The sequence below is a fragment of the Notamacropus eugenii genome, chromosome 2, assembly GCF_028372415.1.
Source record: "Notamacropus eugenii isolate mMacEug1 chromosome 2, mMacEug1.pri_v2, whole genome shotgun sequence".
In the NCBI taxonomy this organism is placed as follows: domain Eukaryota; kingdom Metazoa; phylum Chordata; class Mammalia; order Diprotodontia; family Macropodidae; genus Notamacropus; species Notamacropus eugenii.
Genome location: NC_092873.1, coordinates 32743435 through 32865330, shown reverse-complemented (window position 1 = coordinate 32865330; position 121896 = coordinate 32743435). Strand labels below are relative to the sequence as shown.

Genomic DNA, 121896 nt, shown 5'->3' with positions numbered 1-121896 from the left:
ACTAAGTTATCACTCTTTGCAGATGATATGATGATTTACCTAGAGAATCCCAGAGATTCAAGTAAAAAATTACTTGAAATAATAAACAACTTTGGCAAAGTTGCAGGTTACAAAATAAACCCAGACAAATCTTCTGCATTTCTATATGTTAGCAACAAAGTCCAACAGCAAGAGATAGAAAGAGAAATCCCATTTAAAGCTAGGGTAGACAGTATAAAATACTTAGGAGTCTACCTGCCAAAACAAACCCAGGGATTATATGAACACAATTACAAAACACTTTTTGCACGAATAAAGTCAGATTTAAGTAAGTGGAAAAACATTAGTTGCTCATGGGTAGGCCGTGCTAATATAAGAAAAATGACAATTCTACCTAAATTAATTTACTTATTTAGTGCCATACCAATTAAACTATCAGACAATTATTTTCTAGAGCTGGATAAAATAATATCAAAATTCATTTGGAAAAACAAAAGGTCCAGAATATCAAAGGGACTAATGAAAAAAAAATGCTTGGGAAGGTGGCCTAGCGCTACCAGACCTCAAATTGTACTATAAAGCAGCAATTATCAAAACCACTTGGTATTGGCTAAGAAACAGAGAGGTAGAGAAGTGGAATAGACTTGGCACTCAAGACACAGTAGGCAAGGAATATAACAACCTTCTGTTTGATAAACCCAAGGACCCCAGCTTCTGGGATAAAAACTCATTGTTTGACAAAAATTGCTGGAAAAACTGGATAACAGTGTGGCGGAAATTAGGCATAGACCCATACCTGACACCGTACACAAGAATGAAGTCCAAATGGGTGCATGATTTAGGTATAAAGATTGATACCATGAATAAACTGGAGAAGCAAGGAATAGTGTATTTATCAGATTTATGGAGAAGGGAAGAATTTTTTACTAAAGAAGAGACAGAAAGCATTATGAAATGCAAAACGGATAATTTTGATTACATTAAACTGAGAAGTTTTTGCACAACCAAACCCAATGCAACCAAAATCCAGAGGGATGTAGTAAATTGAGAAAGAATTTTTGCAGCTGAGCTCGGGGATAAAGGCCTCATTTCTAGAATATATAGAGAACTGACTCAAATGTATAATCATACAAGTCATTCCCCAATTGATAAATGGTCAAAGGATATGAACAGGCAATTTTCAGAAGAAGAAATTAAAGATATCTATAATCATATGAAAAAATGCTCTAAATCACTATTGATTAGAGAGATGCAAATCAAAACAACTCTGAGGTACCACATCACACCTATAAGATTGGCAAACATGAAAGAACAAGAAAATGATAACTGCTGGAGAGGATGTGGGAGAGCTGGAACATTAATTCATTGTTGGAGGAGCTGCGAGTGCATCCAACCATTCTGGAGATCAATTTGGAACTATGCCCAAAGCGCTACAAAAATGTGCATGCCCTTTGACCCAGCAATATTGCTACTAGGACTGTATCCCCAAGAGATCATAAAAAATGGGAAAGGGGCCCACATGTACAAAAATATTTATAGCAGCACTCTTTGTAGTTGCCACAAACTGGAAGTCAAGGGGATGTCCATCAATTGGGGAATGGCTGAATAAATTATGGTATATGAATGTAATGGAGTACTATTGTGCCATAAGAAATGATGAACAAGAAGACTTCAGAGAGGCCTGGAAGGCCTTATATGATCTGATGCTGAGTGAAAGGAGCAGAACAAGGAGAACTTTGTGCACAGCAACGACCACAGTGTGCAAGAGTTTTTTCTGGTAGACTTGGAATTTCGTAACAACGCAAGAACTTATTTAAAAAAAAAATCCCAATGGTGGTTTTCTAAGGCAAAATGCCTTCCACACTCAGAGAAAGAAATATGGAAGTCATTTGCAGAATGTAGCAGATCATGTTTGTGTATGTGTATGTTTTTGTGTATCATGTTTTGATTTGTTACATGATTACTTCCATTTATTTTAGTCCGACTACATAGCATGACTATAGTGAAAATGTACTCAATAGGAAAGTATATGTAGAACTTATACAGAATTATATGCAGTCGTGGGGAGGGAGGGGGGTAGTGGGAGGTAGGTGTGGGGGGGATTAAATCTCAATTCTATGGCAGTGATTGTTAAACATTAAAAAATTTAAAAAAATAAAAAAAATTTTAAAAAAAATTTAAAAAAAAACCACTCCCCTATTCAAGCTTCTCACAATGAGTCGGCCCGTTAATGGGTGGGAAAGATCCTCCCAAATCACATTAGTCAATCAGAGGCACTTTTAGCAAAAACAAAAACAGCAGAAGATCTTAATTTGATTGTCATTACAGCATACAATGTATAGCTGCAAATATGCATAATATCTTATTTGTCTAGAATAAAGACTGAAGAACTTGGGATAATAATTAATCGTTTGCTAGAAATTGTTGGGAGAACAGTATGACAGAAATGGAACATGGACCAATATTTCACATCGTTTATCTGGAAATGGTCAGATTGGATACATGATCTTGGTATAATGAGACAATTTCCAAAAAAAAAAAAAAATCAAAAGAACAAGAAACATTACTTATCAGACTTATGGATAAGTGAACAATTTATGAATAGAGAGGTTCTACACAACAAATTTAGGTGTAAAATACATAATCTCAAATGCATTTAGTTAAAAAAGATTTCGTACAAATGAAAATAATATGGACAAGATTAGAATGAGAGTAGAAAAGTGGGGAGAAATTTTTGGATTTATTGGAGAAAAGTCTCATTTCTCAAATATGTAGGAATAAGAGCCATCCTGCAACTGATAAGTGACCAAATGCTATGAATAATCCATCTTCAAAGAAGGAATCAAAAGAATATACTCATAAAATGTGTTATTGATTAGAGAAATGCAGATTAAAATAGCATTGAGATGTCATTTCACATCTATCATATTGGCTAAAATGAAGGAGGGAAGAGTGACAATGTTGAAGAAGATGTGGAAAAATTGGGACACTAATTCATTATTGGTGGAATTGCAAACTGATTCAAAAAGGTTGGAGAGCAATCTGGAATTACGGCAAAACAGTTACCAAACTTCTTATACCCTTTCACCCAGCAATAACAGTAGTTGGTCTATTATTAAAGATGAATAGGGGAAAAGGAAAAGAACTTATATTTCCTACAATATTTATAGTAGCTCCCTTTGTGGTATCAAAGAAGTAGTAATAACAGCTTTGTCCATCAACTGGGTAATGACTGACCAGGTTGTGGTAAGTGATTTTGATGAAATACTACTTCATTATAAGAAATGGTGATCTCAATGATTTTACAAAAGCTTGAAAGACTTGCACAAATACTGAAGAATAAAATGAGCAGAAGCAAGATACCACTATTTATTGTGGCAAATGTTCTCTAATTTTTGCAATATATAATTTGCTTATACTCATCTTGGATAGGAGTGGTTATTATAAAACAATTCAGATAGTCATGCAACTGACAGGGAAGCACGTAAGCCAGTTTTTTTAATTTGTAGAAATGGAGAACAGTTGATAAACCACCTTTTACCTTTTAATCTTGATCTATCAACTCCACTCTTACATATACAAGAAAAAGACTTCAGACATATCTCAATCAGACTTAACCAGCTAGAGAATTCATTTATCTGGCTCTTGTGATTTATTAAATGATCTACAAACATTTTTTGATTATGTGCTATCAACGATCCAATTGTTGACCCATTGTGGCACTACTCATCCCTCCCCCCAAAAAAGCCTTGATTTCATATTAAAAATCAGTGTTCTTGTCTAGAATATCTAACCAGATAAATATATGATTCTGGGAACTCCCCATAAAGTTTGAATACTTGTAGGGTATATTATCTGGAATTTTCCCTCATGTTAGAAGCATGAGTCTCGCTCCCCCCAGAAGCATTTAATTCTATTTTAGTTTAAATTATTTTTCTTTTACTAATTTGTTTGTGTATTTATTGGTTTCACTGCTGTGGCTTTCATTGCCATGGTGTTCTCCAGAATTCGTGAAATTAGACCCCCGAATGTTAAATCGTTCCCCCAAAAGGGGGAAAAAGGCACAACCAACCTTCTCAGCCTATTTCAGTTAATAAGATAAAGAGAGGTTAAAATAGATGTCGCCATAATAATTTACTTTATTATCATAAGGAAAAAGTCAAATAAGTGTCAGCATACTTTTTCTAGTGATAGCATTTTTTAAGGTCCTCTTCACTTCTTCATTTCTCAGGCTGTAGATTAAAGGGTTCAACATTGGGATAACCACTGTGTAGAATACCGATATCACATTTCCTTGAGTTGGCGAGTAGCTTGAATTTGGACACAAATAAGTAACAACTGAAGTTCCATAAAATATAACAATGGCTGTAATATGAGAAGCACAGGTAGAGAATGCTTTATGCCTCCCTTCAATTGAATGCAAGCGTAGAATAGAAAAGAGGATATAGATATAAGAGGTGAGGATGAGCATAAATGTTCCTAGCATAGTTGTCCCAGCAAAAACAAAAATGATAGTTTCATTCATTTGAGTATCAGAGCAAGAGATTTTTAGTACTGGGGGAGTGTCACAGAAAAAGTGATGGATGACATTGGAGTCACAGAAGGATAAGCTACTTATGTGACTCGTATGAATAATTGAGTTCAGGAAACCTGCTGTGAAGGCCCCCGTTGCCATCTTCAGGCACACCGTCCTTGACATGATAACTGGGTAAAGCAGGGGATTACAGATGGCCACATAACGGTCATATGCCATCAATCCAAACAGGACATGCTCAGTGGCTGCTAAGGCAATAAACACATACATCTGCAGAAAACAGCCAGTAAAAGAGATGACTTTCCTTTTAGACAGTAAGTCAGCTAACATCTTTGGAGTGATATTTGAAGAGTAAAAAATATCAGCTAAGGACAAGCTGGTTAGAAAAAAATACATAGGTGTGTGGAGTTGAGGATCTATCTTGATTAGTATAATCAGCCCTGCATTTCCCATCATTGTGAGAGTGTAAATCACCAAAAATAATACAAAAAGTACCACTTGAAGTTGAGGTGAGTCTGTTAGCCCTAGTAAGATGAATTCAGTCACAGCAGTATGGTTTTTTCCAGACATTTTTTCCAAAATATCAGTATAGTCCCACACTGTGAAATCCTAAAAAAAAAAAAATACAATGAGAGGAGGCATGACTTAACTGAAGAGAAAGTTTTAGGGTCTTGGAATTACAAGGAGCTGCTGATATAAATTCAGATTGCGAAGAGTGAGAAGTGTTTCTCCCTAACCTCAGCAACTCATGAAGCATGTGTTTATATAAAGATGGACTTGTTGTTTTTTTTTACTTTACTAATCATCACGTTTCCTCAAGATCCTATGCCATGTGGTAAGACTTTAAAGGTCAATTACTAAAACAAATATGAAATAGTAACATATCTGAAAAAGAAAGACATTAGCAAAATATGGTGAGAAACTTGAGAAAAATGAAAAAAAGTAACAGTAGAAAAATTACTTATATTATATCCAGAGGATATGCTCTTAAATCATTATATAACCTGTGTGCTCTTTGGTATATCATAACCTCTTTGGGATACAGTTTCATCATTGTATTTCTGGGGTGGGGGTTTAGAGATTACACTGAATGATTTTAAAGACCCATTCCAAGTTGAATTCTCTCATCCCGTAATCTGCTTCCTTGAATTTATAGTGGTAAGGTTAACCTAAAATTAATTTAACCTTAAATGATGTTTGAGCAGAGCAGTTGAGGAAAAAGAATTACTCCTAATTCACTCAATCATTCAGTCAACAAGCATTTATTGAGTATTTCCCATATGGCAGGATAGCTAGATGTCACTGTGGAAGCACTTCTCCTGGAATCAGAAGACTCATCTTCATGAGTGAAAATTCAAGCTCAGAATTTTTCTAGCTATGCAGCCCTGGTCTTGTTACTTAACCGTGTTTGCCTCAATTTACTTTCAATAAAAAGAGGTAGAGAGGGAAATAGTAAATTGCTCTAATATTTTTGCAAAGAAAACTCCAAGTGGGTTCACAGTTTCAGACATAATTGAAACTACTGAAAAAAAATAACACTTTGTGGTAGGCACTAACCTTGGCTCAATGGATCATGCACAAGCCATGAAAACATTTGTCCTGTCATTGTAATGTGCTCCTGCATGGCTTAATACTACCACCACTGAAGGCACATAAATACAAGGTATAAAACATCAGAGAATTAATTTGTGTTGAATTAATTTGAAATTATTATGCGAAGCAACTGGATTTAATATCTGGATCTGGCCATTATGAAGTTAGTGATGGTATGAAACCCAGTTGTTCTCTCAAAGACCCAATCACTTGAAATCTATAATTAAAGGAATGATACATTCACTTGCTGCTTTTTTGGAAGAGGACCCCTGGAAAAAATAAAGTACTTTCTTTAATTAAAAAGAAGCAATTATTTTGCTGACAGGAACCACAGTGTTTCAACTTATGAAAACTCAGTTCAAGATACGGAACAAAATATACATACCAAATCTATAGGACCTCATGATAGAAATGACACATGCCCAGTAATTCAAATAGATATTAAAAATAATTTCCACACTCTCTGTCTCATCAGGTCACAGGGCTTGATCAGTTGTACAACTTCATAGAACAATATTCTTCTCTCGAGCTTCTCATTGTTAACTTTCCTCAAAGTTCCTTCAACTAGAGATTCAGTTTTCTCTTTATACAAGTTTAACTCCCAGTGCTATTAAACCTTCTTTGGGGTAAAACGAGATTTGTTTTGCTTCAAAACTTCTTTGGGAGTTTATCTTAGGGGAATCATTTCGCCAGAATATGATGAAGTAAGGGAATATGAAAAGATTGCAGAGGGAAATATAAGTTCATTCCTTTTGGTAAAATGTCTTAGGGATAATAGTTAGATTCATATCTTCTAAACAATTTATCCAGTGAACTGGTAAAAGCATCATGAAAAGCTAATGAAATTTGTTATTAATACAACAGTAAGATATACAGATAACACTTTACATGATAAACTGTTGACTTGTTTCAGTCTCATCTGGCTCTTCATTGCTACATTTGGGATTTTCTTTGCGTGTAAACAGGGTTATAGGTTGATTCAATGACTTGAAGGAAGCATAAATGTTAAGCTAACACAATTTATAATTAACCCAACAGATAGCATATCAGATGAAAAAGAGGGTCTAAAAGGATAGTAACAATTTATGACATTGGAAAAAATTAGTAAAATTAGATTTAATAGGGAAAATATAAACATGCAGCCTTCTATTCAAAAAATAACTTTGAATGGAAAATATGGATAGAGAAATTTATGTAAAATATATTTTTGTGATTCAAATTCAGTATTAATCAATAAGCAATCTAAGACTGAATTAATCAAAGTAGAATTTCTCAGACTACAGTGGTTACAGTACTACACTGTTTTTGTTTGTTTGATTGTGGCCCATATACATTTGGAGGGTTTTTTTGGTTGTTGTTTTTCTAGGTGAGCTTGTTAGAAAACACATTCACCACCTGGCCAGTATCCAAGGGAGATCAACTAGGATGATGAAGAGATTTCAGATCATATCACAGGAGGACAGGCTGAGTGAACTGAAAATGATTCACACATAAAATGGAGGGTTTGTTAAGCAGGTCATGAAGAGTGTCTTTAATAATACAGGGGATAGACACACTTGTTCCAGTTAGGTCCTGAGAAAAGACTGGGAAAATTTCAAAGAAGTTTAAATTATCATTATTTCTTATCTGAATAGGAGAAATTTTGCCATCAAATCACAAAAGGAATGACAGAAGTCATCTATTATAATCTCATTTTATGGTTGTGGAAACTTCGACTTAAAGATGTAAAGTGCCCCTAAAGTCATATGTGTTGGAACAGGGATGTGGCTAAGCCCATGACCTCTGCTTCCACATGCAATGTTGATTTGATTGTCAGTGCTTAATAAGAGGAACAACCACTAAGGGGAATTGAAAGTTTTGAGTTAATGGATTCTTCTGCTACTGGTCCATGCGGAGAGCAACAGATCAGTCCCTACAATTTTCAGCATCTAATGGAAATTTCTGTTTGACATATAATAATGTTTTTTTAATAACATGGTTCCTCCTTGAAATTTTACTCTTCTTATACTTCAGTCCCCTCCATCAACTCCGATATGTGGCTGTCCTTGCTTATATACAATATCTGGGAAATGCCACTCCAAATTCAGCCTCCATTTCTTTGCGCTTGCTTTTTGGTATATCTGGACTGTTCTACTTTCCTCTTAGTTTTCCCATTTTTAATTAAGATTTAGGCAAGTTAAAATATACTGGAGATAGCCTGTTTCTCAGAGGTAAGACCCAACAAACTGGCTACATCCTGTACTTTACATAACAATAATCCTTTGCACTCAGGTTGATAATCATCCTATGGCAAAGTGTATTGCTTGGTGAACACCTGGTGTTCACTGAGGTATTTAGTTCCTGCTTTTTCCTCAGGGCCATCCATCACATATTCATAATCCGTGTTCCTTCTCACTGGGAGATGCTGCAGTCCTGCTCCCATTACAAAATTCAGTTTCTGTGCCCTGCAGGGTGTGCATGATCCCCAGGACTTGGGACAATATTGTTCTCACAAGACTGTGGTCCAGTCCAAGATGTGTATAAGACCTGCCTTCAGTCCAGCATGTTAAGACCTCCTTCTTAAGAGGGAGAGTTTCCATATGCATACATCACTAATGTATTAATTAATTAAGCTTCTGTTTTGTATCTTGAATCTCCTGTCTCTACCCCGCTGTTTGTTCAGCCCCCATCACCCACAGGTGAGAGGTTGGTTCCAGTCTGGTTGACAGGTAAAATCCTACTTTCTACAGCATGTTTCTCCTGCTCTCACCCTTGTTTCCAGCCTCTGCTTTCTTAGCTTATGAAACTTTCTTCCCTCTGCTCTTGTATATTTCAAGAATCTATTTACGTGTCTACTCCTCTAAGACAATATGAGCTCCCTGTGTTTGGGCCTGTTTTCATGATTCTTTTTTCCTTTACGAAGTGCAAAGAGTTTTGGCCAATACATGATATGCAAAAGGTGTTTAGAGAAGATCGTAAGGGTATCTAGGTACTGAGCCTGTTTGCTTCTTATAGAATTCTGTTTATTTTGTTTATATTGGATTTTGTTTCATTCACCAATATATCTCAGATATTCATTGAACCTGTACCATTTATCTATCTATCTATCTATCTATCTATCTATCTATCTATCTATCTATCTATCTATCTATCTATCTATTTATCATGTATCTATCCATCTATCCATCCATCCATTCATTTATTTTTCTGTGTAAATATCTTAAAAAAAAGGAAAGAGTGTATTATTGTGTGGGTATCCACACAGCAAATAAGGAGTATTTAAGGAATAGGCATCCTCATCTGAGTCATCCAGAGAATGCCTGGAGACAATGAGAAAATCCAGGAGCAAGGAACAAGAAGCATGGGACTGGGAAGGAAGGCCCTGAGTACAGCTGTAACATTTGCCATAATGAAACATACACCTTAATTTAGCACATACCCTCTCAGGTCATGGTTTGGCCTTGGAACATACAAATGGATTCTACCTATGTGCAAACCTCTGAACCTCAAATTGTGAGTTATCCCACAACACACACACACACACACACACACACAAACAAACAACGCTTGGCAAATTAATATCTCTCTGAAAAGGTTCTTCTATTCTCTGCAACTGTCTTTCTTCTGGTCTCTCTCCTTTCTAGGACATATACAACTGTATGTTCCCTCTCCCTTACACAAATATATTTTCATTGACATATATCTGTAATCCCTAATATACACGGACACACACACACATAGACACACACACACACACACACACACTGCATATTTGGCCTTCTCTTACATTTGCACTCCTCTCATGCAGCTAACACGTCTGCATTTAGAATCCCTTTCATTTGAGCCTCTCCCATATCAAAGAATCAATGAATGATTGATTGATTGATTGAATGAATGAGTAGATGAATTATTCTGGGACTTTCTTAAGGCTAAAACGCCCTTGTGCATCTCTAACTACCTTCACAGCTATGTATCTCTCAAGTATCTGGACCCATTCACACATCTGCTGAGCTATTACCCATTGTCTTCCCCTCTCCTTTTCCCTCTGGAGCACCATCCAGGAACTCAAAGTAATATCTTCTTTCTGGGAAATATCTTACTTCAGGTCTGTCAATCTTGGACCTTGTCTTAAATCCAATATCCCTTGTGAATTCATACTGACTACAATTTCCAATGATGCATTTACTGTAGGGAGGGAGAATAAGTTTAAGGGGAGTTTTATTGCTAAACATAGCCTCCAGGAAAGGTTGCCCAGGGCAAGAGAACTGGGAGAGATAGGGACCTGATAGATGAGGCTATGGCTGATTTGTGTAAGGGAGAGGGAACATACAGTTGTATATGTCCTAGAAAGGAGAGAGACCAGAAGAAAGACAGTTGCAGAGAATAGAAGAACCTTTTCAGAGAGATATTAATTTGCCAAGCGTTGTTTGTTTGTGTGTGTGTGTGTGTGTGTGTGTGTGTGTGTGTGTTGTGGGATAACTCACAATTTGAGGTTCAGAGGTTTGCACATAGGTAGAATCCATTTGTATGTTCCAAGGCCAAGGTAGTGTTGGTTCCTAGGTGAGGGAATGTGGATCCTGGAGGGAGAGAGGATTGTAACTCTGAACTCATACCCGTTCTTTGTGTTTCATGTGAGCCAGATCTAAGTTCTCCTGCTCTGTGGAAGGAAGTGTAAATCCCACCAGGTAAAATCTCATCATGAGCTGATAGACTAAAGCTCCACAAACGGAACTAAGAAGTATTGAGACAATAGAGATCAATCACCAAATGTCTAGTCATGCCTAGTCATAACCAGAGCTGAAGGCCATGAATTTACCAGTAACTAGGGACATCAAATCAACAGTAAGGGCTTCAAGACCTTGGAGAACTGGGTTGTTGTTGGGTCCACAAAAGCCAACACACAGATGAAAACGGATGCTATGCCAGTGATCTGGTCAAAAAAGTCATTGATCATGTCCAAGTGACCAGAGGGATAGCTGGTAAAGAATCCAACAATGCCACTGGGGTCAGAGACAAAGAGTTCATCATCAGCAAATGATCAAATTGCATCATAGTAAAGCCCAAATATGCCACTGGGGTCAGAGACAAAGAGTTCATCATCAGCAAACGATCAAATTGCATCATAGTAAAGCCCAAATAACAATACAACCCCTAGGAAGTGTCCCGTTCCCCACTATCTGGTTCAGTGCATAAATGCGGATCTTGATTCCAGGCTCCCTTGCAGGAAACACATAGCAAAGACCACAGTTAGATTCAGGTGGGTTCCAGACTCTTGGCCAGCAATAAGAATACCAAGAGTGACTGCAAGGCCAAAAGTGAAGTAGAGGGTAAAAAAGCCACCGTGCATCCCTTTGCTCAGCACAACCTGTACCAAAGGGTCACAAATGAACTTCACCAGTGTGAGTGTCTGAGGCTTTCATCTAGGTTCCAGTGCAGCAGCAAGTACAGGACCTGCATCAGCTCTCTAAAGCTCTACACTAGCTACTTCTGAAGGAAGGCCCATGGTACTGAATGGGGGCATAATACCATGGAGCAAGAACTCATGGGTAAGAGCAAGAGCACATGCAGGAGCTCAATAGGGAAGCACATGAGCTTCAGGTGTCAGAGAGGACCTTGTTAGAGAATAGAGGACAGTAACAGTAACACTGCTACCGCTCCAGTATACGCATTTTTTTTTTTTTGGTTTCTTTGTAGCAGTTAATTTACATTGGTTTAACTACTGGAAGAAACTATTATAATTGGTATCAGGGTCTTTTCCATTGTCCATTTCTTCTTTTCAATTTTCTTTTTTTAAATTTATTTATTTAGTTTTAGTTTTCAACATTCATTTCCACAAGATTTTGAGTCCCAAATTTTCTCCCCATCTCTCCCTGCCCCCCCCACCCCAAGACACCGTGCATTCTGATTATCTCTTCCCCCAATCTGCCCTCCCTTCTATCACAACCCTCCCTTCACTTATCCCCATCTCCTCTATTTTCTTTTAGGGTAAGATAGATTTCTATACCCCATTACCTGTATTCCTTATTTCTCAGTTGAATGTAAAACAATTTTTAATATTCAGTTTTAAAACTTTGAGTTCTAACTTCTCTCCCTTCCTCCCTCCCTGTTGGGGGTGTAAGCTCAGTTTTCACGTGGACAGTCTCGGGCAGGTAAAGGTGAGGACTTCTAAACCTCAGAGTTCTCATGAGGCCCCCCCAGGGAACAGCTGGGAATTGAGGCGTGAGACACGGGCTATCTAGTGCATTTCTGCCTCTTCTCAGTGGGAAACTTGATGGGGAGAGCATCCCACCCTTGAGATTGGCCCATGGTCTGAGCACACCTGTTGTTGACTAGCTAAGGGCTGAGAGCAGGCACGGTATTCACGTGCAAACTATGCAGCAGGAGAGCTTAAGTAGGGACAGGAAAGCCTGAAGGCGCTCTTCACGCTGAGGGGCCCTTAGAGGGCAGAAGGTTCTTCCCTTCTCCCGCTCCCATCCTCTTGCTGTACGATCTTTGCCCCTTGGGAGGAGGAGGATTCCTCTCTCCTGAGGAAGAATTCACCCTGCACATGTAACTAAGATCCTGAATAAAGCCTAACCCTTGTTCGACTCTGGAAAGTCTCTTCTCTCAACACGTTTATCCGGTTGATCCCCGAAGACCTGGACGACAGGTAAGAAAAGGCTCAGGTAGCCCTTCGGCCTCAAGGCCGAACACCTCCCCACCCATCCCCACTGAGAAGGCAAGCAATTCAATATAGCAATTCAATATGTGTAGTTATGCAAAAGACTTCCAAAACTGTCATGTCGTGAAAGACTAACCCTCCATCCTATTCTGCCCTTCATTTATCCTATTCTCTCTTTTGACTTTGTCCCTCTCCAAAAGGATTTACTGCAAATTAACACCTCTTCCCATTTGCCCTCACTTCTATCATCCCTCAACACATCCCGCTTATCCCTTTCTCCCCTGCTTTCTTGTAGTGTAAGATAGATTTTCATACAAAATTGAATGTGCATATTATTACCTCCTTAAGCCAAATGTGATGAGAGGAAGCATTCCTTTTCCCCCCTCATCTTCGTTTGTTCCCCTCCATTGGAAAAGCTTTTTCTTTCCTCTTTTATAAGAGAAAATTTCCCCCATTCCATTTCTCCCTTTCTCCTCCCAATATATTCCTCTCTTATCCCATAATTTTGTTATTTTAGATATCATCCCTTCCCATTTAACTCAACTTGTGTCCTCTGTCTACATATATATCATCCCACCAACTGCCCAGATACTGAGAAAAGTCTCAAAAGTTGCAAATATTATCTTTCTATGTGGGAATATAAACCGTTCAACTTTAGTTAGTCCCTTATGATTTCTCTTTCTTTTTTACCTTTTCATGCTTCTCTTGATTCTTGTGTTTGAAAGCCAAATTTCCTATTCAGCTCTGGTCTTTTCATCAAGAATGCTTGAAAGTCCTCTATTTCATTGAAAGATCATTGAAGTATTACACTCAGTTTTGCTGGGTAGGTGATTCTTGGTTTTATTCCTAGCTCCTTTGACTTCTGTAATATCACATTCCAAGTCCTTTGATCCCTTAGTATAGAGGCTGCTAGATCTTGTGTTATTGTATTCCCACAATACTCAAATTCTTCTTTCTGGCTGCTTGCAACATTTTCTCTTGACCTAGGAACTCTGGAAGCTGACTGCAATATTCCTAGGAATTTTTCTTTTGGATCTCTTTCAGGAGGCAATCAGAGGGTTCTTCCAATATTTATTTTACTGTCTGGTTCTAGAATACTGCAGCAGTTTTCCTTGATAATTTCATGAAAGATGATATCTAGGCTCTGTTTTTGATCATGGCTTTCAGGTAATCCCATAATTTTTAACTTGTCTCTCCTGGATCTATTTTCCAGGTGTGTTGTTTTTCCAATGAGATATTTCAAATTACCTGCTATTTTTTCATTCATTTGGTTTTCTCTTACAATTTCTTGATTTTTTCATAAAGTCATTAGCTTCCATCTGCTCTATTCTAACCTTTAAGGGATCATTTTCTTCTGTGAGCTTTGGAACCTCCTTTTCCAATTCTGCTTTTCAGGGCATTTTTCTCCTTATTGGCTTTTTGTTTTGTTTTGTTTTTGTTTATTTGGGGTTTTTTTGCAATTTGGCTTAGTCTATATTTTAATGTGTTTTTCAGCATTTTCTTCTGCATTTTTGGGGTCTCCTTTAGCAAGCAGTTGACTCGTTTTTCATGATTTTATTGCATCACTCTCATTTCTTTTCCCAATTTTTGCTCTGCTTCTCTTTACTTGATTTTCAAAATCATTTTTGAGCTCTTCCATGACCTCAGACAAATTCATATTTTTCTTGGAGGCTTTAGATGGAGGAGCTTTGACTTTTTTTTCTTCTGTTTGCATGCTTTGGTCTTCCTTGTCACCAAAGTAAGATTGTATATTCTGATTCTTATTCTGGTTTTTGCTCGTTTCTCCAGTTATTTACTTGATTTTTGAGCTCTTTGTTAAGGTAGATCTCTGCTTCTGGTGGATATGGGGATGTACCCTCAGCCTCTCGATTCCTCTACAATCTGTGGATGTAGAGCTCCAGAAACAGTCGCTGACTCTCACCCTGCTGCTGCTGTGGCTTCTGTGAGTTCCTCTGTCCCCTTTCCCTTCTGCTGCCCTGGGGCTGAGGCTGGACCACTCCACTCTCCCACACTGATCCCACAGGCTTTTTCTACTGACCTTACAATTTCTCCTTGGCGTTTTGGTGTCCTGAAGTCTGGAAAGTGCTATAGGTGTGAAAAATTCAGTCTCCCCAAGGCTTGCTCAAGTCCTGTTTGTGCAAGCACGGCCCAAGCTGGACTGCGCCCTGCCCCCAGACACTTCCCTGGGACCTTCCAGGCTGTCTTAGGGTGGAGATTTGCTTCACTCGGTCATTCTATGGGTTCTGCTGCCAGAATTTGCTTAGAGTTATTTTTAAAGGCATGTGGCTGGACTTGGCCAGATGGCTCTAGAAAGTCCTGGGTCTACAAATTTTAAATAAATATCTACTTTCTTGAGGATGTCCTAGACTTCTTCAGGTCCATTTTATCTCAAGAGGATGAATCCAAATCATGAATGAGACTTTAACTCAAGCCACAAACACCTGGCCACTGCATAGACTGAAGTATCACATTTTGTCAATGCAGACTGTATAACTCAAACTATCCTTTAGAACCCACTAGCTGATGTTATCAGGGTACTCTGTGAAGTTAATCTTCACAATAGATGCTATGCAATACATCCCAGTGAAAATGATTTATGAATGTTAAATGATGTAGTCACACTTAGGGTCTTTAGAGACTTGGTATCCATCCCTGAACCAATCCACATTTACAAATGCTGCTCCATTCAGCTTCTCAAAAACAGAAGTTTCCTCCTCAAAAATACACTTAATGGTCAAGAGGATGAAGTCCACTTATTTTACTATGGCTATTGATGATTTTGATATTTATACATCAATCATTCCTCATTTACCCTACAGATTAAGCTCAATTTTCTTTTGAAGGAAAACAAAAGAAGAAACAAAAGAAATCTGGTGCAGAACCTTATGTATTGATGTTCACAGTAGTCTGTCAAAGCAAACTCACAACTTTATCCTTGGATAAGAGTCACCTTTTCAAAGTCATCTTTAGATTTTCTATAACTGAGATTTTAAATTTTTAGAAAATTTTTCTTTCCCAATGTTAAATTTATTATTTATTTTGATACAATAAGCTTATTTTAATGGTACTTATATTATATAAATATAAACTCCCTGAATTTATTTGACTTTTGAATATTCAGCATTATTCACTATACAGCATTAGTCCCTTAATTCATAAACTATTATTGTTTTTACCCACCACATTCCCATTCCACATTGAGGAGTTTAAGATGGGCATTACCATTGAATATAACATAGCAGCCATTCTGCCACATTCAAAGTAGGACTTCAGTGAAGTCACATACAGCTTCCTGATTTGTAGAATGTAATGATAATTCTTAGGTAAGAAACACAGAATTTGAAAGCTTTTGGCTGCCCCTTCAGCTGACAACATCTGCACGATTAAGATGTCAAAGTGGAGAACTAATAGGGGTTAAAATGCAGAAATGAATTTTCACACAAAGGGAAAATATACATTTTGCACAGTCATATTCTTATTTCTTCTAAGAGCACTTTCTTTGGAGATGTGTAATGGCAAGTAAAATAGGATCTTTTCCTGTCTGTGTTTTACTAAAAATGTCTGTGATTGAAAAATGTGACCTTTCCACCCACTGACGGACCTACCCATTGTGGGAAGCTTGATTGAGGGAGTTGTTTTGTAGGAGGATCTCAAGTACTTTTTTTTTCTATTGAGGCACTGGGTCAGAGGGTTATGCCCTCTGGCTGTAAAAAGTATGTAAATACTCTGAGGGTGAGGTTTTACTTTGGGGCTTACTGACTGGATGAGTTTCTTCGGCCAGAGAGACTCTAGGAATCCATTAAGGAGTGCTCACCCCCCTCCTTTGGCTAAAACCAGAAGTAGATGCTTCCTTCTCTGTTAACTATGTAGGTATGTAGTGGTCAGACATTTTGGAAGCATGTGTGTTGACTTTTGATTTCTCTGTATTTTCTATGAAATTTTGATTTTCTCTGATACCTGTGCTTGATAAGTGACTGTTCATCCTTTGAATGGTGCTTTCTTTTATGAATGCAGATCTAAAAACTTATGATAGCTGGACCACCTGTTTATGTTGAGGTGCTTGCTGTTACAAGGTGAAAGTGAAGAAAAATGAGTGGGAAATAGGATAGTGGTAGGCATAAGAAAATGAAAAAAGAAACTTTTTAAAAAAGGAAAAGTATCAAATGATTAATACACTTAAGCAGAGAAAAAGAAAGTGCAGAAAGAGACATTAAAATGGAAGAACTGGAAATTTGATGTCAAATTTAAAAGCTACAATATAGAAATCAAAAACAGGCTGTGTCTATATAGGAGAGATTTAGGCTTTCTAGAAGGGCTTTTGTGGTGGTTATTGCTGCTGTTCTTTGCATTAAGATTATTAATGCTTGCTGGTGCTTCTCAAGTTCATAATAATAAATTTACACCATTAGGCATAATATAAAACGCATTTAACTTCTTTCAGGACAGTGAAATAAATGAGAAAGGGAGGCGAATTGTGGCTCCGTATTACTTTTATCCAAGGATACGTAACAAATATTTTTAAAACGTATTTTAATAGAGACTTTGAAATTTTATATAAGCAACTAAGCTTCCTTAGTGATTTGGTATGCTTAAATGTATTTATTTCATTTCACAGAGACAAACATGAATACACCTCATATCACTAACTCACTTTTTGAAAATGCATAATGGGGGGAGGAGCTAAGACATCCGAGTGGAAAGACACACATATGCTAGCTCTGAAACCCACAGCCCATAAAATACCTGTAAAGAAGAATTCCCAACAAATTCTGGAGCAGCAGAAGCCACAGAGCAGAGGAGATTTCTGTTCCAGGGAGACCTGAAGAACTGAAGTGAAGGGTCCGTCACGCACTGGACCCAGAATAGAGCCCAGCCCTGCTTTGGCCACGCAGCACCAAGAGGAGCAGATCTGAGCAGGCTTCAGGGACAGAATCTCCAGCAGCCATGCAGGTCCCTCCACCCACAGGTAGCAAACGTCAGAGAGAGAGTCTTCTTGGCTGGCTGAGAGGGAAGTGGGGTGTCCCCATATCTCAGGTCCCCTTGAGAGGCAGCAGTGCACAGGGGCTCCCAAACCAAGCATAAACTCCCTGAGGGAACCAAGCCTTGTGTGGCGGCCCTACCCCCACCTGAGCACCTGACCTTAATCTCACACTGAATAGCAGCCCCAGCCCCACCAAAAGCCCTGAGGCTAGGAAGCAGCATTTGAATCTCAGACCCAAAGCGCTGGCTGGCAGGATATGGAGGCATGGTGGGTGTGGAAAGGACACTCAGAAGTCAAATCACTGGCTGGGAAAACTCCCAGAAAAGGGAAAAAAAAATAAGACCAGAGAAGGTTACTTTCTTGATGAACAGATATCTCCTCCCATCCTTTCAGATGAGGAAGAACAATACATACTGTCAGAGGAAGTCAAGGCTTCTGCATCCAGTACTTCCAAAATGAGTATGCAGTGGGCTCAGGCCACAGAAGAGCTGGAAAAGCGAGTCAAGAGCTTGCCAGGCTTACCATCAGGGAAAGACACAGAAGTCAAGGCTTCTGTATCTCAAACATCCAAAATAAATATTCAGTCGTCTCAGGTCATGGAAGAACTCGAAAAGGATTTTGAAAATCAAGTTAGAGAGGTGGAGGAAAAACTGGAAAGAGAAATGAGAGAGATGCAAGAAAAGCATGAAAAGCAGGTCAACACCTTGCTAAAGGAGACCCACAAGAATGCTGAAGAAAATAACACCTTGAAAAATAGGCTAACTCAATTGGCAAAAGAAGTTCAAAAAGCCAATGAGAAGAAGAATGCTTTAAAAAGCATAATTAGCCAAATGGAAAAGGAGATTCAAAAGCTCACTGAAGAAATTAGTTCTTTCAAAATTAGAATGGAACAGATGGAGGCTAATGACTTTATGAGAAACCAAGAAATCGCAAAACAAAACCAAAAGAATGAAAAAATGGAAGATAAAGTGAAATATTTCACTGGAAAAACAACTTACCTGGAAAATGAATCCAGGAGAGACAATTTAAAAATTATGGAACTACCTGAAAGCCATGATCAAAAAAAGAGCCTAAACATCATCTTTCATGAAATTATGAAGGAAAACTGCCCTGATATTCTAGAACCGGAGGGCAAAATAAGTATTCAAGGAATCCACCGATCACCACCTGAAAGAAATCCAAAACGAGATACTCCTAGGAATATTGTGGTCAAATTCCAGAGTTCTCTGGTCAAGGAGAAAATATTGCAAGCAGCTAGAAGGAAACAATTCAAGTATTGTGGAAATACAATCAGAATAACACAAGATCTAGCAGCTTTACTTTAAGGGATCAAAGGGCAGGGAATATGATCTTCCAGAAGTCAAAGGAACTAGGACTAAAACCAAGAATCACCTACCCAGCAAAACTGAGTATAATACTTCAGGGGAAAAATTGGTCTTTCAATGAAATAGAGGACTTTCAAGCATTCTTGATGAAAAGTCCAGAGCTGAAAAGAAAATTTGACTTTCAAACACAAGAATGAAGAGAAGCATGAAAAGGTAAACAGCAAAGAGAAGTCATAAGGGACTTACTAAAGTTGAACTGTTTACATTACTACATGGAAAGACAATATTTGTACCTCTTGAAACTTTTCAGTATCTGGGTAGTGGGTGGGATTACATACACACACACACACACGAACGCACACATACACACATACATACACGCACACACAGAGACAAAGAGCACAGAGTGAATTGAATAGGATGGGATCATATATTTAAAAAATGAAATTAAGCAGTGAGAGAGAAATATATTGGGAGGAGAAAGGAAGAAATGAAATGGGGCAAATTACCTCTCGTAAAAGAGGCAAGCAAAAGACTTTTTAATGGAGGGAAAAAGAGGGGAGGGGAGAGAAAAACATGAAGTTTACTCTCATCACATTCAACTAAAGGAAGGAATAAAATGCACACTCATTTTGGTATGAAAACCTATCTTACAATACAGGAAAGTGGGGGAGAAGGGGGATAAGCAGGTTGGGGGGGGAGGATGGAAGGGAGGGCAATGGGAGGAGGGAGCAATTTGAAGTCAACACTCTTGGGGAGTGACAGGATCAAAAGATAGAATAGAAGCAATGGGGGGCAGGATAGGATGGAGAGAAATATAGTTAGTCTTACACAACATGACTACTATGGAAGTCATTTGCAAATATACGCAGATATGGCCCGTATTGAATTGCTTCCCTTCCAAAGGGAATGGGTGGGGATGGAGCTATGAAGAGAAGCTGGAACTCAAAGTTTTAAGAACAACTGTCGAGTACTGTTCTTGCTACTAGGAAATAGAAATACAGGTAATGGGGTATAGAAAGTTATCTGGCCCTACAGGGCCAGATAGGAAGATAGGGACAAGGGAAGGGAGGGACGATAGAAGAGAGAGCAGATTGGTGATAGGGGCAATCAGAATGCTTGGTGTTTTGGGGTGGGTGGAGGGGACAAATGGGGAGAAAATTTAGAACCCAAAATTTTTTGAAAATGAATGTTATAAGTTAAATAAATAAACTTAAATTTTTTTAAAAAAGAAAATGCATATTTTCTTTATTCATATATTCTAACTTGTTTACTTTTCATTAGCACATACTATTCTTCTTATGTTCATGTTTTCATTAGTTGATAAAGGCCAAACCAGATTCCTTTTGATTCTTTAGATTTATTAATCTTAGTTTTTTTATAGTATCATTTAACATTAATACGCACCTGTATGCAAATTCCTTTTTTTACTCTGCTATTTTCATATCTTTTATATTAATTGCTCTTACTATACAATACCATACAATACCTGTAAAAAAGACTCTCAACAAATTCTAGAGCAGCAGAAGCTACAGAAGGCAAAGTGAAAGAGATTTCCAGCCAAAGGTAACCTGGTAGGCTGACAGAAAAGGTCTATACTATGGGATGCTGAGCAGAGTGGAGCCCAGCTTTGACCATATGGCACAGAGAGGAACGGGACCAGAAGAGGTCTCCAGGGCAGAATCCCTAGCAGAGAGCGTCTCAGAAACCCTCAACCCACAAGCATGAAAGAAAATTTCAAAGGTCAGCAAGAAGGCTTACCCAAGTGGGCGAGAAGGGAGCAGGGTCATCCCTAGCATGGGCCCCAAGCAGCTACAGCAGCAGCAGCAGCCAAGCAGCAGTGCTGCGTGACAGTGGTCGAGTCAGGCAGCAGCCTCCATTGTGGGACCTGCTCAACTTAAAGCCCCTGGGGGAATTGAGCAGATGATCTGAATTTCAGCCTGGGCCTGGTCCTGGAGTGAAGAGGAACACTAGGACCCTCCTCTTAACAAAGGATTTAGAAGTAACTGGCAGAGAAAATGCCCCCAAAAGGGGAAAAAAAACATAAGATCATAGATTACTTTCTTGGTGAACAGGTATTTCCTTCCATCCTTTCAGATGAGGAAGAACAATGCATACTGTCAGAGGAAGTCAAGGCTTCTGCATCCAGTACTTCCAAAATGAATATACAATGGGCTCAGGCCACAGAAGAGCTTGAAAAGCGAGTCAAGAGCTTGCCAGAGGAGACCCAAAAAATTCTGAGGAAAATAACACCTTTAAAAATAGACTAACTCAATTGGAAAAAGAGGTCCAAAAAGCCAAAAAGGAGAAGAAGCCTTTAAAAAATAGAATCAGCCAAATGGAAAAGGAGGTTCAAAAGCTCATTGAAGAAAATAGTTCTTTAAAAATGAGAGTGGAGCTGAGGGAAACTAATGACTGTACAATAAACCAAGAAATTACAAAACAAAACCAGAAGAATGAAAAAATGGAAAATAATGTGAGATATCTCATTGAAAAAAAACAATTGAATGGAAAATGGATCCAGGAGAGACAATTTAAAAATTATGGGACTACCTGAAAGCATAGACACCATCTTTCATGAAATTATCAAGGAAAACTGCCTTGATATTCTAGAACCAGAGGAAAAAATAAATATTGAAAGAGAAACTCCTAGAAATATTGTGGCCAAATTTCAGAGTTCTCAGGTTAAGGAGAAAATATTGCAATCAGCTAGAAAGAATAATTCCAGTATTGTGGAAATGTGGTCAGGGTAAGATAGGATCTGGCAGTTTCTACATTAGAGGATAGAAGCACTTGGAATATGATATTCCAGAAGTCAAAGGAACTAGGATTAAACCAAGAATCACCTACCCAACAAAACTGAGTATAATACTTCCAGGGAAAAATGATCATTCAATGATATAGAGGACTTCCAAGCATTCTTGATGAAAAGACCAGAACTGAAGAGAAAATTTGACTTTCAAACACAAGAATCAGGAGGAGCATGGAAAGGTAAACAGGAAAGAGAAATCATAAAGGACTTTCTAAAGCTGAACTGTTTATATTCCTACATAGAAAGATAGTATTTGTAACTCTTGAGACTTTTATCAGTATTTGGATAGGTGGAGGGATTGTGTACGCACACACACACACACACACACATATAGACAGAGAGCACAGGTTGAGTTGAATGAGAAGGGATGAAATGCATAAAAATGATAAAATTAAGGGATGAGAGAGGAATATATTGGGAGGAGAAAGGGAGAAATAAATCAAATCACTCATGAAAGAGATAAGAAAAATGTCTTTCAATGGAGGAGAAAAGGGAGGAGGTGAGAGGGAAAAAGTGAAGCTTACTCTCTTCACATATGGCTTAAGGAAGGAATAACATACTCACTAAATTTGGTATGAAAATCTATCTTACACTACAGGAAAGTAGGGGAGAAGGGGACAAGTGGGATAAGGGGGATGACAGAAGGGAGGGCAAATGTTAGTCTTACACAACATGACTATTATGGAAGTCTTTTGCAGAACAACACATATATAACTTGTATTGAATTGCTTGCTTTCTCAGTGGGAATGGGTGGGGAGGGAGGAAGGGAGAGAAGTTGGAATTCAAAGTATTAGAAATGAATGTTGAGAATTGTTACTGCATATAACTGGTAAATAAGAAATACAGGTAAAGAGGTATAGAAATCTATCTTTCTCTACAAGAAAAGAGAGATTAGTATAAGGGAAAGGTGAGGTGTGATAGAAGGGAGGGCACATCAGAATGCAAGATATTATGGGATGGGGGACGGGAGAGATGGAGAGAAAAGTTTAAACTCAAAATTTTGTGGAAATGAATGTCGTAATCTAAAAATAAATAAGCAAACAAAGGAAAAAAGTATAATCAGTTTCGTAAATTTTGATGATGAAGAATATGATGATGATAGATTGAGAAGTTTGCCACTGGGATTGCTAACTTAATTTCAATATTTGTTTTAATGCTAATCTTTGTTCACTCTGCTAAAGAACATTTCTTAAAATGTTTGAAAGCCTTTGAAAGTTTTTTTTTAATCTTCTTGCCGTGTGGATCATGCAATCAAATATAATCCTCCAATTTTATTATTTCTATCATATTAAATTTTTAATCTTCATTGATTTATAAAATAGCTTGATATACCAAGCTCCGTAATAGGTACTGGGGATATAAGTAGAGAAGAATATCACAAACCTACTAAAAGTCAGAAGGTACTTAAATTCTCATGGAAAAGACAAATAATATATATGTACATGTATATGTACACTCTTGTATGCATTAATATATGTACACACGTGTGTATATATACACCAACACAAATAGTGTGTGAATTTTAAATATATATCAAGTTGAGAAATAATCATATATATAGAAAGATGGAAAATATAAGGTAGTCTGGGCACAGTACTGGTCACTTGTGGGATCTGGAAATGCCTCAAGTAGTATATGTTACCTGAGTGACAAATTAAAGGGAAAAAAGGATTCTGACATTATTGTAAAGAGGGAGTTCATTACATTCATGGAGGAAAAACAAAGAAAGGCAAAGTGATAGAAAACAAAATGTTTTATGCGAGGAACAGAGAAGTGACTAGTTTAGCTGGATCTCTAGAAAAGCAAATAATGTCCAATGAGGTCAGAAAAACAGACAGAGTAAGCTCTGAAATGCCTTAAAGTTAAATGTATGAATTTATGGTTTATCCTAGGAGTGGCTAGGCAGAGTAATCACAGGAGCAAGCCTATGTTAAAGAAAAATAGTTGAAGTGTGTAGAATGGGTGGAATTATGAAGAAACAATACTGGAAATCATTTGGAAACCTCCTGCAATAGTCTATTCAGGAGTTGATTTGAGCCTGAATTAAGGCAGAAGCTATCTGAATAGAAAAAAGGATTCATATCAAAGAGATGCAATGAAGGTAGAAATTTCAAAATGCTATTGTAGATAATGTTACAAAAGTAAAACTGGTGAGATCTGAGAACCAACACTACATGTGGGATCAGAAAGATTTAGGATAAAGTCAAGATTATGAATCGTGTAAATGATGATGGTATTACTGATAAAAAGGAAAGCTTGGAAAAGGTGTCTGTTTGGGGAAGTAGATAATGAGTTCAGTTTGGATATGTTGAGTACAAGATGTTTGGATACATCCAATTTAAAATGTCCAGCAAGAGTTTTTTGATATGAGTACTTTGCTTGGAGATGAAGATGACACATATAATTCTTAGTCACAAACATGCGTACTATGAATGAAAATTATTTTCGTATATTGAATGTTAATTAGAAATATTAAAATGGAAAGGCATGCCTTGAATAACTTGCATTTAGTCATTTTCAAAGTCTTCCTCTGCTGTTTCTCCTGAATTTGTATTTATGGCTTTTTAATAATAAAATCTTCCACATCATGAATTTCTTTAAAGTATATTTTTTATTTTCAAGGAAAATAGTTATATTTGCTTTGTTGATCCCTTTTTTGACTTGCGAATATTTTTAAAAATCTTTGAATATGTCTGTACCTCTTTGATAATTTTATTTTGTTGCTTTTGTACTGAATAATATTATTCCAATTTTTAACATTTCTTTATTGCTTCAAGGATTTTTTTTCTCTCATTTTAGTTCTATAGAGGTATAGTTTCTGTCAGAAAAGCCTGTTTAGTGTTGGTTTCATTCAAGAGCCCTATGGAGTCCCTTGAAGTACAACCTGTTATTACATCTCTTCTAGTATGACAAATGACCTCTTATTTATCTTACAGTTTATAGTTTGCTGATTAGTGATTGCTGTCATCTTGGGTATCAGTGTTAATTATTCAAAGAATGTTCAGATGTCCATGTAATTGATAGGAAAGATTGTAGATCAATTCATGTCTGAAAGTGGAAATGAACAATCAATATTTTTTTTGCATTTTTTATTTTATTTATTTTTTTATTGTTCATTTTTTTTTGCATTGATCTAACAAACAAACTCTACATATGGAAAGATGAATTTAGGAAATATCTCAATTATATTAAAGCATATAGTAACCTCTGACTCAATCAGTTACAAGAATGCACATTTTGTCATTTTGTTCTGTATTGAACGAGTTATATTGCATTGGGTGAAACCTGCCGTGAAAGATTCAATTGAACTGTTACAAGAGACCTTCCGCTTCTCTCTCCTCCCCCAAAGCACTGATTCCATCTTTTAAAATCTTCCTTTTGCCTAGAGTTTCCAACGATATCAAACACATGATGCTGAAAAGTCCTCCAAAAGCTTGTACACTTTTCAGGAATATTATCTGGGATGTCATCTAATGTTAAAAGCATAGTTACAGATACATTGAATCTTTTAATTTATTTTAGTGTACAATAATTTTCTTTCATTTCTCAATTTTGCATATTTATTGGATTCACTACTGTCGCTTTCATTGCCACGATGTTCCCTAGAATCACTACAATTAAGGTTTCTACTGTTAAGTAGAGAAAAATGAAAAATAAAAACCCACTTATCCCACCTCAGCAAATATCATCAGTAAACAGTTGAAGGAGTTATCTGTATATTTGTATTCTTAATTAATTTTGTTATCCAAAAAATCATTGAAGTGATGAGATTCTTATTCTAGTGACAGTATTCTTTACCTTCCTCTTTATTTCTTCATTTCTCAGGCTGTAGATTAAAGGATTCAACAATGGGATAACCACTGTGTAGAATACAGATAACACTCTGCCTTGAGTTGGAAAGTACTCTGAATTTGGACACAAATAAGTAATAATCTCAATTCCATAAAATATAACAACACCTCTAACATGAGAAGTGCAGGTTGAGAATGTTTAGTGTCTCCCTTCAACTGAATGCAAGCACAGAATGGAAAAGAGTATATAAATATAAGAATTAAGAATGATCGGAAGTGTTCTTCACATGTTTATCCCAGCACAAATAAAAATGATAGTTTCATTCATGTGTGTGAGAGTTTGGAGATTGGTGGAATGTCACAGAAAAAGTGATGGATTTCCAGGCCTAGAGGCCTGTGTGGGCTACCCGAGTCTTCTTACCTTACCTCCGAGGTCTTTGGTTGGCCAAAACCGGATGCTCATATGAGAGAAAGGACGTTCCAGAGTCGAACAAGGGTTGAGCTTTATTTCAGGGTCACGGTTACAAGTGCAGGGGGGTCTTCCTTAGGAGGAAGAGGGGGAGATTTCCTAAGGAGGCTAAGATCTTAAGGGATTGGAAGTAGAAGTACAAGCGGGGAGAGAGGGGGAGGGGAGAGAGGAAAGAAGAGAAGCGGAGCCTACTGTCCTCTTGGCTCCTCACGTGCTAAGAGCTTTCAGGCTTCCTCAATCCTACTTAACCTTCAGCCGCACAGTTTGCATCTGAATACCGTGCTGTTAGATAACAATAGTGTGCCCAGATCCGGGACGACCTCGAGGGCAGGGAGACTCCACCCATCACGTATCTCCCAGGGAGAGGCGGAAATACCCGAGCTAGCCGAGCTAGCTCAGTCTGACCTTCTCGAATCCCCGCTGTTCATGGAGGGCCTCGTAAGACTCTAAGATTTAGAAGTCCCACTTTTACCCGCCTGAGACAGTCCACACGGATTTGAACTTCCAATCCCAACAATGGATGACATTGAAGCCACAGACGGATATTATGTAACTGGTGTGAATAAATGAGTTAAGGAATCCTGCTGTGAATGTCCCTGTGATCATTTTCAGGCACACTGTGCTTGATATGATAACTGGGTAAAGCAGAGGATTACAGATGGCCACATAACAGTCATATGCCATCAATCCAAAGAGGATACACTCACTAATTGCTAAAGCAATAAAGACATACATCTGCACAAAACAGCCAATGAAAGAGATTACTTTCTGTTCAAACAGCAAGTCAGCTAACATCTTTCCAATGATAGTTGAAGAACTAAAGATAACAGCTAAAGACAAGTTGGTCAGGAAAAAATACATGGGTGTGTGAAGTTGATACTGTATTTTGATTAATATAATTTTCCCTGCATTTCCCACCATTGTGAGAGTGTAAATCACTAAAAGTAATAAAAAAATCATAACTTGAAGTTTGGCTGAGTCTGCTAACCCCAGAAAGATGAATTCAGTCACTGTGGTATGATTTCCCATAGGAAATGATATTCCGAATATCGACACAGTCCTACAATGGACAATCCTAGAATCCAAAAATAAATGCAGAGATGAGGGATGACTGAGGATCTGACAGTTATAAGGAGCTTCTGACATACATTCAGATTGAAAAATGTTGTAAGTGTTTCACCTTAACCTCAGCAACTCATGAAATATACATTTATAAAATGGTGGACTTCTAGTTTTAGTTTTTTCTCTACATTTATTAAGCATCATCAAAGGTCAATTAACACAAATAAACATAAGACCAAAAGAGAGATTTCAGGAAAAGCAAAGCACCAGCAATATATGGTGAGAAACTTGAGAGTGATGAAAAAAATTACAGAAGAAAAATCACTTATATTAGCTTCAGAGGACATAGTCTCAAATTATCATAAATCTGTGCACTCTAGGAAAAATCATAATTTTTCTGGGACATAATGCCACCTTTTTTTTGAAGGGGTGGAAAGTTGAACTGGATGATTTTAAAGACACATTGCAACTCTAACTCTATGACCTTATAATAAACTTTCTAGAATTTTGAATGGTCAGGTTAATATTAATTAAAGAAATGATGTTTGAGTAGAACCCTTCAGTAAAAGCATTACCTCTAAACTCATTAAATCACACAATATATAAATATTTATTGAGTACTTACTGCATGCCAGGATAGCTATGTGGGATAGTGGAAAGAACACTAGGCCAGGATTCAGGATGACTTATCTTAGTAACTGAAAACACAAGCTCAGAAAATTATTAGTTGTTGGCCCTGGTCAAGTCAATTAATCCTGTTTACCTCTGTTTCCTCATCTGTAAAATAGGCTTGAAAGGGAAATATAAAATCACGCTACTGTCTTTGCAAAGAAAACCCCAAGTTAGTTCACAAAGTGTCAGACATGATATCAACATTAGGTATTAGGCACTACCCTTGGTTCAATGGATAATATACAAGACACGAAAATACTTGTCCCATCAGCCTTTGTAATGTTCTCCTGACTGGCCTAATACTACTACTACTGAAGGCATGCAACTGCAAGGTATAACAAAAAATTAATGTTGATTTAATCTGAAATAATTAGGATGGACTGGGCTTGATTCTTAGATCTGCCCATCGTGAGCATGGTGACAGTATGCAACCCACTTGGTCTCTCAAAGATTCAATCACTTGATCTCTAAAATGAAAGGAATGATACATTCACCAGCTGATTTTTCAGGAGGACCTCTGAGAAAAATGAACTATTTCATTAAATTTTAAAAAACCGAATTATTCCGCTGCCAAGAATTGTGCCTTTTCAACTTTCTTAAACTCACGAAATATACAGGACCTCATGATGGAAATGGTATTTTCATAATAATCCAAATAGATATTTAAAATAACGTCCACATTCTCTGTCTCATCAGGTCACAGGGCTTGATCAGCTGTATAACTTCATGGAGTAACATTCTTCTCTCCAGCTGCTCCATGTTAGCTTTCCTCAAAATCCCTTCAAATAGGTGGGGGGGGGGGGGGGGGAGGAGCCAAGATGGCAGAGTAGAAACATACACATATGCTAGCTCCAAACCCACAGCCCATAAATTACCTGTAAAGAAGAACTCCCAACAAATTCGGGAGCAGCAGAAGCCACAGAACAATGGAGCAGAGGAGATTTCTGTTCCAGAGAGACGTGAAAAACCGACGCTGGGGTCTGTCGCCCACCAGACCCTGGAGTGGAGCACAGCCCAGCCTTGGCTGCGAGGCACCAAGAGGAGCAGATCCGAGGAGGCTTCAGGGACAGAATCTCCAGCAGCTGAGCAGGATCCTCCACCCACAGGTGGCAAAGGTCAGGAGAGAGTCTTCTTGGCTGGCTGAGAGGGGAGTGGGGTGTCCCCATAACTCAGACCCCCTCGAGAGGCAGCAGTGGAGGCACCAGTGGACAGGGGCTCCCAAAGCAGGCAGGAGCTCAGATGCTGAATGTCTCTGCATAAAGCCCCTGAGGGAACTGAGTCCCCTGTGGCGGCCCTGCCCCCACCTGAGCACCTGAACTGAATCTCACACTGAATAGCAGCCCCAGCCCCACCGAAAGCCCTGAGGCTGGGAAGCAGCATTTGAATCTCAGACCCCAAGCACTAGCTGGGTGGATCTGGAGGTGTGGTGGGTGTGGAGAGGACACTCAGAAATCAAGTCACTGGCTGGGAAAATGCCCAGAAAAGGGAAAAAAAATAAGGCCATAAAAGGTTACTTTCTTGGTGAACAGATATCTCCTCCCATCCTTTCAGATGAGGAAGAACAAGGCTTACCATGAGGGAAAGATATACAAAGAAAGGCTTCTGTATCCCCATCATCCAAAATAAATATTCGGTGGGCTCAGGCCATGGAAGAGCTCAAAAAGGATTTTGAAAATCAAGTTAGAGAGGTGGAGGAAAAATGGGGAAGAAAAATGAGAGAGATGCAAGAAAAGCATGAAAAGCAGGTCAGCACCCTGCTAAAGGAGACCCAAAACAATGCTGAAGAAAAGAACACCTTGAAAAATAGGCTAACTGAATTGGCAAAAGAGGTTCAAAAAGCCAATGAGGAGAAGAATGCTTTCAAAAGCAGAATTAGCCAAATGGAAAAGGAGATTCAAAAGCTCACTGAAGAAAATAGTTCTTTCAAAATTAGAATGGAACAGATGGAGGCTAATGACTTTAGGAGAAACCAAGAAATCACAAAACAAAACCAAAAGAATGAAAAAATGGAAGAGAATGTGAAGTATCTCATTGGAAAAACAACTGACCAGGAAAATAGATCCAGGTGAGACAATTTAAAAATTATGTTACTACCTGAAAGCCATGATCAAAAAAAGAGCCTAAATATCATGTTTCATGAAATTATCAAGGAAACCTGCCCTGATATTCTAGAACCAGAGGGCAAAATAAGTGTTCAAGGAATCCAACGATCACTGCCTAAAAGAAAAGAGAAACTCCTAGGAACATTGTGGCCAAATTCCAGAGTTCTCTGGTCAAGGAGAAAATATTGCAAGCAGCTAGAAGGAAACAATTCAAGTATTGTGGAAATACAATCAGGATAACACAAGATCTAGCAGCTTTACTTTAAGGGATCAAAGTGCAGGGAATATGATGTTCCAGAAGTCAAAGGAACTAGGACTAAAACCAAGAATCACCTACCCAGCAAAACTGAGTATAATACTTCAGGGGAAAAATTGGTCTTTCAATGAAATAGAGGACTTTCAAGCATTCTTGATGAAAAGTCCAGAGCTGAAAAGAAAATTTGACTTTCAAACACAAGAATGAAGAGAAGCATGAAAAGGTAAACAGCAAAGAGAAGTCATAAGGGACTTACTAAAGTTGAACTGTTTACATTACTACATGGAAAGACAATATTTGTACCTCTTGAAACTTTTCAGTATCTGGGTAGTGGGTGGGATTACATACACACACACACACACGAACGCACACATACACACATACATACACGCACACACAGAGACAAAGAGCACAGAGTGAATTGAATAGGATGGGATCATATCTTTAAAAAATGAAATTAAGCAGTGAGAGAGAAATATATTGGGAGGAGAAAGGAAGAAATGAAATGGGGCAAATTACCTCTCGTAAAAGAGGCAAGCAAAAGACTTTTTAATGGAGGGAAAAAGAGGGGAGGGGAGAGAAAAACATGAAGTTTACTCTCATCACATTCAACTAAAGGAAGGAATAAAATGCACACTCATTTTGGTATGAAAACCTATCTTGCAATACATAAAAGTGGGGGGGAAGGGGATAAGCAGGGTGGGGGGGAGGATGGAAGGGAAGGCAATGGGAGGAGGAGCAATTTGAAGTCAACACTCTTGAGGAGGGACAGGATCAAAAGAGAGAATAGAAGCAATGGGGGGCAGGATAGGATGGAGAGAAATATAGTTAGTCTTACACAACACAATTATTATGAAAGTCATTTGCAAAACTACGCAGATGTGGCTTATATTGAATTGCTTTCCTTCCAAAGGGAATGGGGAGGGAGGGAGGGATGAAGAGAAGTTGGAACTCAAAGTTTTAGGAACAACCATCGAGTTCTGTTCTTGCTACTAGGAAATCAGAAATACAGGTAACGGGGTATAGAAAGTTATCTGGCCCTACAGGACAAAAGAGAAGATGGGGACAAGGGAAGGGAGGGATGTTAGAAGAGAGTGCAGAGTGATGATAGGGGCAATCAGAATGCTTGGTGTTTTGGGGTGGGGGGAGGGGACAAAGGGGGAGAAAATTTGGAACCCAAAATTTTGTGAAAATGAATGTTAAAAGTTAAAATAAAATTAAAAATAAAAATTTCCTTCAAATAGAGGTTTTATTTCTCTTTATGGTAGTTCAGTTCCCAGTGGTATTACACCTTCTTGGTGGAAAATGAGATGTGTTGCCTTGCATTTTTAAAGACAAAAAAGTCAGCAATCTCTTTGGGGGTCTATCTTAAGGGAATCATTTCACCAGAATATGATGAAATAAAGTGACATGAAGATTTCAGAGGGAAATATAAACCCTTTCCTTTTAGTGGAATGCCTTAGGGATAATAGTTTGATTCGATGCATGTTAACAATTTATTCAGTGACTTGCAAAAAGTATAATGAGGAGCTGAAGAAATGTTAATAACACAGCAGCAGGATGCATAGATAACATGGTAGATGATCAATTGCTAATTTGTTTTAGTCTTTGCCCGCTTTTCATATCATGGAGTGTGTTTAATAATTTAAGGGATAGACAAAGTTATTCCACTTGGGTCCTGAGAAAAGAACCAGGAGAATTCAAAATAATTGTGACAGATTTTTTTTCCTATGTGAAGGGGACAAATTTTTATCATCAGATCACAAGTTCTTAAATAAAATCATAAAAAGCATGACAGAGGTTATCTCTTCTAATTTTCTTATTTTATAGTTGTGGAAATTTAGACCCAGAGATGTAAAGTACTGCTAAAGTCACATAAGCTAGAACAGAGCAGGGGCTGAACCTATTTCCTCTGATTCCGAATGCACTGTTTATTTGGTTTCCAAATTCTTGTAATAAGAGCTATCCCAAAGGGTAATTGAAGGTTTTAAGGAATTAATGGATCCTTTGCTACTAGTCCATGTGCAGAGAAACAGATTGATCCCTACGAATTTTAACATCAGATAGATATTCTGTTTGGGGCCCTAATAGTTTTTTTGTTTGTTTTGCTTTGCTTTATAACATTATCCTTCCCTGTAATGTTACTCTTCTAATACCTTATTTCCCTTCATGAGCTCTACAACACTTGACAACCTATCATTTCTGTAAAATGACACTCAGTTTCCCACCTCCATATCTTTGACTGACTATATGATGTACCTAGAATGTTCATTTTTGTTCCTCTTAGTATCCCTGCTTTAAATTGACATTCAGGCAAAATCATACTTTCTGCCACAGGCTTCTCCAGCTCTTGTACTTGTTTCCAACTTCTACTGGGAAATTATTAATTTTGGATTTGTCTATCATCTTTTCATTCTGTTTACTTGAAGTATCTATTTACATGTTGACTCCTCTAAATCAATGTGAGATCCTTGAGATCAGGACCAGTTTTCATGATTTTTTCCCCTTTGTCAGGTACAAAGAGCTTTGCTCAGTACCTGGCACGTAAAAAATGTTTAGTGAAAACCATTAGGGTGTCTCTGTGCTAAGGACAAGTTTACTGATCATATGGTTCTGTGTATTTTGTTTATATTGGATTTGGCTTCAATCAACAATGATATGCCATTGGGTCTTCAAATTTTACCGAAATATCCAACTTCTTATTGATTTTCTAGACTTCTTTAGTTCAATTTTAACTTAAGTGGATGAATACAAATTAGGAATAATCCATTTAATTCAATCAACAAACACCTGGCTACCACGTAGGTTGAAGTATCAAATTTTGCAAGTGCAGAATATATACCTCAAATAATCCATTAGATCCCACTAACCAGTGTTGTCAGGGCTCTCTATAAAATTAATCATCATGGTTGGTTCTATGCTTCCTTATATCAATAATATATGAATGTTAGGTGATATTGTCAGGCTCAGTGTTTTTTGAGACTTGTTATCTATCCCTGATCCAATCTACATTTTAAAATGCTGCCTCTGTTTCATTCAGCTTCGCAAAAACAGAAATCTTCTCAAAAATGCACTAAATTGTCAAATGAACAACTAGTCTACTAACCGTATTTGCAATTTAAAATCCATATTTGTTTATAATATATCTTGATGTATCAAGCTCTGTTGTAGATACTAGGGATATTAATCACAAAGTCTACTAAAAGTCAGAAAGTACTTAAATTCTAATGGGAAAGACAAGTTATATATACATACATATGTGTGTGCACTCTTCCACACGTTAGTATATGTACACATGTGTAAATATAATATGTGTGTATATGTATGTATATGTGTGTGTTGTGTATGTGTGTGTATGCATGCATAAATTCCACATACATAAAGCTGGTAAATGCTAATATACAGAAAAATGTTAATAAAAGTTAGTCTGGTCACAGTACTAATTAGTTGTGGGATCTGGGAAGGCTTCATGTAATATGTGGTACCTGAGCTACAAATTAGGAGAAAAGAGGGACTCTGAAGTTCTTATAAAGAGAGAGTTCATTATATTCCTGGAGGATAAACAATGAAAGTTAAGGTGATGAAAAATGAAATGCCTTGTCCCTGGAAGGGAAAATAATAAACTAGAAAAATAGGCTAGAAAGACAGATTCAGTTTAAGTTATGAGAGCTTTTAAAAGTTAAATAGGAAAATTTTATGTTTTATCTTAGAGGTAATCAAATATCACTGGAGTTGGTTAGGTAGAGGAGTCGTAGTTTTCATTAAAGAACAATTAGTGGAAATATGTAAAATGAACAGGATTGGGAAGAGACAATGCTGGAAATCAATTAGAAAACTCCTCCCATAGTTTATACAGGACATGGTCTGAGTTTGAACTGAGGTAGCAACCATTTGAATGGGAGAAAATGGTTCAAATATGAGAGATGTCATGAATGTAAAAATTCCAAAAGACTAGGGTAGATATTATCTTGCAAATGTAAAAAACATGGTGAGATCTAACAATTGATAGTTTATGTGGGATGAGAAAGATTTATCATAATGTGAAGATTGTGAACCTGGTATACAGCAAGGATGGAGGTCTCACTGACAATAAAAGGAAAGTCTGGAACAGGGGGTGGGTTTGGGGAAGCAAATGGGTTCAGTTTTGGGTTTGTTGTGTGCAAGGTATTTGGGGTCACCTAATCTGAAATGTCCAACAAGGAATTTTGGGTGTGGTTCCTTTGCTTAAAATTACTTTTTACTTTAACTCTGAGTGATCAAGAGCCAAACAATGACTACTAAGGGGATGGTTGATTGAGATCTATTATTGGCCACTCAATGAGAGCCAATATTGATGTTACAGCCTTTAAGAAAAAAATCTCCCTTACCCTCTAAGATATTTTGCTAGGTTTCTGATATCAAAATTTGCATTCTTTTTGGCAGAGCACCTGCAGGTAAAGGTAATATATCCTACGCAGATAGAAGGAGACAAACGAGGGAAGGGAAAGGAAAGGAGTGAACAAACAAACAAAGGAACAAAAAAATGAAGGAAAGAAAGAGCTGCTTTTCCCCAAAGGAACTGACCAGTTGAGTCACCAGGGTGGGGAAGCTTGGGCTACTCACAGATTGTTGTTTGTAATTCTTTCAGGAAGAGGACTATGACAACATGATGGTGATGCCATGACTTTCAGGTGAATTCCATTTAAGTGAGGGAAAACTGTGCAAAGCCTCACTTTCTCCTCTGGAGACATCTGGGTCTAGTGGCAAGATATAGATCAGAATGACTGGAGATGGCCCCCTGCATATTTTTTAAAGATATTTGAACCAATCTCTCTCACTTCGAGATGTTTCTTTTGTTGCTTTTGTATATTCTAATATTATAGTTTTAAGCATTTCTTCATCTATCGATTACTTGAAGGATTTTTTCTTTCTAATTATAACTGTAGATTTATAGTTTGTGTCAGCAAACGTATTTAATATAGTTTTTAGTTCACTAGATCTATGAACTCTCTAACTGTAACGTTGTCAGACCTTGTCTATTATGGCAAATATTCTCTATTTTTTATGCTATGTAATTTGCAGACTGGTGACTAATATTATCTTGGATATGAGTGTTAATTATTCAAGGAATGTTCAGATGGCTATAACTGATGGAAAAGTTGTAGATCAATTTATACCTAAAAATGGAGAAGGGCAATTCACAAATCACCTTTTTTCATTTAACATTGATCTTTCATACTCAACCCTACATATGGAAAGATACAATACAGAATTAGCTGTATCATTTTAAGGCACATTTTAGCCACTGACTGAAGAATCTACTAGAATCCCGAAATTTGTAATTTTGTTTTACATTAAATAAGTTAAAAAGCATTGGGTGATATCTGCTGTGAAAATTCAAATACTAACCTGTTACAACAGTCTTTCCTCTTCTTACTCACCCCCCCCCCAAAACAACAGCAACAAGAATATTGGTTCCATATTTAAAGCATCCTCTTCTTGTCTAGAGTTTCTATCTATATGAAATATATGGTGCTAGGAACTCACTCAAACCTTGCGCAGTTCTTAGGAATATTACCTGGAATTTCACCTGATATTGGAAGCATAAGTTCCAACTCAATCCCATTGAATTTTTGCATTCATCCTAATCTGAATTTTTTTATTTTTAATTTGTTTCTATATTAATTGTTTTCACTTCTATGAGAATGTCACAATGTTATCTAGAATCACTAAAATTAGACCTTCCATATTTAAGTAAAGAAAATGAATAAAAGCCCACTTAGACTACCTTAGCTAATTTCAGTAAATATAGGCCAAAAGAATTATCTGCATTTTATGTTCTTTATTTATTTTGTTATCCTAAAATAACCAATTACATAAATGTTGTGATCTTTCTAATGATAGCATTGTTTAAAGGCCTCTTCACTGTAGATTAAAGGGTTCAACATCTGGATAACCACTATGTAGAATACAGGTATAACTTTTCCTTGAATTGAGTAGTAGTTTGAACTTAGATACAAATAAGTAACAATCTCAATTCCGTGAAATACAGCAACAGCTGTAAGATGAGAAGCACAGGTTGAGAATACTTTGCTCCTCCCTTCAATTGCATGCAAGTGTGAAATAAAGAAGAGGATATAGATATAAGAGGTAAAGATAATAAGAAGTGTTCCTAACATGTTTATCCCAGCACAAATAAAAATGATAGTTTAATTCATCTGAGTATGCGAGTAAGAGAGTTTTAGTACTGGGAGACTGTCACAGAAAAATTGATGGATGATGCTATGGTTACGGCATAGCTTACCGAGAGGACCAAGTCTTATGCCTGGCCAGCAGGCTGCTCATCCTCCTGTGGAGCTCGCAAGTAAGAGAATGAGGTGGGAGAGCGGGTCAGTAAGCAACTCTGATTTATTCAAGCAAGCACTCTGATTATATAGTCTCTGCCAGCTAGCCCAGTGAACCATGGTAACACACTTAAACAAACCTAAAACTATAGAAATGAACACAAGCTGGAACTATAGTGATAACAACAAACCAGGGGTGGGACTGTCCCTTCCAGCACCATCTTGTTCACCCTTCCCTGCTCCAGACTCAGTTTACCTGATGTCCGTCAGTGTGGCCTCCAATGGTGTGGCGGTCAGCGCCCTTAACAACTCCCCCTTTTTGTTATAGACCGATGACCTTCACGGGTTTGTACATCTCTCAGCTTGAACTGATTTTCAATAAGCATCTTCATTGTATCTTTTACAATTCGTAGGGCACATTTGAGACATGCTGGTATGAGACATATAACAATCAGGATAACAAAACTTTCTGACAACAATGGATCTAGCCAATTAAACAATGAGGTGGAATGACCAAAAAGTTGCATCATGTCTGAAACAAAATTTTCAGGTATTAACTTTTTTGTCCCTTGAGTATTTATATCCAATGCCAATTTTTCCAACAGTTTCATTTCACTTGAAACGTTGGTGAGTGTTAAACCATGTAACTGAGATCTTCTTTCTTCCCAATTAAATTCAGTATCATTATACAATTTGTTCATCATACAAAAATGACGATATCTGTAATCACGTCTTAAAGCCAATTGTGTTTCTATGGCCTGCAGTTCATCCCCAATTGCTATTACATCATTTCTTAACATTAGAATGGCCTGATAGAATTTGTGATCCATCTTCAATAGTTCCCTAAATCCCACTGGTACATTATTTGTACAAACACCAAGGATAGCCCTTCACCAGTCCGGTAAAGTTGAAATGTCTACTAATGTCCAAAGGTCCAATACTGGTCCTCGGCCTGGCTCACTGTTTAGAAGCAGTAAGATGCAGCTGACTAATTTCATGGCTCAGGTGTTAAAGTTTCTTCTTCTTTCTCTGGCAGAATCCCTGTGATTTCTTCCTGGTGCTGTATGACCCGTAGTCTTTTCACTGGTACCCAGATCTCCTTGTCTCCTGAAAAGATACAAGCATAACCCTTGCCCCAAGTTATTAGGGTATGTAGTCCATGCCATTGCCCTTCCTGATCTCACCACATGGCTGTCTGTCCTATGGCCGGAGGCGTCCATTACAATTTTTTCTTAAAATCATCTGGTGGTCTGCCTGATCTGACCATGTGTTTCATGGCAGGCGTAAGACCGTGCTCACCGAATTTTAAAAAATTGATAGTAAAGTGCCAATTTTAATTGATCATGTGCCGTGGACCTGGGTCCCGAAGCTCCTCCTTTTTGTTTTTGGACATATTGTTTTATGGTGCGGTTCGCACGTTCTACTATGGCTTGTCCTGTGGGATTATAGGGGATCCCAGTCACATGAGAAATTCCGAATTCTGAGAGAAATTTTTGGAAGGCTGAAGCAGTGTATGCTGGGCCAGTATCAGTCTTTAATAGTCGTGGGACGCCATGGGCGCCAAAACATTGAAGCATATGACTACACACATCCTTGACTGCCTCTCTGATGCATAGAGTAGCCATGATGAAACCGGAGAAAGTGTCTATAGACACATGGACATATTTAAGCCTCCCAAATGAAGCTATGTGAGTCACATCCATTTGCCAGATATCATTAGGATGTGATCCCTTAGGATTGTACACTCTGCATGGCATTGGTGGCTGGAAAGGAATGCATGTTGTGCATGATTTTACAGTCTTTCAGGATTCTTTCTTAGTAAGTTTATATAACTGTCTTAATGATTTTGCTGATATATGAAACTTGTTGTGAGCCTGCTGAGCTTCCTCAGTGGCTTCTAGGTATACACCTCCTGACACTACTCAATCCACAACCTCATTTCCTTCTGCTAGAGGCCCTGGTAGATTGGAGTGGGATCTTATATGTAAAATGTGGAATGGGAACATACGTCCTCTTATGGTGTTTTGGACTTCCGCTAGCAACTGTCCAATTTCTAATTGAGTTGATATGCAGGCAGTCTCTAGGTCTGGTATAAGTGTGGCTACGTATCTACTGTCAGTAATGACATTGATAGGCTCATCAATTTCTAAAGCCTTCCAGACCACAAATAGTTCATTCTTTTGGGTGGATGAGAACGGAGTATCATATACCTGCAACCATTTATCTTGATATACATATGTGGCTTCTCTATTTAATTTTGTGGCATCAGTAAATACATTCTTTCCTATGACCGGAGTGTCATGGTGTTTCTCAGCCCATGTCCATTGTGTTTCCTGGTATATGCTTAGAGCCTTATTTATGTTCCCTGTTTTGAAGTTCTGATTAATAATGACTTGCCATTCTGGGTATTCTGTAAAGCATTTCTCTACTTGTTCTTTAGTGTATCTACAGTAGATGGCATCAGGATCTCTTCCTATCAGTTTCCTCACTCTCTGAATTGCCTTGTAAACCACTTGTGCAACTAGTACACAGTAAGGGACACAAGACCTATTGTGTACTCTCTTCAAATGTATCCACTCTAATACTCCTTCTTCTTGTGAAGGCATTCTGTGGGAAGTTCCACAGTGAAAAGGATAGAGATATACATATTTTCTGTTGGTATATATCTCCTGGTGCTAGCCTCCACGATTTTTGTTTGAATTTTGGAGATGCACTCCAACGCTTGAGCAGTCCATTCTCGTGGTAAATTTAAGTCGGGATCTCCTTTCAGCATGTCATACAACGGGTGTAATACACCTGTAGGTATTCCTAATTGTGGTCTGATCCACTGAAGCTCTCCTATCACCTTTTGCATACGATTGAGAGTCTTGATTTTAGACACATCTATTACAGGTGATTTAATATGGATTTGATGTTCTAATATGGTTTGTCCTAAGTAATGTATAGGCAGGTCTTTCTATATCTTATCAGATGCTATTTTTAAGCCCTGTTTGAGGAATTCTCTCTCTGTCATTTGTAATGTCATTTCTAAGATTTCAATGTTATCATGAGCTCCTAAGATATCATCCATATAATGGAGTATCAACACCTGGGGAAATCTCTTCCTGACTGGGTGTAATGTCTTGTCTACATACCACTGACAAATTGTGGGACTGTTTTTCATTCCTTGGGGTAGTACCTTCCATTGGTAACGATGGTATGGCTCCTGTAGATTGACACGGGGTACAGAGAATGCAAACCTTTTCCTATCCTCAGTATGAACAGGAATACTGTAAAAACAATCTTTGATGTCAATCACCCAAAGTTTATAACTGCTGGGAATTACATTGGGTGATGGCAAACCTGGCTGCAAAGCACCCATCGGCTGCATGATGTCATTGATCTTTCTCAAATCAGTCAACATTCTGTATTTTCCAGATTTCTTTTTTATGACAAATACAGGAGAGTTCCAAGGACTAAAGGATTCCTCAATGTGTCCTAACTCTAACTGTTCTTGTACTAGGTCTTTCAAGGCCATGAGATTTTCATATTTTAGGGTCCATTGATCCACCCAGATGGGCTCATCCGAGATCTATCGTAATTTTGGTGGTGGAATTTTCACGGCATTGTCATCAATAGACCCGTTCAAAAATTTGTTGTTAATCTTACCCCTAATTGTGTAAGCAGGTCTCTTCCCCATAGTATTATGGGAAGCCCTTCCAATACTTGTGGCCAAAATTTTCCTGATCTGTCCTCAAAAGTCCATCGTAGTGGTCTGGCCACCTCCGTGGCCCATTTTGAGCCTCCTGTGCCATATACATTGTTTTCCTCTCCTATTGGCCATTGAGATTCCCATTGTGAAAAAGGGAATACGCTTCTGTCTGTACCGGTGTCAACAAGGCCTGTTTTAGGTATTCCTTCTATATATATATGGTAAGCATTGGTCTCTGATTGCCAATTTGTTGAGTCCAATATATTGTTTGTTCTATGTTATGATTCATTTGTATCAATTGTGCTACTGGCTGCCCTCTATCAACCTCAACCTCCACATTGTTAGAGTTGCACATCAGGATCTTGTGTAAGGTACCAATTGGTGGTTGCTGTACTACGGCCTGTAAGCCTGTGTAAGCATTTGCTGGTGCAGCAATGATAATCTCTTGCTTTGTTTTGATGCATATTTCCTCTATTGGTAACCATACTGTTGTGCATGGAAGTTATCAGGAAATTCCCTAGGCTTCTAATTAATTTTGAACGTATGGCACCGACTTGAGTGTCCGGTACCTCCTCCTGAATTCGAAAGTGGCCTGTGGGATCGTCTCTGCCTCCTCCCTGTAGCCCCTCCTTTTCTCCTGGGCTGGAGGGAGGCACGTCTGCATGTTTAAATATTGAGCACTACCCTTGAGAGGGGAGAATGACCTACACTCTGAAGCCCAATGTCCTGTTTTCTTACATTTTAGACAGGGTGTGGTTGGCCTACTCTTAAATGGTGTTCTGTTCCCTTGGTTCTGGAGTCCCTTTCTTCCCTCTGCATTGTCTCTACACTGCCTCCAGTAATGTCCTATTTTTCCACACTTAAAGCGTCTCATTTTTGGTCTTGCCAGTTTCAGCCTTAAGCTTAGCAATATGCTCCTTCAGGGTTCTATTCATCCTTTCTACCTGGCCTGAATTCTGGGGTCCAAGTACATGTACTCAAGCACTCCACCCTGTCTCCCTTTACGCACATGGGACCCAACATAATTTGGGATAAGGGATGAAGGTCTCGGCTTCTGAAACTGCTTCCTATTGAGACTGGATGTAGAGCTGACCCTGCCTCACAGGGTCCCAACATTGGAGGGGTTAGGTCTTTAACCAGTATGAGGAACTTGACGATTCAGAGGGTGATAGGTGATATTACAGTTCTTGAGAAAGGGATGTCTCTCCACCTGGTGGAGGGAGGCAACTTACAAAAACTGAAGCACAATTTTTATACCCTAATATCCAACTTAATTGCTCATGTGGCTTTAGAAAAGAGGGGAGATTTGAGTAACTTTTGGGTACCTTCCAAGTTTCAGCTACAGCCCACGGCACTTTCACAAAGAAAGCTGGTAGCTGGTAATGGGGGGAAACCAACCGACCATCCACAAGCCCTGGATGCCTGAAACTCAGGTATCTAAGGAGAGAGACCTTATGGAAAAGAAATTTTATTTAGCCACTATGCAAGTACTCTAACAAACCAAATTCTTAGGTATAACTGAATTCCTAAATATAATACATCTTTGACTCTGTTTGAATTCAGATAGGAGTGAAATTTTCCCATGGAGTTGAAATAAGCAATGCACATTAACAGGACTCACACACATAAGAGATTTCATTTCAGATCCTTCTATCTCAAATTTAAAACTTGTCCTGATAAAAAAGTCAATTGTTACAACTTTTGAGCAAGTCACATCATTATTTATGAATTATACAAGCCAAACAATTTTCTTAGGACTGATGACCATGTCCACATGAAAGGAGCATTGGCAGTTTTGCAAAATAAAAGGAATTGGCATGGATCCCATGCCTCCCAATCCCAAACATATAGGAGGACTGTTCTGAATGGGCAGAACCAGTCTAAATAAATTATTACTCCATTCATTTCTTTCCACACATAGTAATCCATTAACAATTTTAGGTTAAGCATTAAAACAGCAGCTTTTGAGCTGTAACTTTTTATTAACAGGCAAAGGTGAAAATACCTGGTTTTCTAAATAGCATAATTTTTCCAACATCTTTTAGTTTCAACAAAATTCAGATTACAAATTTCTTTCTCTAACACCATTTCTGGATTATAGAGTAAAATAAAACTGTTGATACTTCTAACTTTTACTCAAGAAAATTTCACATCTCTGGCCACTCCTTAAAAATGTTTTTGAAAGAAAAAGTTGTGAAACTGCAAGTGGAAGTGAGGGAGACTCTGGAACAAAGTCCAGCGGCGCCAAGTCTCCTCCTTTTCACCTGGGAGTTTCAAAGCCTTGTCTCTGAGGTGTCTTTTCTCTTTCTTCAGTAGGTTTCTCAATTTATCAGTTAGCTTTTTAACACTGTCCTGCAAATTCTGCACCATCTGTCTGTTCTTCCATCTCTCTTCTAAGTTTAGATATGTGAGTGCTGGCTGCCTTTCTGGGCTATTGTCCCTTGTACTATTTGACTCTGACGGGGCTGTCTGTGAGGATGTGATGAATGTTCTCATTTGCACTGCCTTGCCACCGTCTTCTATGAACACATTCTTCAGCATGTTATATAGAATGTGTACTGACCCTGACTCAACTTTTGTGAACTTTGCCCCATTTCAATCTTACTCACGGTTACACCTCTTCCCACCGAGCTGAATTGCGCGTGTATTCTCCTGCGTCAGCTTCTCAGATTCGCTTCCCGGAGGACTCGGTGAGGCGGACAGGCTACCGTCTCCTGTCGCGCTCGGGTATCGGCCTTTGACCCTGTCCTGATAGCTCCTGTACACTGTCTAGGCTTCTGGAGAGCCTGACTCACTCGGGGGGGGGGGGGGGGACTGAGGGACCTTATTCCCTCAGCTGAGATTCCTGAGGGACCTAATTTCCCTCGGCTGAGATTCTTAAGGGACTTAATCTCCCTTGAGTGAGTTTCTTAAGGGACCTAATTTCCTTTGGCTGAGCTTCCTGCTTCTTCCCCCCTGCTTGTGCCCCAGTTTGGTGGGCGCCAAGTTGCTAATGGCCCCACGTTGGTGGGCGCAAAGTTGTTATGGTTACGGCATAGCTTACCGAGAGGACCAAGTCTTATGCCTGGCCAGCAGGCTGCTCATCCTCCTGTGGAGCTCGCAAGTAAGAGAATGAGGTGGGAGAGTGGGTCAGTAAGCAACTCTGATTTATTCAAGCAAGCACTCTGATTATATAGTCTCTGCCAGCTAGCCCAGTGAACCATGGTAACACACTTCAACAAACCTGAAACTATAGAAATGAACACAAGCTGGAACTATAGTGATAACAACAAACCAGGGGTGGGGCATTCCCTTCCAGCACCATCTTGTTCACCCTTCCCTGCTCCAGACTCAGTTTACCTGATGTCCGCAAGTGTGGCATCCCAGATGGTGTGGTGGTCAGCGCCCCTAACAGGATGACATCGGAGCCACAGAAGGATGAACTACTTATGTAATTTGTATGAATAATTGAGTTAAGGCATACTGCTGTTAAGGTCCCTATGGCCATCTTCAGGCACACTGTCCTTGACATGGTAATTGGGTAAAGGAGGAGATTACATATGGCCACATAAAGGTCATAATCCATCAGTCCAAAGAGGATACACTCAGTGGTTATCAGTGCAATGAAGACATACATCTGTAAAAAGCAGCCAGTAAAATAGATGACTTTCTGTTCAGACAATAAGTCAACTAACATCTTTGGAGTGACAGATGAAGTATATAAAATATTAGTCAAGAACAAGTTGGTAAAGAAAAAATAAGTGTGTGGCGTGGAGAATCGATCACGATTAATGTAATCATCCCTGAATTTCCCATCATTGTGAGGGTGTAGATCATCAAAAATAATACAAAAAGTATAATTTGAATATCAGGTGAGTGTGTTAACCCTAACAAGATAAATTCAGTCACTGTAGTATGGTTTTCCCCAGATATTTACTCCAAATATGAGCTCAGTGACTGGAAAATCCTAGAATAAAAAAAATGAATGAATTAAATGGGGGAGGGATGCTTTCACTGAAGAGTTAATTTGAGGATCTCATTGAAAACGAGGTATGATTCAAACTGAGAAAAATAGTGGGTCTTATTTTGCCTTAACCTCAATTAAGCAAGAAGTATTTACTCTTGAAATAGTGGGCTTATTGTTTTTTCTTCATCTGTATTAAGAAGTAACTATCTGTATGACCATATACTTTGTACTAGGGATTAAAAAAGCAGATAATTTCTCATATAAATATTTTAAAAAGACATACAACAGCAAAAGAATGACACAGCAAAATATGGCAAGAAATCAGAGAAAGACGAAAAATTTGTTTCAGTAGAAAAATAATTTATATTAGGTTGAGAGTATATAGTCTTAAGTCATCATATGACTTCTGCATTCTAGGAAAAAGCACAATCTCTCTAAGATATAATTTCATCATAACCCCCCTCTGGAGATTGGAATGGATGTTTTAAAAGGTATGATCCAACTCTAACTCTATTATCCTATTATCTGCTTGTTGGAATTAAGATTGGTCAAGATTTTCATAGTTAAGGAAGTAACTTCTGAGTAGAACCCTTCAGGAAAAGAATTATTTAACAATTAGTTAAATGAATCAACAAGTCCTGTATGATCACTTCCTATATGACCAGTGCAGCCAAATGGATAGAGCATTAGTGATAGAATTAGGAAGACTCATTTTCATGAGTCTAAATCCTGTATTAGACACTTGGGCAAATCACTTCACTCTCTCTCAGTTCTGCATCTGTAAAATGACTGGAGAGGGAAATGGCACACCACTCCCGTGTCTCTGTGAAGAAAAACTCAAGTGGAGTGGTGAAGAATCAGATAGGATGGAAATGACTGAACAACATTAACAGCACCATGACAGACATTAACTTTGACTCGACGGATCACACACAAAACATGAAAACACTTGTACTGTTATTAAAATCTGCTTCTACCATGCCTTATCCTACTGTTCCCAAAGGCATACACCTGCGAAAGATAAAAATACTAAAGGGTATTTATAAATATTTGTTTACTTTGAAATGACTAGGAGGGAGGTCTGCATTTTTTATCCAGACCCCTGCACCACCTATAAGACCAGGCTCCAAAAGAACATTAATAGTGTTTTGTATTAGAAGGAATTCAATAAAACTCAGTTTGATGGGGGAAAGTACATGATTGCATATTTCTATTAAAATTATTTGTGCAAATATTAACAGGAATGATGAAGAAATTTATATAAAGATAAATTATAAGCTTGCAACCTTAGGCTGAAGTAATAGAAAGAGACTTCCCATGGTCAGAGAATTAAGAATTCTCCATTAGTTTGGTCAATATGCATTTGGAGTTTTGTGATCATTCTAGGTTAGCTTTGTAGGAAGGACATTCATTAGCCTGCCAGCATCCAGTGTTGAGTAATTAGGAAGTGAGATGATTTAAGGATAAATTGGGTGAACGGTATGGAGCAGATGAAGACCATCTTTAATACTTCAAACGATATAGAGATTCAAAAACTAGGGGAAAGATCCATTTGTACAAAAATATTCATAGTACCTCTTTTTGTGGTAGTTTGAACTGCGAATTGGAGTAATACCTATCAATGCAAGAATGGATGGAAGAGTTGTAATTTAAAATTCTAATGGAGTATTATTGTGCTATAAGAAATGACAAGAAGGATGATTTTTTATTTTTTGTTAATTAGTTTTAGTTATCAACATTCATTTCCACAAATTTTGAGTTACAAATTTTCTCCCCATCTCTCCTCTCTACCCACCAAAAAACGCCATGCACTCTGGTTACCCCTTCCCCCAATCTGCCCTACCTTCTATCCCACACACCCTCCCTCTCGTTGTTTCCAGATTCTCTCTTTTCTTGTAGGGCAAGACAGATTTCTATACCCCATTACCTGTATTTCTTATTTCCCAGTTGCATGTAAAAACAGTTCTCAACTTTCGTTCCTTAAAACGTTGAGTTCCAACTTTTCTCCCTTCTTCCCTCCCCATACATCCCTAGTGAGAAGGTAAACAATTCAACATATGCTATATATGTGTATTTTTGTAAAAGACTTACATAGTAGTCATGTTGTGTAAGACTAACTATATTTCCCTCCATCCTATCCTGCCCCCATTTATTATATTCTCTCTTTTGATCTCATCCCTCCCCAAAAGTGTTTACTTCAAATTGTTCCCTCCTCCAACTTGCCTTCCCTTCTATCATCTCCAACCTGACCCGACTCATCTCCTTCTTACCTTTCCTATAGTGTAAGATAGAATTTCATACTAAATTCAACGTACATGTTATTTCCTCAAGCCAAATGTGCTGACAGTAAGCTTCACTTTTTCCCTTTCACCTCTCCACTTTTCCCCTCCATTGAAAAGACTTTTTCATGCCTCTTTTATGACAGATGATTTGCCCTATTCCATTTCTCCCTTTCTCCTCCCAATATATTATCTCTCTCACCCCTTAATTTCATTTTTTTTAGATATCGTCCTTTCCCATTCAACTTGCCCTGTGCCCTCTGTCTATATGTGTGTATGTACATATACACAAATATATTTCTTTTTTGACAGTTTGTTATTTTCCATTTAATTTTAAGTGCATTTTGTTGTTCTGTTTCAAATATTTAATAACGGAGATTATGCGCTGTCTTCTGTGATCTTCTCAATTTCCTGTGTGGTATAGAAACTGTACTTTATACATATACCAAAAAAGTAGTTTTTGTCTCCCATGCTTCCTCAAAATGCAAATAATATCATCCCTTTTCTCCACACACACACACACACACACACACATACACATACATATATGTATATATGTCTCTGTGTGTGTCTGTGTGCATAATCTCTCGAACTACTCAAATACTGAGAAAAGTTTCAAGAGTTACAAATATAATTTTTCCAGTAGGAATGTAAACAATTCAACTTTAGCAAACCCCTTATGATTTCTCTTTCCTGTCTACTTTTTCATACTTCTCTTTATTTTTGCATTTGAAAATCAAATTTTCTACTCAGCTCTGATCTTTTCTTCAAGAATGCTTGAAATGCGGGGGGGTGGAGCCAAGATGGCAGAGTAGAAAGACGCACATACACATAGCTCCAAACCCACAACCCATAGAACATCTGTATAAAGTAACTCACGGCGAATTCTGGAGCAGTAGAGGCCACAGAACAGTGGAGCGAAGGAGATTTCTGTTCCAGAGGGACCTGCAAACCTCTCGCCAAAGGTCCGTCGCGCTGCAGACGCAGAGCCCAACCCAGCCCTGCCGCGGCCGTGGCACCGAGAGGAGCGGATCCGAGCAGGCTTCAGGGATGGAATCTCCAGCGGCCGCGCGGGTCCCTCTACCCACAGGTGATGGGGGTCGGTGAGAGGGCCTCTTTGGCGGGTCGAGAGGGGAGTGGGGTCCCCCCATAACTCAGGCCCCCTCGGGAAGCAGAAGCTGAGGCAGCGGCAGACCAGGGCTCCCCAACCTGGCAGGAGCCTGGATCCATTGTTGAAGGTTTCTGCATAAACCCCTTGAGGGAACTGAGCCCGTGAGGCGGCCCTGCCCCCACCTGAGCACCTGAACTTAATCTCACACTGAATAGCAGTCCTGCCCCCGCCCAAAGCCCTGAGTCTGGGAAAGAGCATTTGAATCTCAGACCCGAAGCGCTGGCTGGGAGGATCAGGAGATGAGGTGGGCGTGAGGAGAATATTCAGAGGTCAAGTCACTGGCTGGGAAAATGCCCAGAAAAGGGAAAAGAAATAAGACTATAGAGGGTTACTTTCTTGGTGAACAGGCATTTCCTCCCTTCCTTTCTGATGAGGAAGAACAATGCTTACCATCAGGAAAAGACACAGAAGTCAAGGCCTCTATATCCCAGCCCAATCAATGGGCTCAGGCCATGGAAGAGCTCAAAAAGAATTTTGAAAATCAAGTTAGAGAGGTGGAGGAAAAACTAGGAAGAGAAATGAGAGACATGCAGTCAAAGCATGAACAGCAGGTCAGCACCCTGCTAAAGGAGACACAAAAAAATGCTGAAAAAAATAACACCTTGAAAAATAGGCTAACTCAATTGACAAAAGAGGTTCAAAAAGCCAATGAGGAGAATGCTTTCAAAAGCAGAATTAGCCAAATGGAAAAGGAGATTCAAAAGCTCACTGAAGAAAATAGTTCTTTCAAAATTAGAATAGAACAGATGGAGGCTAATGACTTTATGAGAAACCAAGAAATCGCAAAACAAAACCAAAAGAATGAAAAAAATGCAAGATAATGTGAAATATCTTATTGGAAAAACAACTGACCTGGAAAATAGATCCAGGAGAGACAATTTGAAAATTATGGGCCTACCTGAAAGCCTTGATCAAAAAAAGAGCCTAGACATCATCTTTCATGAAATTATCAAGGAAAATTGCCCTGAGATTCTAGAACCAGAGGGCAAAATAAATATTCAAGGAATCTACAGAACACCTCCTGAAAGAGATCCAAAAAAGAGAAACTCCTAGGAACATTGTGGCCAAATTCCAGAGTTCCCTGGTCAAGGAGAAAATATTGCAAGAAGCTAGAAAGAAACAATTCAAGTATTGTGGAAATACAATCAAGATAACACAAGATCTAGCAGCTTCTACATTAAGGGATCGAAGGGCATGGAATAGGATATTCCAGAAGTCAAAGGAACTAGGACTAAAACCAAGAATCACCTACCCAGCAAAACTGAGTATAATACTTCAGGGGAAAAATTGGTCTTTCAATGAAATAGAGGACTTTCAAGCATTCTTGATGAAAAGACCAGAGCTGAAAAGAAAATTTGACTTTCAAACACAAGAATGAAGAGAAGCATGAAAAGGTGAACAGCAAAGAGAAGTCATAAGGGACTTACTAAAGTTGAACTGCTTACATTCCTACATGGAAAGACAATATTTGTACCTCTTGAAACTTTTCAGTATGTGGGTACTGGGTGGGATTACACACACACACACGTGCACACACGCACACACACATAGAGACAGAGTGCACAGAGTGAATTGAAGAGGATGGGATCATATCTTAAAAAATGAAATCAGGCAGTGAGAGAGAAATATATTGGGAGGAGAAAGGAGAAATGGAATTGGGCAAATTATCTCTCATAAAAGAGGCAAGCAAAAGACTTATTAGTGGAGGGATAAAGAGGGGAGGTGAGAAAAAAACATGAAGTTTACTCTCATCACATTCCACTAAAGGAAAGAATAAAATGCACACTCATTTTGGTATGAAAACCTATATAACAATATAGGAAAGTGGGGGAGAAGGGGATAAGCAGGGTGGGGGGGATGGAAGGGAGGGCATGGGGAGGAGGGAGCAATTTGAGGTCGACACTCATGGGGAGGGACAGGATCAAAAGAGAATAGAAGTAATGGGGGACTGGATAGCATGGAGGGAAATATAGTCAGTCTTATACAACACAACTATTATGGAAGTCATTTGCAAAACTATACAGATATGGCCTATATTGAATTGCTTGCCTTCCAAAGGGAAGGGGTGGAGAGGGAGGGAGGTAAAGAAGTTGGAACTCAAAGTGTTAGGAACAACAGTAATGTTCTTGCCACTAGGAAATAAGAAATACAAGTAAAGGGGTATAGAAAGTTATCTGGCGCTACAGGACAAAAGAGAAGATGGAGACAAGGGCAGAGAGGGATGATAGGAGAGAGCAGATTGGTCACAGGGGCAATTAGAATGCTTGGTGTTTGGAGGGGAGGGGAGCAAAGGGGAGAAAATTTGTAACCCAAAATTTTGTTAAAATGAATGTCAAATAAATAAATAAATTTTAAAACAAAGAATGCTTGAAATGCCTCTATTTCATTGAATGACAATTTTTTACCCTGAAGTATTGTACTCAGTTTTGCTGGGTAGGTAATCCTTGGTTTTTCATCCTAGTTCCTTTAACTTTTGGAATATCATTTCCCAAGCCCTTCAGTCTCTTAATGTAGAACCTGCTAGATCTGGTGTTATCTTGATTGTGTTTCCACAATATTTTAATGGTTTTCTTGTAGCTGCTTCCAGTATTTTCTCCTTGACCTGGGAACTCTGGAATTTGGCTGCAATACTCCTAGAAGTTTCTCTTTTTGGATCTTTTTCAGGAGGTGACCAGTGTATCCTTTCAATATTCATTTTGCCCTCTGGTTCTAAAATATCAGGGAAGTTTTCCTTGATTATTTCATGAAAGATGATGTCTAGGCTCTTTCTTTATCAAGGTTTTCAGGTAATCTCAAAATTTTTATTTTTTACTTTATTTAAAATATATCTATTTATTTGAAGTTTTCAACATTCATTTCCTCAAAATTTTGAGTTACAAATTTTCTCCCCATCTCTTGCCTTCCCACACCGCAAAACGCTGAGTATTTTGATTGCCCTTTCAACCAATCTGCCCTCCATTCTAACATCCCTCCCTTCCATTATCCCCATCTTCTCTTTTGTCCTATAGGGGAAGATAAATTTTCATACCCCATTTTCTGCATTTCTTATTTCTCACTTGTATGCAGGAACAATACTAAACATTTGTTCCTAAAACTTTGAGTTTCAGCTTCTTTTCCTTCCTCCCTCCCCACACATCTCCACTGAGAAGGCAAGCAATTCGATATAGGATGTGTATATACATATATATATACATATACATATATATGTATATGTATATGTTGTTCTGCAAATGATTTCAGTAATAATCATGTTGTATAAGACTGCCTATATTTCCCTCCATCCTATCCTTCCCCCCATTTCTTCTATTCTCTTTTTTGACCTTGTTGCTCCCCAAGAGTGTTTACTTCTAATTGCTCCCACCTCCCATTTGCCCTTCGTTCCATCATCCTCCCCACCCTGCTTATCTCCTTCTCCCCTACTTTCCTGTATCGTGAGATAGGTTTTCATACCAAATTGAGTGTGCATGTTATTCCTTCCTCTAGCCAGTTGTGATGAGAGTAAGGTTCACTTTTTTCATCTTGTCTCCTTCCTTTTTACCCCCATTGAGAAAGGTTTTTCTTGCCTCTTTTATGAGAGACAATTTGCCCCATTCCATTTCTCCCTTTCTCCTCCCAATATATTCCTCTCTCTCTCCTTAAATTTATTTTTTTAGACCCCTTTCAACTCACCTTGTGCTCTCTCTCTCTCTCTCTCTCTCTCTCTCTCTCTCTCTCTCCATATATATGTATATGTATGTATGTATGTATATATATATATATATATATATATATATATATATATATATATATATATATATATATATATATATATATATATATATAATATATGAATATACGTGTGTGTGTGTCTATGTGTGTAATCTCACCAACTACCCAGATACTGAGAAAACTTTCAAGTGTTACAAATATTATCTTTCCATGTAGGAATGTAAACAGTTCAACTTTATTAAGTCCCTTATGATTTCTCTTTCTTGTTTACCTTTTCATGCTTCTCCTGATTCTTGTGTTTGAAGGTCAAATTTTCTACTCAGCTTTGGTCTTCTCATCAAGAATGCTTGAAAGTCTTCTATTTCATTGAATGACCATTTTTTCCCCTGAAGTATTATAGCCAGTTTTTCTGGGTAGATGATTCTTGGTTTTAATCTTAGTTCCTTTGACTTCTTGAATATCATATTCCTTGCCCTTCAATCCTTTAATGTAGAACATGCTAGATCTTGTGTTATCCTGATTGCACTTCCACAGTATTCGAATTGTTTCTTTCTAGTGGCTTGCAATATTTTCTCCTTCACCTGGGAACTCTGGAATTTGGCTACAATGTTCCTAGGAGTTTCTCTTTTTGGATCTCTTTCAGGAGGTGATGGGTTGATTCTTGCAATATTTATTTTGCCCTCTGGCTCTAGAATATCCAGGTAGTTTTCCTTGATGAGGAAAGACGCTGCTGCTAGGGATTCCACCTCTGAGGCCTGCTCTGTTTCTCCTCCCTGCCCCACGCTGTCAAGGCTGGTCTTAGCTCTGCTCTGCATGTGATGCAAGAGACCTTTTCCATTGGTTTTCCAGGTCACCTCAGCTGGTAGTCTCCTCTAGTCTGTCATTCTGTGGCTTCTGCTGCTCTAGAATTTGTCGAGAGTCATTCTTTAGAGGCATTTTGTGGGTTGCGGAGGAAAAGCTAGAGTATATGCATGTTTCTGCTTCTCCATCTTGGCTCTGCCCCCCCCCCCCCCCCCCCGCCCCATGCCATAATTTTAAATTGTTTCTCCTGAATCTCTTTTCCAGGTCAGTTGTTTTTCCAATGAGATATTTCACATTATCTTCTCTTTTTTCATTCTTTTGGCCTGATTTTCTAATTTTTTGCGTTCTCATAGTCATTAGCTTCCATTTGCTCTGTTCTAATTTTTAAAGAGCTATTTTCTTTAGTGAACTTTTAAACCTCTTTTTCCATTTGGATAATTCTGTTTTATAAAGCATTCTTCTCTTAATTGGCTTTTTGAACCTCTTTTGCCAATTGAGTTAGCCTATTTTTCAAGGTGTTATTTTCTTCAGCATTGTGGTGGGTCTCCTTTAGCAAGGTGTGGACCTGCTTTTCATGCTTTTCTTGCATCTCTCTCATTTTTCTTCCCAGTTTTTCCTCTACCTCTCTAACTTGATTTTCAAAATCCTTTTTGAGCTCTTTCATGGCCTGAGCCCATTGAATATTTATTTTGAATGTTTGGGATACAGTGATTTCTCTGTCTTTCTCTGATGGTAAGCATTGTTCCTCCTCATCTGAAAGGAAGGGAGGAAATATCTGTTCACCAAGAAAGTAGTCTTCTATGGCCTTATTTTTTCCTCTTTTCTGGGCATTTTCCCAGCCAGTTACTTGACTTCTGAGTGTCCTCTCCACACCCACCTCGCCTCCAGATTCACCCAGTTAGGGTTTGGGGTCTGAGATTCAAATGCTGCTTCCCAGCCTTAGGGCTTTGGTGGGGGCTGGGCTGCTATTCAGTGTGAGATTAAGTTCAGGTGCTTGGGTGGGGGCAGGGTCGCCACACGGGGCTCATTTCCCTCACTTGGTTTATGTGGAGACCTTTAACAATGGATCCGAGCTCCTGCCTGCTTTGGGAGCCCCTGTCTGTTGCTTCCTCCCTAGGGGGCCTGAGTTATGGGGACACCCTGCTCCCCTCTTGGCTGGTCGAAAAGACCCTCTCACAGAACCTCCCTGTGGGTGGAGGTACCTGCGTGGCCATTGGAGATTATGTCCCTGAAGCCTGCTTGGATCTGCTCTTCTTGGTGCCTTGCGGGCAAGGCAGAGCTGGGCTTTGCTCTGGGTCCGGTGTGTGAAGCACCTTGCTTGTCAGTTTTTCAGGTCTCTCTGGAACAGAAATCTCCTCCACTCTGTTGTTGTGTGGCTTCTGCTGCTCCTGAATTTGTTGGGAGTTCTTCTTTAGAGGTATTTTATGGGTTGTGGATTAGGAGCTAGCATATGTGTATCTTTCTACTCCTCCATTTTGGCTCCTCCCCCAAGGTATTATTTTCTTCAACATGTTTTTGGGTCTCCTTTAGATTATTGTTGACTTGCTTTTCATGGTTTCATTCCATTATTCTCATTTCTCTTTCCAACCTTTCCCTCACCTCTCTTACTTGATTTTCAAAATCCTTTTTCAGCTTTTCCATGGCCTGAGACAATTGTGTATTTATTTTGGAGCTTTTGCATGCAGAAGTCATGCATTGTTCTTCCTCATCATAAGGACGGAAGCAAATACCTCTTCACCAAGAAAGTAACCTTCTATTGTCTTATTTCCCCCCCTTTTGGGTTTTTTTTCCAAGCCAGTTTCTTGAGTTTTAGGTACTTTCTCAAGAGGAGGGTATCCTCTGGCAACATGTAAGTTCTCAGTTCCTCTAAGGTGGCACAATGAAGGAAGTGGAGTTTACCACTCTCCTGGCCTGCACTCTGGCCTGGGAGCTACTGAAAGCTTTTCTGCCCATGATCTGTGAGTAGAATTCCCTTTTCAGAGCCTCCACCAGTTCCATCATGCCAACCAGCTCTCCTCCTCACCCCAGGACCGCCACTCAGGGCTGAGATCCAGATAAACTGCTCAATTCCCGCACAGTCTTTAAGCTGAGGGCTCCAAAAATGGATGTTGCTGCTGCAGAGACTGATGCTGGCGGGACCAGACCACATTCCCTTCTCACCCAGATGAGTGAGCATTCTCACTGACTTTTGAAAGTGTCCTTATCCTATGTGAGTTGAGTAATCTGGGAACCAGAGCTACTCCCAGGGATTCTGCCTCTTGAAGCCTGCTTTTATCCTGTCCCTGCCACGCCTGCATTCCATTCTGAGCCAAATATTATGGACCTTTCTCGTTAGTCTTCCAGGCTACGTCGGGCTGGAAATCTCTTTCACTCTGTCATTTTGTGCCTTCTACTGCTCTAGAATTTCTGTCTAGTCATTTTTAAAGGTATTTTATGGTCTGTAGGTAACAGTTTCTACAGGTTCTTCACCATTTTGGTTCCGCCTCCAAGCAGAATGATTTTTTTTAAAATCCTGGAAAGACTTGAATGAATGGATACAGAGTGAAGTGAACAGGACAAGGAGAAAATTTACATAGCAAAAACACTATTCTATGATGAATTGTGAATGACTTGGCTTTTCTCTGAAATTCTGTGATCCAAGAGAGGCCCCTAGCAGTTATGATTAAAAAATGCTATCCACCACCAGAGAACTCATCTGAATACAACCAGAAGCTTACTCTTCTCTTTTCTTTCTCTTGCCTTTTTTCTTTCTTTTTCTTTCTTTTTGAGTCTGCTTGCACAAAGTGACTAATATGGAAATATTTTACACGTTTGCACATGTATAACCTATATCATAAAACTTACAGTCTCAGAAAGGGGTGAAGGAGGGAGAGATAGAATTCCTAACTCAATACTTTTTAAAAAGTATTTTAAAATTGTTTTTACATGAATTTGAGTGGAGGGGAAAGACTATTTCAAAATAACTTAAAGGATAGTCAAATTTGTCCCAATTAGTTCCTTAGAAAAGAACCAGAATTTGACAGATGTTTGAGATGCTTTCTTTTTGCTAAATTAAGGAGAGAAATAAATGTTATCAGTTCTTAAGATCTTAAATATAATAATGAAAACGACAAAAGAGGCATTCTATTTTAATCTTCTCCTTTTATAGACCTGGACACTTAGACTGAGAAATATGAAGTACCTGCTAATATCATATAAGAAGTAACATAGCTGGGGCTGAATCCATTTCCTCTGAATTCAAATGCAATATTTATTTAATGTCCAATTGGTAATAATTAGAACTGTGCTAAAGGGAAGAAGGAAGGTTAAGATTTAATGGATTTATCTTTAGTGAAGGGCTTCACAGAAATCTGAATGACCATTTGTTACTTATAAAAGATTGGCATTCACAGATAAGTTGGACACTACATGTTTTCTGAGTTCATTTCCAACTTTGAAAATTCTTGTTATGATGCTACATTGTTTATACTTCATTTCCTAACAAAATATACCTCAAAAATCAGAAAAATATATTGTTAATTTCCTTGTTTTCTTCTTTGCTTTCTGTTCTCTCCAAAATAGAACAAAATAAAAACGTTCATCATTTTAAATCTATCTGTTTTGTTTGTAAGGTAAAGTACTTTTGGTTTAGACAAAAAGTATTTGATTCAAATTCTAAGTTTTAAAAGTCTTATTGCAACTTATCTTTAAATATTCTACTTCCAAATCTTTCCCAGAATGGAAAAGGAATAAGAGATTAGGTACATTCACATTTGGGCCATTACATCATGCTTTCACTGATTGGATTGTTTGATTCAAACAAAATCCATATTTTGTATATGAATACTCTAACAAAAATGTGGTAAGTCCATAAATTATAGAACCTCATGGCCTCAGAAGAATCATAAGATAAGGTGATCAAACGAACAACAACAAAAAGATAATGGTGAACATAACCAGGCAACATCCTTATGACGCAAGAGGTTGAACAAAAATTCAAAGGAATATATGGGGGGAAAAGGAATTGTAAAATAAATTTAGCTGGCCTAAATGATATCAAAACGTAGGTAGTCAAAATGTTGAGAGATAAATCAGGCACCATTAAAAATACTAGAGAAAAATCTTTAGAATATTGACTAGATTCATTAATATACTGGCCTCTAAAGTTCATGCCTAAATTACTCTCCTTCCATCATTTTAAAGTAAATCATATGTTTTCTTCCCCATATGTTTAGTAAAATTTTCTGTAATATATTCTTATATTGTGCTTTAAAATAAAATTTATTTCATTACGTATTTGAGGAAAATCAGCACACAAGGAAATCTTAGAAAGAATATAAAGCACACAGGTACTTATTGGTTAATTTCATGGTTAGTATTATATTTCGATTTAGCTATAACTATATCTATAAACCATGTATGCATGCATGCATGCATACCTATAAATATATAACACATTTGATTATATATTTGTAAGTGTTCAAGCCATTTACCTCTGTTTATATTACCTATATACACATATTTGAACTTTTGTTAAAGGTATACTTCAGCCCAAGTTTCTTCAATAACCTTTTTTACAAGTCATTATCTACTTGAAAATTCCATTAATGGGTAATTCAGTACAGGTTAGTAACACATACATTTTTAATTTGATCATTAGAGAGTTTTCTTTTTTTTAACTGCTGAAAAGTGTTACTTTTCTTTAAAAACAAAAACAAAATCCCAAACAGCACACAAAACCCCATTTACAAAAACCAGAGACCAAGAAAAGTTGAACAAATCTACAACCCAAGTTTGTAACAGAATCTAGGAATATATCCTGCGGTCTATGCTCTTCTCTAGGACAGCCCAAATGCTACAGAATTCTCCCCATTCAGAGCCAGACTAAAAAAACCCTTCTTCAAAACCCATGAGTTATCCCAGATGCTCTAAATTGACTTTTTCATATGAATGATCTTTCTTAGCTCAATTCCCAAGGGTAATTTAGCTAACACCCCAGAGCTGGCACCTTCTAACACAGCTCCAGGATAGCAGTTATAATCCCTCCCTTAAGAAGCATCCTTCCGGTTTAGAGCCAGCCCCTCACCTGCTTCTGGCCCTGGTGCCCCATTATGGTCTGGCTTATAAAACTGCCTCTAGTTTTATACATACATACATACATACATACATACATACATACATACATACATACATACATATATGTGTGTGTGTATGCATACGTATACATGTATACATATACATACATATACATACACACACACACACATATATATATATACATATATATATATATATATACATATATATGTATATATAAAGTGGTCAGTTTTTCCCCCATTTTGAAGATTAAAAAGCTATGGTAAACACTAGCTAACCCAAGCACCAGGGCTTACAGTCTCCTCCCAGCAAAAGGAGGAACAAGTAGGCCCTTATCCAGTGCATGTGACTGGGAAGGAGGAAGAGAAGAAAAGGAGAGGAGGGTAAGGATACAGTGGGAAACCCATCAGAAAAGGACAACAAGGAGGTGATGGATGAAAGGCCTTTTGTGTGAGGGGGTGGATAACACGTGGCATTATAAAGGACATACCCTCAAAGAGGACTGCCACAGTGGCTCTCTGATAGAGCCTCCAGGGCTCCTGTATATAGACACACGTGGATATGGGGGGAGTACTAACTAAGAAGGCTCTTTGCTACCCATACTAAACAATTGTCCTCTGAAGGTGTCTTCCCTTGACATTCCTGCCATGGGCTTCTTTGCTGATAACTAAGAGTTGCATCTCTGCCCATTATTGGTAGTGATTAGTGTCCCTAATCCAGTCCCCTTTGGTGAACTTGGGAGTAGGCTATTATTTCCCCATTGCTGTCTTTGAGACTCTTGGTCCCCTTCAAGCTGTTGTAGGGATTAGCCCACAATATTGAAGGGATAACAGCCAATTAACTTCCTCTTATAAAGGTGCAGAAGTAAAAACTGGTCAGTCAAGTCCCAGGTCCCTAATTCTTTTGCCCTCCAGCAGCCATCAGGAGATGCATAATTAGGGTCCTGTCTCCCCAAACCACTGAGCCATATTGACTAAAGATGCAAGCTGCACCAACTTCATGGGTCACACCTCCCTGAGATCACTGCTCTCAAGCCACCAGAGAACTGTCTCAAGACCCCTAATGTTCTCCCCAGCTGTGGGCACTGGTGATGGCCCTCCTGTTCCAGCCTCCTCCTCTCCCTGGGGAGGACCAGCCAGTGGTGGGAAGCTCCCACAGGAAGACTGCTCCTGACCTCCTCCATCATCTTCTTCTCCCCCACCTTCTGTGGGTTCTCCCAAGCCTGGGGCCCCATCGTCCAGGTGCAGCCATTCTGCTGCATCCTCAGGTGCTCAGCGCTTATAAGTGAGGGCAGCCAAGTGTGTTAGGTCATTGAGGACCTTGTTGTGTTCCTCTGCCTCTTCATCCTCCCCAGAGGCTCCTGGGTGGGGCTGGACTAGCAGTTTCTCATCATCAGAATGGGGTTTAAAGGCAGCACATTCACCAGCAATGCAGCCTTCTGCTGCAGGCAGCTGCATTGCAAGTAGCACCTGACACCTGGCACAAACTCCTCAAAGAACCAGCCACGGAATAGTGTGACACTGTGGCAAGCAACAGGGCTATAACAGCAGGAGGCAGGAAACTTTTCTTGATTGTGATGTCGAAAGTGTGGTGGGTCAGGCCTAATCACCAGGGACTTCACCTTGTGGCTGCCAGTCAAGTTGGCCGCTAGCAGCACTGTAACTCTATCATCTCTCCACCTCTGTCCTCCACTTCCAGGGTCCCTTTCCCCAGATTGGATTGCCTGCTCAGGCCACCACTTCAAGTAGAGTCCAGTGACATTGGCATTGTAGATCTGTTCATCCCCATAGCCTCCATCAGTGGCAGTTGCGGGGGGAGCTTCGGTGAAGGATGGTTCCCGGTACCCACAAGGTCTGGTTCACCCTTAAGAGTGGACAGTGATGGAGCTGAGGCAGAGGCTGGGGGAGGTGGCTCTGCTTCATCATAGATTCGTTGACTGAAGATGCCATGGCTCTTCTGTCACCTCCAGAACCAGCCATGGTTAGCCTTAAAGGTGTGCTTGGGCCCATAGATCTGGCGAGAAAAGGCCTCTGCTTGGGTTTGAATGATGGGACCAGAGAGCGGGATGCTGTGCTGGTACAAGGTGAAGAACCAGGTATAGACAGTACAATCGATCTCTTCGTCGTTGGCCAGTCGTGTCTTCTTCCATTGGGTGCTCACCTCTTCACCCAGCTGGTCCAGAAACCAGCGCAGCTTAGGTTCATCCTTGAGTCAGTCCGAGAGGGTGCTCCCAGGCACCCAAAAGTCCCTGCACATGCTGGCCTGGCACTTCCCACCCTTCACATGTCCTGTAGCCTGGAGCTTGTCCTTGATGGAGTAGGCCTTTAGGAAAGGCCATTTTCACAGCCAGGCCTGGTGCCCCCAGGGGAATTTCGGGCACTGCTGGCAAGGGGCCCCAACCCGCAGGTGGCTGCTCCTCCTCCCCCACCTCCTGGGGCAGGATCGGAGGCCCCTACTGGGCAGGTGCAGGGGACCGCCTGTGGCAAGGGTGAGGGGCCGGACAGGGGGACCCCTCGGGATACATGGAGGCAGGCAGAGGCGGCAATGGAGGCAGCTGGAGGCCGTATATGCTGAGTTGCTCCATTTGCGCACCTGCCTCTGGCCAGGGCAGGTGTGTTATACCATTAGAAAGTATTCTTAAAACTATGGACTTAAAATAACTTGACTATTGTGTTTCTTCCTCTTACTTTAGGTGAGCCCTCTATGAATGGTTCATAAAAATGAAATCAAAAAATATTTGTGTGGTTGTCAAACAACTAGATAGGATGCAGTGTAAAACAATGCAGGAATTAACCAATCATATATCCACAGAAGTACCAATGTCTTTCCATTAAATGTTTTTGTTTTGTTTTTGTAAAATGGAATACTGCATATCAAAAACCAATGTTTTGGATTCAGATTTATTATAAAAAAAGCATTGCATAAAGGTTTAAGTCCAAAAACCTAGTAGATTATGTATGTTTGTATTTTGTAAAGAAAATTATCCACTCACTTATTTCACAGTTGTAATCCATAAGGATTTTTTCATCCCAGGACTCTATGTGAATTCTTTGAAAAAAAAAAGTATAAATATATATATTTCTAAAAATCTTTAATGACTTTCCCCCCACCCAGAGCTATGCAGATGTAAGAATGTAATTGTAATAGTGGGCAAAAAACAAAAGTTTCTAAACATCCCCTGGGCAATGAACATAGTTTGACAATACTCAAAGGGACTAATTTCTAGGAGAAAAAGCAAAATAATTTTTGTTGTTATTACTGCTATTACATCATTGATGTTCTCATTGCCAATGCAATGAATGCCTGTTCTTGTGATCCCTACAGAGTTGATTGCTGCAAATTTTCTATGGAATCAAACTAAAAACAATAGCATCATAAAAATGTGTTTGTTAATGAGTCCTTCAGGGCGTAAGCTTTTAAATTAAAATTTTCATGAAAGTCTATTATTCGGACAATTGATATTAACTTACATACAACAAGTTAGACAATGTCCCCTTAGAAAGTAAAATAAAAATGCAAAATAAATAACAGTAAGTTTTAAGGAATGGTGGAGTCCTGAATAAGAAACATAGGACAGAAAATAAATGAAACTTCTTCTTAATGACTTAAAAGTATTTCTCTTTTGAAGACTCACAATGTAGATGGAATTGAGGGAAGGCTTGTGTTCTCAGCTTCTCCATGTTATTGAGCAGAACCTATGGTAATGTACTAAAGACTATATTTAGAGCAGGAGGTCCTAACCTAGAGTTCCTGAATTAAAAATCAATAACAGTTTAATAGTAGTGATTTTCTTAGTAATTTATGCATCTAATTGTAGGTTTCTAAAAATCTTTTTAATTCTGGCCTATTCACCAGGAAGGTCTGGAAATCCCTTATTCCATTGAAAGTCCATTTCCTTGCCTGAAATATTATGCTCAACTTTGCTGGGTAATTAACACTTGGTTGTAGTCTCAGCTCCTTTACCTTATGGAATATCGTGTTTCAATTCCTTCGATCTTTTTTTTTTTTTTTATTAAACTTTTAACATTTATTTTCACACAATTTTGGGTTACAAATTTTCTCCCCTTTTTTCCCCTCCCCCCCCCAGACCCAAGCTTTCTAATTGCCCCTGTGACCTATCTGCTCTCTCCTCTATCCTCCCTCCCTGCCCTTGTCTCCGTCTTCTCTTTTGTCCTGTAGGGCCGGATAGCTTTCTTGACCCCTTAACCTGTATTTCTTGTTACCCAGTGGTAAGAACATTACATTTGGTCCTAACACTTTGAGTTCCGACTTCTTTAGCTCCCTCCCTCTCTACCCCTTCCCCTTGGAAGACAGGCAGTTCAATATAGGCCATATCTGTTTAGTTTTGCAAATGATTTCCTTACTAGTTGTGTTGTATAGGCCTAACTATATTTCCCTCCGTCCTGTCCTGTACCCCATTACTTCTATTTTCTTATGGTCCTTTCCCTCCCCATGAGTGTCGACCTCGGATTGCATTCTCCTCCCCATGCCCTCCCCTCTATCCTCCCCCCCATCCTGCTTGTGCCCCTGTTCCCCACTCTCCTGTATTATGAGATAAGTTTTCCTATCAAAATGAGTGTGCATTATATTCTTTCCTTTAGTGGAATGTGATGAGAGTAGACCTCGTGTTTTTCTCTTGCCTCCCCTCTTTATCCCACCACTAATAAGTCTTTTGCTTGCCTCTTTTATGACAGATAATTTGCCCCATATAACTTCTCCCTTTCTCCTCCCAATATTTCTCTCTTACTGCTTGATTTCGTTGTTTTTTTTTTTTAGTATATGATCCCATCCTCTTCAATTCACTCTGTGCACTCTGTCTCTATGTATGTGTACGTGTGTGCATGTGTGTGTGTGTGTGTACTCCCACCCAGTGCCCAAATACTGAAGTGTTTCAAGAGTTATAAATATTGTCTTTCCATGTAGGAATGTAAACAGTTCAACTTTAGTAAGTCCCTTATGATTTCTCTTTGCTGTTCGCCTTTTCATGGTTCTCTTCATTCTTGTGTTAGAAAGTCAAATTTTCTTTCCAGCTCTGGTCTTTTCATCAGGAAAATTTGAAAGTCTTCTATTTCATTGAAAGACCATTTTTTCTCCTGAAGTATTATACTCAGTTTTGGTGGGTAGGTGATTCTTGGCTTCAGTCCTAGTTCCTTTGACTTCTGGAATATCCTATTCCATTCCCTTCTATCCCTCAATGTAGAAGGTGCCAGGTCTTGTACTATCCTGATTGTATTTCCACAATATTTGAATTGTTTCTTTCTAGCTGCTTGCAATATTTTCTCTTTCACCTGGGAATTCTGGAATTTGGCCACAATGCTCCTAGGAGTTTCTCTTTTTGGATCTCTTTCATGCGGTGTTCTGCGGATCCCTTGAATATTAATTTTGCCTTCTGGTTCTAGAATCTCACGGCAGTTTTCCTTGATAATTTCATGGAAGATGATGTCTAGGCTCTTCTTTTGATCATGGTTTTCAGGTAGTCCCAGAATTTTTAAATTGTCTCTCCTGATTCTATTTTCCAGGTCAGTTGTTTTTCCAATAAGATATTTCACATTATCTTTCATTTTTCGAATCTGCACGGTATGTTCTGAGATATCTGTCTTTCTCGAAAAGTCCAAAGCTTCCATCTGTACCATTCCAGATTTGAAAGATCTATTTTCTTCAGTGAGCTTTTGAATCTCCTTTTCCATTTGGTTAATTCTGCTTTTGGAAGCATTCTTCTCCTCATTGGCCCCTTGCATCTCCCTTGCAAGCTGAGTTAGGCTAGTTCTCAGGGTGCCAATTTCTTCAAGATTTTTTTTGGTTCTCCTTTAGCAGGGAGCTGATCTGTTTTTCATGCTTCTCCCTTATCCCCCGCATTTCCCTTCCCAGTCTTTCCTCCACCTCTCTAACTTGATTTTCAAAATTCCTCTTGAGCTCTTCCATGGCCCGAGCCCATTGGGTGGGCTGGGACACAGAGTCCTCGATTTCTGTGTCTTTGCCTGATGGCAAGCCTTGTTCCTCCCCATCAGAAAGGAAGGGAGGAAGTGATTTTTCTCCGATAAAGTACTCTTCAATAGTTTTATTTCTTTTCCCTTTTCTTGGCATTTTCTCCCCCTAGTGGCCTGACCTCTGAATGTTCTCCTCACACCCACCTCGCCTCCTGGTCCTCCCAGCCAGCGTTTGGGGACTGAGATTCAAATGCTGCTTCCTGCCTTATGATTTTTGGCGGGGGCAGGGCTGTTATTCAGTGTTAAATTAGGCTCAGGTGCTGAGGTCAGGGGCAGGGCCGCCTCTCTGGCTCAGTTCCCTCAGGGGGTTTATGCACAGACCTTCCACAATGGATCCAGGCTCCCGCTCATTTGGGGAGCACCCATCCGCAGCCGCCTCTCAGCCCCCACCTCCCGGGGGGGCCCGAGCCTTGGGGGCACCTCACTCCCCTATCAACTCGCCAAAGAGACTCTCTCACCTACCCCCGTCAGTCACCTGTTGGTGGGGGGACCCGCGTGGCCGCTGGAGATCCCGTCCCATAGCCCTCTCGGATCTTTTTCTCACGGTGTTGCTGCCGCGGTATGGTTGCTCTCTGCTACCCGCCCTGGCGCCCAGTCCATGGCGCGAAGGACCCCCGCCGTGAGAGGTTTGCAGGTCTCTCCAGAACAGAAGTCTCCCTCGCTCCAATATTCCGTGGTCTCTGGGTGCAGAATTCGCCCTGGGTTAGTCCCCTCTGCCATTCTGTGGTTTGTGGGTTCGGAGCTATGTGTATGTGCGTCTTTCTACTTCGCCATCTTGGCTCCACCCCCCCCCCCTTCGATCTTTTAATGTAGAAGCTGCAAGGTTCTGTGTGATCCTGACTGTAGCTCCTAGATATTTGAATTGTTTCTTTCTGGCTGCCTGCAGTATTTGCTCCTTCACTTGATAGTTCTGGAATTTGACAACGATATTCCTTGATGTTTTTAGTTTGGGGTCCCTTTCAGAAGGTGAATGTTGGATTCATTCGATGACTATTTTGCCCTCTGGATCTAGGACTTACGAACAATTTTCTTTGATGATTTCTTGGATGATATTGACGAGGATCTTTTTTATCTTGGTTTTCTGGTAGACCAATAATCCTTAGATTTTCTCTCCTAGATCTATTTTCTAGATAGGTTGTTTTTCCAATTAGATATTTTATATTTTCTTCTATCTTTTTATTCTTTAGATTCTGTTTGCCTGATTCTTGATGTCTCATAGATGCATTAGCTTCTACTTGCCCAATTCTACTTTTTATCAAATTGTTTTCTTCAGTTAACTTTTGTATCTCCTTTTCCATCAATCCAATTATTCCTTTCAAGGAATTATTTTCATCAGTTGGGCTTTGTACTTCCTTTTCCATTTGTCCAATTTTCCTTTTTAAGGAGCTGTTCACTTCAGTGAATTCTTTTTTCATATTTTTAAAATCATTGCCCAGTTTTTCTTCTATTTCTATAATTTGGGTTTTAAAATCATTCCAGAGTTCTTCCAAGAAGGCCCTTTGTGCTTCCAACCAGTTCATATTCCCTTCTGAAATTTCAGATGGAAATACAGTCTCCATGCTGACCTCTTAGGTATTTGTGCTTTGGTCCTTGTCCCCACAGAAAGATTCTATGGTCTTTTCTTTTCTGCTTTGCTTTTTACTCATGATAATCACCCTTTTCCTAACTTTTAAGGTAGATCTCTGCGACTGTGGCACAGGGAGCTCTGTCCCACAGTTCTTATGCCTAAAATTTGAGACTTTGTTTGTTGTGGCCTCTGTTTTTTTCAGGTAGAATTTAAATGGTGCAGCTTACCTGGTGCTGGGCTGGTTGGTGTTGGAAAGCAGAGGCTGGTCAGGTCTTCTTCCGCTTTTCCACAGTTCCTCTGGAGGTAGATCTTTAAGTGTGAGGGAGGGGTGGTCTGGATGCCAGAGGCTTCTCAGCTGAGCTAGAGCATAGGAAAGCTCAGCTTTCTGCGCTAGCATTTTCCCGATTCCACTGGGGTACTGATGCATGCCTGTGCTCCTCGTGTTGGCAGTTGCTGGCTTCACCTCCCTGGGGTTCAGGATCTTCTCCCGGTTTGTTGAGGTGGGGCTGTCTGGGACAGCTCTGATCCTTCACTGGTCGCCTTTGGCCACAGCAAGAAGAACGCCACTTATTGATCCTTCAGGGGTGAGAGTCCAGTTTACTCCTTCTGCTGCTCCCTGTGTTCCAGGGTTTGTTTTTTTTTTCTGGGGTGATAATCTCCAGGCTGGTCAATGTGAACAAGGGGAGAGAGACGGCAGTAACTGATCGTTCTGCCATCCTGGCTCCTGCTGCTTTTAAAAATCTTAATCTGGCAAAGTTTCTATTGAATTTGTTTTTGTTATTGTTGTTCAATCATTTCACTCATGTCTTTCTCTTCACCTCATGTGGGGTTTTCTTTTCCTTCTTCCGGTTAGTTTACAGATGAAGAAACTAAGAAAAATGTGGTTTAGTGGCTTGCCAAAAAAGTTAAACAACTTGTTTCTGGAGCTGAATTTGAACTCAAGAAACTGAGTCTTCCTGATCCTAAGCCAATTATGCTATCAATTGTGAAATCCAGTTGCCTTTGCTTTTGACAGTGTTCAAATTGCAAAAAAGGTCCACAAAATTTAAAAAAAAAAACTAACCTTACACAGGACTTTTTGAAGATTGAATTACCATTGATTTACCCTTTGAAATAGTTCTTAGATTTAACAAGTGTGTTTACTTGCATTTCTTAAGAAAGTTTTGAAATTATATTTGGCAAAGAAATGGGATAATAAATTTGGATCTGGGAGGGATATTAAATCCCCTACTCAGAAAATTAAACTCAGTACAACCATGCACATTTACATTAATGATGACAAAATTTATGTCCAGAGAAGATTATGGACTTGCTCAAAAAAATAAGAGGCAAGCAATGTTCTAAGGCATTTGTAAGGAGCACCTTTGTGACAGGTATAAGGATGTGTGGAGAGTACCAGACATAATATCACAACCACATAGAGTAAAAACACCAAACATTCTGTACTTAAGAGTTTTCTCAAGAGGCAAATCATATTTCTTAATATTTTCAAAGGCTTAGCAATTTTCTTCTTCAACATCAATTCTAAATCCTCCATACTCTTCAATTCAATTATATGTATAATGTTTTCACATTTCCTTTAATATGTATGAATCTAGTATTGTGTTGAGGTATCAATTTGTATAACACAGAGAAATTATATGCACTAGTCCCTATACCAAGTTGTTATGACCTACAACAAACTATGTCAGCTTTCTGGATCTCAGTCTCTTTACATATAAAATTAAGGGAATGGACTGGATGACCTCTAAGATCTCTTACAATTCTGAAAATTATTGACTGCATGATAATATATAAGTAGGTTCCTCTTTACGTATCTTTTTAGCAAAGTTGAAAGCAATTTGAGTACAATTACCATCGTAAAATTAAGAAAAATTTAAGTTTATTCTATACATTAATTAATCAACATGAATTCATTTGCATATGTAATATGTTTAATCATACATAATATGTTGAATGTATAATAATGAAAAATGATAATATATATGGGAATAATAATGTAATCTATATGTATATGTAATTGATAATGTATGTGAAACATATATGGTAAGATAATTTTTAAAAATGTTTAGTTATTTATTTTTAGTTTTCATCACTCATTTCTACAAAATTTTGGGTTCCAAATTTTCACCCCATCTCTCCCTGCCCCCCACATCCATAACGCCTTGAATTCTGATTACTCCTTCCCTCAGTATGCCCTCCTTTCTATCACACCCCTTGCTTATCCCCATCTTCTTTCTTTTCTTGTAGGGTAAGATAGATTTCTGTATCCCATTATCTGTATTTATAATTTCCCAGGTGTACGCAAAAACAGTTGTCAAAATTCGTTCCTAATACTTTGAATTCCAACTTCTCTCCCTTCCTCCCTCCCCACACGTCCCCACTGAGAAGGCAAGCAATTCAATATAGGCTACATATGTGTAGAATTCCATAATAGTCGTTTTGTGTAAGACTAACTATAGTTTCTTTCGTCCTGTTCTGCCTCCTATTTATTCTATTCTCTCTTTTGACCTTGTCCCTCCCCAAAAGTGTTTACTTCTAATTACTCCCTTCTCCCATTTACCCTCCCTTCTATCATCCCCCCACTTAACACTTTACCCCCTACCTTCTTGTAGTGTAAGATAGATTTTCGTGTCAAATTGAGTGTACATGTTATTCTGTCGTTAAGCCAAATGTTAAGAGAGTAAGCTTCATTTTTCCCTCTCAGCTCCTCCCTTTTCTCCTCCAATGAAAAAGCTTATTCTTGCCTCTTTCTTGAGTGATAATTGGCCCCATTCCATTTCTGCCTTTCTCGTCCCATTATATTCCTCTTTCACCCTTTAATTTATTGTTTTTAGGTATCATCCCTTATTATTCAACTCACCCTGTGCTTCCTGCATGTGTGTGTGTGTATATACATATATGTATATATACACATATGTATGTATATATATACATATGTATGTATATATACATACATACATACCTATATATATGTGTGTGTGTGTGTGTGTGTAATCTCTCCACCTACCCAAATACTGAGAAAAGCCTTAAGAGTTACAAATACTACATTTTCATGTAGAAATGTAAACAGTTCAACTTCAGAAAGTATTTTATGATTTCTCTTTCCTGTTTGTCTTTTCGTGTTTCCTTGATTCTTGTGTTTGAAAGTCAAATTTTCTCTTCACTTCCGGTCTTGTCATCAAAAATGCTTGAGAGTCCTCTATATCATTAAATGACCATTTTTTCCCCTGAAGTAACACTCAGTTTTGCTCGGTAGGTGACTCTTGGTTTTAATCCTAGTTCCTTTGACTTCTGGAATACCCTATTCCAAGTCCTTCAATTCATCAATGTAGAAGCTGCCAGATCCTGTATTATCCTGATTGTATTTCCACAATATTCGAATTGTGTCTTTCGAGTTGCTTGCAATATTTTCTCCTTTACCTGGAAACCGTAGAATTTGGCTACAATATTCCTAGAAGTTTCTTTTTTTGGATGTCTTTCAGGAGGTGATGGCTGGATTCTTTCAATATTCATTTTTCCCTCTGGTTGTAGAATCTCAGGCAAGTTTTACTTGATTATTTCATGAAAGATGATGTCTAGGCTCTTTTTTTGATCATGGATTCCAGGTAGTCCCATAATTTTTAAATTGTCTCTCCTGGATCTATTTTCCAGGTCAGGTGTTTTTCCAGTGAGATATTTCACATTATCTTTCAATTTTTCATTCTTTTAGTTTGGTTTTGTAATTTCTTGGTTTCTCATAAAGTCCTCAGCTTCCATCTGCTCTATTCTAATTTTTGAAGAACAATTTTTTTCAGTGAGCTTTTGAACCTCATTTTCCATCTGGATAATTCTGCTTCTTAAAGTGTTCTTCTCTTCATTGCTTTTTAAACCTCTTTTTCCAATTGAGTTAACCTATTTTTAAAGGTGTTATTTTCTTCAGCATTTTTTTGGTTCTCCTTTAGCAAGTTGTTGACTCGCTTTTCATGATTTTCTTGCATTTCTCTCAGTTCTCTTCCCAAGTTTTCCTCCACCTCTCTTACCTGATTTTCAAGATGCTTTTTTGAGCTATTCCATGGTCTGTGATCATTGCATATTTATTTTGACAGTTTTAGACACAGAATCCTTGACTTCCTCTGATGTTATGTTTTGTTTTTCCTCATCCAAAAGGATGGAAGAAAATACCTGTTCACCAAGAAAGTAACCTTCTATAGTCTTATTTCTTCTCCCTTTTTTGGACATTTTCACAGTCAGTTACTTACCTTTTGATTCCTTTGTCAAGAGGAGGGTGTACTCTGGGGATCCGTAAGTTCTTAGTTCCTCCAAGGTGGAACAATCAAGGGAGAGGAGTTTACTCCTCTCCAGGCCGCACACTGGTCTGGGAGCAGCCAAAAACTTTTCTGCCCATAATCTGCAATTAAAATTCCCTCACCACAACCGCCTCCAGCTCCATCACAACAGAGCTCCTTCTCACCCAAGCGCTGAGCTCAGGACTGAGATTCAGATAAGTCCCTGAAATCCCCCAGGGGCTCTAGGTAGAGGGCTCCAAAAATAAAATTGCTGCTGGGGTGCCTGCTGCCTGGTGATCCAGACTGCACTCACATCTCCTGGATGAAGGAGCCCTTCCACAGACCTTTGAAGTTATCTGTGGCATTTGTGGGTTGAGCAATCTGGGAACTGCTGCTGGTGGCTCCCTGAAGCCTCTTCCAGGTCTTGTACCTGCTGAACTGCAATCCACACTGAGCTGCACTCAGCATGCTGGAATGGGCTGCCTTTCGCATGCTGGGTTGGGTCATATGGTAAGATTATTAATCTATCCTTTTCATAAATATCCACATGATTCAGTTATCAATGGACATTTTGAATTAAAATGTATTTACATTATGCATTGTTTACATTCTCTAAAGCTCACCTCTTGCAATCCTACCATTTCAGTTTTGAAATATGCTGTTGTTTTTCCTTTATTTTCAAAGGTGACCAATGGTATCACAAGTTGATGTCTTGCCTCCTGTACAAATTAGATTGAAGAGGAGCATAGTGGCAAAAAGTTATTAAGCCCCCTCTTTTCTTCCAGAGTCATCAAAGTCCACTTGCAAGACACATAGCACTAATACTGTCAACAACTCAGGATGCAGTGGATGATTTTGGTGCCTTTGACGACTGACCAAGCTCTGTGGGCTCCATATATAGTTCCTGCCTCACCTGCCTTCATGGCCTTCGACCACATAGTTCTCATCTTCCCATTTCACCAGGGGAAGTCTTCATATGTTTGGGCCATACACCCCCGCTAACTTACTGATGGTGTGTGGCCCACTGGTTATCCTTAACTAGGTTTATCCCAACTACCCAAACAAGTTTGCCAAATGTGGCTCCTGTGCATGCTACAGATTCTTGGAGCTACAGATGAGAGTTAAGTGCTGGTTGGACATCAAAGGTGGATGAACAGCCCTGAAAATGGTTTGGAAAGCCCTCACACCAGACATGCCAATCTTCATTGTACACCCATACAACTTTCTTTCAAATATAGAGTCCATCTCTTTCTTTCTTCCTTCCTTCCTTCCTACCTTCCTTCCTTCCTTCCTTCTTTTTCTTCCTTCCTTCCTTCCTTCCTTCCTTCCTTCCTTCCTTCCTTCCTTCTTTCCTTCCTTCCTTCCTTCCTTCCTTCCTTCCTTCCTTCCTTTCTTTCTTTCTTTCTTTCTTTCTTTCTTTCTTTCTTTCTTTCTTTCTTTCTTTCTTTCTTTCTTTCTTTCTTTCTTTCTTTCTTTCTTTCTTTCTTTCTTTCTCTCACTGAATCTCAGGTTCCATGTGAAAGAAAGTGATGCTTAAAGATATACAGAAAATGGTCTGGATAAAGTAAGGTATTGTAAAGTATTGAATTTGAGCTTCAATTAAGGACCTGGATATTATTAGATTAATTTTGATATTAAAAACTTCCTTGAAGCGTCCATCCATCCATTTATTCAGAATTTTCTGAGCTCTTTCTGTGTTTGTCGCTATGATAAAGACAACCTTGTTACAAACTTGAAGAAATATACTTCTTGCCTCCACGAAGTTTAAAAGTTAATAGTACAATCTAGTCATAGACAAGCCTTAATAGTGTTAATTTATTAAATAAAGATTGAGCACTCTTTGTATGCAGAGCCTCTTGACTGACACAGAATGGGATATAAGAATAAGATATAGCTCCTTTCCTCTGGGACATTAAAATCTAGTTGTTGTCCTTCATCTTCTAAGAAGATCAAAATGCCATCAACCATGATAAAGTGAAATTTCAGTGTGTCCGATATTGGCTGATCACACCAATATAAGCTTGGAATGCTCTACACAGATAGTCAGTGTGAATATTTGGGGTGGATGTCCCAAATTTGTGGGTCCTGCCTTTACTTTGTGTTGTCTCAACTCTGCTTTCCTCAAAGAGCATAGCATCCTTTCTGATGTGGGCACGCCATGCTGAGCCAATGTCTCCCATGTTGCACAGTCAAATCCAAAGTTCTTAAGGGAGACCTGTATCGTTTCTTCCAGCCAGCATGTGATCGTCTGCCTCATGCAAGTTTTCCATAAAATAGTCTTTTTGGAAAGCATACATTTTGCAATTGAACAATGTGGAAAGCCCTTCAGAGTTGTGTTCTTTGAAGCATTGTTTGAATACTTCAAAGTTCAGCCTGAGCATGGACTTCATTGTGTGGTGCATTATCTTGCCAGGTGATCCTCAGAATCTTCTTAAGACAGTTCAAATGGAAGCAATTCAGTTTCTTGGAATGGCCGTGAAGTCAGCACAACAGCTTTGTAGACCTTCAGTTTGGTAGTCAGTCTAATATTTCTTCTCTCCCAAATTTTTCTTCGGAGGCTCCCAAGCGGTGAGCTAGCTCTGGCAATGCGTGCATCATCCTCACTGTCAGTGTGTACATCTCTAGAAAGTACATTACCATGGTAAATGAATTGATCTACAGCATTCAAAACTCTATTTGTTGTAACCAATGGTTGCACATATGGACGGTGTGGTGGTGACTGATGGAGCACCTGTGTTTTTTGGTTTTAATTATTAGGCCAAAATTAGCACAGGCAGCAGAGAATTGATCCATACTTTGCTGCATCTCAGTTTCAGAGGCTGCATTGATTGCACAATCATCTGCAAACAGAAAACCATGCAAGACCACTCCCTCCCCTTTGGTCTTGGCTTCCAGCCTTTTCAAATTAAAGAACTTGCCATCAGTATGTCAGTTGACCTTGATGTTGTAACCATCCTCACTGAAAGCATTTGTCAACATGACTGAAAACATCATGGTAAAAAGCGTGGGAGCAAGCACACTGTTTCACTCTACTGGTGATTGGGAAGGCAAGAGAGCTTTGTCTATTGTCCCTAACCTGGGCAAATATGCCATCATGAAATTGACATACAATATTGATGAACTTCTCCAGGCAACCAAATTTTGACAAAATTTTCCATAAGCCCTCACGACTAACAGTGTCAAAGGCCTTGATCCAATCTACAAACGTTGTGTGGAGACCTCTGTTCTACTCCTGACATTTCTCCTGGAGTTGTGGAGCAACCAACACCATATCCTCTGTAAGCCCCTCCCTTAGATGATCATCATGTCAGAAAAATGTTATTCACCTTCACAGCAAGAGATAGCAAGTGAAAATATTTGTAGTATGGTCTAAAATATGTGTATATGAGTGTGTATGTAGGTGTATGTTTATATCTATCTATCTAATATGTCTTGCAAAAACACCCATATTTAATTGTAGTATCCTTGGGGGCAGGAGAATGAGAGTGAGGGGGAAGTAATGTAAAAAAGTACAGAAGCAGAGAATAAAGAGAAAACTACAAAGAAGCAAAATAAAGGTAGATGTTTTAGAAAACTGTTAGAAACACTCTTGACACGAAGAAGGTATCAAGGAAAATTTATGAAAATGTAATTGAGAGGAGGGAAGGCCTTCTACGTTCCTTCCCTCGAAGGAACATGTAAGTTCCTGCAAGGCCACTGCAAATCTACAACAAGATCAGCTGGATGTTGTAGACTTCCAGTGGCCTTCTTATAGAGTTCTGAACTTCTTATAGAATTCTGAACTTTGAATCTCGCGGGCCAACATCTCCTGGCCATGTGACTTCATGTTTTCTTCTGATAAGCTTTCTCTCAAAGAGCTCATCAAGTGTGTGTAGTAGTTTGACCTTCTAACATGACTGTGCTAGATCACGACCCCTGATCACCCAGAACTGTGGAAACCGAATTTCCTTGTTTCCAACAAATTAATGTGTAGTTTTGACAAATAGATTTTTTAGAAATAAAAATGTATGGTTTTTATACAGTCATCTCTTATCATGTACTCTGCGTATGGCAACGTTCTTTTCTTTTTTCTTCTTATTTTGTATATAAATTTAAATTGAGATAAATAAGAGCACATGGCTGGTGAGAACTGGTTGAAGGCTCTAAGCTGTTGGCACAAAAATAGGTTTGTTGCATCATAGAATTTCAATTGAAATAGCATTTAAAATTATGTCATCAAATTCTCAATTTTGTAGATGAATGGGAGTCAGAGAAGAGTTTTTTCTCAGAATATCAAAGATCACAAGTAAAAAATCATTTTATTTAAGCCTAATACTCTAATTATACAGAATGGCCTGAAAGTCTGATTTATTTTAAGCTTTAAAAAATTATAGCTACCCTAAGATTTTTGGAACACCCTGTATATCACAGTATTCTTTTCTAAATTAAAAAAATATATATCTGGGACTGAAGCTGGGGGAAAGAGATGAAAGTTTCCTTCAAGAATCTGAACAATTATTATAAAGAAGAAAGAATCAACTTAGGAGTTATGGCTTGAAGACATAGCCTAGAAACTTGTATTTTGATAAGGACTATTTAGCAGTAATAGAAAGAGCAACTGGGTGTTCTTTTTGGTAATAGGGCTGTCATAGGTATATTGTTTTGCTTAAAAACGTGTGACCCAAAACAACTCTGAGGTACCACATCACACCTATAAGGTTGGCAAACATGACAGAACAAGAAAATGATAAATGCTGGAGAGGATGTGGGGGAGTTGGAACACTAATTCATTGTTGGTGGAGCTGCGAGTTCATCCAGCCATTCTGGAGAGCAATTTGGAACTATGCCCAAAGGGCATACCCTTTGACCCAGCAATATCGCTACTAGGACTGTATCCCCAAGAGATCATAAAAATGGGAAAGGGGCCCACATGTACAAAAATATTTACAGCAGCACTCTTTGTAGTTGCCAAAAACTGGAAGTCAAGGGGATGTCCATCAATTGGGGAATGGCTGAATAAATTATGGTATACAAATGTAATGGAGTACTATTGTGCCATAATGATGAACAAGAAGACTTCAGAGAGGCCTGGAAGGACTTATATGGTCTGATGCTGAGTGAAAGGAGCAGAACCAGGAGAACTTTGTGCACAGCAACGACCACAGTGTGCTAGAGTTTTTTCTGGTAGACTTGGAATTTCGTAATAACGCAAGAACTTATTAAAAAAAAATCCCAATGATGGTTTTCTAAGGCAAAATGCCTTCCACACTCAGAGAAAGAAATATGGAAGTCATTCGCAAAATGTAGCAGATCATGTTTGTGTGTGTGTGTTTTTGTGTATCATGTTTTGATTTGTTATACAATTTCTTCCATTTATTTTATTTCAACTACATAACATGACTATAGTGAAAATGTACTCAGTAGGAAAGTATATGTAGAACCTATACAGAATTGTATGTGGTCGTGGAGAGGGAGGGGGGTAGTGGGGAGTGGGTGTGAGGGGGATAAAATCTTAATTTTATGGCAGTGATTGTTAAACATTAAAAAATAATAATAAAAAAATTAAATAAAAAAAATAAAAACGTGTGAGCTCCCCATTGGCAAGAACTATTCTTTTATGTAATTAGTGTAGGCTCAATATCTAGAAAAGTACTTGGAACCAGTATTTTTTTTAAAAGCTTATTAGTTGATTTTCTCAATCAAGGAGATTGATTAAAGCAAAGTTAAATTGTTTACTATTGTAGTATATAATGAAACTGTTTTATAGAAATAGAAATATATTTTTTAATCCTCACATAGGTGCCTTTAATTGAATAGTCCATGAAACTAAGACTTATTGGAAGTGGACCATTAAAAGAAACAGCTAATCAAAAGTCTTTAAGAAAAATATTTTTCTCTATAAGACAGAGGAAAAATAAAGAAGTTGAATAAAATATATTTCATATTTACTTGCTTCAAATAATGCAATGGAATCATCCACTAAATTGGGCATTAAAAAGAAGCTTTGTATGATTTTCTTAAAAAGCCTCCTCAAGAAACTTTTCATCTGTTTGTTCCTCAGGCACTACATCAAAGGATCAAGCGTGGGCATGACCAGACTGTAAGACACAGAGGCTATTTTGTCTGTGTCAAAGGAATGACTTGCTTGGGGCTCCAGGTACATGAAGAGAAGTGCCACATAGAAAATAACCACTCCTGTGAGGTAAAGGCCAATTGTGGAGAAGGCTTTGTCCCTACCCTGAGAATAGGTCATCCTGATGATGATCACAAGAACGAACACGAAGGAGATAAAGATAACAAGGCTAGAAGAAATAAAATTAAATGTGCAAAGGATCATAATTGAACTATTGGTCAATCTCACTTGTCTCTGAGCATGGGTGAAAGAGTAAGGACACTTATACAACAGAGTAGAAGAGTCATGTTACATTTCATTTGCCAAAAGATGATTTTAAAAGTTTTACTGAGATCATTAGGGATACTATGATGCTGTAGAGGTGTTGGATAACCACCAAGATCCAACATATTATTTCTGACATTATAATCATCTAAGGGAGGGGCGTACAGAGGATATGGTGTGGGTTGCTCGACAACTCCAAGAGAAATGTCAGGAGTAGAACAGAGGTCTCCATACAACGTCTGTAGGTTGGACCAAGGCCTTTGGCACTGTTAGTCGTGAGGGCTTATGGAAAACTTTGTCAAAATTTGATTGCCTGGAGAAGTTCATCAACATTGTACGTCAATTTCATGATGGCATATTTGCCCAGGTTAGGGACAATAGACAAAGCTCTCTTGCCTTCCCAATCACCAGAAGAGTGAAACAGGGCTGTGTGCTTCCTCACGTGGTTTTTGCCATGATGTTTTCATTCAACCTGTACTCTATGTCTGTGTGTGTGTGTGGTTGTGTGTGTGTGTGTGTATGTGTGTAACCCCTCCACCTACCCAAATACTCCAAAAAGTCTCAAGAATTACAAAGATTATCTTTCCATTTAGGAATGTAAACAGTTCAACTTTAGAAATTCCTTTATGATTTCTCTTTCTTGTTTACCTTTTCATACTTCTCCTCATTCTTGTGTTTGAAAGTCAAATTTTCTCTTCACTTCCGATCTTTTGGTAAAAAATACTTGAAAGTCCTCTATATCATTGAATGACCATTTCCCCCCTGAAGTAGCACTCAGTTTTGCTGGGTAGGTGACTCTTGTTTTGAATACTAGTTCCTTTGACTTCTGGAATACCCTATTCCAAGCCCTTCAATCCGTCAATGTAGAAGCTGCCAGATCCTATGTTATCCTGATTGTATTTCCACAATATTCGAATTGTTTCTTTCTAGTTGCTTTCAATAGTTTCCCCCGTGACCTGGGAACTCTGAAATTTGGCCAAAATATTCCTAGAAGTTTGTCTTTTGGAGTCTCTGTCAGGAAGTGATCTGTGGATTCTTTCAGTATTTATTTTGCCCTCTGGTTCTAGAATATCAGGCCAGTTTTCCTTGATAATTTCATGAAAGATTTGTCTAGGCTCTTTTTTTGATCATGACTTTCAGGTGGTCCCATAATTTTAAAATTGTATCTCCTGGATCTATGTTCCACATCAGTTGTTTTTCCAATGAGATATTTCACATTATCTTCGATTTTTTCATTCTTTTAGTTTTGTTTTGTGATTTCTTGATTTCTCATAAAATCATCAACCTCCATCTGTTCCATTCTAATTTTTAAAGAACTCTTTTCTTCAGTGAGCTTTTGAACCTCCTTTTCCATTTGACTAATTCTTCTTTTTAAAGCATCTTCTCCTAATTGGCTTTTTAGACCTCTTTTTCCAATTGAGTTAGCCTATTTCTAAAGGTGTCATTTTCTTCAGCATTTTTTGGGTCTCTTTTAGCAAGCTGTTGACTCTCTTTTCAAGCTCTTCCATAATCTGAGAGCACTGCATATTCATTTTGCAGCTACTGGATGCAGAAGCCTTGACTTCCTCTGAAATACGCATTGTTCTTCCTCATCAAAAAGGACAGAAGGTAATACCTGTTCACCAAGAAAGTAACCTTCTGGGGTCTTATTTTTTTCCCTTTTGGGGGCATTTTCCCAGACAGTTACTTGACTTCTGAATCCTTTGTCAAGAGAAAAGTCCTAGTGCTCCTCCACACCCCAAGACCATGTTCAGGACTGAGATTCAGTTCAGCTGCTCAATTCCACCAGGGAATTTAGGAGGAGTGCTTCACAAATGGATGCTGCAACTGTTGCCCCCACTGCTACCTGGGGCCGGTGCTGGGGGGGAACCCTGCTCCCCTCTCACCCAGTTGAGAAAGCCTTCTCATGGACCTTTGAAGCTTTCTTTAGTGCTTGTCAGTTGAAGGATCTGAGATCCTCTCCCGCTGCTGGGAATTCTGCCCCAGAGGCTGGTTTAGATCCTGTTTCTCTCAGTGCCATGTGGCCAAGCCTGGGCTCTGCTCCTCTCAGCCTTCCATGGGATAAAACTTTCCTGTCAGTCTTCCAGGTTACCTTTAGCTGGAAATCTCTTTCACTCTGTCCTTCTGAGACTTCTGATACTCTAGAATTTGTTGAGAGTTATTTTTACAGGTATTTTATGGGCTATGGGGAAAGAGCTAGAGTATGTACATCTTTCTACTCTGCCATCGTGGCTCTGCCTTTTTTTATATTTTTAATGATAAATTTAAAAAAACACAAAATCATTATCTATATAATTATTAGGAGAGACTTTTTTGTGCAAAGGGGGAGCATTGGAAGCAACCTCTACACTGGACATTGAGAAAGCACTTACGTTAATTTTTGAAAGACTCTTTTTAATGCACTTTTTACTTCATTGTTCCTCAAACAGTAGATCAATGGATTGAGATGAGGATGATCGGAGTGTAAAATGCAGAGTCCATTTTGTCTGTATCACAGGAGTGGCTATATTAGGGTTGTAGGTACATGTGCAGAAATGTTTCATAGAACACAACCACCACTGTGAGATGAGAGTCAGAGGTGGAGAAGGTTTTCTGCCTACCCTCAGTAGAGTTAATCCTGAGGATGACCACAAGAATAAGCACATAAGAGACAAGGATAATGAAGAAGGAATAAACCACATAAAATGAACAAAGGCTCGTAATGATTTGTTCAGTCTCATTTGTGTCTGAGCACATGATCAGTAAAGGAAGACTATCACAGTAGAAATGCTGTATTACATTAGAATCATAGAAAGGAAAGGTAAAAATCTTAATTGTGGTTAGTAGGGATACAATGATGCTGTATATATAAAGGACAGCCACCAAGAAGTTGCACACCATATCTGACATGATTACTATATAGAGGAGGGGCTAGATAACCACACAGCAGTCATAGGCCATGGCTGAAAGGATGAAAACTTTACTGGTCATAAATATACCAAAGAAGACTAGCTGTATTGTACACCCATTGAAGGATATGTTATTTTTCTCCACTATAAAACTGACCAGTATTTTTGGACCAGCCACTGTGGAATAGCCAAGATCCACAAATGCCAGATGATTAAGAAAAAAGTACTTGGAGTTTGGAAGTAGCAATCCACACTGGTCAGCATAATCAAACCTAGATTCCCCAGAGCTGTAGGCATATAGTTGCAGAAAAAGAACCCAAAGAGGGCACCCTGAAGTTTCCCTTGGCTTGTAATGCCCATGAGAATGAATTCAGTCACCTAGTTCCCTTTGGTGTCATTCACCTTGATCATCTTTCCCAACCAAGGAAGATAATCTGAGAATAAAAGGAAGAAGACTTTATTGAGAACTTTTTGAAGAGTCATTTAAGTTATAATGGCTAGAAATGATTTAGATGAATGATCAGGAACGTTCCTACCATATTGCACTATATTCATAAAATATATCATCATACCATATCATATATCACATCATATCACATATGGCATCACTTATCATGTCATGTATGGACGTCTTGTCACAAATAACAAAGGGACTGAAAATTTATTTCGCAAAATTATGAATAAATCATGATGCTCTTTAATCCCCAGGGTTAGGATGGAATAATATTATGAATAACTTTTAAAATATCTTAAATATCTGGTAGGTAGAAGGATGTACTGAGGAAAGTAGAGTATATGAGAGCACCAAAACGAAAATTGTATAAAACATTTCTAGAAATGGGTCCTAGACCAATATCACAGACATTTTTTTGCAACCAGAAAAATCAGATAGCTTTTGTCAGGGAACATTTATCACTAAAAGTGTATGAAAGAACCAGAATCTTTGAAATCTAGTACGTGTAATTAGATATCTTCCTCAGAACAAACTTAATGTGTTTGTTTTTAAAACTTCTTTCAAGTTTCTGAGGATATCAAGCATTAAAAATATTAAAATTGTAAGCCTGGGCCATCTTCAAAATAATTTTTTTTCTAGAAATGTTTTATACAATTTCACCTTCAGTGAAACGGACTCTTCATGGCCTCATTCAAGTGCATGGTAGGTATAATGTTCAGCTTTTTTACCTGAGCCGGTTGCAGCTAATGTAATATTTTGATACCTGATATACTGAGATGATCAAAACTAATAACAATGTTATCCACTTACCAGAGAAATGGAATCTTCTGTGGCTTGTTCATGATATAGCTGTTGCCAAATGGTGGCTTTATGGCTTTTGCAGGCCCCAAGAGACTGTGTCCCTGAAGTGCTGGAGAATTATAATGAATTTTAGATAATGATGATATGGAAATTGCTTAGGCTTAGTATCTGTAATGAATGACAAATGTCTACACATTCACTTAGTTCCATGAAGAATTTGTTTTATAGCTAGTATGTGTTAGGCTCCTTTTTGTGGTTATACTTTACAAGTTATATAAAGTCCAAGAACATTGCAAATGCTCCTGGGAGAAGTCTCCAAACAACATTTTATTTTAACAATCCATAAACCAACGACAAAGTACATGAAGAACATCTAGTATGCAGATTGTAACATACATTTGAATGGGCCTGCCTTTTTGTATACACATCTGAAATAGATAGTACAAATGGATTCAGTGTTGGGCCCAGAAGTAACCAAAGGGAAGTCAGCAGGCTAGCTTCCTTTAAAGAAACTTTAAAAGATTCTCTAGAATGAATAAGTTGTACAGTGGATAGAGCCTTAAGCCTGCAGTCAGGAAAATATGAGATCAAATCTGTTTTAGCTCTGTGTTCCTTGAGAAGTCATTTAACTTTTATTTACCCCATTTTCCTCCATATACAATGGGGATAATAATAATAATAGTAATGACTTAAAGGCATTTTGTGAGTCTTTAATGAAATTTTTGTCAGGCAACCAGGTGACTCAATGGTTGTATCAGTAAACTCAGAGTCAGGAAACCTGGATTCAAACATGGCTTCAAACACTTTTTTAAGCAGTGTGACACTGAGTTAAATAACCTTTGTCACTCTCAGTTCAGCAAGTTTAAATCTGGTATTACAGCATAGTCCAGTTCCCAGGGTTTTTCTGAGGATCTAATGAAACAATATTTGTAAAATTATCAACACTGTGTGATACGTGGAAAAAACTTCATAAATGCCTACTTCCTAAATTTCTTAATGACCAAAAACTTTTGACAAAGTTTCTTATTTTTAAATATCACTATTCTCCAGTTGTTATTGAATGTCTTTGAAAAAGGAGCACGAGAACATCTAAAGAACTTAATCCATTACCAAAAGCCAACCTATTCTATTTTGAGATGATTCTGATTGTTTTGTGAGTGAGTATGGATCATTGGCTAGAAGTTTGGCTTCGCTGAGTCTAAAAGAGGGGAGGCAGAACCAATGTAGCATCGCATTAACATGTGTAATTAAGATATATAGGCACTAAAATAGGTAGAATTATACCATGGAAGCTTAGGTGAAGATGCATGACTTGGATAGTAAAGTCTTCTGACATATCCCATATCTTGTCTTCCAATATTCTACATACACTAACAAACCTGAATATGCTCTCTAAAGAGTTGTTTTCACAAGTTTATGAACTCTCTGAATTTTGATGCTCTGAAGAAACTATAACCTATACTCCTAGCCTATACTCCCTAGCATATCAATATCTTTAGTTCATACATATCTCATTTCAGATCCAGAATCTGGCTTTTTTCCTTCTCCTTTCCAATTTTTTATCATCAGTTTTGAATATAACATAACATTTTCCTGAAGTTTACCTCTATGATATTTACTTGCGCTTAAGACATAGCAATCCCATTAGAGCTACTTAATAAATATATGAATGTAGAACATGGTGGTAGTGATTAAAATAATTGATGTCTATGTGCAACTAGGTGACACAGTGTATGGTTATTCTTGGCATTGGGAGCACCTGATATTGAATCCTGACTCACTAGCTATGTGACCTTGGACAAGTCAGTTAGCTATTACCGGCCTAAGACTTCTCATCTGTAAAATGATATTAATAGTACTTACCTCACATTGTTGTATCAAAAGAGATAATGCATATAAAATGTTTTGGAAATATAAAAATGCAATATATTCTCATAGTTACAGTAATGACAATGATAGTGATGGTGATTATTGCAAGGACAATGATGATGATGATGATGATGAAGATGATGATGATGACGACTGTGATTATGCTGTCTTATATAGATGGCAAGCTGAATAGACACTGTAGGACTTGGAGTCAAGAAGATCTGCATTTAAATAATCCTTCTGACCCTTGCAAGCTCTTCTTTAACATTATAAACCATTCAGTTTTGCTAATCTAAGTGTACATCCCTTGCCAGCATTGCCAAGTCCTTAATCTCTAGGATGATTTTATCGATAAAGTGAAGGTAATAGTTTTGGTTATAACTGAGATATAGACTTGCCCTTAGAATTAGTATGGCCTGAAGGATCTGGGTTCCTCTCTCTTATCAGGAGGAATGGAATTTCTGATTTGCATCACATCCAAGTCCTATGACCAATTAATCAGCTTTAATGAAACTGAGAAGCAAAGAGGTTGGGTAATTGCATCCCTTTTATATCAATGGGAGAAAATCCTAAGAAGAGCTACTCAATGGGAAGATACCATTCCATCACCTCTTTACATATAGAGCTGAATGTTGAGGGAAAGCACTACCATTATGGAGTACTTCAGGCAGTTTGGATCAACTAAAACATTGTATAAGAAAAAACCCAACAACTTTAAAACACTTAAAACTCTGATCAAGTGGATGAACAACCATATTAACCATGCATTCAGAGGACCTATGATTAAATGTGCTCTCTACCTCCTGGCAGAGATGATAGACACGAAATGAATAAACATGCATTTTCTCTATATTTGTTTTGTCTGAATATGCTAATTTATTTAAAATATTTTCTTTATTCTTATTCTTTAAATTATTTTTCTACAGGAAGAGTGGGTGTTAGGGAGTTAACTGAAAATATTGAAGCCAAAAAAGAGGACCAGAGAAACAGCTTTTTAATCGAAAGAACAGGCAAAGAGGAAATACAGAAAAAAGACTATACAAGCAGGATAGTTTTGAAAGCAATGTCTAGTTAAATATATGTGTGTATGTGTGTATGTTTACATACATATGTGTGTATATAAATAAACAGCAAGTAGTGTGAAGTTAATATTCAAGGGAGCATATAGAAATCCCATTATGCTCACTTTTGTGTACGGAAACCCTCTTTTCTGTGTTAATATTGAAAATTTTAAAAAGCAAATATAAATAAACAAAAGATGTTATCTAGGAGACCTGTAACGAAATTGTACAATTTGAACATTACAAAAGACCTCAGCAGTCATCTAGTCTAATCCATACAACACAGGATGGCTTATTACAATGTCAGAGTGATCCATTATACAACATATATTTCATCCTATATATGTACAATAACAATGCCCACAACATATTCAACAATTTATAATTCACTTTTTGTATGAAGACCCCAACTGAGGGAGACACTTATCATTGCTAACGCAGCCAAAATCTTCTTTTCATATGTTCTATTACCCACTCCCCATTCTATTACCATGACTTCTTGTTAAGTTTGGAGACTTTTTACGCAAAAAAATCTTTTACCTGTTGGTATAAATGCAAGTGTATTCAACCCGGCTCTGTCCATTTCAGAGAAGAGTGGAGTTCATATGATGTCTGCACCCTATAGCTTTCCTCAGAATTTTTTTATATTCTTCTTACATACAGTAATTATGAAAATATCAAGTACTACTCCCTTTCTTTCTAGTTTTAAATTTACTGTATTTTCATTTTATCTTCCCTTCTTTTTTGCCTTCCTAAAACCTTCAGAACTAAACCAATTCATTCATAAACTTTTTCTTAAATTAACCACCTCAACACCATTTCAAAATATTAAAATTCTAAGGGATGCTTGTTTCTGTTCCTCATTAATCTTTTAGCATTATATTCAACTTCATCTAGTTATTTCAATAAATTAATATTTCTAATTTGAGATTGTGACGTCTTTGAGAGTAATAACTGAGTTGTTTTCTTTTGTTTTTGTCTATCTTTATAACTCCAAATCTTTGTACAACTTTGGCACATAGTGTATACTTAATAAGTACTGGTCACTGAATTCATTCTTATACTTTATTTTGAATTCCCCACTCACATCTGTTCTTTTTATTAATATTCTTTATGGGTGGAGCCAAGACAGCAGAGTAGAAAGGTGCACATACATTAGCTCTTACCCCACAGCCCATAAAATACCTGTGAAGAAAGGCTCTCAACAAATTCTAGAGAGGCAGAAGCCACAGATCAATAGAGTGGAGGAGATTTCCAGCCCAGGATGAGCTTAAAGGCCTACAGGAAACGTCTATTGCATTGGGCATGGAGCAGAGCTTAGCCCAGCCTTGGTTCTGGGAGGAGGACGAGAGCAGGTCTTGGGGGCAGAATCCCCAAGCACAGTAGCAACACTTCCCAGATCCCTCAACCCACAGGTGCCAAAGGTCAGTGAGAGGGTTTTTTCAGCTGGCCTAGAAGGGAGAAAGGCCTTCCTATAGGTGCAGCCTCAGGTGCCCACAGAGACCACATTGGGCGGGAGGCAGCACCTTCCACAGAAGCCCCTACAGCAACTCACATCCACTGTTGAATCGGCAAACCCCTGGGGGCACTGAGAAGCTGATTCTCACCTCAGCCTTGTGTAGAAACCCTGTCACTACCTAATGCTCTCAGGGGACTTGAGGAGCTGATCTTTATCTCACACTGAATGGCTGCCCTGCCCTTGCAGCTTATCTGAGTCTCAGCCTCCAGTGCTGGCTTGGTGGAACTGGAGGCAAGGTGGTTGTGGACAGGAAACTCTACTACTCAGATTCTGGGCAAAAAAAATTTGTTTTCTCCCAGACCAGTATACACTCTTGATTGTACAACCTTGGAGGAAATGAGATCTTACAGATCCACAGAGTATACCCTACTCTTGACAAAAGACCCAAAAGTCAAGTAACTAGTTGGCAAAATGTCCCAAAAAAGCCGGGGGGGGGGGGGGAATAAGACTATAGAAGGTTACTTTGTTGGTGAAAATATATCTTCTTCCATTCTCTCTGATGAGGAAGAACAAAGCTTGCCATCAGGAAAAGACATAAAAGTCAAGGCTTCTGTATCCCAAACATCCGAAATAAATATTCAATGATCTCAGGCCATGGAAGAGCTCAAAAAATTTGAGAATCAAGTAAGAGAGGTGGAGGAAAATTAAGAAAAGAAATGAGAGCGATGCAAGGAAATCATGAAAAGCAAGTCAATGACTTGCTAAAGGAGACTCAAAAAATGCAGAAGAAAATAAAACCTTTAAAAATATGCTCACTTAATTGGCAAAAGAGGTTCAAAAAGTCAATGAGGAGAAGAATGCTTTAAAAAGCAAAATTAGCCAAATGGAAAAGGAGGTCCAAAAGCTCACTGAAGAAAATAGTTCTTTCAAAATTAGTATGGAACACATGGAGGCTGATGACTTTATGAGAAACCAAGAAATCACAAAACAAAACCAAAAGAATGACAAAATGGAAGATAATGTGAAATATCTCACTGGCAAAACAACTGACCTGGAAAATGGATCCAGGAGAGACAATTTAGAAATTATAGGACTACCTGAAAGCCATGATCAAAAAAAGAGCTTAGACATCAACATTCATGAAACTGTCAATGAAAACTGCCCTGATATTCTAGAACCAGAGGGAAAAATAAATATTGAAAGAATCTTCTGATAACGTCCTGAAAAAGATGCAAAAATAGAAACTCTTAAGAACATTGTGGCCAAATTCTAGAGTTCCCAGGTCAAGAAGTAAATAATACAAGCAGCTAGAAAGAAATAATTTGAATATTGTGGAGATACAATTAGGATAACACAATATTTAGCAGCTTCTACATTAAGGGATTGAAGGACTTAGAATATGATATTCAAGAACAGAAAAGAACTAGGATTAAAACCAAGAATTACCTACTCAGCAAAACTGAGTATAGTATTTCAGGGGAAAATGGTCATTCAGTGAAATAGAAGTCTTTCAAGCATTTTTGATGAAAAGACCAGAGCTGAAAAGAAAATTTGATTATCAGACACAAGAATGAAGAGAAGCATGAACAGGTATACAGGAAAGAGAAATCATAAGGCATTTTCTAAAGTTGAACTATTCACATTCCTACATGAAAAGACAATATTTGTAACTACAGAAATTTTTTCAGTATCTGGGTAGTTGGTGGTATTACACACACACACACACACACACACACACACACACACAGCACAGCACAGCACAAGGTGAGTTGAAAAGGATGGGATCATATCTTAAAAAATGAAATTAAGGGGTGAGTGATATTGGGAGGAGAAAGAGCGACATGGAATGGAGCAAATTATCTCTCATAAAAGAGGCAAGTAAAAGACTTTTCAGTGGAGGGAAAAATGGGGGAGGTGAGAGAGAAAACGTGAAGCTCACTCTCATCACATTGGACTCAAAGAAGGAATAAAATGAACACTCATTTTGGCATGGAAACTTATCTTACAGTACAGGAAAGTGGGGGGAAAAGGGATAAGCAGGGTGGAGGGGATAGTGGAAGGAAGGGCAATGAGAGGAAGGAGCAATAAGAAGTCAACAGTCTCGGGGAGGGACAAGGTCAAAAGAGAGAATAGAAGAAATGGGGGGCAGGATAGGATGGAGGGAAATATAGTCTGACATAACACAACTATTATGGAAATCATTTGCAAACTACACATATATGGCCTATATTGAAGTGCTTGCCTTCCCAGTGGGGATAGGTCGAGAGGAAGGAAGGAAGAGAAGTTGAAACTCAAAGTTTTAGGAATAGCTGTTGAGTATTGTACTTGCGTACAACTAGGAAATACATTACCTGTATTTCACAGGTAATGGAGTATAGAAATTTATCTTGCCCTACAGGACAAAAGAGAAGATGGCGATAAGGGAAGGAAGGAATGTTAGAAGGGAGGCAGATTGCTGATGCGGGTAATTAGAATGCTCAACGTTTTGGGGTGGGGGAGGGGAGAAATGGAGAGAAAATTTGGAACTCAAAATTCTGTGGAAATGAATGTTGAAAACTTAAATAAATTAATTTTAAAAAGAATCTCTAAAGCCTTTTGTTATATTAATGGTGCATTCCCTCTTTCCCCCATACTATTATACTCAGTTTTGCAGTGATTATTATTCATTTCATAAGTATTTATCATTTGTTTATTGAAATTTTGTGTTGTATTCCCTTCGGATTTTTTTCTGTGTGGAAGTTCCCAAGTGCAATGTTGATATACTTTCTCTGTATTTGTACTATTTCTATATGGGTACTTCAAGAATTTTTCTTTTCATATGGAAGTTCTCAATTTTCTTTCTAACATTCCTGGTACTTATCCTCTTGATGTCCTTTTCAGGAAGTGATTTGTGGATGATGTTTATCTTTATTTTGTCCTGTAGTTCTAACAGATCTGTGCAGTTTCCCTTCTGATTTAATAAAACCTAGTGTTAAGACTAGATTGTTTGTGAAACACTAGGGTTTTTGCAAATTATTACTGTTATTAAATAAATTTTCAATCAAAGGTTTCCCCCCAATCAGTTCTTTTCTTACAAACACTTTCTTAAAAATTCCTTTTTTAATATTGTGATTTTGTCCCAATTATTCTGTTTTGTCTGTTTTGGGGGAATTTGTTTTGAGGGTTAGGTTTGCCACCTTGTCTCCTAAATTATTTGGTATTTAAACTTTTATTCTAGAGCTTTTTATTTAATTTTTAATCTCTTACTTCATTTTTTCTAGGTATCTATAGAGTCTCTGTGGCATTTTTTTATTTCCATGATCAATTGGAAATATTTTCTATATTGAACATAAGAGATTTTCACCTATTTTCTTAGACCTCTTTTTAAGGCAGCCTTCACTTCTGTATTTCTCAAGCTGTATATCAAAGGATTGAGCATTGGTATCACAAGGGTATAAAATATCGAGGCCATCTTCCCTGTATCAAAGGAATGGCTAGACTTGGGCTGCAAATACATGAAGATTAGAGTGCCATAAAATACAACTAACACAATGAAGTGGGAACCACAGGTGGAGAAGTCTTTGCGCCTTCCCTCAGCAGTGTTCATCCTGACGATCGCCACAAGAATAAATATGTATGAGACAAGGACGACCAGTAGGGAGGAGAATAGATTAAAAGCAGAAAGGGTCAAAATGATTAATTGTATGTCACTGGTATTAGAACAAATCATGGATAGCAATGGAAGGCTCTCACAGTAGAAATGCCTGATTACATTAGAGCTACAAAAGGATGAATTAAAAATCTTAACAGCAATCAGCAGGGAAACAAAGGTGCTATAGAGGTAGGGGATAACTACAAGTATCCAACACACCCTTTCTGACATGATGACTGTGTAGAGTAGGGGGTTACATATAGCCACATAGCGGTCATAGGCCATGGCTGACAGCACAAAAAGCTCACTGATGATTAATGTCACAAAGAAAAATAGCTGAATTGCACACTCAATGTAAGAAATTACATTTTTATCCACTACAAAACCGATCAACATTTTGGGGCCAATGGCTGTGGAGTAACCAAGATCAATGAGTGACAGGTGCCTAAGGAAAAAGTACATGGGAGTTTGCAAGTGGGAATCAATCTTTGTCAGGATGGTCATGCCAAGGTTTGCCACCACTGTGACAGAGTAGATGAAAAGAAATACCAGAAAGAGAGGGACCCGTAACTCTGGACGTTCTGTGACACCCATGAAAATGAATTCAGTCACCTTAGTCACTGCAGTTTCATTCCCTCCTTCCATTGATTTGATCGAAAGAAAATAGCCTGGGAAGAAAAGAAAGGAAACTTGTTTAAGTGTAAAGGAATTCTAATTAATAGCAGCAGCAATAATAATAACTAGCTATCATTTACATAGCAATTTAAATTTTACAAACCGTTTTATATATGAAATTTTATTTGATCTCTATAGAAATTGTAATAAACAGATGGGATTAATGAGAGTAATGAAGACTGACACCAAATTCTAGGATTTAAGAGCATCTTTTTTCCTGCACCAATATACAAAGGGAGAATATTAACCACAGGCCATCCAATTTTACATAATTAATATATCATGGAGGTCTTTAGTCTCAAGAAATGGAACAAGTTAAAAATGTGAATAACTTCAGAGACGTTTCCATAAGTGAATGAGAGAAAGAATCACAATGTAAGATTTTAGAAACAATCACGGAATTCCAATGTGATCTCTAGAACTATGGAAAAGGACAATATACCTAATCGTTTCTTGGCCATTAGATGAAGCTTGTAAAACTGGGTCATTCTCTAACTAATTCAACATACCATTTTGTAAGAAGAGGAAGGGAGAATCCTTTAATGTACCTTTCACTCATTCCTAGTGCAAAGGAAGTACTCCGGAAATGCCTTTGGGTCTTCTGTGACTTCTGTGTTTAAAAAACAAAGTTTTGATACATCAGAATCTACAAAGTGGAATCTCATATAAACTCTGTCCTGTCCTCCAACTCTGGGCATGTACAAAATTGTCTAGGTACATTATATGAGTATCCAACAAATCCCAGAGCCTCCTACCTGAATTTTGACACAAATATTAACAATGCAGTTGCTTTGGTTTTTGGGGTATCAAAGAATTTTCCAAAATTAATTAGAAAGTACAGCCTGCCTTCTAGTTTCACAATTTGAACAACCAAATTGTGAAAGGATTCTTCTGTGAATACCGTGATATCCTCTGAATTTAGGATGAGTTAATATTATCTCTATAACAATGCTGCATCATCATCACTTCTCCTTGTGAAAGTTCTTTTAGATACACAAAATACTGTCATTTGATCATCTGAATGAACCTTGTGAGATCAATCCTACAATTGTCATCATTTTACAGATGAAAAGGAGGAGATTGATAAATCTTAAGAGCATTGACAATAAGTTGACAAAGGAAACTAAGAATAGAAGCCCCACAAACAGAAGAAAAAAAACAAAGTAATGTTGGGTAAACTGAAAAGGCCTGGTCAACACTGGAGAATGTATTAAAGTTGTCAAGAATGAAGAAGAATAAGAAAACATTCAATTTGTCAATAAAACGACCTTTAACGATTTTGGGAAGAACACTTTCTACCCTTTTAAACATAAAAAATAACGTTGAGTTGTCAAACATTAACAAAATTATCATTTCCATAAGTAAAGAATTTGAAAAAAATCAATCAGATGTGAAACCATATTTTCCCATATGGTTTGTGTTTCTTTTGAAAATTATATAGCAAATTCATCATATTTGTTTAAAAGCTTCTTCGCTTTTCAATATCAGTCTCTGGACTTTTTAATTTCTTCTCTTTTTTCTTAATACTAGAATGAGATAAAGCAATTTCTGTCTAATACAAGTAAACTATGCATCAATTTTGATGCTCGCCATGTTAAGGATATGTTTGATCCTCTTTATGTGAAGTTTAGCATTTAGAATTGGAGTAGGTAATCATGCCCAAGAAACCCATTACTTGGAACTAAAATATCATGAAGTAGAGGAAATATCAAGTCATACATTCAATATCAGAATGTACCTCTGCTATTTCTGTGTCCTATCTTCTCCTTTAACCAATGAGGAAAGTAAGATTGAGAGAAAGGTCAAAGAGTTAGTAAATGTTTGAGGTATGATTTGAACCCATGTCTTCCTGAATCAAAGTTCTATGCCTTCTCTACTGTGTTGGAACTCATTCAATTTCTCTTTCACTGACTTTTATCATATATCTTTCAAAATGTTTCTGAGAATCTCATAGTAAGAAGAGTTCTTGGGCTTTTCTAAATGAGGTGCCAATTGCATATGTGTATTTCAATAAATGCCCTATTCTTTGTTACTTCAGAAACTCAAACCCCTTCCGTTTATGCAGTAGTTGTTGAGATCTGTTGAATTTAGAGATTCAGTGATCTCTTCTATCCTATATCTGAAATTAGAAATCCTAGAAAATTATTAGCATTATAGGTCTGACCTGACGACAAAGACTAATGTTACTTGTTACCTTGATTTTCACATCTGTTGTGGCTTGATTATATTGTTCCTTTTTCCAACTAATCAAAGGAGAATTTATAGGTTTCTAGTTCATTCTGAGATATTATTCCCTGATGTGTATGAGAATTTTAATGACTTCTATACTATCACCTCAGGGAGGCTGCCAGGTGTTTACACTTATAATCCGTGTTACTGTTGAAATTGTTACCTAATTCCAAGAGCTATTAAACTATTATCATACAAAAGGAGACACATAATGATGTTCCAAATTTTAATCTTTCAATAAATGTGATTTCCTGTGTTTCATGCATATAATTCTCGGGGACTCTAGAACTGACATTCTGCATTATCTTTCTATGTGGAAGGGAAGGGAGAAGGGAGAACTAAAATCACAAATGGTGGAAAAGAGAACGAAGGGAAAGACACAGATAGTAATCACGATCGTGAACGTGAATGGGATGAACTCTCTCAGAGAACTGAGAAGGATAGCAGAATGAATTAAAAGCAATAATCCAACAATATGTTGCTTTCAAGAAACACATTTGAAATGGGGATATACACACAGGGTAAAGGTAAAAGGTTGGAGCAGAATATATTGTGCTTCAGCTGATGTAAAAAGAGAAGGGGTAGTAATCTTAATCTGAGACAAAGCAAAAGCATAAATAGATCTAAGCAAAAGAGATAAGGAAGAAAACTATATCCCGCTAAAAGGCACCACAAGCAATGAAGACATATCATTAGTAAACATGTATGCTCCAAGTGGTATAGCATCCAAATTCTTACAGGAGAGGTTAGGGGCTGTGGAAAGATAGACGAAAAACTAATTAGAACCTAAATAATCTAATCCTAAAGAAGGAATGGGTTAAACAAAAAATCATAGAAACGATCAAGAACTTCATTTAAAAGCAGGAGTCAACCTACCAAAATTTATGAGATATTGTAAAAGCACTTCTTAGGATAATCTTTATATCTTTGAATGCCTACATGAATAAAATAGAGAAGGAGATCAACGACTTGGGCAAGCAGCTGAAAAAGACAGAAAAAGAACACACTGAATATCCTCAAGAAAATACCAAATTAGAAACACTGAACAGAGATTAATAAAATTGAAATTAAGAAAACTATTGAACTAATAAATAAAACTAATAATTGGTTTTATGAAAAAGCATATAAAATTGACAAATCTTTTGTCAATTGGATTAAAAACAGAAGACAAAATTACCAATATCAAAAATGAAAGGGGTGAACTCACGTCCAATGAGGAGGAAATTAAAAGAATAATTATAAATTACTTTGCCCAACTTTATGCCTATAAATTCAACAGGATGAGATGGATGACTATTTAAAAAAAAACATACTTGGCCCATATTAAAAGAAGACAAAGTTGCATACTTAAACAATCCCATCTCAGAAAAAGAAATTGAAGAAACCATCAATGAACTCCCTAGGAAAACATCTCCAGGGCTGGATGAATTGACAAATGAATTCTATAAAACATTTAAAGAACAGTTAATTCCAATACTATATAAACTATTTGGGAAAATTGGTGGAGTTCTCCCAAATTCTTCTTACAATATAAATATGGTTTTGATACCTAAACGAGGGAGAGATAAAACAGCTAAAGAAAATTATAGACCAATTTCTCTAATGAATCTATATAACATTTTAGCAAAAAGAGTACAGCAACTTATATTGAGAATGATACATTATGATCAGGTAGGATTCATACCAGGAACCAGAGCTGGTTCAACATTGGGAAAACTATTAGCATTATCTATCATATCAGCAACAAAACTAACAAAAACCACATGAATATCTCAATAAATGCAGAAAAGGCTTTTGACAAAATACAGCACCCATTCCTACTAAAAACACTGGAAAGAATAGGAATAAAGGGAACTTTCCATAAAATAATAAGCAGTATCTATCTAAAACCCTCAGCAAGGATTATATGAAATGGAGATTCGATAGATGCATTTCCAATAAGAACAGGAGTGAAACAAGGATGTCCATTATCACCACTATTATTCGATATGGTACTAAAAGTGTTAGCTGTAGCAATTAAAGAAGACAAAGGAATGGAAGGGATTAGAATTGGCAGGGAAGAAACTAAGATATCACTCTTTGCAGATGATATTATGATATACTTAGAGAATCCCAGAGATTCAAGTAAAAACTACTTGAAATCACAAAGAACTTTTGCAAAGTTGCAGGTTACAAAATAAACCCACACAAATCTGCATTTCTATATATTACAAACAAAGCCCAACAGCAAGAGGTAGAAACAGAAATCCCATTTAAAGCTAGAGTAGACACTATAAAATATTTGTGAGTCTACCTGCCAAAACAAATCCAGTGTCTATATGAACACAATAAGAAGACACTTTTTGCACAAATAAAGTCAGATCTAAGTTAAGTGGAATAACATCAGTTGCACATGGATAGGCCCAGACAATTTAAGAAAAGTGACAATTATACATAACTTAATTTACTTATTTAGTGCCATACCAATCAAGCTATCTAATAATTATTTACTAGTGCTGGAAAAAATAATATCAAAATTCATCTGGACGAGAAAAAAGATTCAGATTATCAAGGGAACCAATGAAAAGAAATGCTAGGGAAGGTGCCCTAGCTCTACCATATCTGAAATTGGCTTATAAAGCAGTAATTATCAAAACCACTTGGTACTGGCTGAGAAACAGAATGGTAGACAAGTGGAATAGGCTAGACACTCAAGACACAGTAGGCAATGAATATAGCAATCTACTCTTTAATAAACTGAAGGACCCCAGCTTCTGGGGTAAGAACTAACTGCTTGACAAAAATTGATAGGAAAGCTGGATAACAGTGTGCTGGAAACTAGGCATAGACCAGTGCCTGACACCGTACACAAGAATAAAGTTCAAATACATACATTATCTAGGTATAAAGATTGATGCTATAAACATGTTAGTGAATCAATGAATAGTGGATTTATTAGAGTCATGGAGAAGGGAAAAATTTTTGACTAAAGAAGATATAGACAGCATTAGGAAGTGCAAAAATGGATAATTTTCATTACATTAAACTGAAATTTTTTGCACAACCAAATTCAATGCAACTAAGATTAGGAGGGAAGTAGAAAACTGGGGAAAAATTTTGCAAATAGTGTCTGTGATAAAGGTCTCATTTCTCAAATATATAGAGAACTGAGTTAAATTTACAAGAATACAAGTCATTCACAGTTTATCATAGATCAATGGATGTGAACAGGCAGTTTTCAGAGGAAGGAATCAAAGTTATCTATAGTCATATGAAAAAATGCTCTAAATCACTATTGATTAGAGAGACACAAATTAGAACGACTGGTGGATACTATATCACACCTATCCGATTGGCTAACATGACAGAACAGGAAGATGATAAATGATGGAGAAGATGTGGGAGAGTTGGAACACTAATTCTTTGTTGGTGGAGCTTTGAGCTGATCCAACCATTCTGGAGAGCAATTTGGAACTCTGCCCAAAAGGCTATAAAATGTGTACACTCTTTGACCCAGCAATGCTGCTTCTATGACTGTATCCCCAAGATGGGAATGGGAAAGGGTCCTACATGTACAAAAATATTTATAACAGCCCTCTCTGTGGTTGCCAAAAACTGGAAATCAAGGGGATGCCCATCAATTGGGGAATGGCTGAACATATCATGATATATGAATGTAATGGAATACTATTGGGCTATAAGAAATGATGAACAGGAAGACTTCAGAGAGACCTGAAAAGACTTATATGATCTGATTCTCATCGAAAGGAACAGAACCAAGAGAACTTTGTGCATAGAAGCAACCACACTGTGTGAGTTATTTCTAGTACACTTGAAACATTATTGCAATATAAGGACTTAAAAAAATTCCCAATGGTCTTTTAAGGTCAAATGCCTTTCATAACCAGGGAAACAACTTTGGAATTCAATCGCAGAATGTAGCCAATCATTTTCTTTTGTATTACGTTTTGGTTTGTTATATGATTTCTCCATTCATTTGAATCCTTCTACACAACATGACTATAGTGATAATGTTTTTAATAGTAATGTATCTATAGAAGCTATATAAAATTGTTTGCCCTTCTGAGGAAGAACGGGGGGAGTGGGGAGGGAGGGGGAAAATGATCTCAGTTATATGGTAATGATTGTATAACACTGGAAATAAATAAAATTAATATTAAAAAATAAAGTAAAAAAAAGAATCAGGAGAGAGGAGATCTAATCTAAAAGGGAAATCAACAACATTATTTAAAATTATTTCACTTTCATAATGGGTAAGATTGTCACAGGTGAGGGTTTGATTGTTATGGTTCTGTAAAAAAAGATACATTAAAGTTTTTAATTTTCCCAAGCAGGGACACAGAAGCATCATAATGATAGGGGAGGAACATCAAGACATAAGACGATGTCTGCCATGATGAGTGTCTAATACAGGGAGTTTCAGAGAGAAAGATCATGGTCAAAGTTTTTATTCACTAATGAAAATCTCACCATTGATGAAAAACGTGGAGAGACCTAGATGAGTTGCACACCATTTACAAGGAATGCTATTTCCTCCGATTTTCAATATGATCTGCGTTTTGGGAGAAATATCTATAGAGTACCCAAGATTAAGAAACACCATGTTCCTGTGCAAAATACATGGATAATATACAGGAGATATGACAACAGCAATGAATAAGTTTGGTTCATTGAACAATACATTGGTTTGGTTGTCAACAATACAGAGAATATAATAATATAGAGAAACGAATAGCCTACTCTAGTTGAGATAAGATACGTGTTGGAGGTTCATTCCTACGTACTTACCTGGAGTATCCCTTCACCCATTTGACTTCATTTTTCTACGATGAGTTCCTCCCTGGACCAGCCTTTTAGAAAGGCTGCAGGATAAGCAAGTTTCATTCTCCTCAGAGGTTTGCTGAGGACTCTCAGGAGTTCTCCACCATTTTAACTACCTCCTCCCCACCCCCCCACTTTCCTGTAACTATCTTTTCTCCTATCATCTGCATTTTTCTATTTCCTTTTGTATATTTGTTTATATTAGTCCCTCCTTTGGAGTATGAAACATCTTTCTTCTTTCTTGTATTTTCATCCCCAGTACTTAACTCCGTGTCTGGTACTTAGGGGGTGTTTAACAAATGCGTGTTTTTCATTTTCACCTTCTGCATTTTACACAGCGCCTTGGCAAAACATAATCACCTAATACTTACTGGTTACATTTCCTTGTCTGTTGGACCATGAGAAAGCTCAGGCAGAAGCAAAACCTGCTCTATGAGGGTTCAAGACATCCTATAAATACAGGCCAAACTTTACACATATACATATATATATATATATGTTTATATCTACATATATGTATGTGTGTATATATGTGTGTGTGCGTATATACATATACGTACATACACATATCATATATACTTATGTATATATACTTATACATACATTTTTTTCTTATATACTCTAGGCAAGAAAATATTTCCAGAAATTAGGTCTTTCCCCTCATTATTCAGATGGTACAACGTTAAACTACATTGCTCACTCAATATATACCTCATGCTTTCCTGGTCTTTATCATGAAGTTTTCAAACCTGGAATTTCAACATCTTATTTCCTTGCCCACAACTGTGAAGTAGAATTAAGCAAGATGCATAACATATACAGATGATTCTGATCCCACAACTCTTAAGGAGATGCCACCAAAAGCTCATGGACTGGGAAGGGACTGTAAATGAGAAAAAATGATGCAGAAGTTGATCATCATAAACCCAGTATAAAAATGACCATGCTTTTCTCTAAATAGTCTTTGGATTAAAAAAATGGGAAGGAAACATGTCTGATTCCACACATTACCAAATATAATCAAAAGATAAAAGGCTAAGGGAGATTCAGTGCAGCAACCCAGTGACATGTGTAGGTGGAGTGCAGTCAAATACACAAATGGTTGCCACAAAAGGTGGAAGTATGAGTGGATGGTGTGAGTTAGACAGACAAGTCCCCTGATATATTCTGATTCCTTTCTTCCAAAGAAGTACTGGTTGCTAGACCTAAATATTGACTCAGAACTGATTTTCCATATTTATGACTTAGAAACTCTGATAAATGAGTGAATGGATGATGAACAAAAACACGTTTATTAAAGGTATTCTACTAAGTCGTGGGGCTAAAAATACAAGCAAACACAGTACCTGTCATTAAGAATCTCATATTCTAATACTGTTCGAGAATGTGTATTTTTGTGTTTGTGTATGGACACACACACATGTGGTAACCAAGGAGAAACACTAATTTGAAAATTTAAAGGGATGTTGAATGTGGTCACAGGGGACTCAATCCATCCAGGAGTAATAATAGAATTCAGACCATCATGGTTCCAGAACTTGGGCTGCAAGGGGAAGTGTGATGGCATAGGATAAGATGTGCACCACACATCTAGTTTGTTTATGAGAGGACGGCTGTGGACTGAGGGAAAGATTACACATGGATCAGAACCACCTGATTTGAGGATACTACTATTTAATAGGCCAGGTGGGTCAAGCACCATACTTGTACTGAAATTGTCAAGGTTCCCTAATAAAATATCATTGTTGGTTCACATTGGTTTACTCAAGATAAAGGTCCCTAACCCCCTCCCCAGAAGGGTATTATCTCTTTCCATTTCTACTATTTACTCTATCACTAACAGATATCAGGCGTGACTTGAATATGATATACCAATTTTTATGATATTGCCATGACTATGGACAACATAGACACACAAGAAGCACAAGTGTATGGACTAGTCCAGATTTTGGTGGTGGTGTTACTTTTCAAAAGCAGGAGTGGCAAAATAAAGTTCTGAAATTGTAGTCGGAAAGGGCAGGATTCAAATGTTTTCTATGAACCAAATAATCCATATAATGATGGACAAAACACTCAACCGCTTTCAGTCTTAATTTCCCTAAAAAGGATCTGATGGACTAGTATAGACATAAGCATGGATACATGATGTATCCAAGAATGTATCTTGGCAGATATGCATTAAATATGATACTTTTGTCCATCAATGCATTGGACCAAACCTTGAGGAAGAGGTCAAATTTAATTCCCAGAACTGTTCTGAGGCTCAAATGATGTAATAAATACATGTTCTGTAAAATTTTACAGAATTATATAATCTCTTGTTGATTGTCATTTCAGTTCTTTGATCATGTATTCAAATACTGTTACAGAAATTATGTCTTCCCTTGGTTACTATTAAAGGGAAAAAATAGATAATTAAAAATGCATTCTTCAATGACTATAGTGAATGATGATAGTAACTTAGATCACAATGATACGCTGGGTAACAATGAAGGCTGGACAAGAATGTTGCCAACTATAAGTCACTTTAAAAGTTAGCACTAGGCAAGGGAATCATTCAGGGAATTATGGAAAGTTACTGTTTTTAATGACAGAGAGCTACTAGCTAAAATAATTAGCTTTTTCGTCAGACCCAAGGGAATGATTCATGGGGGACTAGGAGGGAGGCTGCAGTTCCCAAGAAAAAAAGAAAAAATCCATGATGATTAAAAGGAAAAAAAATATTCGTGACAGTCTATTTTATCACATTTCATATCTCATCACTAGGCCATTGAAAAGCAAACCTTTCTCTTTATTTCCCATGGTCTGGATCTCTGGATCTAAGCTGAGAATAAATTTCTATAAACTGAAAATGAACATCTTCCCCAAATCCTTTATCATTGAAAGAAACAGTATATGAGAGTCAAAAATTAAATAACACAGAACACTAGCTCATCCACAATGGCTCATCTTAAAGACAGAACTCTCCCTCCTCTTTCGCTTTTCTCTGTCTCTTTCCATCTGTCTCTCTATCTTTCTGACTTTGTCTTTCTCTCTTCCTCCCTACAAACACACACACACACACACACACACACACACAAACACACACACTGTTCCCACATTCTTAGTGGAGTTTTAGAGTTATGGAAATGTACAATTACACTATGATTTTTCGGATTTTCTGACACTTCTTTCATCCTTACCACAACCTGATTATTTCTCTTCTTATTTCACTTTACTGTGAAGAAACTGAAATTGAGAAAAGTTAAGTGACTTGGCAAGATTAAAACAGCTCATAAGTGTCAGTACAGAATTTTAACTCAGTTCTTTCAGTATCCAACTTTTACATTCTATCCAGTACATAGCTAAGCTTCTTCATAAGATGAAGTTGATAATGTGATTTCAAAAAATTGGTATATATGAAGGTCTCAAACTTCGGTCAAAACCTTCAGTTTTGCTAATCCAAACAAAATGGAGCAGAAAGAATGTCAAAACATACAACTCTTATTTGAAATAAGTGCTGGAGACATATGTGCACTACAGCATCATCATGATGATGGAACAGCTAGGTGGCAAAGTGGATTGAATTCTGAACGTGGAGACTGGAACACTTGTTTTAGAATCCTGCATCAGTCATTTATTTGTTATTTTTCCAAGGACAGAGCATTTAATTTTTCTTCACCTTAGTTTACTCATCTACAAACTAGGAACAAAAATAACATCAACCTCACACGTCTTTGAGGATTTAATGAGATAACTTAAGTAAAATGTTCTATACAATTTAATACATTATGTAAATTTTGCCATCATCATTATCAATACTTCAAGAAGTCACCCAGTGAAGCTAACATAATCATAGGTTGATTTAAGAGATACACTCTCCAAGAGTAGTAATTGAAATAGCAATAGGTACTATGTTCTAGTCAGGTGATTCATGGAGAAGTGCATTTCATTCTAAGCTCCACATTTTGTGAGGAAGAATGAGTTAGAAAACAACCAGAGAAGACAAAATGGATTGGCAAAGATTATATATCATGTAAAATAAGTGAACACAATTTCAAAAATTTTGTACATATATATATATGTATATATATATATATATATACATAGAGAGAGAGAGAGAGAGAGGTGTGTGTGTGTGTGTGTGTGTGTGTGTGTGTGTGTGTGTGTGTGTATCACGAAGAAGAGAAAATAGATTTAATTTTTCTGCTTCTAATGGCAGAATTAAGAGCAATGGGTGGTACTTGGTAAGGGAAAAACGCAACGTTTTAAGGTAATGTTACTTAACATTCAGAATTAGGAAAAAGTGGAAGAGACACCTATAGCAAGTAGCAGGCTTCTTTCTCTCAGGGTACCACATAGATTGTTGAGTACCACTTAGTAAGTGCATAGTAGTAGAAAGGATTTGTATTCATCGTTATGGTGATCTTCACTACCTCTGATGTTCCTCCTAAAATTAGTATTCTGTGAAATAGAAACCAGAGTAAAGTCTTAAACGATTAAATGAATTATCATTACAAATAATTTTCTATTAAACTAAGCAGAACAGAATTAGAAGGTTTTCTTTATAAAGAAGACGTGATTGGACATAACTGACTAAAAGGAGAAGAGGAAGGTGTGCTTTCCTCTTTTAAATAAGAGGACATTTTTCTTCACTGTACATTAAAGAATGAATCTGCATTGTTTGCTATCACTCTTTTTAGGTTACCTTTCACCTCCTTCTTCCTCAAGATATAGATTAAAGGGTTAACTATTGAGATGACCAAAATGTAAAACAGTGAGGCCATTTTGGCTGTGCAGAAGTAGTGGCTACTTTGGAGCTACATGAACATGAAAAGAAGAGTCCCATGGAATATAATCACAACAGGGGGAGAGTCACTGGTGGAAAAGGCTTTGTTTCTACCATCAGTAGATTTCATCCTGGGCATGGCAACAAGAATAAACATGTAGGAAATTAGAAATCAGAAGAGAGGAAACCAAATTTATAACACAAAAAACTAGGAATGATTAACTCTATATATGTATATTTCAGGCACAAAACGGACAACAAGGGGAAAGTATCACAGTAGAAATGTCTGATTAGGATAGATTTGCAAAAGAACAGAGGAAAAAGCTTAACCATGGTAAGGCATGACACAAAGATGCTGTATAGGTAAGGGATAGCAGCAGAGGTAAGAATGACGGTGTCTGATGTGATGACCATACAGTTTTAGGGACGTACAGGTAACTACATAATGGTCATAAATCATTACTGCTAGGATGCAAAATTCAGTCATCATGAATATAATAAAGAAAAAGATCTGAGTTGCATATCAGTTGCAGGAGATGTCATTCTTTCTACTATAATATTGATCAGCATTGGAATTGTCAAGATCAGTAAATGCCAGGTACTGGAGGAAAAAGTATATGTTCTTCTCCTTAACTATCATATATAGACTACCCACAACTCATGGAAATTATTAGCTTCCCTATGGCACAGTACTCTCCTATTAGTCTCAGTAGTCAAGAGGTGTTCCTAATCCTTTATTTCCCTTTGTAGGTCTGATGTCATTTGAGAGACACTATGATAGAATTGGATTTAGAGTCACGGAGTCCTGCTATGACTCATAATGAAGCTAGGACAAAGCTGAGAATTCCTGTCTAATCCCTCCTTTCCTGCCTCTGATTAACTATATGATGCATCATGCGTTGGTTAACTTCTCAGTATTCTAGACAGTTCTCTAAGAGTTTGAACAAGAATTTCATATGAAGGCACAGAATTGGGAGAGGGTGGAAGCTCAAGGTAAAAATAATAAATATTGAAGCTCAAGGTAAAAATAATAAACATTGAATGGCTATTTCTTTTTTCTATTTTAGACTCCAAATCATGTTGTAGAAAAGGTATTTGAATAGTGCTTCATCCTTGGGCTCGTCCAAGTACCATGGAGACTGAAATAATATTCCAGACCTAAAAGAAAGTGATAGCTACCTATGAAACTAATGGCAGCTGGAAAAATCACATTGAAGATTACTTTGATTTTGGTAACATTGGTTTGCTATGGTAATACAAAACCAAGCAAAATAAATTCGGAAAGAAGTACAGTAGGGTAATTCAACCTGCTTATTGAGGAGAAAAGCTGTTCCTTGACCTCATATGACCTCATATCCCATGAATCTTGGTAAAGTTTTTACTTGTTTCTGAAGCATCTGGTGAACTCTGTAAAGGAACAAATTTTATAACATATCTTTACTTTCATATAATTCAGAAAAGAATAGAAAAAAACAACTCCATTACACGTCCCTTCCTCCAGGGGGAAAAAAAATCACATTAGGGTCTCATTACTAAAAAAAAAAAAATAAAAATAAAAAAAAAAAAAAAGGCTTTAGGCTTTTTTCCATATCACCGTGGCTCCCCAAGCATATATAAGAAAAGGAGTTTGGGACTTAAAGTTATTTTCACAAATAATTTTTTGTGGAATATTGTTGGTACTGATATTTAATATGTAGTGAAAATTTGATCCAATGGGTCAATGTTAGGTTCCCTAGCCTCCTCTATCTGGTTGCATTCTGAATATTCTTCATGTATTCCCACTGCTGCTTTCACTTGCCCTTTCTTCCTAGAACAACCCTCCCTCTTCTCTCATTAAAATTTACCGAAATTAAATAAATTAATATTTTTGAATTAATAATTTGTGCAATATTTTCTTACTTTCAAGGATATATCTGATTGCCATGGTTATGTAGGATTTAAATGTAGTCATCTCTCCAGGTCTTTTCACTGTTGTCCTTGAGATTTTTCACCTGTTGATAGTCCACATAAAATAAGTTGTTATTTTTGAAGCTCTCCAAAATTTAATCTTGATAGTTTAGGAAATATACAAGAAAATTATTTTGGTCGTATCATAATTTTTACTATATTGATTTGGCTCACCTAGGAGCTGCAAATGTTTACCTTATTTTCAGACCTATTTACATATATGTAGAGAATTTTATATTTGGATTCATAAACTTCTTGTTTGTCTCTGAGTAGATATGCTCTCAAATATGATATAACTTCTATGATCATTTTATTTTTATGTCTTATCCTTTATTTTTTATTTTAACATTTTTCCTTATGAATTCTGAGTTCCAAATTCTCTCCCTCTTTCAAATTTCCTACCCATCCCACTAAGAATGCAAGCACATATATCAATTATACATGTAAAATCATGCTAAATGTTTTCGTATTAGCTACATTACCAAAAATATAAAGAAAATAATAAAGAAAACAAGAATATTATACTTCAGCTTGTAATCATAGTTGTTCAATTATCACGCTGGAGATGGATAGCATTTTTTTCTGCTCATAGTAGCCAAGTTCATAGTAGATCATCATTAAAAGCATTGCTGTTATTTTCAAAATGATCTTTCAATTCTTCTCACTTTATTTTGCAACTATTCTTGCCATTTGTTTCTAAAACCACCCCCTTGTCATTTTTTATAGCACAATACTGACTTATTACAACTGCGTCACAATGTGTTCAGTAATTTCCCAATTGATGAACATCCCCTAGATTTCCAGTTTTTTGCCATTACAAAAAAGAGCTGCCATAAATATTTTTTGTACGTATAACTCCTTTGTCTTTCTCTTTGTTCTCTTCGAGGATTAGTGGTATTTTTGGGTCAAAGTTTAGGCTCAGCTTTATAGATCTTTAGGCACTGTTCCAAACTCTTGTCCAGAGCGGTCCGATCAGTTGTATTTCCACCAACAGTACGTGTGTGTGTGTGTGTGTGTGTGTATACATATATATATATATGTGTATATATATATTACATATATATATGTACGTTATAGTTGTTTCAGTGTGCATTTTTCTAGTCAAAAGTGACTTAGATCAATTTTATGTGAATATAGATAGCTTTGATGTTTTCTTCTGAAAACTGGTTGTTCTTGTCCTTTGCTCATTTATCAGTTGGTGAATGGTTATTATTTTCTTTTATAAATTTTACTCAGTTCTCAATATCTTTGCGAAATGAGGCTTTTATGAGAGAAACCATATATAAAAATATATGTGTATAAATGCATATATACACATACATACATACATATTTTTATGTATATAGATAGGAATGTACATACACGTGTATAGGTGTATGTGTGTGTGTGTGCATGTAAATATGACTTTGATTTTACTTCATTGTCTGTGGTACCTTTTAGCAAAATTTATTTTCCCTTGTTATACCTTTTAATTAGTTCCATTGTTGTTTTTGCTTTATCGGAGACTAAGATTGCTACCTTTACCTTTTTTTTTTTTACTTTAGCTAGTAGAATAGATTCTACTCCAGCCCTATATTTTAACTTTGTGTGACCTTCTGTTTCAAGTGGGTCTCCTATATACATATTTTTGGATTCTGGTTTCTATCCCATTCTGCTATCTGCTTCCGTTTTATAGGTTAACTCACATTTACATTTACATTTACATTATAGGTCAATTCACATTTACATTTCTGATTACTAAATTTTCATTTCCCTTCATCCTATTTTATTCTGTTTATCCTTCTCTCTCTTTGTCTTGTCCTCCCTTAAAAATCTATACTGTTTCTCGTAACTGCCATCCTTAATATGCCTCCCTTTTCACTCCATATCATTTCTTTTATCCCCTTTACCTCTTTTTTCCTTACTGAGTAAAATAAATTTCTCTGTCCAACAGTGTCTGTATAGATTCTTCTCTCTTTGAACCAGTTCCAATGAGCATAAGGTTTAAGCATTGTACTATCACTCCATCTTCATTTACCCCTCTAATATCAAAGCTTTTCTTGATATACCTCTTTCATGTCAAAAAAAAGTCTTCATTCTACTTGTTCATTTCCCCTTCTCCCAGGGCATCCCACTTTATCACTCCATTTTTTTTTGAGATAATTCCAACATAATTGACTCATACTCATGCCCTCTCTATATAGACTTTTAATTACCTTAATAATGGAAAAGTTCTTAGGAATCACATGCACCGTCTTCTCACATAAAAATGAAAATAATTTGCCTTTTTTAGTCTCTTACAATTATTATTTCATGTTTATCTTTCTAGTCTTCTCTTGAATCTTGTGTTTGAATGTCAAATTTCCTATCCAGCTCTGGCCCTTTTCTTTTGTAAGCATGGCTGAAGGTTCTTTATCTGATATCCACTTTTTTTTTCACACAGTTTGATAATACAATAGTTAGGTTATTTTTTATTCGAATCCTAGCTTCTTATCATTGCAAAATATCACATTCCAAGTCCTCTGATGTGAGCTTTTTCACTTCTTCAGGATTTCTTCTGGGTTTTGTGCTCATTTAGTATTTTGTTTTTCTTGAGGCTTTATTTGTAGCTGTTTTCTCTTTGGTATCCTGAACTTATGTCTGGTTTTTTCCCTGGTGCAATAGTAGCTTTTTCTGGTTGAGCTGTGTTTCTGTTATTTATTTATTTTTCCAGTTTATGTTTTGACTTTCAATTTAATCTTAAATTTGGTCTAGGTTGGGAAGGTATTTTCTTAAGCTTCAACCTTGTGTGTGCCTGTGTGTGTGTGTGTGTGTGTGTGTGTGTTGTTATTTTCAAAGTTAGTTCTGTTCCTCTGCAGATTTTCAGTGTTTCCAAGGTGATACGATCCATGGAGAAGCATGGTCACTACTTTCCTGATATATGGTCTTCTCCTTACCCAGTAAGGGTCCCTGCTCACCTGCAGCCACAAGCACTCACACTTCTCTTTGTCTTGAACCTGTGATCAGGTCCTTTGTTTGCCTGCAGTCACAAGCACTAGTGTTCCTTTCTACTATAGAACTATGACCAAGCCCACTGTTCCCTTCTGACCAATCAGAAACCCTGCTCTCTATCCTGGAAGTATGATCCAGAACTATTTTGGGCAATAGAGTTCCCATTCAGAGACAAGGTACAAAACTGGTGTTTCTTCACTCTGGAACAGTCTCCAACCCCATTGTCACAGATATCTCCTGTTTACCTCCTATATTGTTTGTAGGTGGATCAATCTGACTTTTTCTTGGCTCTGCTATGCCAAAACTTGATTTAAGGAGCTATTTTAAAGTTGTTTGGAGGAGAACATTGGGAGAGTTCAAACACATTGGTGCCTCTGCCATAGTCTCTTGGCTCTATCCAGTTATAGCTGTTATTTTCTTTAGTATTTGTGTGCCTCTTTTTACCTGTCATTCCGATTTCATAATGCAACAGAATATTCTTCAATGAGAGTTTGAATGTGGAATCTGGATATTGTGGATGGAATTCCCATCCACATCTCAGGGCCTACATACATTGTCACCGACTTTGTAGTTTTTTCCAAGATATGCACATAAGTGTTTAAGAATATAGGTCTTCAGAAGGAAAAAAAAAATACATAAAGCTTTAATTTTAACCTAAATTATTTATAATTTCTAAGTATATAAAAGGACCCAACACTTGATTTATAGTGACATTTTTATTTCTGATGACGTGTAAACACTTACCTGAAAAATTTAACAATGGACAGGCACATATCTGTGGGATTTAAGTCTTGTACATGACTTTTTCTTTCTCATTTGCTAATTCTGTAAGTTTAAAGATTTGTAAAATTCTTCCTGATATATATGAAGACGAACACTAGATGGCAGGAGAATGCCTTCCTTGCTCGTAAAGTCCGAAAGACTAAATTTGATTTTAAAACTGATTGTAAGCCACCACATGGTTTCTAATATTTTAATGGATTTTTTTAAAGTTGTTAAATAAAACTTTGCACATCAAAATTAATTAGTAAGATATTTCTTACAAGGAATATTTTAGACAAGTTAATGCTAAGGTATAACTCAGAGATCCTTAAACTTTTCTTTTTGTCAAAACTCCTTTGGCAGTCTCACAAGAAAAACTAAAAAGTAAAAAAATAATGCATATGATTTTCAAGAAAGGCAAAGTAAGTGAAAACAAAGATGCAGCAAACTTTTTTTTTCTCATTTAAACTCAAGGAAACCCTCTAATCCCAAATTCAAGACCCCCCAGAATGGCTTAATGTGCTTCCAACTAAATGTTTCGCCTGACTCAATTTAATCCAGTCCAGTTCAGACGAGTTCATGTCTATCAACATCTTCTAAGATTCAAGTTTATGTAGCACACTATGACGGACAATAGTGATACAGCAAACATCCCTACTCTCAAGGCATCGTGACTGTATCACTTGGAAAAATGAGTTTAAAATTAATTTTAAAAGGTCACCATATGGTGATTCTATCTGAGAGACAACAGATCAAAATAGATTAAAATTGCACGGCTAAACAAAGCCTTACTTTGTTTACAACTTTACTGAGGAAGTTGGCATGTAGAGTAGAAGTAGCCAAATTCTTTCAGTTGAGATATTCTTGCATATAATATCTACCCTGTGATATATAGCAAAAGTATATCCAAGGACAAACGTCATAAAATCTGTGACATTCAGTTTTCTTACCTTTATCCTCCATTGATTGTGGAAAATGAATAGAGAAAATAATTTCTATGAAAAATTTTTTGTTGGTAAAGATCACGAAAATGTCCTCAAAACATGGTATCCTGATAGAGTACAGGGGCTTTGGAAATGATTTTGGAGATGAATTACAATGTATATATACCCCCAACATTGGTAGTTATTTTATCAACGCCTTTTGAACACACAAGGTCATAGGACAATTATTACTGGCAAAAACAAGAACAGTTTAAAAAGAGTGACAAATCCAGGCCAGCACCACACTTTTATGTTCTGATAGGATGAAGGTCAGAAGTCAAAGGAGAATCCCTAAAAAAAAAAAAAAAAAAAGAATTGTTTGTGTCCTCTAACATGTCATATACCTTGTCTTATTACCTAATACTGGTGAACACATCACTATATCTCATATTATATCTCCCTTCTGAATTTGTTTGAATCCTTTATATGGAGACATTTGGGTACTGGGGGAAATGTTGGGCCCCATGATGGAGACATGATTTAATTTGAGATTTTCTTCATTCTATGCGGCAGATCAAGTCTCAGCTCAACTATTCCAAGGGCTCTGTTTATGCCTTCCACAATAGTATACTGTTAAGGATTCACTTGTCCAGCATTCCATGAATATGATGTGGTATTTTCCCCTACTAACTCTTGCCTTTTTCCACATGGCACAGAACATAGGAGACAGAAATGAACTACTTGAGAAAATATAGGCAGATAATGGAGGAGGAAGAGAATGAGGAGGAAGACAGAAGAGTAATGCTTAGGTGAATAAAAGGGCATGCTGCATAGAGTCTGATATTCTGTTTCAGAAAGAGCTACATTTACATCTTTGTCTTGCCACTAAAAGGTGCTTGGCTAAGGGCACATGTTTAATCTCTACAAGATCAGATTATTCTTCTATAATAACTCATAATATTGGATAAATAAATATGACACGTTGGATATTTCCTGTTAATAACCAATGACCACCTTGGTGGTATGGTCATATGGTAACTCGAGGGAGACATTTGAATTGATTTTCTAGGACTCTTTTCAAGGTAACTTTCACCTCCTTATTTCTCACACTATAGACCAAAGGGCTGAGCATGGGAATGGCCAGAGTACAAAAAACAGAAACCACCTTGTCTGTACCAAAGGAGTGGCTAGAATGGGGTTGCATGGACATAAAAGTTACTGTTCTGTAGAACCCAACCACAACAGTGAGATGAGAGCCACAGGTGGAGAAGGTTTTGTATCTGGCCTCAGCAGAGTTCATCCTGAGGATGAGTCCATATGGAATAAGAAACAAAAGCAGGGAGAATATTAAATTAAAAGCAGAAAGGCTCAAAATTATTAATTCTATATCTATAGATTAATCCTATATCCTTCTACATCTTTTGCATCCTTGAATAAAATACTTAAGAGGGGGAGACTATCTCTGTAGAAATGACTTATTACATTATATTTCCAAAACTATGAATTAAAAATCTTAATTGTGGTCAGCAGTGCTACAAAAGAGCTGTAGAAATATGGGATGGCCACTTAGATGCAGCACATTCTGCCTGACATAAGGACCAAGTAATGCGGTGGATTTCAGATGGCTACGTAGTGGTCATAGGCCATTACTGATAGCATAAAAAGTTCACTTATAATTAGTGTTATAAAATCAACTAGCTGTATTGCACATCCAGTATAAGAGATGATATTTTTCTCCACTACAAAATTTTTTCAATATTTTTGGTCCAATGGCAGTGGAGTATCCAAGATCAATAAATGACACATTACTGAGGAAAAAGTACATTGGAGTTTTCAATAGAGAAATCAATCTTGGTCAAAACAATCAAGCCCAAGTTTCCTAGTACTATGGCCAGGTAGATGATGAAGAACACAAGGAAAAGGGGGATCTGCAGGTCAGGATCATCTGTGATGCCCAGCAGAATGAATTCAGTTACTTCAATTGCTTTAGTTTCATTCCACTTGTCCATTTCTTCCATCCAGGGAATTCTATCTGGGATATGCTCTTTGAATCTAGGTTGCTCCACTCATGAGAAATCCTGTGTGTAGGATATTTGCAAATAACTCTCACTATTCAGCATAACATCAAGAAATTGAGGAATGATCTCTTTACTTCCCATAACCTCTTCTTAGTGTCTATACAAAGAACAGATTCCTTTGCTATCTATCCAATGAAGTTGAACCCGGGCAAAATTTTGATACTTTTATTTGATCCATTTCATGCATTTTCAATTACATAGAAATATGTTCGTGAAATTTGTTCATACTGTGAGCCACAATATGTATCACAAAGATGATTGGTCTACCAACCAACATTGTATTCAAGTACGCTTTTTTATTTCTATACTTGCATTGAAACATATGTGATGTTGGTCAGATAAAATTTATAATGATATGTTTTTTTGAAAACAAAAGAAAGCTTTCTAATGAAGTACAGAAAAAAACCCTCCAAAAATGTGTGTGTGTGTGTGTGTGTGTGTGTGTGTGTGTATTATTGTTCTTAGGTTCTTTATTTGTGATCTTCAATCATGAAATCTACGGATTTGTCATATCTAAGCTTGCTCAATAAGATCTCATATCACTTCCATCCTGTTTTATAATCCTAAATATGTTTGAAGACACCCATCAGTGTCTTCACTGTGTTATCAGTGTTAAGAGTACGCAGTAGATCCCAGGTCGTCAACGTACAGTGCTCTAACCAACTCTAACAAATGTTAGCAGTGGTACAGAATGTTAGGTAGCAAAAGCCTAGGAAAACTGCGCCAAAGAGCTGCCACTTTCATGATTATCAACTTGATATGCATGCTTTAGAAAGAATTCTGTTTTAGCTCAGATTCTTTTAAATATTATCTCAACCCACTATTCCTGTATTTAAATTGAATTGATGTAATTTTTATTGAAAACTCATAGTGTTTGCAATTATATAGTGCTTTGGGGCAGCTAGATGGAACAGTGCTGCTTAATAAACTCTTATTGACTAACTGAAGTATGGTAAAATGTCATTTACATTTCAGGTCATACCAATGGGGGATTAAGTGAGTTTAGAGTATAGTTAGATGATTTAACAAAATACAAATCAATAATCACATGTTTTAAAGCAGATTTCCAAAACTGAATTCCTTCTATAAGTCCCATTTACAGCCCCATTTCCTCCACCTACAATGTTGCACAGTCCAATAAGCACCCATACCTAGCAGAATGCAGAATTCCCAAGAGGTGAAGATGAACTTTTCAGTACACCATTCTCTGGTTTGCAAATTTGGTCTCATTTTCCTTCCTTCTCTACTCTTTTCTAATCAAGCCACCTCCATCACACCAGCTTATTTTTTTCTTCCTAATTTGCTACTATATTACCTTTCTTCTAAACTTGATTACAACAAATGGAGTTTTGAATGCTGTGGATAAGTTCACTTACCTTGGTAGTGTACTTTCCAGGGATGTACACATCGACAATAAGGATGATGCGCGCATTGCCAGAGCTAGCTCACTGCTTGGGAGGCTCCGAAGAAAAATTTGGGAGAGAAGAAGTATTAGACAGACTACCAAACTGAAGGTCTACAGAGCCGTTGTGCTGACTTCATAGCTATATGCTTGTGAAACATGGACAACCTACCCATGCCATTTCAAGAAACTGAATCACTTCCATTTGAACTGTCTTAAGAAGTGTGTGGTGTGTGGTGGCTGATAGAGTACTTGTGTTTTCTTGGTGTTGATTATTAGGTCAAAATTAGCGCAGGCAGCAGAGAACTGATCCATATTTTGTTGCATCTCAGCCTTAGACGCTTCACTGAGTGCACAATCATCTGCAAACAGAAAATCATGCACCAACACTCCCTCCACTTTGGTCTTGGCTTGTAGCCTTTTCAAATTGAAGAACTTACCATCAATATGGTAGTTGACCTTGATGCTATGTTCATCCTCATGGAAAGAATTTGTCAGCATGACTGAAAACATCATGCTAAAAAGCATGGGAGCAAGCACATAGCCCTGTTTCACTCCATTGGTGACTGGGAAGGCACAAGAGCTTTGTCAATTATCCAGAACCTGGGAAAACATGCCATCATGAAATTGACGTACAGTATTGATTAACTTCTCCAGGCAACTAAATTTTTACATAATTTTCCATAAGCCCTCATGACTAATACTGTCAAAGGCCTTGGTCAGATCTACAAATGTTGTGTACAGACTTCTGTTCTGCTCCTGGCATTTCTCCTGGAATTGTTGGGCAGCAAACACCATATCAACTGTTCTTTGGCCCTTTCTGAAGCCACACTGGCTCTCAGGTATATGACTATCTTCTAGGTGAAGGATCAGCCTGTTAAGGAGGACTCTAGCAAGAACTTTGCCAGGAATAACTAAGAGAGAGATTTCCTTCTGATTTTCACAAGACAATCTATTCCCTTTGTCTTCATAGAGATGGACAATGGAGGCATCTTTGGACTCCTGGGGGACAATCTCCTCTTGCCATATAACCTGGAAAATTTCAGTGAGCTTTTGTATGTAAATCTCAGCTGGAATAGAATCAGTACCAGGTGCTTTGCCCCATGACAGGAGCCCAATGACCCTCAAAAACTCTTCTTCAGTTGGAAGTTCTGCTAAGGAGGGATTGACTTCAACTTGAGATAAATGGTCAGTGGTCCCAGCATTGATTGGTGAGGGTCTGCTGAAAACACTATGGAAGTGTTCAGTCCATCACTCTAGGATTATGTCCTTATCACTAATCAATGTGCCTCTATCAGCCCTGAGTAGTTGTGATGCACCATAGGTTTTTGGTCCATAAACAGGTGTCAGGGAATCATAAAATCGCTTTGGATTGTTACTATCAGCATAAAACTGAGTTTCATCTGCCTTCGTAGTGAGCTAGGAATACTGCATATCTCTAAGCTTTGCTTGTACTTTCCTTTTGACGGAATTAAATACTTCCTTCTTAGAGGTGGATGAACTATACTGCTAGTAAATTCTGTGGAGTTCCCGTTTTTCATTTAGCAACTTCTGAATTTCCCCATCATTTTCATCAAACCAGTCTTAGTATTTGTGAGTGTTGTGACCCAGATGAGCAAATGCAGTGCTGTACGCCAAATATCTGAAAGCTATCCATTCCTTTTCTTCTCAGTCATAGTCTGAGACATTGAAATTTCACTTTATCATGGTGATGTAATTTTAGTACTCTTTGAAGAGGAAGGACAGAAACCAACCCACTTACCTAAAATTTTAAAACCATAAATTTCCAGTAGGAGAAACAAAAAGCATTTCTCTAAGGACTCCTTGCCATTTCACATATACAGATGTGGTCTGAACTCTCTTACTTTTCAATTTTGTCTTCCTTCAAGACTGACCCTTCTTCTCTAATTTTCTATAAATAAAGCTCTCAAAAATTTCACTAGACAAGAAAAAGGCATAATCAGTTGAGAAGAGGCTACAACAGTGAAATAGTGTTCCCTTCTAATAGATCTTCATAATCAATTCCTTAATGGATTTATGATCTCATTGGTGTTAATACTTGCATTATCCAGCTTAAAAAATGCTTGAAGTCAAGAACAGATTCTAATTGTGTCTTCGTAAATATTAAGAATATAGGGAGCCAAGATGGCGGAGTGAAAGCAACGACTCACCTAAGCTCCTGGGCAAACTCCTCTGGATATCTCTGAAAGGAGAATCTGACCAGACTTTGGAGGTGTAGAATCCAGTGGGTGACAGACTTTGACAGATTCAGAGCCCAGGTTGGACTGGAAGATACACGGGAAGGATCTGTTCAGCGGGGGTAAGCGCCCAGCGCACAGCGCAGTGTGGTCAGCGCAGCAGGGCAGAAGGGACCTGAGAAACCCGAGAGTGGCGGGCGAAACCAGCGGAGCAGGAAACAAGCCAAACCGAGCCAGTGAGAGCCGCTGAGCACCAGATATCAGCACAGCAGTCCTTGAAACCTTCAGCCTGAAGACTAAACTTCGGTAAGTCACCTACTTGAACTTCCGGGAGCCAGGATGGCGGAGTGATCAGTAAATGCTCTCTCCTCCCCGCTGATGACCGTGAAAGAACCATAAAATACTTCCCCAGATAAATCCTGGATCAGTGGGAACAGCAGAAGGGGGCAAATAGTCTCATAACACCAGAGGCTAGAAAAATAGCAAAGGGGGATTCTTCCTACTGTGGTGGAGGTGATCTGGAAGGACAGACGACCCAGGGCAGAGAAAATTCGCACTGGGACCCAGGCAAGCCTCAGCGCCAGGAGACGACCCCAGGAGGGACGGGAACACGCATTAGCTTCTAGGCGTGCCCCAGCCCTCCAGGGGAAAAGGGAAGACAATAGGGAAGCTGGGATCACCATCCCCTGACCTTGCCTTTGCCTCAGGTCAGCTGAGGAGATCTCCTGAGACCAGACCACCCCTCCCACACACCTAACAAGCTAACCCCAGGGTTGATCTGGGAAACAACAACAACAACAAAAAAGCCTGCTTTTAGCCTAGACAAACATCAACTCAACTTAAAAGATCTGTTTCTTCTGACTGAAAGAACCAAAAGCTACAACACTCAGCCAACATCATGAATCGGAAAAAGCAGACGAAAAGTGAAAAAACCATAGAATCTTTCTATGGGGATAAGGACCAAAACACAAACACCAAAGAGGTCAGAGCTGAGACTGTACTTCCATCTGAAACCTCAGAAGGGACTATGAATTTCTCGGAAGCACAACTAGATTACCTGGAACATCTGAAGAAGGAAATAAAAGAAAAACTGGCCAATGATTTTAAAATTATAAAAAAAGAATTCACTGATGAGAACATCACTCTGAAAAGGAAAATTGAACAAATGTAAAAGGAAGTTCAAAAATTAACTGGAGAGAATAATTCCCTAAAAGGAAGAGTTAATCAAACGGAAAAGGAAACCCAAAACCTAATTGGGAAAATTGATCAGATGGAAAAGGAAACACAAAACCTAACTGGGAAAATTGGTCGAATGGAAAAAGAAGTACAAAAATTAAATGGAGAAAATAGCTCCTAAAAAGGAAAAATTGGTCAGATGGAAAATGAGATGCAAAAGCTAACTGAAGAAAACAATACAATGAAGATTAGAATTGGGCAAGTAGAAACTAATGACGCAATGAGGCAACAAGAATCAGTCAAACAAAATCTAAAGAATGAAAAGATAGAAGAAAATGTAAAATATTTAATTGGAAAAAAAACTGACCTGGAAAATAGATCCAGGAGAGAAAATTTAAGAATTATTGGCCTGCCAGAAACCCATGAAGAAGAAAAGAGTCTGGACAACATCGTCCAGGAAATCATCAAGGAAAACTGCCCAGAAGTACTAGACTCAGAGGGCAAAATAGTCATCGAAAGAATCCACCGTTCCCCTCCCGAAAGGGATCCCAAACTGAAAACCCCAAGAAATATCGTTGCCAAATTCCAGATCTATCAAGTGAAGGAGAAAATACTACAAGCAGCCAGAAAGAAACAATTCAAATATCAAGGACACACAGTCAGGATTACACAGGACCTTGCAGCTTCTACATTAAAAGATCAAAAGAATTGGAACCCAATATTCCGTAAGGCAAAGGAGTTGGGACTTCAACCAAGGATCAACTACCCAGCTAAGTTCAGCATAACATTTCAGGCAAGGAGAAAGTCATTCAACGAAATAAGGGATTTCCAGAGCTTCCTGACCAAAACACCAGAACTCAATAGACAATTTGATCTTCAAATGCAGGTCTCCAGAGAATCATAAAAAGGTAAACAGGGGGGAAAAAACAAAAACAAAAACTTGCTACTCAATTAGGGCAAACTGTTTACCTCCCTATAAGGGAAGATGATACCTGTTAATCTTGAGAACTGTGCAGCTATTATGATAAAAGGGATATATGTAGAGGGAATGGGCATAAAGTAAATAATGTCATGTCAGAAATATGATTTAAATATGAGAAGGGATTGCAATAGGAGGTGTGAAAAGGGGGAAGCAGAAAATGGCAAATTATATCACAGGAATAAGTACAAAACTATAGTAGAGGGAAGGAGGGGAGGGAGATGAGCATTGTTTGAGAGGTACTCTCATCTGATTTGTTCAAAGGAGGGAACAATAATCTTAAGTAGATAATCCTAACTAGCTCTATAGGTAGTAGGAGGGGAAGGGGGAAGAAAGGGGAGGGAGGCTAAAAGGGAGGAAAGAAGCAATAAGAGTAAAGGGGAGTAAAAGGGAGGGGGGCTAAAAGAAGGAGGGGAAGGCTGCAGGAGGAGGGGGAGAAAAGAGAATACTATTGAGGAGGGGAAGGGAGACAGGAGAGCTAAAAGCACAAATGGTGGGAAAGAGGTTGGAGGGAAATACACAGATTGTAATCAAAACTGTGAATGTGAATGGAATGAACTCTCCCATAAAATGGAGACGGATAGCAGAATGGATTAAAAGCCATAATCCAACAATATGCTGCTTACAAGAAACACATTTGAAACGGGGGGATACACATAGGATAAAGGTCAAAGGGTGGAGCAGAATATATTGTGCTTCAGCTCATGTAAGAAAGGCAGGAGTAGCAATCCTAATCTCAGACAAAGCAAAAGCAGAAATAGATCTAATCAAAAGGGATAAGGATGGAAACTATATCCTGCTAAAAGGCACCATAGACAATGAAGCAATATCATTACTAAACATGTATGCTCCAAGTGGTAGAGCATCCAAATTCTTAGAGGAGAGGTTGGGGGAGTTGAAGGAAGAAATTGATAGCAAAACTATACTAGTGGGGGACCTCAACCTCTCCCTCTCTGAACTCGATAGATCCAACCTCAAAGTAAACAAGAAAGAGGTTATGGAGGTAAATAAAACTCTGGATAAGGTAGATATGATAGATCTTTGGAGAAAATTAAATGGGAATAGAAAGGAATATACCTTTTTCTCAGCGGTACATGGAACATTTACAAAAATTGACCATGTACTAGGACATAAAAATCTTACAATCCAGTGCAGAAAGGTAGAGATAATCAATGCATCCTTTTCAGATCATAATGCATTAAAAATTACATGTAATAAAAGGCCATGGAAAGAGAAACCAAAAATCAATTGGAAACTAAATAATCTAATTCTAAAGAACGGTTGGGTTAAAGAAGAAATCATAGAAACAATCAACAATTTCATTCAAGAGAATGACAATAGTGAGACAACATACCAAAATTTATGGGATACTGCAAAAGCAGTTATTAGGGGAAGTTTTATATCTTTGAATGCTTACATAAATAAAATAGAGAAAGAGGAGATCAATGACTTAGGCTTGCAGTTGAAAAAGCTAGAAAAAGAACAAATTGAAAATCCCCAAGTAAATACCAAATTAGAAATAGTGAAAACCAAAGGAGAGATTAATAAAATTGAAATTAAGAAAACTTTTGAATTAATAAATAAAACCAATAGTTGGTTTTATGAAAAAACTGATAAAATTAATAAACCTTTGGTCAATCTGATTAAAAAAAAAGAAAGAAGAAAATGAAATTACTAATATTAAAAATGAAAGGGGTGAACTCACCTCCAATGAGGAGGAAATTAAAACAATAATTAGAAACTTCTTTGCCCAACTTTATGCCCAAAAATTCGATAATCTAAACGAGATGGATGAATATTTTAAAAAATACAAATTGCCCAGATTAACAGAAGAGGAAATTGAATACTTAACCAACCCCATCTCGGAAAAAGAAATTGAACAAGCCATCAATGAACTCCCTAGGAAAATATCTCCAGGGCCAGATGGATTCACAAGTGAATTCTATCAAACATTTAAAGAACAGTTAATTCCAATACTATATAGACTATTTTTGAAATTTGGGGAAGAAGGAGTCCTCCGAAATTCTTTCTATGATACAATTATGGTTTTGATACCCAAACCAGGAAGAGACAAAACAGAGAAAGAAAATTATAGACCAATTTCCCTAATGAATATAGATGCAAAAATTTTAAATAAGATTTTAGCAAAACGAATACAGAATCTTATCACGAGATTAATACATTACGATCAGGTAGAATTCATACCAGGACTACAGGGCTGGTTCAATATTAGGAAAACTATTAGCATTATCGATCACATCAACAACAAAGCTAACAAAAACCACATGATTATCTCAATAGATGCAGAAAAAGCTTTTGACAAAATACAACACCCATTCCTACTAAAAACACTGGAGAATGTAGGAATAAAGGGAACTTTCCATAAAATAATAAGTAGTATCTATCTAAAACCTTCAGCAAGCATTATATGCAATGGGGATAAGCTAGATGCATTCCCAATAAGATCAGGGGTGAAACAAGATTGTCCATTATCACCACTATTATTCAATATGGTACTAGAAATGTTAGCTGTAGCAATTAGACAAGATAAAGATATTGAAGGAATAAGAATAGCCAAAGAAGAAACTAAGTTATCACTCTTTGCAGATGATATGATGATTTACCTAGAGAATCCCAGAAATTCAAGTAAAAAATTACTTGAATTAATAAACAACTTTGGCAAAGTTGCAGGTTACAAAATAAACCCACACAAATCGTCTGCGTTCCTATATATTAGCAACAAAGTCCAACAGCAAGAGATAGAAAGAGAAATCCCATTTAAAGCTAGGGTAGACAGTATAAAATACTTAGGAGTCTACCTGCCAAAACAAACCCAGGCATTATATGAACACAATTACAAGACACTTTTTGCACAAATAAAGTAAGATTTAAGTAAGTGGAAAAACATTAGTTGCTCATGGGTAGGCCGTGCTAATATAAGAAAAATGACAATTCTACCTAAATTAATTTACTTATTTAGTGCCATCCCAATTAAACTATCAGACAATTACTTTCTAGAGCTGGATAAAATAATATCAAAATTCATTTGGAAAAACAAAAGGTCCATAATATCAAAGGGACTAATGAAAAGAAATGCTTGGGAAGGTGGCCTAGTGCTACCATACCTCAAACTGTACTATAAAGCAGCAATTATCAAAACCACTTGTTATTGGCTAAGAAACAGAGAGGTAGACAAGTGGAATAGACTTGGCACTCAAGATGCAGTAGGCAAGGAATATAGCAACCTTCTGTTTGATAAACCCAAGGACCCCAGCTTCTGGGATAAGAATTCATTGTTTGACAAAAATTGCTGGGAAAACTGGATAACAGTGTGGCGGAAATTAGGCATAGACCCATACCTGACACCATACACAAGAATAAAGTCCAAATGGGTACATGATTTAGGTATAAAGATTGATACCATCAATAAACTGGAGAAGCAAGGAATAGTGTATTTATCAGATCTATGGAGAAAGGAAAAATTCTTTACCAAAGGAGAGATAGAAAGCATTATGAAATGCAAAATGGATAACTTTGATTACATTAAACTGAGAAGTTTTTGCACAACCAAACCCAATGCAACCAAAATCCGAAGGGATGTAATAAATTGGGAAAGAATTTTTACAGCTAAGCTCGGGGATAAAGGCCTCATTTCTAGAATATATAGAGAGCTGACTGAATTGTATAATCATACAAGTCATTCCCCAATTGATAAATGGTCAAAGGATATGAACAGGCAATTTTCAGAGGAAGAAATTAAAGATATCTATAATCATTAAAGATATCTATAATCATATGAAAAAGTGCTCTAAATCACTATTGATTAGAGAGATGTAAATCAAAACAACTCTGAGGTACCACATCGCACCTATAAGATTGGCAAACATGACAGAACAAGAAAATGGTAAATGCTGGAGAGGATGTGGGAGAGTTGGAACACTAATTCATTGTTGGTGGAGCTGCGAGCGCATCCAACCATTCTGGAGAGCAATTTGAAACTATGCCCAAAGGGCTACAAATGTGCATACCCTTTGACCCAGCAATATCGCTACTAGGACTATATCCCCAAGAGATCATAAAAATGGGAAAGGGTCCCACATGTACAAAAATATTTATAGCAGCACTCTATGTAGTTGCCAAAAACTGGAAGTCAAGGGGATGTCCATCAGTTGGGGAATGGCTGAATAAATTATGATATATGAATGTAATGGAGTACTATTTTGCCATAAGAAATGATGAACAAGAAGACTTCAGAGAGGCCTGGAAGGACTTATATGACCTGATGCTGAGTGAAAGGAGCAGAACCAGGAGAACTTTGTGCACAGCAACGACCACAGTGTGCGAGAGTTTTTTCTGGTAGACTTGGAATTTTGTAATAACGCAAAAACTTCTTATAAAAAACAAATCCCAAAGGTGGTTCTCAAGGCAAAATGCCTTCCACACTCAGAGAAAGAAATATGGAAGTTACTCACAAAATGTAGCAGATCATGTTTGTGTATGTGTATGTGTTTGTGTATCATGTTCTGATTTGTTATACGATTTCTTTCATTTATTTTAGTCTGACTACATAGCATGACTATAGTGAAAATATACTCAATAGGAAAGTATATGTAGAATCTATACAGAATTGTATGCAGTCGTGGGGAGGGTGGGGGGTAGTGGGGGGGATAAAATCTCAATTGTATGGCAGTGATTGTTAAACATTAAAAAATAATAATAATAAAAAAAGAATATCGGTCCTTGTACATAGTAACATAACACTTAAACTCTTGTTATATAAAATGAGTGACATTTGTAAAAAAGGAACTTGATGATGCAGTCACAACTTTTATTAGTCCTCTTTAAAGTATCTGTGCTTTGTGCTAAATAAATATTTATGCCTAAATAAACATAATAGTAAAAATAGCATTGATTTATGTAACATTTTAGCATTTATAAGGACATTCCTCACAAAACAGGCCCATTAACCTTATTTTACAGATGAAAATACATGGACTCACAACATGGTCTAGAGGATACTGGATTTAGAGTCAGGTAGGTTCAAATAAAATTTTATCTCAAACACTTACAAGTTCTGCACCACAAGGAAAGTTATTTAATATTTTTGAGACACAGTTCATAATTTGTTAAATGAAGGGGTTAAGTAATTGACTCCAACAGACCTTGTAGTTCTTATATGATCACACAGATAATAAGTACAAAAACTAAAGCTTGAGCACAGGTCTTCCAAATCCATTAGCAATGTTCTTTTAATTTCACAAATGACCAGCCTTTATGTATTACGTGGAGCCTGATGAAGTTTTCATTTCACAAAATCCTCAAGAAAATGGAAAGATCAAGTGAGCATCAGAGAAAATTATTTTCTTAGGAATAATGTCCATGAAACATCAACCAATTTGGAAAGCAAGGTTTGTTCATAGTAAAGTTTTACCCAAAACTAAATGATTGAAGGCAATTAAGTAAATCATTTATTAAATACTTAACTACATATTAAGGATGTTGATGCATATATCCCATCATCAGAATGTAAATTCCTTAAGCATAGGGCCAGCTTTTTCTTATACTTTGTTTCCCAGTACATTGAACAGTACCTAGAACACAGTAGGTGACTAATAAATGTGTACTGATTTATTTTTATATAGGTATACTTCAGCGTAAAAATCAGTGAACTTGGAGCAATAGAACTTGATATCAAATGACATGTATGCTCCTTGTCACCTGTGAACCTTGGGAGTCATTTAGCACCCACAGGCTTTCTGTTATCTCATTTCTAAAGTGTAAGTTTTGGGGACTATGGGGAGGTGGGAGGTGTGAAATGGTCTCTGGTAGTTCCTCAAACCCTGGATGTAGGATCTTATAATCCTATGACTTCATAGTAATTTTCAAAGAGAAGCTTACCTCCTAATGGTGGTTAATAAATGGACCAAAAGCAGAAAAGAACTACCTCCAACACCTAAATTTTTCTAGATAAGAACTGTATCCTGCCAAGGATCACAGTGGGAATATCTGTAATTGATGTGTTTCCATAGGACTTTTGAGGGGAAATATCAACAGATGAGGACAAATGTAAATTTACATATCAAGAAAAGAGAAAAGAAAGGACATAGAGACCAAATGGAAAATAAGCAATAGGTATATATGGAAAGCACATTCAGTGCATAGAAGCTGAGTCCAAAGGGAAAGACATACTGAAACTTTGACAGTGATTTTCTCAATAATATTTAATTTGATCCCCCAAATTCCCTCACACTTAAATAATTTAGATAAATATTTGGGTAGACTCTGTTGGCAAATGCAGAGGAATATAATATTTAAATCCACAGTCCTCATATATTCCCTTAGCAGTTTTCACTGATTGGCAGTAGATACTTAGAAACTCATGATCTCATAACAGAACATGTTATGTAGAGAAAGGTATACATTCATATTTCCACATGAAGCCGTATTTTACAGCTTTTTTTATGTGAAAGAAATAAACCATTCAGAGGACTTGCAGAAAAGTTAATTGCTTATCAGTCCCAGGGTTGGAGTTGCTCGAGGGAACATGCCCCACTTCCCAGAGAACAAGATATAAATAGTCTTCATGCTTCACTTAAGTGGCTTATAATGTTAAGAAGAGAAATGTGCCCATATTTTACATGTAAGTTCTGTAAATGAGATTTTGAAGTGTTCTAAAACCATTGTGCATTTTGATCACATATGCAAAAAATGCTTAAGGAAAGACAAAATTGAGGTGGTAGTAATGAGCTGGACATTGTATATGAAAGTTGTTCTATTGCCTGACCACTGAAAGAACATGAGCTCTAGAATTTGCTTCTAGTCATGAGGAATGTTTTGTTCTTATCTATCTTAATACATTAATGTCAATGGCACTTATGGGGTAGCTGACCAGGATAAGGTAACTATTATGTCAGTGTATTTGGGGAAGATTAAATCTGACAGACCTTTGTGGGTATGAATGGTTGCCTGTGGATTACTAAAGCCTGACTCTATAATAATCTGTCCTAGTAAAAGCCTGATTTGTATTTTTATTTGTGTTTTTTTTTTTGCAATGTCTGATAATGCCTGAGACCTTACAAATTTGTAACCAGATTTTAGGTTGGACAACACAAACTTTATGCTCTTAAACCTATGCAGGCTCTCAATATCACAACTTTTAAATTAACTTATAAATGGAATGGCCTTGTTGACTTTGTTGACAGATATATTGATAGCCTTGCTGGAAATGCTCTCTTCATGTACAAACTGGTGTGGATTGATTTGAAAAGAGCTCATTTGGCATGATTTGACAGCACCTTACAACACAACCTTCAAGGTGAGAGGCTACAGTGATGAGAATTCATCAGTTAATAAATAGCACTGGGACACCAATTTTATACTTTCTGTGCTGGACGAT

At 37.7% G+C, this 121896-nt stretch overlaps 3 protein-coding genes, 1 long non-coding RNA gene and 4 pseudogenes across 4 annotated transcripts; all 8 read right to left on the bottom strand.

Annotated features, from left to right (window-relative positions):
* Positions 1-4138: 4138 nt before the first annotated feature.
* LOC140523457 (olfactory receptor 5F1-like) lies at positions 4139-5168 on the bottom strand. The gene has a single exon (XM_072638322.1). The coding sequence runs from the start codon at positions 5081-5083 to the stop codon at positions 4139-4141; it is 945 nt and encodes a 314-aa protein (XP_072494423.1). The 5' UTR covers positions 5084-5168.
* A 5524-nt stretch (positions 5169-10692) lies between these two features.
* Positions 10693-20842, bottom strand: LOC140522601 (aquaporin-3 pseudogene; annotated as a pseudogene).
* A 3614-nt stretch (positions 20843-24456) lies between these two features.
* Positions 24457-27270, bottom strand: LOC140524867 (olfactory receptor 5F1-like). Its single transcript, XM_072639724.1, has one exon. It carries the CDS (start codon positions 27268-27270, stop codon positions 26593-26595), a length of 678 nt encoding a protein of 225 aa, XP_072495825.1. The 3' UTR covers positions 24457-26592.
* Positions 27271-36067: 8797 nt separating this feature from the next.
* Positions 36068-44139, bottom strand: LOC140522599 (olfactory receptor 5F1-like; annotated as a pseudogene).
* LOC140524868 (uncharacterized) lies at positions 36586-43501 on the bottom strand. The gene is made up of 2 exons (XR_011973862.1): positions 43274-43501; positions 36586-41681 (listed from the first exon to the last, which is right to left on the bottom strand). It is a non-coding gene; the product is annotated as an uncharacterized lncRNA (long non-coding RNA).
* A 33703-nt stretch (positions 44140-77842) lies between the features above and the next one.
* On the bottom strand, positions 77843-78708 carry LOC140522598 (olfactory receptor 8K3-like; annotated as a pseudogene).
* An 8576-nt stretch (positions 78709-87284) lies between these two features.
* On the bottom strand, positions 87285-88217 carry LOC140523456 (olfactory receptor 8K3-like). Its single transcript, XM_072638321.1, has one exon. It carries the CDS (start codon positions 88215-88217, stop codon positions 87285-87287), a length of 933 nt encoding a protein of 310 aa, XP_072494422.1.
* Positions 88218-107694: 19477 nt separating this feature from the next.
* LOC140522597 (olfactory receptor 8K3-like) lies at positions 107695-108676 on the bottom strand (annotated as a pseudogene).
* Positions 108677-121896: the final 13220 nt, after the last annotated feature.

What these genes read in the sequence shown, in the direction of transcription:
- LOC140523457 (XM_072638322.1), bottom strand. Translation starts at nt 5,083, where the DNA reads ATGTCTGGAAAAAACCATACTGCTGTGACTGAATTCATCTTACTAGGG.
- LOC140524867 (XM_072639724.1), bottom strand. Translation starts at nt 27,270, where the DNA reads ATGTCAGAAGCTCCTTATAACTGTCAGATCCTCAGTCATCCCTCATCT.
- LOC140523456 (XM_072638321.1), bottom strand. Translation starts at nt 88,217, where the DNA reads ATGGAAGGAGGGAATGAAACTGCAGTGACTAAGGTGACTGAATTCATT.